The 104,643-nt window shown below is 70.9% G+C and overlaps 6 protein-coding genes and 1 non-coding gene across 12 annotated transcripts; 4 read left to right on the top strand and 3 right to left on the bottom strand.

The window, feature by feature from the left end:
* Positions 1–9,003: 9,003 nt before the first annotated feature.
* Positions 9,004–16,827, bottom strand: ICOSLG (inducible T cell costimulator ligand). Its single transcript, XM_037524870.2, has 7 exons — positions 16,775–16,827; positions 15,189–15,232; positions 14,329–14,688; positions 13,650–13,943; positions 12,427–12,597; positions 11,809–11,844; positions 9,004–11,397 (listed from the first exon to the last, which is right to left on the bottom strand). Exons 1-7 carry the CDS (start codon positions 16,786–16,788, stop codon positions 11,387–11,389), a joined length of 930 nt encoding a protein of 309 aa, XP_037380767.1. The 5' UTR covers positions 16,789–16,827; the 3' UTR covers positions 9,004–11,386.
* A 2,582-nt stretch (positions 16,828–19,409) lies between these two features.
* DNMT3L (DNA methyltransferase 3 like) lies at positions 19,410–27,009 on the bottom strand. Its single transcript, XM_037524772.1, has 12 exons — positions 26,913–27,009; positions 26,386–26,556; positions 26,198–26,242; positions 25,653–25,732; positions 25,471–25,583; positions 24,722–24,893; positions 23,150–23,237; positions 22,805–22,893; positions 22,181–22,256; positions 21,764–21,903; positions 19,953–20,029; positions 19,410–19,678 (listed from the first exon to the last, which is right to left on the bottom strand). Exons 1-12 carry the CDS (start codon positions 27,007–27,009, stop codon positions 19,501–19,503), a joined length of 1,326 nt encoding a protein of 441 aa, XP_037380669.1. The 3' UTR covers positions 19,410–19,500.
* A 9,837-nt stretch (positions 27,010–36,846) lies between these two features.
* On the top strand, positions 36,847–44,527 carry AIRE (autoimmune regulator). The gene is given in 17 exon segments (XM_037524770.2): positions 36,847–36,973; positions 36,976–36,995; positions 37,165–37,339; positions 37,511–37,666; positions 37,845–37,919; positions 38,327–38,440; positions 39,102–39,253; positions 39,385–39,465; positions 39,525–39,527; positions 39,800–39,912; positions 40,470–40,569; positions 40,972–41,154; positions 41,477–41,592; positions 41,751–41,820; positions 42,610–42,801; positions 43,506–43,627; positions 44,497–44,527. Coding segments are annotated over 16 exon segments (1,758 nt in total). The 3' UTR covers positions 43,587–43,627; positions 44,497–44,527.
* Positions 44,528–46,835: 2,308 nt separating this feature from the next.
* Positions 46,836–61,510, top strand: PFKL (phosphofructokinase, liver type). Its single transcript, XM_037524861.2, has 22 exons — positions 46,836–46,946; positions 50,439–50,512; positions 51,171–51,248; positions 51,586–51,775; positions 52,114–52,279; positions 52,498–52,542; positions 52,675–52,783; positions 54,145–54,240; positions 54,384–54,476; positions 55,212–55,337; positions 55,944–56,008; positions 56,265–56,328; positions 57,153–57,299; positions 57,396–57,466; positions 57,667–57,754; positions 57,922–58,074; positions 59,606–59,770; positions 60,063–60,124; positions 60,225–60,336; positions 60,654–60,753; positions 60,826–60,931; positions 61,052–61,510. The coding sequence occupies exons 1-22, from the start codon at positions 46,862–46,864 to the stop codon at positions 61,197–61,199; spliced, it is 2,343 nt and encodes a 780-aa protein (XP_037380758.1). The 5' UTR covers positions 46,836–46,861; the 3' UTR covers positions 61,200–61,510.
* On the bottom strand, positions 61,390–69,534 carry CFAP410 (cilia and flagella associated protein 410). Of its 5 annotated transcripts, none has more exons than XM_037524864.2 (7): positions 69,434–69,534; positions 66,916–66,934; positions 66,121–66,167; positions 64,890–65,119; positions 64,429–64,582; positions 64,007–64,100; positions 61,390–63,869 (listed from the first exon to the last, which is right to left on the bottom strand). In XM_037524864.2, the coding sequence occupies exons 1-7, from the start codon at positions 69,508–69,510 to the stop codon at positions 63,738–63,740; spliced, it is 753 nt and encodes a 250-aa protein (XP_037380761.1). In that variant the 5' UTR covers positions 69,511–69,534; the 3' UTR covers positions 61,390–63,737. The 5 variants fall into 5 exon arrangements, with proteins under 5 accessions (XP_037380761.1, XP_054556215.1, XP_037380762.1 ...); XM_054700240.1 differs by having other exon boundaries at positions 64,007–64,097; XM_037524865.2 differs by lacking the exon at positions 69,434–69,534 and adding an exon at positions 66,479–66,584.
* A 1,591-nt stretch (positions 69,535–71,125) lies between these two features.
* Positions 71,126–103,521, top strand: TRPM2 (transient receptor potential cation channel subfamily M member 2). 2 transcript variants are annotated; one of them, XM_037524860.2, is made up of 31 exons: positions 74,209–76,110; positions 76,567–76,652; positions 79,879–80,047; positions 80,696–80,879; positions 81,131–81,291; positions 82,001–82,181; positions 82,814–82,875; positions 83,690–83,890; positions 84,766–84,868; positions 85,149–85,270; positions 85,389–85,670; positions 86,716–86,847; positions 87,551–87,674; positions 87,799–87,944; positions 88,465–88,517; positions 89,282–89,495; positions 90,322–90,440; positions 90,879–91,011; positions 91,402–91,573; positions 92,936–93,119; positions 94,033–94,214; positions 94,454–94,622; positions 94,970–95,057; positions 96,139–96,214; positions 96,760–96,917; positions 97,359–97,429; positions 98,805–98,891; positions 99,501–99,606; positions 100,898–100,999; positions 101,835–101,951; positions 102,424–103,521. In XM_037524860.2, exons 1-31 carry the CDS (start codon positions 75,949–75,951, stop codon positions 102,547–102,549), a joined length of 4,272 nt encoding a protein of 1,423 aa, XP_037380757.1. In that variant the 5' UTR covers positions 74,209–75,948; the 3' UTR covers positions 102,550–103,521. The 2 variants fall into 2 exon arrangements, with proteins under 2 accessions (XP_037380756.1, XP_037380757.1); XM_037524859.2 differs by lacking the exons at positions 99,501–99,606; positions 100,898–100,999; positions 101,835–101,951; positions 102,424–103,521 and adding exons at positions 71,126–72,350; positions 97,719–97,783 and having other exon boundaries at positions 75,861–76,110; positions 98,805–98,844.
* LOC119258347 (Z6 small nucleolar RNA) lies at positions 100,877–100,941 on the top strand. Its single transcript, XR_005128211.1, has one exon. It is a non-coding gene; the product is annotated as a Z6 small nucleolar RNA (small nucleolar RNA).
* Positions 103,522–104,643: the final 1,122 nt, after the last annotated feature.

Genomic DNA, 104,643 nt, shown 5'->3' with positions numbered 1-104,643 from the left:
TGAGGGTGGACGCAGGGGCTCCGGTGCAGGCTTGGGTGGTTGAGGGAGCAGAGGCCACAGGCCCACAGCGGACAGGGCTGGGGGTCAGCAGTTAGCGTTGGGCCGGGGTGGCCCCTTGCAAGGCCCGGGGGCTGAGCCTGGCCCAGCTCTAAGAGGGGAGGGCCAGGCATTCCCCTGGACATGGCTGCCGTCTCCCACCAGGGCCCTCTGCGCCCGTACCCCTCACCCCAAACGCCCCTTCCTAACCCCCCACGGGGCCTGTCCCCGGGCAGGGGCTGGCCACTTGGCCCATCTCGCTGAGCACCTGGGGCGCTCGTGTGCAGGCAGGGCCCGGAGGGGGTTCTGCGCAGGAGCATTGCAGAGCCCGGCCGAGGTCCCCCGCGGGGGCGCTGGCCAGCAGGCCGGGGCAGGCGGGTGCTGCTGGCAGAAATCCCCTTCCCTCCGGGGCTAAGCTCAGCCCGGGGCTCGCTGGGTGGGGCTCTCGGGACACGGCCGGGGCTTCCCGGGAAGCAGCCTGGGACTTGCCCGACTTGGACCCCACAGAGCGGCGGAGGAAGCCTGGTCTTGGGAGCCTTCCTGTGGGGGCGGGGCCGCGGCGCGGCGGGGCGGGGCCGGGCCGGGGAGGCTGGAAGGGGTTCCCGGGGGCTGCAGCAGCCTGAGTGCGCCCCCGCGCCCCCTCCCGGCAGTGCGGCAGCTCCCCCAGCTGCGCCCCTCAGTGCCCCCATGGACCCGCACCTTGGACAGGCGGTGACGGGCACCGCATGGGCACCCGGCTTAGCCGCCCCGGGGCTGCTGCCCCCTTTGGGTGTCCCCCCGGCGGAGAGGCCGGGGGTGCCCGGCGCTGGGGCAGGCGGGCAGAGGAGCAGACTCTGCGGGGAAAGGCAGCCCCGGCAGCGTTCTCAGGCGAGGCGGGCGCCCCGAGCATCCCTGCGTCCCCCGCCAGGCCTGGAGGGGGTGTCGTCCTTCCGGCCGCGGCCATCTGACCCTGGAGGGGGACCTGGGCCGGCGCCGCTCCCTACGTCAAGTGACCTGGGGACCCGCGTGCGGAGTTGGGTCCTCCCTGCATCTCCGCCGGCCGGCCGGGCGCAGCAGGGCCGGGGTTCTGTCCTGGACGCGCGGCTGCCCCCACGCTCGCCAAAGCCCCGCTGAGAGTCGGCCGCCCGCCGCGTCCCTCGTCTTCGGAAGCCGCCTCGGGCTCCCCAGGCTCGGCCGCGTGGACGCGTGGACGGCCGCTTCTCCCGCGGTGCAGGCCCGGCCGCGCGTCGGCTGTCCTGGGAGCCGGGCCCGTGCCCAGGGTGGTGCGGGCAACGTCACAGGCGTCGGGACGCCCCCTTGCTGGGTGTGCGTCCGGGCACCCCAGCTCAGCTCCGGGACGGGCCTGGCCGTGCCATGAGCTTGCAGCTGCACCTGGGTCTGAGCGGCCCCTCGGAGGCCCTGCCCATGCCGCGGGGGACGCGGCCACCTCTGTGGTGGCGCACGCGCCGCAGCGGCTCTGCAGACCTGCTCTGGCTTCCGCGCGTGCGGCGGCGGGTGAGCCGGAAGCTGGTGGACGGGTCCGGGCTCTGGCTCCAGGGGCTGCTGGGGGCTGCCCCACGGAGCCCAGTGCTGGGCGCAGGCCGCCCAAGCAGGGAGGCAGAGGGTTCCCCGGGCCAGCCAGCTTGCCAGCTTCCCGGGGCTCGTCCTCGCTGCTCCCGCTCTGCTGTGGTGAGGGGGGCAGTGCCCATCGGGGACCCACCCACAGGCCCTGAAGGTCCATCCAGGGCTGGGGCGCTGGGAGAGGCGGGCGACAGCCAGGACTTGGGGTGGGAACGTCCCGGTAGGGTGACGACTGAGCCACCGGCCCCCCGCCACACCCGGTGCATCCCCGCCAGTCAGGCCCCCTCCTCCCCGGGCCCGGTCGGGCCGCAGCAGGCTCGGAGCTCTTGGCTGGCCGGGCAGAGGGTGGGGCCGGTTCGGCCCGCAGTGCGTCAGCGGCCGTGGGTGCTGAGCCCCCGTCTGAAGACGTCTCCAGGGACGGGGGCCCTTCCAGGGGGCAGTTGCTGGGCGCTCCCCGCGCCGTGGGTGCTCCCTGTGTCCCTCACTTCCCAGACCCCACCGGGCGCCGGCTCACAGCCTGACGGCAACGGCATGTCCACTTCACGTGGGGCGTGGGAGTCTGCGGCTCAGGACGGCTGGTGACGTGGGCGCACACCCCGGGCCTGCCACTCCGAGGGGCTTCCCGCACAAACGGAGGAGGTGCAGGTTGGGCAGCCGAGGTGCGCCCTGCGGGAGGCGGGGACGGCGCGCTTGGTGGCCACACTCCCCATTATTTTGATGAGCAGAAAGAAGATTCTAGAACCAGAGTCTTGTGCAGACGAAGAGGAAGGGAAAGCCCTACCCTGGAGCGTGCTAGCGCCCGTCTGGCTCTGGGGGGAGAAGGGCAGCCCCTGGCCTCGCGTTTGGGGTGTCGTGCGCCCGCAGCCGTCCGTGGGTCTGTCTTGGGGCAGAGGCCTGGCGGCAGGAGGGGCCGCTCTTGGGTGGAGGGGTGGGGCGCGGCCAGCATCTGGAGGGGGTACCTGGGGCTGCCCAGCCCCGCCCAGCCTTGCGAATTTGGGGTGCAGGGCAGGCCCTGGGAGGGGCGTGCACCCTGGGTGTGCTTGCTGGAGACCTGCAGGGCGCCTTCCCCTTTCCCTGCCCAGCTGCCCGCGGGGCCTCTGGGTCAGCAGAAAGGTCGCCTCACTTCCTCCTGAGCCCGCAGTGGGCGGGTGCTCTGGACGCTGATGGGGGTGCCGGCTGGGGCTTCCCACCAGGGAGAAAGTCAGCGCAGGCAGGCGGCCTGAGGAAGCAGGCCCTGGACAGCGTCCCGCGGGGACTTCCCAGACGCGTGTCCCCGGGACCTGAGCCTGGAGCTGTCCCCAGGGCAGGCTCCACATGGGCCCAGCGCCTGTGCCCCTAAGCCCCAGAGCAGGGTTTCGGGGCTTTCCCATGCCCCTCAGCTGGGGGCTCCGCCTTCTGCCAACCCCATGGTGGCCCTGAGTTGGCCAGTCAGACCTGCAGCCTGGGGGGCGGGCGAGGGCTGGGCGCCGGGGCAGAGCCGCCAGGCCTTCTGAGACCCTGGGGGCGGGGCCGGGCCCCTCAGCCCCTCCGCTCTCTTTCCATTTCCCACCCCAAGCCTGGCGGCTGGCGGGGCACCCACAGCCCCCCAAGGTGCCGGGGGAGACCCCTGTGGCCACTGTGGGGCCTCAGAGAAACCCAGCTCCACCCCCAGCCGCGGGCCGGGCAGCGGGTGTCCACGGGTGAGGGGCCCCGCGCGCACGAGGCTCCCCAGTGCAGGCGGCGGCGGGTTCAGGGCGTGGGTTCCGTGTGGGAGTGAAGGTTCTGGCAGGACGGGTGCTGGTGCCAGGCGGCGCACCGACTGTCCCCGCCGAGCCGTGAGCTGAGCCCTGGGCCGGCTTCCGGGCGACGCGTGTGCCGGGAGCATTTCTCGGCCTCGAGAGCGGTCGGCGAGGAGGGCCCGTGCCGGCCAGCGGTCAGGGCCAGCAGGCAGGGGCCGGCGGGCCAGGAGGCTGGGCTGGAGGACGGGGCTACCGCTGGCCAGGGCCACGCTCGGGGACCGGGCACCAGCAGGGCACGGCGTCTTCTGGCCATCTGCTGCCGGTGTCACCCTCTCACCAAACGGAATTTCACGCTCAAAGCTGTGCTGGGACCGAGCTTTGAGGTCTGGGGCAGCCCTGGGGCTCGGAGGGGTGCGGCTGTCCCAGGAGGCCCTGCCTGCGAGCAGTGGAGGCCTGGGGTGCTCAGTTCTCAAGAGCCCCCATGTGCTGTGGAGTTGGAGCCCACCTGTGGAGTTGGAGCCCACCCAGGCCCTGGAGCCCGGGGCGCAGGGGGAGGGGGCTGGCAGCGGGGTTGGGCTCCGGGAGGGGAGAGCGCGGGAGCCCCTGGAGGGAAGTGCTCGGCTCCTTCTCACTTTCTTCTGCCAAGTTGCAGCCACTGGGGTGAAGCCCCTGGAAGGAGCCTGAGCCTGTGGAGGGCCGGACCCCACCTGGGGCGCCCACTGGGCTCCTTGAGGCGGGGAGGACCTGCCGCTTCAAGGCCGGCAGGTGGACAGTGGGCGCTGCGGGCAGCAGGCCGGTCTCCAGCGGCAGAGCCATAGGGAAGGCCAGGCTCCTGCCCCCCCCCCTGAGACGCCTCAGGCAGGCCCGCTGCAGGCTGGGAGGGTCCGCCGCCGGGGAGTTGAGCCTGGGGCAGGAGCAGCTGGGGGAGGCGTCCTGGGCCGGGTGGGCGCTGGGAGTGACCTGGGCTGCGGCGTCAGGAAGGACCATCTCTCGATTCTGTTCAGCGCGAGGATGTCGCGATGGGGAAACACTCGCCCTGCTTAGCGATGCAGCCAGAAACGTCCGAGGAAGGAACGGCAGGCGCTCCGGGGGCACCCCGAGTCCTCAGCGCTGAGACAGTGGGAGCACCCCGGTCCAGGGAGACCCGCCCTGACCGCGCGGCTGGAGGCCGCGGCTGAGGTGGACGGCGCCGGAGCACAGAGACGCTGGGCCGGCGTCCCCCTAGGTTCGCTGGACGCCAGGCGGCCCTTTGTGCAGCAGGCCGAGACCGGCCTTCAGCCGGGGTGCGCCTCCGCGGGGCTGAGCGTGCCGCCCCTGTCTGTCCGTGCCCGGCTGTCTGTCCGGTGTCTTCTCCGGGAGCCGCCACCGCCTGCGAGCCCAGCCCGGCCGGTGTCCTCTGGCGCCTGCCCTCGGCCCGAGCCTGGCTGTCCCCCCGCTCGCTGCCCCGGCCCTGTCCGCGGCGCTCAGCCCGGCCCCGCGCTGCAGGTGTCGGCGTCCCCGAGCGACAGGCGCGGCGCCCGCATGGGTGGCTCCTCCAGCCGCTGTTTCCGAAGCAGCTTGTTTCTTGAGCGCCGGGTTTCCTGAGGTTTATGGAAAAGTCACTTGGCGTGACGGTTGCTTCCACGCTGGGTTTTTCCGTCTCGCCAGGGTGCTGTGGGGCTGGTGTTGCCCGCTGGCGCGGGGAGGGGCTCTTCCAGGCGGCCCGCGCCCCGCAGCTGTGCTCCTGTCTCCCGGGGTGTTTGCGGGCTTGGCCTGCAGCTGCCTGGGGGGCCTGGGAACCCCCGGGGGGACTTCACGCTGTGGCGGCTGCTTCTGTGTGGCGCGGAGCCAGCGTCGCCCAGCCTGTGGGTCTGCGCCCGCCTGCCCAGTTGGGCTCTGCCCACCAGGAGCCAGACCCTCCACCTCCCAGTCACGCTGGCCCCGGGGTCCTGCGGTCAGGTCACGGGAGGCCCCTGCCCGGCCTCGAGCTTCCCTGACCCCCGTGCCCTCCGCTCTCGGCTTGGCCCCTCGCCTCAGGCAGCGTGCCAGGGGCCGGGTCTCCTGCCCTGGGCTCTGGTGCCCGGGTGGTGGGGGGTCTTCCCACAACTGCTTTATCTAAAACGTTCTAGAAAAGCAGCCTTTCCTCCCTGTTTTCACGAAGGCCTGGACTGACTCCCTCAGGGTCTCTGACGTCCATGCTGCCCAGCCAGGCCCCGGCTCTGCGGGCAGTCTGCTTGGTCCACGCCTCGCTGCTGCAGGTGGGCAGGCGCGAGGAGGCTGGCGCGTCTGGAGAGACAGAGAAAGGGAGGGAGCACACGGGACCCCAGGCCACGGGCCAGGCGGGGGGTGTCCCCCCGCCCACGGCCACTTCCGATGTCCCTGGGGAGGCGCCTGCCCTGTGCTCCGCGCGCAGACGCTCTTGGCTTCCATGCCTGTGTCGGCGCCAGGACTCGTTGCCCAACCCGGGGTCGGGCGGGCTTCTCCGGATGTTTGTTCCAGCTTATGGTCTGACCCCGTTGTTGGGCCTCTGCTTGGGGCTGGCTTCTGCGGCTCTGCAGGGCGGGCGCTGGGTTTGTGTGACCCCCACCCACGCAAGGGCTGGGGGCGCTCCAGATTTGGGCCGGGCATGTGGCCTCGGCTGGGCCCTGGGTGAACACACGCAGGACCTCCTTGGCACATGGCATGGCGGGAACTGCACCCGCAGGGCCTGCCAGTGACTCGGTCCTGCCGGGCCTCGGCTCCGTGGGCCGATGACAAGGGACTGGGTGGAATCTGGCCCCTTGGTGAACCTGCAGGCCTGGCGGCCCACCCCGCCTCCCGCTGCGGATGGACGGGCCCCAGCAGCAGAGCCCGCCCGGGGCGGGGCTGGGGAGGGCGCTGGGCACCCTCTGACCGCGGACCTGGCCTGTGGCCTCTGCGGCCCGTGAACCTGTCCGTGTGCTCCTGCTTGTGCCCGCGTGTGCCTCCCCGCTTCCCTCCCCCCGCCCCGCCTGTCCTGGGTGCCCAGACTGGCCTCGTGTGAGGGCGGGGGGGGGGGCGGGATGGTGGGACTCCTTGACTTGGGGCCCGGCCCACGGCGTGGAGACAAGTCCCTGCTGTGAGACGCCCCATCTTGGCCTTCCCGGCAGCCCCACAGGCCGGGTGGTTGAGGATACCCTGACCTGGCCCCCCGCGCCCCTCCCAGCCCTGGGCCCTGAGGCTCCTCGCCCCGGGGAGAGAGAACAAGACTTATGTATTGGCTGGGAGTGAAGCGGGTCTCGGGGAGATGCCTGCAGCCCCGGCGGGGTGGGGCGGTGTCCTGGATGGGGTCCCCCTTGGCAGCTGTCCCCGCTCCTGGTGGCCGGGGTGCATCAGGAGCCCTCAGGGACCCTTCCTCGCCCTCAGCCCTCGCGCGGGGGCTCCCCCCTGGGGGGGGCAGGTCCCGCTGGGAGGGCGCGGTGGCCGGCAGGGCGGAGGTCAGCGGACCCGGCCCCCTGCGAGCCGCGCCAGCTCCCGGCCCGGCGCCCACCCGGGCCATAGTGTGTGTGGGGGGCGCTGCGGCCTCTGGCACCCGGTCCTCTGCCCTCCCACGGCCAGGAGGCTCCCAGCCCAGCCCCCCCAGGTCTGCTCTGCTCCCAGCACCCCGGGCCAAAGGGTTCACAGGCGGCTGCCGGGGCACCCAAGCGTCCCCTCCCACCCCGCGCACACCTGCGCCCACCGCGCCCTCGGGGCTTTCCAGGGCGGCAGAGGAGCCTCGCCCAGCGGCCCTGAGCCCCACTCCACACCCCTCCCCCTCCGCCCCCGCTCCCCTGCCTCCCTCCTCCCCACTCCCTCCTCCCCTGCCTCCCTCCTCCCAACTCCCTCCTCCCCTCCCCCCTCCATGGGAAACCGCCTCTGACTCAGCCCAAACCCCCACTGCCAAGAACAGCCCCCCCCCTGGAGTCAGAACCTCAGCAGCTGCACTGGCGTCAGGAGGGGGCCCCTCCCCGCGGAGCCGCAGCTCCAAGCGCGGGTGTGGACAGGCGAGCCCAGCCGCACCCTGATGACCCAGGCTGGGCAGAAGAGCCCTCCTTGGGCCGTGGCCGAGGACCGGGGACACAGGACCGGGCCTGAGAGGGGTCCTCGGGGGAGAGCAGCCTTGCCAGGGCCTGGGTGTCCCGTGCCTGGCCCCGGGGGAGACCAGGCCCTCTGTCCTCAGCCGGGAGCGCAGCAGGAGGGCCTGGAAGGTCTCCCCCTCCACCCCCAGGCGCCCTTGGGGAGAACGTTCCTGCTGGGCTTTGGCGGGGCCTCCTTAGGGAGCCATGAGGACGAGGACGGGCCTGGCGTCTTCTCTGCAGGGAGAGGGGCAGCTGTGACTGCTCCCCAAGCCGGGGCGGGGGGCTGGCGCAGCAGTGTGTACCCTGAGCGGGGCTTCGGCCTCAGCGCCCTGCTCCCCCAGCGCCGGGGTCTCCAGGGCTGAACTGCCCTCTGGGCGCCCCTCCAGCCCGTGGCCACTTCCTCTGGGGTGGGGGGCAGAAAGCCCCACTTGCACAGCACGGTTACAGCAGTTTCATGAGACTCTTTTGGGCCCTGAACTCACGAAGACAAATTTGGGGCCCTCAGCTGAGAGCATTAAAAATAGAGGCCGTTAAATAGTTTTTTGAACAAACTGATAGAAAGCCCGTCCGTCGAGAGGAGCCGCGTTACATCGAGTCGGCGCCCGGGAATCCAGGGACTTCCTGAGCAGACGGTGTGGGGCGGGGGGTCCGCGGGCGAGTCCCCGGCAGCCCCGCCACGGGGAGGGGCCTTTCGACAGCTGCCAAGGGCAAAGCTCCCGACCAGAGCGGCCGGCGCCGATGAGCACGTGAGGGCCTTGCTTGGCACCTCGGCCTGCGTGCTGAGGACCTGGGGACGGCAGCGTCCTCCACGGGGCGGGACACCGGGACAGGAAATGCCACGATGCAGATAAATCACTTGGAGGGACCTGGCTAAGAAATGGCATTGAGCCCCCGGGGCTGGCTGGCCGGCGGCGCCCCAGGCGGATGGACGGGCACTCGGTCCCCGCGGCTGCAGCGACGCCTCTGGCTGCGGGATCCCAAAGAGCCAGGCCCAGCACCAGCCGTGGGCTCGCCCTCCGTGCCCGCCCACCGGACCCAGCCCTGGCCCGGGGCCTCGTCTTCCTTTGACAGAACCAGGCAGTGGGACCCCTTGTGCTCAGCGTGCCCCCGATCCCAGGGGGCCAGCGGGGTACCGGCCTGGAGCACCCCAGCAGCACCTGAGCCTGGGAGCTCTGTACTCCCCGGCCCAGGGCCACCCAGTGCCTCCCTCCAAGCTGACCAGGAGGGTCCTGCCAGGAGCTCCACAGTCCTGTGTGGCCCTGTCCTGGGCACTGTGGGAGAGCCTGGGAGGGGACAGAGAGGACCCCTCTCAGGGTGCCCATGCGGTCCCCTCATCACCGCACGGGGCAAGGGGCCACCCCGGGATGTGCAGGCCTCATACCGTGGCCACCAACGACCGCACAGAGGCTCGCACCGCCAGGCGCCTCAGGGATGTTTACGAGGCCGGAGGCGGCCGCCCACAAGCCACAGAGCGTGACAGGCTCAGCCCAGGGGACGGGTGGCCGCCACCTGCAGGCGCCTGCTTCCGGCCCGGGCTGTGAGCAGGCGGCTGTGCGGCTGGCGGCCCGAGCCGCAGGCTTCAGGAATCTGATACAAACATGAGCGGCGGCGTCTGCGTGCCTGCTCACGCCCCTCCAGCTGCGGCTGCAGGGCGGCCGCAGCCCCAACCCTGGTAGCCCTAGACGGGCTCCCAACTCACCCCCGTGGTGGCCCCGGGCACGCCACCCCCACTTCCCCGGCCCGAGTGCCCAAGCCTCATGGCCTCTGGAGAGCCCCAGGAGGCGGCCAGGAGGCCGGGGTGGGTGCCGTGTGTGGGTGACCTGCAAATCCCACGAGTTCAACCTGCAGGGCTCGCCTGAGCCACAGCCTGGACGTGACCCTGGATGGCAGACGCACAGCCACCGTCCCGGCCGCCCTGACGGTGGGGCTGGGAGGGCACATCCTGGTGTCTGAACACTCCCCTGCCTCGAGGACGCCCGCCCCGGGGTGGTAGCCCGGGCCAGTGTGGAGCTGGCCGTTGCCGAGGGAGGGCAACACACGCCTCCGCAGCACGGCCAAGGCAGAGCGGCGGGCGGGGGCCCCACAGCGCCCCAAGGACAACGGTGACCCGGTGGCCCGGCTGCTTCCTCTTTCAGACCCTCAGGCAGACAGGAAGTCGGGGCTATTTTAGCCAAAGCCCCGTAGCCTGCCGCACAGCCCCTCTGTGGAGCTTCTCCCCGCGGCGTGGTCAGTTCGCCCGTGGACCGTCCATCGTGGTCAAAGGCTGCTGCAGAAAAGCCCCTGCGACAGCAGGCTGCCCGGACTAGCGTAAGGGGGAATCTGCGCGGCCGATGTGCAGGGGCTGCTGTGTGGCCTCGGCCGTGCCTGGCCCGGATGCGCCAGGGTGCCTGCCGGACGTCCCCGGGGCCGGCTGAGCAGAGTGGGGCCCCTGCCCTGGCACCGCCTGCCTCCCTGGCCCCTCCCGGGGGGGGCCCTTCTGGACCGGGCACGGCCCAAAGCTGCTGTGGACACTGACCGCTCCTCGGGGACAGTCAGCTGGTGGGGGTCGCAGCCAGTCTGTCACCTGGCCGTGTGAGGCCAGTGCGACGCCAAGTGTGACCCCAAAGGCCTGCAGCCCGTACCGTGTCCCCGGCGGGCAGAGCCACCAGAGCTAGGGCCTGGGCCGGCGGATCTGCAGGACAGCGCGAGGCGAGGCGGTGCCAGGTCCTGGGCCCGCAAGCACGAGACAAAACCTCACCCAGACTTTGCTCTGACTCGGCTTTACAGACTGGCCAGGCCGGGGTCGGCCCCCGTGCACCAAGCCCCGGCCAGGTGCATCGGGAGACACGGACGGGGGCGGGGCAGGAAGCCCAAGTCTGGTGACCGCTGCACCCGGCGGCCCTGACCTCAGCCACGTGCTGCTTCTGACCTGACCCGCCCCTCGGACGGTGAGAGCAGCACCTGCCCAGCGCCCGCCCGGTCGGAGGCTACCGCGTCCCTGCCAGTCCACCCACGGTGCCACCACTGCCGGTCTCGCTGGGGCGGCACATGGTCCATGACTGAGCCCCAGACCCAGCAGGCCACGCCCGAGGCTCAGCCTCTGGACACAGCTGCTGGCTAGCCTGGGCCGGCAAGCCGGCAGGCAACCGGGCAGCGGGGGCTAGCAGGCCGGCCTCGCCCACTCTGCACCGCGCGGACTGTCCCTAGTGGCTGGTCAGTGGGTGCGGGGTGGGGGCTGTCAGGCGGAGGCCCGGGTCCAGCAGGGAGACAACGGGGCGCTGAGCGGGGCCAGGCAGGGCCGCGTGCCCAAGGGGTTGCTGCTGGCCGGAGGGTTTCCGCGGAGATGGCTTCAGAGAGGACACCTGCCCGGCTGGGCCGGGGGCTCCGTGCAGCAGCCTTCTCGGGCCGGCACCTGGAGGGTGCGGTCCCCTCACTCGCGGCCAGCTGGTGACCGCCCTGTCCTCCTGTTAAATGCTGCGCGTGTCCTAATGCTTCACGTTCAGTCATGTCTGTGCCAAATGGACGCCTGGCATAAAGACCACACCGCCGTGGGGCCGCCGCCTGCCCCATGCGATCCGCGTGCGGGGCCCTCGGGCCTCTGCAGGCTGGCGTCTTCCGTGGGCCTGCCCGCCGGTGGACGGGGGCTGCGCTGTGCCCGGGGGCCCGGGACTGGGCTCCGGCAGGCGTGACAGAGGCTGAGGGCACGGGTGCAGGCTGGTGAGGCGCGGGCGCAGCCTCGGGCAACGCCTCTTCCCAGCCGTTGCCCGGCGCAAGGGCGGCTCCGCCGTGGCCTGGAGAGGGCCAGGCCGGCAGGCGCGTGGTCTTGCCTAAGCGTGTCTGTTGCGAGTGCGGCTCCTGGGGTCCCCGCGGCTGACCTTATTGCACACTCCACGTGCCCGGAGGCACCCGCGGGCTGAGGGCGGGCTGCTTCAGGGGCCTGTGCATCCCCGTGGAGGCCGGCGCCCATGCAGCCCCGTGTCCATGCACAAGGGGCGAGGGCCAGCGTCCACCTGCCCAGCCCCTGGGCAGCGCTTCTCGTCAGGCGTGGCCTTGGAGGAGAGAGAGAGGAAGAGGATGGTGACAAGGGGCCGCCCGCCCCGCCTTCCCGCTGGGGGATGCACGGTCCAGGCCCCGCGAGCTCGGATGCGCTGACCGGGGTGCGGCTCCACCCGGCCAGGGAGCCTCAGGAGTTGTCCGCCCGAAGGGCCTGCTGTCAGGATGCACTGAGGCCCAGGGGGCGGGGCAGCGCGGGGGACGGGGGGAGGTGGGCGGCCCCTGGGGTCCTGCTGGGGGGTTCGGGAGCCACGCCACACGGCAGCTGCACACTCAGGCCTGCGGGTCTCACGGCGCCTCCACAGAGGGACATGCCCGCTCCTGCTGCCTGAACCCACTTGCTGCCTGCTGCAGCCCCCGCCCCCTGCCCGGCCCAGCGTCCTGTCCAGCCCAACCCCGTCACTCACCGGCCAGCCCCAGCTCCGGCTGCGCAGCCTGGGCGCCTGTTGGAACAAGCCAGAAGGGGAGGGTGGATGGAGGGCTGCTCTGAAGGCCCCAGCGCGCTGCTCCCCGCCTGGTTGGGCAGGACTCCCAGCCGGGCGCTGGCCACGCCGCTTTCCAGGAAGACGCGCTCAAAGAGGCGAGCACAGGAAACGCGCGCCGACGTGCCGAGCTGGAGCCTGGAGCCGTCCGAGCCGGCTGGCGCGGCAGTGCCCAGGGCGGGGACAGCACTTCCTCACGCCACCCTCCTGGGCCCTGGGGGCACCCACTTGGCAGCCTGGGGGCCGCGCTGGCCCCAAAGCCTGTCCTGTGGATGCTGGGTCAGCCCCACCCCGGGCTGGGTCCTCCCGCCCCTCTCGGGGAGCTCCCGGGCCGACACCCAGGCTTTCCGGGCGTGCGTTTGGCTTGAGCAGAGCACAACAGCGCGTCTCGCTGGGCTTCCTCCCCAGGCACCCCGCGGGGCCCGGCCCGCCAGAGCGTGGGCCTCACGCCAGCCCAGCGCTGCCCGGGACACCGTGCGCGTCAGCCCCGCTGCAAAGGCAGAGGCCCCCGCCCCCGCCGGCCGGAGCCGCCGGCCCGGGTACCTGCGTAGCGTCCGCGCAGCCACCGGGTCCTGCACATGTAGCCCAGGGCCACGCCCGCCGCCAGGGCCACGGCCAGGGCCGTCATGGCCAGGACTGTCAGGGTCGAGGGGCCGCCGCGCGGCGCCAGGGGTTGCCCCGTCGTTAAGTGGCTTCCCTCTGCCACGGGCACGTCTGTGGGAGAGACACTCGCCGTCACGGGTGTGGAGGGGCCGCGGGCAGCAGGGCGGCAGATCCCCGGTGACCGCGTGACCTGCCAAGCGCAGGCTGACGCGGAAAACTTTCCCTCAGGGGCCCTTCATCTCTCGGGGTTGCCCCCACCCCCCAGGGGGCAGCCCGCCCTCTGCAAGGCCCACTCCCGGGGCGGGCGGCCAGCCGCACACCTGGGGGCATGGCCGGAAACACGGACTCCTGCTGGCTTTGCTCACCAATCAGGGCGAGACCCAGGTGGCGGAATCAGCCCCTGAGAAGCGGGCGCTGGCAGCTCCCAGGTCTCCCCCGGCAGTACAGAGACGCCTGTGCCGCCGCCAGCACGGGGCCCTTCCCTTGGTCAGTGTCCAGCACGCCCAGGGTGAGCATGCAGTGGACAGCGGCGTGTTCTTGGGACACGTGTTTCTGCAGATACCCCTGGAGGACCGCGGGCTGCCTTGCGGCTGAGGCTCCCCGGCACCTTAGAGCCATGGGGACGCTTCCACACTGGTGGGCAACAGCCCAGGTCGTAGGGCAGGGGCTCAGCTCAGCACCTGGGAGAGCCGGCGAGTGCCGCGTCCACCTGCACCAGCTGCAGGGAGGCCCTGACCCATCCCAAATTCAGACTCAGGCCTGGTCTGAGTCCCTGGGCACGCCCAGCTACAGGAGGGGGTGTCAGCCGCCTGAGTCCCCAAAGGCCACCGGTGGGGCGGGCTCAGGAGGACCCTGGAGCCTGACCGCTCTGAGCGAATGGCTGCATCCTGCTGGGTTTTGGGGTGCACCGGGGGTGCCCCATGCTGCAGCAGGCCCCGCTGTCCTCGCCTGGAGGCTGGCACGCCGGGTCCCCCGGAAGGACCCGCCAGCCCCCTGCAGTGGGCCTGCCCCGTCGAGTGGGGGCAAGAGGGCCTGAGACATCGCTCAGCCTCCAGCCTGTCTCCCCAGGCAGACCCGGAGCTCTGAGCCGCCAGCCAGGCGTCTGCTCGGCTCCCCTCACGCCCGGCCCTCTCCCTGCAGTGCCCTGCGGAGGCCGGGCCTACCTGCCCGGCTGCTGACCGTCAGGTTCTGGCGCAGCACGACGTTCTCGATGCAGCAGCCGACGTCGACATTGGCGGTGCGGCCGAGGCGCAGGACGCTGACCACGTCGTACAGGCCCTGCGCGTTCTGGGTCACGGAGCTGTTCTGCAGGGCCTTGTCCAGGAGGCTGTTGTCCGTCGTGTTGATCCAGTACACGTTGGGTTTGGGGTAGCCGTTGCTGGACGTGCAGGTGAAGGTGAGCACCTCGTCCTGCGCGGGCCCTTGGGGGGCGTGGACCACCGGCATGCTGTAATTCGCTGCGGGGAAGCGGGCTGTGAGCCGTGCGGGCGGCAGAGCCCCAGGCCGGGCGGGCAGGCACGGGGAGCCCCGAGCCTGGGGGTGGTGGCGCTCGGGAGAGGGACCCGTCTGAGTGAGTGACCACGGAGCCCACCATCCACCGGAAGTGGACGCGGCCGCCGACCATCCACCCACTGGCCACTCGACTGGCCTTTTCTCTTCAGCTCCTGCTGGTTTCGCGCCAGACGCCCCTCCCCGTTGCTCTCATGCCCGCCTGAGGCGAAAGGCCAGCAGGGACGGAGATGAGCGTCCCAGGCCACGGGGCCCGCGGGGGTCTCCACGGGAGGGAGGGGCGGGGGGCGGGCTCCCGCGGGACCAGGGCACGGGGGGGGGGGGGGCCCTTACCGGCCACGTGCAGCGAGACCACGGCCTCGGCGATGGGGCTCATGTCCAGGGACTTCCTGAACACCAGGCAGCGGAAGGTCTGGTCGTCTTGGGGGCTGACGCGGCGCAGGCTGAGCGAGAAGTCGCCCCCCTGCATGCGCTCCGGCGCCAGGTGCGCCCGCTGCCGGTACTGCGGCCCCACGCCCCGCGAGCCGTTGCCCAGGTGGAAGGCCACCTCCTCCTCCGGGCCGCCGGCCGCGCTGGTCTGCCAGTACACGTACAGGTCGTCCAGGTCGAAGCCGCCCCCCTGGGGGCACGTGCAGTTGAGCTCCACGTCGCTGCCCACCAGGGCGCGCACCTCCTGCGTCGGGACGGCGGCACCTGGGCGGGGAGAAAGGTGCCTCCTGGTGGGCCCGGCCGGGGGCCGAGCACCCGCCGCTCCTCGGGAACTTGTCATTTGCCCGAAACCAAGCGTGGAAACCAAAGCGCCCATCCCTCGGCAGGGGCGTCCGCGCCCCGGGCTCCGCGTCTGCCCGGGCCGGCAAGGTCAGGCCCCCGGGGCCACCGGACACACCCCGGGGCTGGAGCCCGCTGGCCGCGGCCCCGACAGCATCCCCGGCCCCTGCTCCGGCGGGTGTGGGGGCTGGGGCCGGGGCCACCGCTGGGAGGAACAGGAAGCCCCGGCGGCTCATCTGGAAAGCGGAGGCCCCGGTGGCGGTGGCGGGGGAGGCCGTCCTGCCCGGCGCGGCCGAGCGAAACGAGAAGTGCAGGTCCACCGGGCCTTCCCCTTTCGGGCCCTCGGCCGCACACATGACCGGGCTCCCCGTCAGCTCCCGGGGCCGCAGCCCGCCCGCCCGCCCGCCCCGCCCGCCCGCACTCACCGGCCTGCAGGCTGCACAGCAGCAGGAGGAAGGCAGGTCCGGGGCTGGAAGAGAAGCCCCCGGGGGCAGGTGACCCAGGGCCTCCTCAGGCAGAGCCCTGGGAGGGTGCAGCGCCCGCAGTGCCCAGGCCAGCACCTCGGTTCCCGGCAGGGCACCCTGGGGAGGAGCCAGGACCTGCACTTGGGGGTGACAGGACTCCTGCTCCCCCAAAGCAACAACGTGCGTGTGGCAGAGAAGACAAGACACCCGCGGGCTGAGGGGCAGCGGCCTCGGACCCCACAGGATGTCCCCGAACGGCACAGCCGGAGCTTGACTCACGCTGGGGACGCTGGACTCGGACACCCGCCGGGGCAGGGCAGGCTCTGCAGGAACTGGATTGTCCCAAATCCCAACCTGGGGCCTCCCCGCACCTCCCCCTGCAGCTGGAGCCCAGCGCACTCTCCTGACCCCTTCAACCCGGGGGGTCTTTGCAAGCTGCCAGCCTCTGCCCAGCCTCCGGGCGCTGGCGGCCCAGGCGGAGTCCCCGGCAGTGTCCCTGGAGCGCTGGACCCACGGACCCACAGACGGGAAGTGGGCAGTGGGTAGCGGGCAGTGGGGGGGATAGCGGGGGGAGGGGAGCAGGTGGCGGGGGGGGAGCAGGCGGGGGGGGGGGCGCCTGCTCCCCCCACCCCCAGCGGCCTGAGTCTGTGTGGGGCATGTCCCTTGTCAAGTGGCCGCTGGTCCACTCTGCGGTTCTGTGCAAGCCGGGCCCTGGCCGCCAGGGCCTCCCCCACGCCCCATACCGGCACACCCCAAAGGCCAGCCTGGCCACTCTCCCCTCCCCAGGGCCCCAGGTTCCGGAGGCCTCTGGGAACCCTCTAGTGTCACCCGTGCCCGAGCAACCTTCCGAGACAGAAGGCCAGGCCGGCCTTCCCGTGACCCACCGTCCCCCCGTGCCCCCTACGGCTCCCCCTTCCTGCGCTCAGGGCCCTGGGGCCTACCAGGGAAGCGGGCATGTGAGGTGCAGCCCCCTCTCCTTGGGCCCTCCTGCCATCCCGGGCGAGGCTGCACCCCGGTCACCAGGCCCAGCGCCCGGCCGGGCGTCACTGCCCCGGCCTCAGCCGACTGGGGGACGGTGCCGGGTGCCGGGTGCCCCGTGAGGGCCGCGCCCCCGCGTGTACTCCAGCTGCGGCCGGGTGCCTGACCCACGCGCGGGCAGCTTCGGGGCGCGCGGGGCGGGGCTGTCCACCCCGCCGGGAGCCCTGGCGCTGGGAGCAAAGCTGGTCCCGGCCAAGGCGGGAGGGGTGAGCGGCCGCCACCGGCAATGCCAGGGTCGTGCCTCCCCAGGTGGGCACCCGCGGTGCTTCGGGGTCACCTCCTCCCTCCCGTCTGGGAAACCCGCGGGGAGGGGGGGCTGGGGGCGGCGTGCGGGGCGCGGGGCGCCTCGTCTCCTCCGGCCGCGGCTCCGCTTCCCTGGCAGGCGCCGGCCCGCGCCCCGCCGACCCGGGCAGGAGCCCCCGCGGGCCGCCGCGATCCTGGGGCGCCCCGGGCGGCGGCGCCCCGCTCCCCGCCAGCACCCCGCCGCCCGCGCCCCCCCGCCCGCTCACCGTCCCCGCGCCATGGTGGGGCCGAGCCTCGGGCCGCGGGAGCCGAGCGTGGACTTCGCGCCCCGCGCCTCGCGGGCTCTGGACGCAGCGCAGCTGGGAGCGCAGAGTTAGGGCGCCCGGGCCCGCCCCGCCCCGCCCCGCCCCCCCGCCCCGCCCCGCCCCTCGCCCCCGCGCGCCCCGCCCCGCCCGGCCCCGGCGGCCCGCAGGCCCCGCGGGGAGAGCTCGGCGCTCGGGGGCCAGGGCGCGGGGCGGGGCTCCCCGGGCTCCCTTCGCAGCGCGGCGCGGGCGTCGGGCGAGGGGCGGGCGCCGGGGGGCCCCGGGGGTCAAGGGACGCGCGCCCGCCCGCCCTCGCGCTCCCCGGCCGGTGGGGCGGGCCGGGCCCGGGCGGCCTTCGGGGGCGGCGCTGGCGGGGGGACCCGCCCCGGCCCCCGCGAATCGGCGCGGGGGCGGCACGACGACCGGCCGCCCGGGACGGGAGGAGCCGCTAGACTCCCCCGGGCAGGCCGCGCGGGCCGGAGGGGGGCGCGGGCCGGAGGGGGGCGCGGGCCGGAGGGGGGCGCGGGCCGGAGGGGCGCGCGGGCCGGGGGGGGCGCGGGCCGGAGGGGCGCGCGGGGGGGGGGGGCGCGGGCCGGAGGGGCGCGCGGGCCGGGGGGGGGCGCGGGCCGGAGGGGGGCGCGGGCGGGGGGGGGGCGCGGGCGGGGGGGGCGCGTCCAGGCGCTCACCGCCGGCCCCTCCGCCTCCGCCGACTGCGGGGGCGCTTGGAAGGCCTGGCAGGGTCCGCTCCGGCGCTGAGGGCGGGCCGGGGCTCGATCCAAGAGTCCAGGGGGCGGGCACGAACTCGGGGTGCGGCGCCGAGAAGGGGCGGGGCCGGGGCGGGAGGACGGGGCGAGCCTGGAGACGCGGCCCTGGTAAGGCCGTCCAGGCCCGGGGGCGCCGCTGCTGGTGTCCCCCCCCCGCGGAGGGCTGGTGGGGGAAGGTGGGGCAACTGGGGTGCGAGCCGGGGGGCGCCTTCTGGAAGGGCGGCCGGCACCCTGGTGGGCTCCGGAGGTGGGGTAGGTGGTGGGAGAGGGCTTTGGGGCACCCTCGGGGAGCCCGGAGACCCCCTCGGGACGGCTCCCTCAGGGGTGGGGCGCAGCCGCGGGGAGGGGCGGGTCCCCCGCATCCGCCCCGCCCCAGGCGGGGTCACCCCGGCTCTGCTCCTCCTGTGCCCATGTCTCCCCTTTTGTGAAGCGGGGACCGCGAACCCCTTCCGCACAGGGCGGGCGCGCACCCTCAGGTCGGGGTCGCCTGCAGGGGCGGCGGGCAGGACGCTGCGGGGGGACGGCTGGGTCACAGCCGGGGTCCCCGTCCCGGAGCCGCCTCCTGCGGGAGGGGGTTCCCGAGGCCAGGCCCCGCCCCCCAGGCAGCCTCTGTGCCCCTCCCCGCCCGTCCTTGGGGGCTGCGGTGCCTCCCGCTCAGGCCAGCGCTGACCGCCCTGCGGCCGCACTGCCCGGGGAGGCTGCCCTGGAGACGCGCGGGAGGGAGCCAGGAGGCCAGGCCTGGGTCGCAGGACCGGCAGGGCCCAAGGCTGGGCGCTGTGAGAGCTCTTGGGGTGCAGCTACTGGGCCTCGTCCGCTGGCGCTCAGCACCTGGGTGAGGCCTGCTCCCCCGCTGGGCCCCTGGGGGTGGGGGGTGTCCTCCAGCTCTGGGCTCAGGGCCCTGCAGCCAGGAGCGCCTGCTGGACACAGGCTCCAGGGCCCATGGGGCAAGCTCGGGCCTCTGGGGCACCATCCCCTGCTGTTTTGGAGCCACCCGTCCACCCCAGCCCCCCCACAGCCATCCCCTTAGAGTCAGGGCTCAGCAGCCGGGCCGGGGGGCAGGCGCCCACCGTGTCATGCAGGTGATGCGCTTTGCTCCGAGTCCACCTGCTGACTGAGCCTCACCCCGGCCTCACCCCACTGTCACCCCAACAGCAGCTTCAGAGACTTGGGGAGAGTGTGAGCAGGGCCCGGCACCGGGGCCAGCGAGTCCGGCCTGAAGCTGACCCTCAGGGCTCAGCCCCACGCCCCTCGACAGTCGTGGGGAGTCTGGTTCCCCGGGCACCGGGAGCCCACGCTGGCCGAGGCGGCAGTGCCCTGGGCAGGCCGGGTCTGCTCGGCAGTCTCTGTCTAAGTGGCTTGTGGCAGGTCTCTGACTACCCTGAGGAAATCTCCTCGGACCCAGGGCCCGGGTGACCTCCATTGTGGGCCACCCCCGTCCCCGGAGGCCAGGGCAGCGGGTCCTGGGGCATAGGAGCCCTGAGCGGGGACGCCCTCGTGGAAGGCACTGGCCTGGCCCTGCTGGGGCCCTCTCCGTGTCCCCCCCAGCTCGCCAGCCTCTGCTTGGCCAAGTGGGGTGTTTTGTGCACTGCCAGGGCGCAGGGGCAGCGACGGAGCTCTGTGACGGGGCTGGGGGGGGGCAGCCCCACTGTGCAGCCGCCCCTCGCGCCAGACCTGCAGGGAACAGGCTGCGCCCGCACACCGCACCCCAAGACACCGAGGATGGCCTCATGGTGACCCCTAGCAGATGTGCTGTGACCCCCAGCCGCACAGAGACATTTTGGAAGCAGAGCAGGGTCCCCCACCACGCCCCCCAGAGCCGCGGGGAGCCCCAAGGCCAGGAAATAAACAGCACGGGGAGGCAATACAAGGAAAGTCGTCTTTGTTCTATGAAAAATCCTTTTTTTCTTTTCACGGTAAATGACTCATCTACAAGGAGGAAGTGGCTTCTGTTGAGAAATACTTGAAATACTCTCTCAGCGGGAGAAAGCTGCTCCTCACCAGCCGGGTGGGCCCGGGGCCGGGCCCGGGGCCGGGGGGCAGCGCGTCCTGCCCACCCCCCGCCAGCAGCGCCACCGCGTCTCCGGAGGCCAAGGCCACGTCCCTGCTGCAGAGGAGGGGCTCACGGGGACCCCGGGGCGGCGGGGGCAGGAACGCGGGCCAGTCCCTGAGGCTCCCCTGGGTCCCTCGGGCCGCCCGGGAGACCCGCCTCTGTGGGGGACAAGCCCACCGCACAGAGGGGACACGCGCCCCCAGGGCCCGGCCTGTCTACAGCGAGCGGGGGGATGGGCGGCCACGTCGGGACCCTCCCGCGTGAAGAGGAGTCGCAGCAGGGGGGGGGGGCGCCGGGGGACCGCGGGCGCGGAGGGCGCGGGACGAACCTCCTCACGGCTGGAATGTTGCTCCAGACGCGCACAGCGCCCCGGCCGCAGGCGTCCTGGATGGTCACGGGGCTGGCCTGCGGGGTGGACGCTGGCAGTGGGCCGGGCGACCCGGCTGCACCAGCCCGGACCCCCACGCCCGACATAGGCCTGGCCTCCTGGGGCCGCATCTGACCCCACGTGGCCAACAGAGACCGTCCCGGCGACTGCCCGCGCAGCCTCGCGGCACAGCTGGGTCTCCGAGTGGCCTGCGAGGTCGGGAAGTCAGCTAAGATGTGCCTCCCGCAGCTCATGGGGGCCCCCGCCCCCGAGCGCGTGGGTCGGGCGAGGAGGACGAAGGCCTGGGTGTCTGGGAGCTAAGAGAGGTTCTGTCCCGGGGGTGAGAGGCTGTGCTGGCACCAGGGGCGGAGGCCGTGCCGGCAGGGGGCAGCATCTCAGCACCAGTCGTCGGCACACCGGCCGCCTGGGCCCCTGAGGGCGGTCAGGACTGGGAGGACTAGGGAGGGCGGGCAGGAGGTGGAGGGAGCGTCGTGCAGGAGAAACTGAGGCAAGAAGCCGTGCGGTCCCTGGCACCAGACACCAGGCAACCTGGCCCAGCTCCCCGGACACAGGGCTGCAGAGGGGCCGTGACTGCCCTGTCGAGACCACTGCCCTGGCCACGGCGGCCGCTCCGCACCCAGGCGCCCGCCTGAGCTCCAGGCCGGGGTGAAGGAGACAGCGGCCCCTTTAGGCGGAGGCTACAGGACACGGGGGAGGCCCCCTTTTTGTCTACGGATTCGGGGCCAGCCTGAGCCGCCCGGCGATGGCCCGGGGCCCGTGTCCCGTGGCGGCCCCTGCTCCGGCCCTGGGCGCAGCACGGTGAGCGGCCGCCTGCGAGCCGGTCCGGTCGGCAGCCGCGCCCGGAGAGGCCAGACTTCCCGGGGAGACGCCGCAGACGCGGGGACAGTGTGGGGCTGCCCGGCTCGGCGCTGCAAAGGCACCGTGAGGGCGCAGCCCGGGCCTCACGGGTGAAGCCCCAGAGCACAGACCGGGCCGAAGCGGACCTGAGAGACACAGCCCCGGCGCGCGCGTGCCCCAGGCCCGGCCATGGCCACCGGCCCGGCCACGGGAACCCGCCCCAGCAAGACCCGCCCCCCCCAACTGGCCCCGGGTGGGGTTGGGGCGCGGGCGGGGGGAGCTGCCGCTCCTGTCTCGGGGCGGGAGAGGAAATGCCCGCGTGGGCGCCACAGGCATCACAGGGGACGCCGACAGGACCCAGCCACTACTCGGCGAGTCGCTCCCAAACAGAGCCCCGTGGACCGTCTTCCTCGCGGCGAGCGGTCAGCCCAGGTCACCAAGGGGCGCAGGCGGGCCCACTCGAGGGCGTCCCGGCAGCACCGCGGTTCCGCCGAGGAGGCCAGAGGGTGCCGGCGGGGCCTGGTGTGGGCAGCGGCCCCTGCGCAGGCCCGGGGAGTCCGACCCAAGCCGGAAACCCGCGTCCGGGAGGGCAGCCGGGAGAGAGCAGCGGGGAGAGGGCAGCGGGGAGAGGGCAGCGGGGAGAGGGCGCGGGGAGAGGGCGCGGGGAGAGGGCAGCGGGGAGAGGGCGCGGGGAGAGGGCGCGGGGAGAGGGCAGCGGGGAGAGGGCAGCGGGGAGAAGGCGCGGGGAGAGGGCGCGGGGAGAGGGCGCGGGGAGAGGGCGTGGGGAGAGGGCGCAGAGGCCGGGGCGTGGGGCGCGCGCCGCGAGGACGGGGTCCCTCCTGGTGTCCTCACTCGTGTGCGCCAGCGGGGGGTGGCCTCAGGCGGCCCCGCCCCGTGCCCGGAGCCCCGCTCACCTCCAGGAAGCGGGTGGCGATGGCCTGGCTGTCCTCGGCCAGCAGCAGGCTGTCCACGAACATCCAGAAGAAGGGCCGCGGGCTGCCGGGCGGGGGCCTGGCGTACTGCAGGAGGCGGTGGAACTGGAACAGGAACCACCCTGGGGCGGAAGCTCTGTCAGGGCAGGGCCGGGCGGCTGCGGACGCGTCCAGGGCCCTGGGCCGACGTCCACCACCGGCCCCGGTGCTGGGGCTCAACGCCCCCCCCCCCCCCCCCGGGTCTGCCGGCCTGGCCCTGGCGCACCGCCCAGAGGGCAGCGGCTGGTCACAGGCTCCACCCCGCGAGAGCTGAACCTGCCCATGCGCCGGCGCCGCCCTGGGCTCAGGGGCCCCAACAAAGAGGTTGAGAACAGGCTGCCCCGCCCGCTGGGCGCTCACCGGGAGGCTGTGCGCGGGCGTGGCCGGTGGCGGGCGTGGAGCCGAACACCAGGTCGAACGGGCCCCAACCTTCCACCTGCGGGACACGGCGCTGAGGCGGCCGCGGGGGCAGCAGGGAGCCGGCACCCGACCGGAGGGCCCAGGGGTAGGGCCGGAGTCTCCCTTGAGGCCACCGTGACAGTCCCGGCCCGCGGTGGGGTGATGGCCTGGCTCTCAGGGGCGCGCCCTCCCATGTGCTCTGGGGCCAGCTGGGGAGCAGAGCTGTGCCCCATCCAGCCAGCCCCTGCGCCCCAGCCCTGCGCCTGCTGCGGGGCTCTCAGCGCATGGCACCCCCTTCTGCTCAGCGAGGGCATGTTGTGCCTGCGGGGGCGGGTCCGGGCACAGGGTGTGGCGGGCAGGCCCCCAGGTCCCCCAGGGCCTCCCAGGCCACCCGCCGCCCAGGATGGGGCTCAGAGGGTCCCGATGCCGCCACCTGGGGGGCCGTCTGCATGAGAGCACGGCAGGCACCCCCCCAACCGCTCCCTGACTGAGGAGTGTTCTGGCCCCGCTCGCGGACAGCGGGGTCACCACACAGGCCACGCTAGACTGGGCACCTGCACCCCAGGGAAGGGCCACCCCACTCACGTCCTTCCTCACGACGTCTGTGACCTCGTCCAGGTGCTTGAGCCTCCCGGGGTTGGAGCCCCTTTCCAGAAAGCCCAGACTCAGCAGCTCTGGGGGGCCAGACGGGACACGGTGCACACTCAGGCCACACTCACACACACACACCACTCACACCCCCCTCACAAACACCCCCCCACCTCACACACCACTCACACATATCTGACATACACCCCACACAGCCCCCGCCCCACACATAGCACGCAGCGCACAGCACACACACGGCACACACACGGCATCGGGTCCTGTGGACCTCGTGCTAGGCAGTCCCGCCTCCATTGTTGGACTTTGGGGTGTCACTGCACCCACCTTTCTCAATGTCCCTGAAGACGGACAGCACGCGGACCGGCTGCCTCTTGCACACGGGCACGGTCTTGTACATCTCCAGGGGGCTGTGCTGTATGAGAGCAGAGCAGGGGCGCTCAGAGCCCGGGGCACTAACTCTCAGGGTGAGCGCGGGCAGCCTGGACGCCTGCGGGGCAACGCTGTCCCACGCCCTGACCTCTGGGCGGGCAGCGGCCCCAGCGGGGGAGCAGAAGCTGTTTTTCCTGGCCGGGGGAGACAGGCCCTGCGGTGCTCGGGAGCCTCTCAATCTGGGCGCGCAGATTCCCGTGACGCGGCCATCCCAGGGTGGGGGCTTGGGTGGGCTGCCCTCCTGTCAGGACCCCGCCAAGCCAGCACGCTGGCCCATCCGGACAGCAGCTCCCAGCCCCCGTCCCACGGGGCGGCACTTGGGGGCTCCCTGTGGGCAGACGGGGCTGAAGCGGCCCGGGCTGGAGGCCAGGCCCAAGCAGTGGGGCACGCGGGCAGAGAGCGCCGCAAGGCACCGGGGGAACCAGCAGGAGAGTCAGGGCTAGGGCTCCGGGCCTGGGGCGGCGGGAGGGCAGGTTACCCCAGCCCAGGCGGCCAGGACTGAGGCCACCTGGCAGCGTGCCCCACCGGACACAGCCCGGAGCCGTGAGCCGCTCCCTCCAGGCCTCGCCACACCCGGGGTCTGCCCCACGGTGCTGCAAACGGCCCTGGGGACACGCACCCAAGCCCCAGGCCGCAGCAGGGAGACTCCACCCCACTGCCCTCGCCCCCAAGCACCTGTGCAGGGTGCCCCATGGGGCAGGGGGCCTGGCCGAGGCTGCGGAGAGGAGCCCCTGCCCAGCAGGGCCGCCCCCCACCCCCGGCTCCCCGAGAGCACCAGCCTCCGGCCCAGCGCTGGGTCCTCCTCTCTGGCCTTGGGGCGGCAGCCCAGGCACTGTGCCCACCCGCCGGCCTCGCCCGCCTGTGCCTCCCGGGCAGCCCCAGCTGGGGAGACAGGCCGCGAGGTTTATAGCCACGGGATGGGCCCGGACGCCGGGAGCCCAAGCCCAGGGGTCAGCGGTGGCTTCCCCTGGAGGCCCGGGGATGGGGTGCCCAGGCCCGCCCCACCCGGGCCTTGGACATGCACCTGTGCGGGTCGCTGGCCAGGCCCCGAGTGTCCGTCTCTCCCGCCCGCTCCCCTCTCATAAGGACCCCCCAACTCAGGACGGTGCCTCCGGACCCTCCCCCAAGGATATCTGCAAAGACCCTATTTCCAAAGCGGGTGACGGCCACAGGGACGGGGGCAGAACTCAGACGGGGGGGACCTTTAAGCCACTTTGATGGTCCCAGCCCCTGCCCTGTTCGCGGCCAGTCACGACCGTGGACGCCCACGTCCGGGCGCTCGGCCTGCAGGACTCAGGCACGCGGACGCTCCGGCCTCCCGCCGCCCAGCGACGCTCACTCCCGACGCCGAGGGGTGAAATCGCCACGATAAAGGCACTGAAGACGCGCCCGGGCCCCCGGGTCCCCCGGGGGTCGGGTCCCCCGACTCCCCCCTTGCGCCGGCCCGCGGGCGCGTCCGCCCCTCACCGACTCCCGGTCGTAGAAGGCCTTCAGCCGGCCCCGCCACTTCTTCCTGCGCCACAGCCGCCCGCAGCGGGGGGAGGGCAGGCACAGGAAGCACACCCAGTTGCTCATGGCCTGCACCTGCCCCGAGGCGCCGGGGCCCGCCAGGGCGTCCACGCACGGGAAACAGTAGCACCTGCAGGCGAGGCCAAGCCAGGGCTGAGGCGGCGCGGAGCCGGACGCGGGGCAGGCGGGGCTGCAGGCACGGGCCGTGCGGAGGGACCCGGCGGAGGCCACAGGCGGAGCTTGCCTCGGTGTCCCCCCACCACAGCCCCGCTGCCCGCGGCCCAGCAGCACCCCTGGGGGCGTGGGGACCCTGCCCTCCGCCCCCCTCCACACCATCATCGGGGGACAGCTGTGCCTCAGCAAGGAGAGCAAAAAGTCAAGCCACACACTCATCCCAGACGCCCCGGCTCCCGGCTCGGCCCCGACAGGGTGGGCACGGGAGCCTTGGAGGAAGCCGCCCCACCAGGCTTCTCCCTGTGCTCCCCCCGCTGCGCTCCCTGCTGCTCCCCGGGACTGTGCTCCCCTCCTCCCCACCGTGCTCCCTGCTGCCCCCGCTGGGCCCCCCCTCCTCCCCATGCTCCCCCACCAGCCTCCCTCCCCCTGCCGTGCTTCCTTCCCACGGGGCTCCTCTCCGTGCTCCCTGCGGTGCTCCTCCCCCTCCTCCCCCCCCCCCCCCCCCGCCACGCTCCCCCTGCTCCCGCACTCACCGGGTACAGTCGGGGCTCTCGCAGACGAGCAGCGTGTCTCCGGCGCCGCAGACGGAGCAGTGGGACTGGTAGCCGTCGTCGTCGTACAGGAAGAGGCTGTCCAGGTACCTGTCCTGGCAGGGCCACGCGGGCTAGGCCCTCCCCTGCCAGGGCCCAAGGCCGCCCCCCACCGCCCCGCTTACCTTGCAGGGCGCGCACATCCCGCCCTCAAACAGCGGGTGCTGCGTGTGCACCCGGGCGCTGCCGCAGCAGATGCACAGGTCTGCGCGGGAGAGGACGCAGGGGTGAGGCCCCAGGAGCGCGGGCTGCGGGGACTCTCAGGAGAGGGCGAGCCCGTGGCCCGGGGCCATGCAGTGCTGGCAGAGGGGCCCCCGCAGCACCCCGGCCCTCAGAGTCCCCGTGACTGTTTTTCCCTCAGAAGTTGACCTGACACTACCAGTCACAGGGAAGGCGGTGGGGGGGGGGGCAGATCCCGGGGCTTCGGGGGAGGGGAGGAGCGGGGTGGGGGGCCCAGGTGGCTTTGGAGCTGGTGAGAGCTCCTAGGACCGGACCCATCCAGCGGAGTCAGGTCCCCCTCAACTCCCAGGCCTGGGCTCTGAGCGAGGCCTCAGGTATGGGGCGAGGTGGGCGTGCCCTGCCCCGGCCAGCCCCGCCAGCCCCGCCAGCCCCGGCCAGCCCTGCCAGCCCTGCCAGCTCGCCGTTGGCCTGGCCTGAGCACGGCCCTCACCTTCTGGGTCTCGCCGGCGAGCCTGGACTCCGTGCGCGAGGAGCTCTGGGGCAGACCAAGCGGCCGTGAGCCCTGCGCCCACCTCCGGCCTGACGCTGGGAGGGTCAGACTGGCAGGGAGGCCCCCGCCCCCCCATTCTGCCTCCAGGGATCGGAGCTGGGCTGGGGGCTCCGCTGGGCCCTCCCCACCTTGCCCCACGGTCGACTGTCTGGGGCCGGCCCGGGCCTGTCTGAACCGGCGCGTCTGAGGTGGAGGGTCCCGCTCCTCACCTCGGCAGGCCCCGGGGGGCGCGGGCGTGGGCGGCCCGGCGGGGTCCACCAGGACGACGTCCATGCTGTGCTCTGGGTCCGGGTCCGGCACTGGGCGGCCACCACGAGCGGGGCGGGACACACCGGGCCGGGGAAGGGGACCCACGCTCTCCTCGGAGCCCCTGCTGCCGCTGAGCCCACCACCCCACGGGCCCCTCCCCTCCCAGGGACACCCCCCCTTTGGAACTGGGGGTGAGGGGCCAGAGGGCCTCTGGGTGTGCCTCCCTCCCCGACCCGGCCACGGGGTCAGCCACAGTTGGGGGAACCCTCTCCCCACACAGGGGCCAATGCCCACCATCGGGGTGCAATGTGGGTCCCCCACTCCCCCACCCGAGGGGCCACGGTGGAGCCGGGGGTCTCTCCCGGCACCCCACAGGCCGGCGGGGGCCGGGGCACAGGGGCCTCACCAAGTTCACAGGGCGGCTGCCAGGGCGCGGGGCCCCGCTGCTCCGCGGGGTCATCCAGGGTCTCCACACTCGGGGTCCGCGAGGAGGGGAGGGCCATGGGCGGGGGTGGGGGGGACCCGGAAGGCAGTGGCCTGCGAGGGGGGGCGCGGCTGCCGTGAGCTCTGGAGGGGTGCAGGGTCCCTGCGGGGCGGGGGCGGCGAGCGGGGGCGGCAGCGGGGGCGGGGCTTGGGGAGTTGAGCGCCCCGGGCTGGGGGGCTGGGGTGGAGGCCCGAGGGCCAGGGTCAGGGTGAGGGAGCCCTGCGCGGGCTCAGGAGGGGGGTGGCGTCCGCGGGGTGGAGGTGCGGCTGAGGAGGCCGGTGGAGAGAGGGAGGGCGGGGGCCTGGGGTGGAGAGGGCAGGAGGTGGGCGCAGGGGCCCTTCCGCAGGGCTCCCCCAGGCTGCCCTAGCCCTGGGCAAAGGGGGTGAGGCCCGGGTGCAGCTCCTACTGCCATGGGGTGGCGGGGCCCAGCGGCTGCCGCTGGCCTGGAGTCCCTTCCCCCCGCGCGGGCCCCCGGCTCTGGCCGGAGCCTCTGACCCGGGCTTTGCAGCAGCTGGGGCAGGGGGCATCTCTGCCTTGTGCCACCCAAGGGAACACGCCGAGTTTCCCACTTCTGGGGGTGCTGTGGGCTCCCGGCGTGCGGCGCGCGGCCTTTCCGACCCCGAGGAAGGCTGTTCCCATCTTGTGCAGTTCCTGGCACAAGCGGCTGCTGAACCTCATCAAACACTTGCCCTGGCCTGCCCCTGGCACCACATCATTTCCCTTTCCTCGGGGGCACCTGTTGTGGGGCAGGAATTGGCTGGTGTGTATTAAACACGCGTGTTCCCTGGCGCGAATCCCGTTTCTTCGTAGTCAGTGATCCCTGTGGTATGTTCTGAATTCGGTTTACTGTGTTTTGTTGACATCTTCTGCACTCATCAGGGCTGTTGGTCTATCATTTTCTTGTGTTGTCTCAGTCTGGTTTCAATATTGAGGTCCTATCACCACCCGAGGCTGTCCTGGGGGCGCAGGGGTTAAGCGCTGTGGAGCTGTCAGCAGCGCTGCAGCACGAGCTCGATCCCCGGCCAGGGAGCTCCCCACAGGGCGCAGCAGGCCTCTCCCGACTCCCCGCTGCCCCCCTCAGCAGTGGGTTTCAGTCCTTCTGCCTGTTCTGCTCCCCGCTCTGTCTCTGGGGAGTCCTCTCACCCTCCTGCGCCTCTGGCCTGTACCCCAGCTCTTGTGTGCATAGATAAATAAATAAAATAAAATGTACTAAAATGTATTTTTGAAAACAATTTGAGCAAGGTGGTCATTAGTTTTTCTTTAAAAATTTGCAAGATTTTTTGTTACTTGTGATTTCCACGCAGATGCGTCAACTCAGCTGTTTCTTCCTGGGTTAGTCTTGGTCGAAGATGTTGATTGAAAAATGTGTCCTTCCGTCAAGGCTTCTGAATTTACTTGTATAGAGTTGTTTACAATCATCTTTCATGGTCTGTTGTATTTCTGTGCTGTCTGCAGTGGTTTCTGCTCCTTCACTTGTGATTCTGTGGATTAATTTTTCTCTCCCGCGCCCTCTCTCTGTGGTAGCCTCGCTGGATTTTAGCTGTTTTGTTTATTTATTTATAACTGTTTACCTGTTTGTTTATTTGTAACTGTTTATTTTATGTATCATTTCCTTTCCTCTATTAGCTTCGATCTTGTTTTTTCCTCTGTTTCAAATTACTTTAGGTGTGATAGTAGGTTGTTTATATGGAATTTTTCTTGCTTTTACTGTGGGCCTTATTGTAAGGATCTTCCCCTTAAGCCTGCTTCTGCCGCGGCCCACAGATGCTGGTAGCTTGTGTCACCATTTTCTGCTTTGATTTTTCTCTTTTACCCAATATTACAATACCCGTTCAGCAGCATGTTGTTCAGTCACCACTACTCATGGTTTTCCTGTTTTCTTCTTAGGGTTGATTTCTTTTTTATTTTCTTTTTTAAAGATTTATTTATTTGTTTGTTTGTTTACACAAGCACTGGGTACAGTCAGAAGCGCGGGAGGGTGAGAGAATCCACCAGAGCCAGAGCGGGGAGCAGAGCAGGCAGAAGGACCGAAGGACACTGCTGAGGGGAGCAGCGGGCGGCAGGAGAGGTCTGCGCGCCATGTGGGACCCTCGCCGGCGGCCGGGGAGCAGCTGGGGATCGAACCAGCGCCGCAGAGGCTGCGGGCAGCTCCGCAACCCAGCGCTCAACCGCTGCGCCCCCGGGGAGGCCGATTAGGGTTGATTTCTAACTTCATAGCATTACGGTCAGAGAATGGACTAGATATAATTTTGATCTTTGTGGTTTTGTGAATAAATGAGCGGTGTGCCAACATATGGTCTCTTTTTAAAATGTTCCATGTGTACTTGAAAGAAAGACGTGATCGGGTGGTTCGGGAGGCAGTGTTCTGCAGGTGTCTGACTGACCTACTTGGTCTGGCTCCTCAGTTAAGACTATTATTTCCTTTTCTATTTGTCTCGTTGGTCTGTTCATTCTTAGAAGTGGGTGTAAAAGCTTCCAATAAGTATCTCTCTAGTTCTGTTACTAATTGTTTCGTGTATCTTGGTGCTCCATCATTTGGTGCGCGTGCACACGCACACACACGCACAGGGATGTAAACACATGGGTTTTTCTTTCTGTTGCAGAAGACCCTGTAGGGTAAATGATTTTCAGGCTTTTCTGCCCTCTGCCATTAGGGCTGCCCTGCCTGATGGGGCACTGCGTCTGTGACAGCGTTCCAGTGGCGCTGTTTACTTTTGTGGGCCATGGCAGGTATCGAGATTCGCCAAGAGAAGCAGAGGCAGGAGGGAGAGGCAACAGGAAGAAGGGGAGAAAGAAGCTAGAGAGGCCCAGAGTGAAGACTTGCTGGGGGCTTGGGGGCCTCCTGGACCCGCGCCCCGCCACCCCCCTGCCTGCTGTGTACCTGGTTGCTGCACTACATGTAACAGCTCCATGAAAGTCTGAGGAAGCCACCAAGGGCTCCAGGACTCTCCTTCACCCGTCTGGTCTGCTGGAATCGGAGACAACCTGCCGTGCGGCCTTCCCGCCGCTGCAGACCCTTGTCATGATACAGAGCCTGTGTCTAACTCTCATGACCTGTTAAAGTTGCAAGACTATTTTATCCGATACAAGCATAGCCGTTGCTGATGCTGTTGTCGTTTGCTTGTATAACCGCCCTCCAGCCTTTCCGTCTACATCTCCACTTGCCTTGTAAGAGGAGTTTCTTGTAAACAGCAGAAGGTTGGATTTTGTTTTTAAATCCACTCAGCGGCTCTTTGTCCTTTGGTGACTGTTGACTCTTCATGTCTAAGGGGATTGTTGAGACATAAGTTCCCATTACCATTGAGTTATTTTTTATTTATAGTTTGTTTATGGGGGTTTGTTTTGTTTTTCTTATCTTTTGAGGTCTCCCTGTATGTTTTATTCAGGTTCCTTTTGTGTGTTCTCCAATGCTGTGCTTTCAGCTCATTAATTATATTTCTTGCATTTGTCTGATGTTGAAGCCCTCACTTGTATTTTTTAATTCAGTTACAGTTTTTCTTGTTTCTTAAAAAAGATTTATTTATTTATGCACACAAGAACTGGGGTACAGGCCAGAGGCATGGGAGGGTGAGAGGATTCGCCAGAGACAGAGTGGGTTGCAGAACAGGTGGAGCCAGTGAAACGCTGCTGAGGGGAGCAGCGGGGAGACAGGCGAGGTCTGCTGCGCCGTGTGGGTAGCTCCCTGGCGGGGATCAAACTCTGCAGTGGCTGCTGAGAGCATCCTAGTGCTGAGAATTAACTTTTGCACCACTGGGGAGGTGGTATTTCTTAGCTCTCTTATTTCTAATCGTGGCTGCTTCATATTTTAATAGTGTTTATTCCACTGCTGCCTTATCTCCTCCACTATTATTTTTTTTGCTCACGTGCACTATGAGAACTGTTGCCCGAGCTCCTCTTCCGTCGGGGTCTGCAGCTCTGCTGGCTTGAGACGCCTCTCAGGGCTTTTCTTTTGCTCCAGCACTTCATGGTATGTTCTCCTGGCTCTTCATTTTCAGTTTTTATGGACTGTCCTAGGTACAGAATTTTAGACTTTGTCTTTGCCCTCGATGAACTAATGGAGTCCCACGCGCTGCCTCTACACTTGTGCTGCACACGCACTTTGTTGAGCTGGGGGGAGTGAGGGCTGCGTGGCGCGCCTCCTGTGGGGCTTCTCCCAGACCTCCTGCTGGCTGGAGGCCGCAGCCGCCACATCCTCCTTCTGGCCGGGGCCCTCTGGGCTTTGCTCCCGGACGTGGGAGAAGCTGGCCCGGGCGGGCTGGCGACAGGGCAGGCCTCAGCGAGCACCTTGGGGCTTCGGCTGCAGCCATAGCACTGGCGCCCGCCCACCCCTACCTGGAGGTCTCCACAGCCGGGGTCAGGCTGAAGGGACAGCGCCCTCCTCTGGGAGGGGGGGGGTGGCCTGCCCGCAGCTCAGCGCCCTGTCCTGTCACGCACTGGGCTCTCGGCTCGGGGTGGGGAGCGATGTCTTGTGATGTTTGTTGGCGACTGAGTGATGAGGGAAGCAACGTTCCTTCTTGCAAAGGCCGTGGGAGTAACGAAGGCACTAGCCCTGGCGGCGGGTCTGTGCTGGAGGGGACCCCAAAGCGAGCCCTGCCTCTCAGGCTCTGGGCCCACGGCAGCCACTGCCCCCCACACCCGCACCGGCTCGCGGGTGGACGGGCCCCAGGCTCCCCTGGGCGGAGGCTGACCCCTCTGGCCGCAACCAGGCTGCTTGGTGAGGCCGCGAGCGCCAAGCCCCCAGGCGGCCCATCCCGGCGCAGCGCGGCCCATGCGACTCACCAGCACCCCTCCTGGCCCGCACGGACTGCACCCCGGGACGTGCCCCACAACGTGGCCGAGAGCCCCGGAGTGGGGCGGGCCTGGACCCCAGGTGCTGGCCCGGGCCGGTCTCTGGGGACGCCTCCAGGCCGCGCGGGGGCCAGAGCGCGAAGGCCCGTCTCCCGGGCTCCTCCTGTGGGCACGAGTGTTCGTCTCCGCGTCGGTTGGAGGCTCGTTTTATGGATGAAGGACACTGGCGCTCCCCCCTCCAGACTGTGCCCCGATGCTCTCCTGTTACGAGCGTCTGGATGGCTCACGATGCCGTCACCGGCGATGTCTGAGGTTCGCAGGGCACATCTCGCGCCTCCCGCGGGGCCTCCGCCTTCCCCGTCGAATCTCAGCAGCGCCGCCTCCGCGTTCTGTTTCTGCGTTTCGCTTTCCCAGCTCGTGTCTGTACTCCAATACTTCTGGCGTTTGGCGCGGAGGCCGCGGACGCGCAGCTGCTTGTGCGGGGGCCGCGCGGGGCGAGTCCCGCGCCCTCTGCCTGACCAGGGGCCCCGCACGCCGCAGACCCGCACCCCGGCCCCAGCGGCGGCCTCTGGCCTCGGACCCCCTCGCGCCAGCCTCGGCGACCTTCCCCGGCTCGGGGGCCAGCGGCTCAGACCCGGGAACCGGCACAGGCCCGCGGCGGCCTCTCCGGGGCCGCAGGCGCCGGACGCGTGTCTCTAATGCCGACCCTGTGAGCTCTGACTGGCGTGGGGCCATTTCCCTTGTGTCTCGCCTCCCACCTAAACATAAAAACACCGCGCGTCCTCACACGTCAGGCCGAATTTCAGTGCGAGGGGCCCGAGCCCCAGTCTCCCACCCCCGGCCTTGCCCCGCGGCCCTCCAGGCGCAGGGCTTCCTGTCTGCCTCTCGTCCCCTCTGCCGTGGGGCGCCCGCGCAGCGAGGGCCACCTGCTCTCTGGCCACCTCTGCCGGGGGCACTTGGGTGGTTTCCACCCCTTCAGCCCTCCCAGCGGGTGGGGACTCCCCGGCTGCCCCAGCAGGGTGACGTTTCACCCACCGGGCATGCACAGGTGGACGTGCTGGCCCCGCTGGGCACTCTGGAAGGGGCACGCTGAGAGCCGCGGCCTCGGGGCTCCCGGACCCGTAGCTGCTGGCGGGGACAGAGTGCCCAGGGCGTGCCAGGCACCAGCAGAGGCCGACGATGCTGGCAGGTGCCTGCCCCATGCCAGACCTGGATGCTCTCTGGGCTTTGTGGTCTTGAACTGGAGCTGCGTGTCCGGCGACCCATCCGTGCCACTGTCCTGCCACACGAGGGCCGCGCTCTGCCCAGGGCAAGGCCGCCTGCCCAGGCGTGAGCACACGAGTGACCGGGGCCTGCACGTCGTCTGCTCACCAGCTCGGACGAGGTGTTAGGACAGCTTTGCTCAGAGAGAACTACACAAACACCTCTTCCCTAAACAGGCCGTGAGACCCCGCCTGGGTGTAGAGCAGCACGAGCATCCGGATTCCTTCTCCGAAGCTAAGGGCCCCGAGGCGAACCCAGAGGCTCCATTCCACCGCTGGCAGCACAGCCCTGCAAACCCCCGCAGGACACCAGCACATGGAGTCACAACGCGGAGAAGAGCCACAGCCACAGCCACGACCCCAGGGGCTGAGCCTGGAGCTGCAGGCAGGCTCAGAAGCAGCCCGCGCCCTCCCCAGCCTAACAGGCTGAGTGGAGAGGTGGAGGCGCCCGCTCGCTCCGCCTCAAAAAGAGCCCAGGACACGGCTCACGGCCACGCCAGTGAGGGCTCTCAGGACCGAGGATGCAGGGACTCCCGGTGTTAGGGGAAATGATGTCCCGAGCAGGCTGTGTGGACGCCGCCCCCACTCCAGACCAAAGCCATCGAGCCGCTGGAAATGGCAAATCCCGTCATCCCCAAGGGAGGGCTGCGGGGCCTGAGGGTGGGGTGAAGCTGCCAGGGCTGGTGTAAACCAGGCACGTGGGCCTCAGGTCGGTCTCCGGGCCTCGCGGCTCTTGGCTGTCCCCGGCTCCCAGCGCCCTTGGGGGTTCCAGGTGGGCAGAAGGGGTGGGAAGCAGTTCATGAGTTTATCTCCCTCTCTTTCTCCCTGAGGGAGTCTTCCTTTTCCCTTTCTTCTGTAAATAAACCTTTTGCCGCCCGCTGTGCGTGCCTGCAGGGTAAGTCCCTTCTTAAGCCCGCGGGTGAGGCACAGTCAGGCAACCTGTTTCATAGCAGGGTCGTCCTGTAACACCTGGACCCGAGGAAGAGCCTGCGGACACCCCCACCCCCACCCAGGGAGCGGACAGGCTGCCTCTCACTGCCCACCGTCCGCTGGAGCGGGAGCCGTGCAGCGAGCCCCAAGGCCGGCGGCCCCAGGGCCTGCGGGACCCGCGTTCTAACCGTAGAGCGGCGCGGTGCAAGGCTGAACCCCACGTTAATGGTTATTCCCAAAAGTACGTGGGCGCGAGTCTACCAGGCAGGCGCGGGCCCGTGCGCTGGGAAGGCCGAGGCCGTGACGGAGGAGGCTGAAGAAGCTCTGAACACGGGGTGCGGGGTGATGGAGGATGATGGAAAAACCGCAAGGGAGACGCGAGGTCAGGAGCCTGACTCACAGGAGGCCGGGGCGGGGGGAGCGTAATCCCTTAACCCGGTTATGGGAACCAAGACCCTGAGGCGCCGACGCCCAGATCAGGAGGCGCCACACCCAGAAACCACCCACCGCTACAGGGAGGGTCAGGGGCACAGACCATCCGCCCGCGAAGATGCGCCCTCCCTGAAGATGCCAAACCCCAACCGGCCCCCGCAACGGGGCAGCGCTCCCTCCGCCCGCCCGTGCCCGCGCAGGTGCTTCCTGTCACCCACTCTCCCCCTGCAGGGCAGCGGCCTCCTGCCCGCCCGTGGCCTGCACCTGCCCGGGCGTCTCCTCACGGACCCCCTCAGCGGAGGCCGCCCGCGGCCATGCAGCCTCTCAGCAGAGCCGTCTCTCTCGGGCAGCCCTTCCTGCCCGCTGGCGGCTGCGCAAGTGCCCTTTGCTCCCCCGTCCCTTCCCGAATAAACCTGCCCGGGGCACAGAACCACGTCTCTGTCTCTGGAGAAACTCGCCCGGGGCACTCGCCGGGGCCGCTGAAACGGGAACTTTGGGGACACCTTTCCCAGAGGGACCCCAAGGACCCCGCACTCACTCCAAAAACGACATCACGGGGCCCGGCTTGCGCCGCTCCACACAGTGCGGCGCCCACAGACTGGTGTGCAGGGCTCGCGGCTCCTGTTAAAATCCAGGCGAGGAACAAGGTCAAGCTCAAGTGCTTTTGGAAAATTAAAGAGCCACAACGGCTACCGTGGCTTTGAAAAAGAATGTGGGCGAGTGGGAGGAGTTGTCTCTGGCCAGCAGACAGGGGTGCCAGGGCCGGCGGACTGACGGGACCGGCGGGACGGAACAGAGGACTCGGCCGTGGCGCGCGTGGCCAGCTGGCTGCTCGGTTAGTGCGTGGCGTTCTGTGTGAGATTTACCGTTGTCACCACTGTCCACCAGCCGCACCTCCCACGTGGCCCTCCGTCATGCAGCAGCCTTCGCCCACAAGTGCCCCCTCCGCCAGCCCCCACTGGGCCATGGAGCTTGCTCCTCCGACCTCTGGTGGCCCCTCAGCTGGGCAGGCCGGCACACCCGCTGAGACGGGCCCTGAGGACTGCCCGGTCCTGGGAGCGCTGACCCGCGGTCTGTGGACGGCTGGGTGGCTTCTGCCGGGTTCCTTGACTTGGCCTTGGGCCCCTCATCTGCAGAGCGGGGAACCCCGCTGACCGAGGGCAGCTCTGAGACAAAATGAGGGTGGCCTTGGAGGCTGGGTAGGCCCGGCACAGGCGGGCAGCGGGTCACCCTGCGTGTGGGGCGGGCCTCCCCGGGAGAGAGCTGAGAGGCCCACCAGGAGCAGGAGCTGAGGAGCCGGCTGGAGGGGGTGGGCAGGGCCGGGCCTGGCACCCTGGCCTCTCAGGGGCTCCGGGCCAACCATGGCGAGGGGCCATGACGGAAACCCCCACGGCCAGGAAAGTCCAAAACTCCCCGGAGCCTCCAAGCAGGGGGCGCCGCCCAGGACAGGCCACCTGCTGAGACTCAGCCCAAGCCAAGCCTTGCCCCGTGGCTGTGAATTCCCTCCCGAGGGCCTGTGGTTCCTTCCAGAACCTCGGCTGCAAGGGCCAGGAAATGCACAGGTGCAGTGGTGTCAGGGGGTGGAGCACAAAGGAGGGAGGGGGCTGAGCACCGGCCACCCCAAAGCTGCCCAGGCTCCCTGGCACCGCCTGTGCCTCCGTGGCTGCCCGCGGGCGCCCGTCCCTGTGACTCCGTGTTGTCCGTGGTCATAGCCCAGCGTCCGAGCCAGGGGCCCGGGCCTCGAGGTGGGGGTGGGAAGTCGGCCCCAGGGTTGCGTGGCCATGGCACCCCCCGCGTGTGTGCGTCCAGCCAGGGGCCAGGGAAGACGCCCCAGGGACGGGCCCTTCTGGGTGGCTGCGGAAGGCCCAGAGCAGGACAGGGCTGCCCCAGCACCCCAGCTCCTCGGCCCCTCTCTCCCAGCTCTGCAGCTGGGGGGCTCAGACACAGAAGATGGGGGGCCTGCTCCAGGGCCAGAGTCTCTAGAGCATTCCATGGGGGAGCCAGCCCGTCTGGGCCTGCATGGCCGGGAGCCACACACACAGCTTGGGGCTCCTGAGATGACAACTCCCCCTGCGCCTGACTCAGGCCGGCTGAGCGCCTTCCCCTCCGCCACACCCCTGCCCTCACCCCTGCCGCGGTCCTCCCCAGGTGTGCTCCCGGGCGTCCGGGCACCCGTGCCCCAGGCCAGCTCAGACTGGCCTCCCAGAGGAACCTCCCCGTCCCTTGAGGGGGGGCTGGGCCCTGATTGGCTCGGGGGCGCAGCCTTTGCTCTTTTCCTGCCGGGAGTCAGTATAACAGTCCCGCCGGGCCGGCCCGCCGCGCGCTCGCCTGCCTGCCCGCCTGGGAGCCCCGAGGCCCAGACACTGCAGGGTGCGGCTGCAGCGCCCTGCGCCAGCGGGACCCCAGGCCTGGAAAGGGGCTTCCCCACCCCCCAGCCCCGCCCCATGGCAGGCGAGCCCCGGGCGGGCGGGGACGCGGCCCTGCGGCAGCTCCTGCGCAGGCACCGCACGGACATCGCGGTGGCCGTGGACAGCGCCTTCCCGCTGCTGCACGCGCTGGCCGACCACGACGTGGTCCCGAGGACAAGCTGCAGGTGAGCCCGGCCGCAGCCCCGCGCCCGCCCCGGCGCCGCGGACCGTCCCCTCCCGCGGGGCGCCGACCGCCTCTCCACCGCCCCTCGGGGCCAGGAGTGGGCCCAGGGCCCTGCCCACGCGGCCACCTCCCCGCCGGCGCTTGCCCTCTAGCCGCTACTCCCGCGGCAGGAGACCCTGCGTCTGCAGGAGAGGGAGGGCTGCCCGCAGGCCACGCACGCGCTGCTCTCCTGGCTCCTGACCCAAGACGGCGCCGCCATCCTGGACTTCTGGAGGGTCCTCTTTAAGGACTACAACCTGGAGAGATACGCTCGGCTGCAGCCCGTGCTGGACAGCTTCCCCAAAGGTGGGGGTGGCAGCCGAATGCTGCGGGGCTCCCCGTGCCAGGCGGGCAGCTGGCGGCCAGGGGGCAGCGAGCGGTGCTGGGGTCCCAGCCACCCCTGGGACCAAGCTGTGCCTTGCCTGGTGTCGGCTCTGGAGTCCGGGCTCAGCGCCTCCTGCGTCCCCTGCCCCGCAGATGTGGACCTCAGCCAGACCCGGAAGGGGAGGAGGCCCCCCAGCAGCCCCAAGGCCTCAGTGCTGCTGCCCAGACCCCCCACCAAGAGGAAGGCTGTGGAGGAGCCACGGGTGGCCCCAGCAGCAGCCCCGGGCCTGAGGGGCACCTCCAGTCCAGGTACCCCGGGGGGAGCCCCTCCAGGCCTCCTCTGGGTCATCAGGCCACAGCGGTCCCCTGGGGCACCGAGGTGACACGCGGGGCGCCAGGGCAGGTGGGCAGGTGAGCTTCCACAGATGAGGGGCCCTGCCTGACATCCCACTGGGTCTCCCTTCTGGGCACACAGCTCCCCCTGCAGGCTCCCACGCCAAGGTCAAGCCCCCCAGGAGGCCGGAGAGCAGTGTGGAGCAGCAGCGCCCCACCCCGGGGAACGGTGAGCCGCCCACCGCAGGCCTGGCGGGGTCCACCCTCTCAGGGCCTGTGCTGGCTGCTGGGATGCCCTGGCCTGGCCCCTCACCCAGCCCTGCAGCTGCACATCCACACCCCAGAAAAAGGACAGGACCCTCGGGTCACCCAGTGGGGGGTCCCAGCACCCCATCCTCAGGGCCTGCTCAGACTGCTCCTCCCAGAGGATCCTCCTGCCCGCTTGGCTGGACACAGCCCTGTCCCTTTCTGCCCCCTGCCGTGCCCAGGGCACGGACCCCGGAGCCCACGGCTGTCTGCCCGCACTGTCTGTCCGTCTGTGGAGGGTGGGAAGCCGCCTCTCCCTCCCTCTGCCCATGTTGGGGGTTGCGTGGGGCCGCCTCCCGGCGCGTGACCCCTGGGCGGCTCCTTCTGCAGGAATTCAGACCCTGTCCGCCTCGGTGCAGAGAGCCGTGGCCATGTCCTCCGGGGACGTGGCAGGAGCCCGCGGGGCCGCGGAGAGGGTCCTCATCCAGCAGGTGTTCGAGTCAGGTAGAATGGGGCCCTGCCGCTTGCTGCCCGCAGCCCCCGCGGGGCGCCACCGCACGCCGGCAGCCGCGTCCCCCCCTCCTGCTGGCCCGGGGCCGTGGGCTGCCCAAGGAGCGGGGCCCCTGGACACGCAGGCCGGGCCGCCTGTGAGGCCACGCCCGCACCACTCCGGAGCCCTCGCAGCCCCACGCCCACGCAGACCTCTGCAGGACGCCCGCTTACCCCCGGCACCCCCACATTGGGCACCCGCTGGGGCGCGAGGATGGGGGGGCTGGTCTGCCCACTGGGGTGGGCTCGGCTGAGCCCTGCCCCAGGCAGTCACAGGTGCCAGAGCTGGGGGTGCGGAGGCCTTGTTGTGGGGCTTGGAGGTGGCAGCGCCTCCCTCGGCCCCTCGGCCTCCTCCCTGCCGCCCCCTCCTCTCCCGAGGACACACTATGGGGCTCAGGGCCCAGCGTGAGCCCCCTTCGCGGGTCCCCTCTAAGAGAGGGTCATGCCGGGGCTGCAGGTGGGCGTGAGTGTGGGGGCGCATCCCCCAGGACAGAGCCCTCCTTGCGTCAGCGCTGACGGGGTGGGGGCAGGCAGGGAGCCAGCGCCTGGGCAGAGGCCCGGGCTGACCCCGGGGTGGGGCGCGGGGCGGGCGGGGCCAGCTGGCTTCTCCCCGCAGCCGGCTCCAAGAAGTGCATCCAGGTGGGCAGCGAGTTCTACACGCCTGGCAAGGGTGAGGACCCGGGTGCGGGGAAGAGCAGGACCCGCGGCGGCGGCAGCGGGGGCCTGAAGACTCTGGTCCGAGCCAAGGGACCCCAGACCGCCGCCCCTGTGAGTGCTGCCCACCCACCCCAGGGGGGCCTGGCCTCCGCACCCCGGGACCTCCGGGCTGGAGCTCACTGGGGGCGGCTCCGAGAGGAGCCCGGCTGCTGCCCCTTGGTGACCACCCTCCTCCCTGGCAGGGCGGGGGCGACATGAGGACAGGCCAGCAGGGCAGGGGCCCGGCCCCTCCGGCCCTCCCCAGCGAGCCCCTGCTTCACCAGGTAACGCCCAGGAGCTGGCTGGGGGCTGGGGTGCTGGGGTGGGGGCCGCTGTTCTGGAGAAGGTGGGCACGGTGCCATCCAGGCCAGGGCTGGCAGGGAGGCGGCATGGGAGGCGGGTCTGTGGGGGCAGCCGTGGGGGGACGGTCCGGGGTGCCTGGGGCGCAGGTGCCGGGAGAGGCTGGTGGAGTTAGGGGACTAGAACCTCAGGGATGGAGGGTCTCGGGGACCCCAGGAGTGGGGAATTTCGGGCAAGTGCCAGGAGGGGAGCAGGCCCCGGGCACTGCTGCAGAGCGCTGGGGGGGGCGCAGCCTCAGGGCCGCATGTCCCACCGCAGAACGAGGACGAGTGTGCCGTGTGCCGCGACGGCGGGGAGCTCATCTGCTGCGACGGCTGCCCCCGCGCCTTCCACCTGCGCTGCCTGTCCCCGCCGCTCAGGGACGTCCCCAGGTGAGCGGCTCAGGGTGCTGCCGGCCCTCCCAGCCCCGCCCCCACTCCAGCCGCGCCCCAGCAGTGGCTGAACCCCACTCCCAAGCAAAGTCCCCTCTGGAGTTGGGGAGCAAGAGGACAAGGCTGCCTCCCCAAGGGTGGGGATGCGGGTGTGATCCCCAGTAGGTGCTGGGGTTCAGAGGCCCGGTGTCCCCATCACCTGCCCCACCAGGCCCCGCCCTCCTCCAGCAGCTCCCCGCCCCCCCCCCGCCCCCAGCACCAGCCAGGTCACTTCTCTTTGGGGCTCAGACACTGGCGCTAAAACAAGGGGGTTCAGCTGAGCCTCTTCTCTGCCCCTCCCGAGCACGGGAGGCCCCGCCTGCAGGGCTGTCAGGTGTGGGGCTCTTTGGAGAAGCACTAGGGGGGACACGGCCCAGCCTGGCGAGGGCCTCCCCTGCAGTGACAGCCCAGGCCCTCCCCGGGGCTCTGCCCCTCCCGCCTGGCCTCAGTTTCCCTTTGGGCCTGTCCTCTGCTCTGCCTCCTCCCCGCCCCCCCTCGCTCCTGCCGGGACGTGGCAGCGGCATGTGGAGGTGCTCCAGCTGCCTCCAGGGACGCGCCCCGAGGGACCTGCTCCGGGTGGAGGAGCCCCGGCTCCCCGAGCCGCCCACAGTCACCCCGGTAGGCACCGCCTGCCCCAGGCCTATGTCTGCACCCCCAGCACAGACCCGCACCCCGGTGACCCAGGGGTGGACTTTCTACAGGGCCTTCAGGGTCTTAATGCTCTGATTGGGGGGCTGTGTGCCCCACACAGGGGACCCCGCGCACCGCCCGTATCGCCTGAGGCTCCCTGTGCGGCAGGCGAGAGGCCGTGGCATGCGGGGGGGTGGCGGTGGGGGAAGGTGCCGGGCGGGCAGCCCTCCTTAGCAGGAAGGGGCCCGGGTCTTGTGAAAGTTGCAGAGCCCGGAAGTGCACCCCACTCTCCCTGCCTGGTGCGGGGTCCCCCCGGGGTTCCCGGGGTTCCAGCAGCGGCGCTGGGCGAGTCCCCTGTGACCCCCTGCTGGCACTGCCCCTTCCGGCCAGGTTCTCCTGGGTCTGAGGTCGGCGGGCGAGGAGGCCGGGGGCCTGCCCAGGGAGCCCCCCGCCGGGGCGGACGCTGCAGCCGTCTACAAGCACCTGCCGGCCCCGCCCTCCGCAGAGCCCCTCCCCGAGCTGGACCCCTTGGCTCTGCGCCCCCTCCTGTGTGCGGGCCCCGAGGGGCAGCAGGTGAGGGGTCTGCAGGGCAAGAGGAGGGGCCTGGAGGGGCCAGGGCTGGGCGAGGGTGGGGGCTCTGGGGGCTGGGAGGAGGCCCCGGGAGGGGTCCCGGCCTCTGACGGCCCCCCACTTCCTCACGAGGCCAGCACGCGTGCCACTTCCCCCCGCTTCCCACCCCTCTGGGGGCCGGGACCAGGCCGCAGGGCGGGGCCCGTGGGCGAGGCGGGCGCTGGTGTCTCCAAGCTGCGTGGGGTCCAGAGGGCCCGCCGGGCGGACACCCCAGGCCCTCGGGCGGGCGCCAGGCAGGGGTCACCCGCTGCTGCGCGTCCCGCAGGGCCCGGCCGGGCGGTGCGGCGTGTGCGGGGGCGGCGCGGGGCTGCTGCGGTGCGGGCGCTGCGCCCTGGCCTTCCACTGGCGCTGCCACTTCCCGGGGGGCGCCGCGCGCCCGGGGTGAGTGCGGGCAAGGCCGGCCGCTGGGGGCCCGGCTGGGGGGGGCAGGGCTGGGGAGGCCGGGCTAGGGGAGGCTGGGCTGGGGGGGTGCCCTGGCTGGGGTTCCTGCTGGGGGGCCCCGTCCGCGGAGCCGCCGCCCGCAGCCTCTCTCCCCGCAGGCCCGCCCCGCGCTGCAAGGCCTGCTCCGGAGACCCGAGCCCGAGCCCGGGGGAGGCGGCATCCGCTGAGGTCAGATGCGCCCCGGGGGCCAGGGAGGGACAGGACCTGAGGGCCGCGCCCAGCGCCCCTAATCTCCTGCTCCCTCGCTGGGGTTGATAACAGACTCTCGCGGGAGCCCCGCCCGCCTCTCTGCCTTTGAGCCAGGCCCAGTCTCCCTGAGCCGCCCCTGCCGGCCCCCCTGCTCCTGGGGTCTCGGCTGTGTGGGGGGCTGCCCCCCCTACAGGGGAGTGGGGTGAGGGCAGAGTCCGGATGCCCCTCACCTGGCTGGGCAGGGGTGCGCTGGGGCGGGGGCACCCTCTGTCCTCGGTCCCTGGAGGAGCCTGGCTCCAGGGCGCGTGGGCACTGGACCTTACACCCCAAGGGTGCCCCCGCCCTGCCTCCTGCTGCCGCTCCCCACACAGTGTGGGTGGCAGCCCCCGGCTCCACTCAGGGGGCCCAGCAGCCAGAGTCCAGCTCCTCCTGGGAGCTTGTCCTCACCCACCCCACCTGCGCTGGGTGCCCGCCCCCCACGTGACCCAAAATGTGACCCATCTGGCCCCGCTGCCCTTCCCCGCACGCCCTGGGGCTGGGTGTGGGGTGGGCCTGGCCTTTCCCAAGGCCCCTGTGGCACCGCCAACCCCAGGGCACCTGGCCTCGCTGCTGGACGGTGGCCAGCACGGTTCCTCGGGGGCAGGACCCTCCAGTGGCTTGTAAGTCCCCTTGCTTGTCCCAGGGGCCACACCCCCTGTGGAGGCAGCTCCCCGGGGCCCGGTCCCTCCCGCCCGCTGCCCTGCCCTGCGCCACCGCCGGAGGGGGCAGGGTCAGAATTCGGTTCTCAAGGCCTGCCTGGAGGAGGAGGGCCCCTGCCCCCCAGGGCCCCCGGCTGTGGCCTCCGGGAATCTAGACCCCAGGCCGGGCCTCAGCGACTCTCCCTCCTCGGTGCTGCAGGCGGACGACTCGGGTCAGGAGCCGGCTCTGCACAGGGATGACCTGGAGTCCCTCCTGAGCGAGGTAGCTCACCTGCCCCTCCCTGCCGCCCGCGCCGGCCACACCCCGCCCTGGAGAGGCTTGGAGACCGCTCTGGGCACAGCCAGGCCCCGCACAGGAGCCCCGTGCAAGAGGGCCGACGCCCCCTTCCCGTGCCCGAGAGGCACCCCCCACCCCGCCCGGCCCTGCCAGGGAGCCGACAACTGCCAACCCGTACCCCCAGCATTCTCTCGCGGGCCACTCTCCACCCTAAGAGGAAGCAGCTGCCTCACCGTCCTGCGGGCCGGCCCTTCCTGCGCTCCCGGCCGAGGCGGCTGTCACACCTCCTGGGGGCCCAGCCTCGCCCTGCAGGGTCTTCCCAGACCCTGGGGTGCGGGAGGGGGGACCCGGGTCGGGATGGCCCCAGGAGGCAGGGTCACCTGGCGTGGTGAGGGTACTGGGGGCAACGCCCCGGCCTCCCCGTGCAGGCCCGAGCAGTGAGGGAAGGGGCCGGCGGGGTCACCCCCCAGCTGGGTGGCTGTGCCTGGGGGCCCAGAAGGAGCTCTGGATGCAGAGTCGTCCCCACTGACCTGTCTGTGGCCTCAAGCCTCAGTCTCCCCATCTGAACAGGGGGTCAGATAGGGGGTGCCCGCCCATCGGGATGCCACGGTCCAGGCGGCCTGCAGACCAGGCGAGGGGGGGGGGCCCGGCTCAACCCGCTGGCGGCCCCAGCCCCCCTCCACCCGCAGCACTCCTTCGACGGCATCCTGCAGTGGGCCATCCAGAGCATGTCCCGCCCGCTGGCCGAGGCCCCCGCCTTCTCCTCCTGACCGGCACTGCAGGGGGCGCCCCCTTCCGCACAGGTGGACTTGTGAGTGTGACTCCGCCCTGAGGGGGTGGAGGGGCTGCCCCCCCAGGCCTGGACCAGGCCACAGAGTCCCAGGTGGTCCCATAGCTGTCTTGGGGGCGCGCCGGAGCCACAGGGGCTGGGGTTCAGTGCCCCACGGAGGTGAGCCGGTGGCCCAGCCCTCCGGGAGCCTGGTGCTTGCCCGCTGCGGGCTGGCCCCTCTGCCCGGGCGGCCTGGCACTGGGCCTTTCCTTGGTTGGGTGGAGGCAGGAGAAGTAAGAAGACGCTCTGAAGATGGGCCAGGCAGCAGGCAGGACGCGGGTGAGGGCCGCTCGGCTCTGCTGGCCCCCGCGTCTCCACGGGCTGGGGTTGTCCTTCCAGCGGGAACTGTGTCCGCAGGGCGCCCGGCATCCTGCCCGCCAGCAGCCGGCCGGCTCTCCTGCCTCCAGCGCCCGGGGGAGCAGAGCTGGCTCCCTGGGCGGCCCCAGCCTCCCCCTGCCGTGGATGCGTCCCCGGGGCCTCGCGGCGTCCCTGGGAGTCTGTCCTGCGCCTCGGCCAAGGACCCCGTCCTGTTGGGTCAGGGCTGCCCCGTGACCCAGCCCCACTGAGACACCGCTGACCCCATCTCTAAATAGTCATGCTCTGAGCTGCTGGGGATTGGGGCCCCAACATCGGGATTTAGGGGGGACACAGACACTCTCCTTGACCAAACGGGTCAGGCTCCTGAGAGCTTGCACATGGCGCTGTCCTCTCAGCAGCTGACCCCTGCTTTCTGCAGGAGTGCTGTCCAGGCCGGGGAGCCAGCTTCCTGGTTGCCTCCAATCCCCCCCTGCAGATCCCCACTCCCTCCCCGCCGCAGACCCCACAGGTGACGGGCCCCTACTTCCTCGCAGGTGGCCTCTGCTGCCCTCAGCGGGATGGGCCCGTCGTACTCCCGGGCCAGGGGCGGGCAGAGGCGTCTGCAGGCCAGGCTGACTCGGCGCGGCTGTCCGTGTTGGAAATGACCATCTCCAAGCAAGGGGCTGCCCGCCGGCTCTGGCTTGACCTCCAGGGGCCGGAGGGGTGGGGTCAGAGGCCATCACCCACAGCAGAGGCTGCTGCCCCGGCTGCCCCCCTGGACTCCACAGGCCTGGCGCCCCAGCTGCACACATGGGCCCGCAGCCTCCCCCTTAGCTCTGGGGGGACCCAGCGCCCCTCCCCGGAGTCCCTACACCAGGCTGCTTTGTGGTGACCAGGCCTGGGGCTCTGAGGCTCGCCCCACCGAACTTTGCTGCCACGGAGCCTGCACCTGGCCAGGACCACCTGTCCACAAGGACCTGCGTCCTCAGGGCATCGGAAGCCCCTGAGCCTCGGGGGGGGGGGGTCCCCTGACAGAGGGGCCGTGTCTGTGACCAGACCCTGCTCTCCCCGTGCTGGGCCTGGCTGCTCAGTCCCCAGCACGCAGGCCTGCAGCCCTGGCCCACCCGCTGGCCCACCTGGTGGCCAGAGGCGGTTGCGTCCCCAGGAAACCAGGAGAACAGCTGAACCAAAGCGGCTGGTGAACTGCTCAGGGCCTGCGACCTGCGGCTGCCCAGGCCCCACCGCTGCGGAAAGAGGGCCCTTCCCTCCGGCCGCTTCCTGGGCCCGTCTGGGCGCCCCCGCCAGTGCCCGGGCGGTTTCCCAATTGCTCACGAAGGCAGTAGCTTTCGGGGGGTGGGGGGAGAAATTGGCTTTTCCCTCCTGCCCCCGTGATTTAACGTGCTCGCGGCTGTGTGTGAGGTCAGATCTGCCCTCGGCGGGTCCCCACCGGGCGCTGGCGTCTCCCTCCCGGCCTCACTCATCTCCCGGACCCGCTGCCCCTTCCCTGCCCCGCACTCCCCCCCCAGCAGTTGTAACTGTAAGTAAAGGAAGTAATGTGACTGTCGTGAAGGAAATGATGCAGAGGAACATGCGCGCGGCTCCCCGGCACCCGCCACCCGCCCCGCTCAGGACACAGCGCAGCCCCCGCCCCCGCCCGGCCCGGCCAGGGCCCCCCGCCTCGCCCCTGCCCCCTGGCTTGGCTGGCCAGACAGCCCCTCCGGGTTGCCCAGGGCCCGCCCAGCCGCGGGCAGTCTGCCTTGGGGATCCTGACCCGCGTGCATGCCCCGCCTGGCCCAGGTCCCTGCCCTGCCCTGCAGTGTGCCAGCTCCCTGGGCCGGGGGTCCTGCCGGGACATTCTGTATCCTTTGGGGCAGCCCCCCGCCGGCCTGCGCTTCTCGCCTCCCAGCGCCAGGCCCGCGCCCCCAGCGCACAGAAACCACGTGTTCTCAGCCTCAGGGCTGTTTCAGCCGTGTCTTGCCAGTTTTTCTTTTTTTAAGATTTTTTATTCATGCACACAGAACTGGGGTGCAGCCAGAGGTGCGGGGTGAGAGGACTCCCCAGAGACAGGGCGGGGAGCAGAGCAGGTGGATCCCCTGAAACACAGCGCTGAGGGGAGCAGCGGGGGTCAGGAGGGGGCTGCTGCGCCCTGAGGGTAGCTCCCTGGCCTGGCGACAGCTCCACCCCGCTGAGCTACCCTGCGCCCCGGGGAGCCCTTCTTTCTTCATGGTCCACATTGTTGTAGAGCAACCAGGACATCCTTTCCCTCTAACAACATGAGCGAAACCGCCTGGCGACTGCCTCCTGCTGCCCCGAGTCCCGCAGCGCAGCCCCTGAGCTCGCGGCGCTGCTGCCCCAAGGCAGGTGCCCAGCGCGCCCGCGGGCAGCAGTCCCAGGGCTCCGTCCCAGGCCGCGGGCGCGCTCGGCTGGCCCCGGCGGGCACCGGGCAGGGCTCCCGCCGCGGCGCGGGGCGCAGGCTCGGGACGGGTCGGCGCGGAGGCCGGGCCGCGGGCTGTCCGTCGGTCCCCTCGGAAGGGCCGCACACCGTCCCGCGGCCGCACCGGCTCCTCCGACGGGGCGTGGACGGCCGGGCTCAGCGCACGCGCGGCCCAGGAGGCGCGGCCGGCGGCTGGCCCTGGGCTGCGGGGGGAGGCGCGCCTGGACCGCCGCGGAGAGGGCCCCGCTGTCCAGCGGCGCGCGCGACGCCGCCCCGCCCGCCCGGGGGCGGCCCAGACGCGGCCCCGGGGCTTCCGACGCGGCGCGGGCGGCCGGGCCGGGCCGGGGATTGGGGCGGGCCCGGGGCGGGGCGGGGCGGGCCGGGGCCGGGGCCAGGGCGCGGGGCGGGGCGGGGCGCGGGGCGGGACCGGCCTCTGCGGCGCGGAGCGGCGGGAGCGCGAGCGCGGGTCCGCCTCGGCCGCCGCCATGGCCACCGTGGACCTGGAGAGGCTGCGGGCGTCGGGGGCCGGCAAGGCCATCGGCGTGCTGACCAGCGGGGGCGACGCGCAAGGTGGGCCTGCGGGCGGGCGGGCGGGCGGGGCCGGGGGCCGGCGGGGCGGGCGGGCGGGCGCCGGCTCCCTGGCCCGGGCCCTCGGGGCGCGGCCGCCTGGCCTGGCCGGGGCGCGGCGGGGGCAGCGGGTCCTCGGGCCGGGCCTGCGCCCCCGCCTCGGGGCCGCGTACGTGCGCCCGGCCACGGCCTCGCGCGCGCCCGCCCCGCCCCGCGCGGGGGTGTGTCCGCGGCGCCCGGGCTCGGGGTGCGGCTCTCCTGCCCGGCCGCCCCCCGCCCCCCGCCCCCCCCCCGGGCGGCGCCGCGTCTCCCGGGCCTGGCCGAGCGGGCCCGGCCGGGCGGCCCTTCCTGGCCCGGACGCGACCCGGGGCTCGGGCAGCGCCGACCGGGGCGTCCTGGGCGGGCTCTGCGCCCCAAGTCCTCCCCGCCCCCTCCTGCGCCAGCCTATCCCAGGGCCCCGGAGCCCTCACCCCGAGCTGGGGGCGGGGTCCGGGGAGCCGGGGCGGGGGAGCCGGGAGGGAGGTGCGGGCGGCACCCCGGGCAGGAGCTGCGCGGGGGCCCCCCGGGGGCCTGCCCGGGTCGGGACGGCCTGGAGCGCGGTCCGTGCCTGCCTGGGGCTCGGTCCCTGAGGCCTCCTCGTGGCTGGCTCTGTCTTGGCCGCTGCCCTCCAGTGCCTCTGCCTGGCCAGAGCGGCCTCTGTCCAGCTGGGCCGCGTGGCCACGCCGCTTGTCCTGAATCCCGGGAGAGACCTCAAGTAGACCGGGCAGCAGGACTGGGCAGCAGGCACTCAGCCAGCAAGCCCTGGGCCTGGCCTGCCCCCTGCCCAGCATGAGCTGGACACCCGCCCCCTGCCCCGGGTCCCTCTCCCCGGTCCCCACTCAGAATCGAGGAGGACGTGGGTGGATGCCTGGAAAGGCAGCAGGAATCTGCCACTGTCCACTGTCTGCGCCGCGGCCTCCTGCCCTCCCGGCTGAGCCCTCTGGGGTGGCCCGGCTGGTAGCCGCTTGCTAAGGGCCTCGTCCCTCGCCACCGGAGGCCAGAGCACTTGTTGCCTGTTGCCGGGCAGCGGGCCTGGGGGGGGCCTGGGGGAGCAGGCTTGGAGGGTGCTCTTGGGGGACCACCACCCCGTGAGATCAGGTCAGGGAAGGGCCTGGTGGGGGACACTTATGAGAAGGCTGGACTCGCTTCTCCGGAGGGGCCCAGGGAGGTGGCTGGAGTGGGCACAGCAGGCAGTGTGGGCTGGAGGGCCCAGGGGCCGGTCAGGGCAGTGCCTGGCCAGGCCGTGAGTGTCCACTGGCTGGCCTGGCCCGGGTGCTGCACTCGCAGTGGGTGTGCCGCCGCGGCCAGCTGCCTCATGCAGACGTCCCTGCTTCCACCATCCTGACCTGTCTGGCAGACGTGTACCCCAGGGCTGCGGGAGAGGCTCCAGCAGCACCCCCAGACCAGGGCCGGTGCCAGGGGAGGGTGCGGGCTGGTTCGTGGAGACGGAGGAGCTGGAGGCGCCCAGGGAGAACAGCCTCTCTGTTCCGAGGTCCCCGAGACCAGGCAGTGGTGCCCCTGCCATGGGCGCTGTTTGCCTTCAGCACCCCACGTCCTTCCAAATAAACGCCCACCTTGTGGGGAGCTGGCGGCACGGTGGCGTGCCCCCCAGGACTGTAGCCCAGGAGGGTTCCCAGCTGCATCTGGGAAGAGTGAGCCCCGAGTCAAGAGGCAGGGAGGGCCGCCAGCGGGCTCCAGGTGCTGCGCCCGGGGCTTCACTGCTGCCCCATCTTGCTTACAGCCCCCCCAGCCGGCGGGGGCAGGAAGAAAGGGGGCCTTCTGGCCAGGAGCCCCCCACCCTGGGCCTCAGAACTTCCCAGCTCCAACCAGGGTTACCCCGCAGTCCAGCTGTCGTGGCTGTGTGTATATGGGGGCGCACTGGCCTCCTGCCCCTAACTACGGCCTGTAGAACCCCACTTCCGCCTGCTTTGAGAGATGGGATAGTCACGATTTCTTTAGAAATGGGGCTTCGTGCTCAGTCAGGTGTGAGGCTGCGCGTGGACAGCTGCGCGCTGGCTCCCGCTCTGCCCGGCCTGGCGCCTGCACCCCTGCGCTCAAGCCTGGCTCTGGCTGTCGGCCGCAGGGCCTTGGCTGCCAGTGGGCACAGGACGCCCGCGTGCCCTCCCTGCAGGTCTCCGCTGCCGCCTCCCCCTCTTGGTGTCCTCTCTGCACACGGATGTGCCGGGTGCCCCGCTTTGTGGCGGCCGCGCAGCCAGCCTCTGGGGGGGCTCCTCCCCCTTCCTCCTCCCAGACCTGCCCGCTCTGCTGGCCCCACCTTCCCAGCCAGGTGCGAGACTATGGCCCAGGGCAAAGGTCAAGAGTCCTCGTGTTGGGGTCACCACGTCGACCACGGCTGAGGCCTGGGCTAGCAGGAGCCCGGGGTGGGGTCGGGGCGGGAGGGAGGCTGCCACCCCACTTGGGGGTGAGGCTCAGAGAAGCTGCCTCCAGGGGGAAGGTTGTTGCCAGGTTGGGGCCTCCAGAGGGAGGTCGGGGAGCCAAGTGCTCCTGGGGCGAGACTGAGCACAGGCCCCTCCCAGGCCCGGGCCCCTGGCCGGGCCCTGCTGGCCTCTGAGGACGTGCGTGTGGCCCCTAACCCTCTGCCCCTGAGATGCTGCTACCTGTGCCCAGGCTGGGCAGGAGGAAGGTGCGAGGCAGCTCCTGCTCCCCTCACCCTTCACCCTCCAGGCCCAGGCTGGTGCTCACTGGCCTGCCTGCTGTCCACGCTGGGGCTGCTGACCAAGGCGCTGCGCCCGCCTCTGGGGACACCCTTGAGGGTTTTTTTCAGGGAGCATCTGGGAGCGCCAGCTCCATGCCAGCCCCCAGGACAGCAGCCTGTGGAGGGGCCTTGGGGGCCGCCCCTGCCCTCGCTGGGTGCCCTCCTGTTGGCCAGCCTGCTCATTCCCCGGAGCCCTGACGCTGCAGGCCGCTGGGGCCGGGCTGGGCTCCGGGGCTGGTTGGGCAGTGACTTCCCCGGTGGCTCCTGGGGGCAGGTGCAGCCCTGACCCTGCTCTAGGGGCAGGTGCTGGGGCCCAGGGCCTGCCCTGGAGGGTGAGGGGCTCTGGCCCTGGGCAGTCTGCAGGGAAGCGCCCGAGCTGCCCACCCTGTGTCATGGGCAGGGCTCGGCAGAGGCTGAGGGCCGGTCTGGATGGCAGCTGCCCACACCCCACCTGCCCCCTCCTCTCCGGGGCCAGCGCCGCGCGCTCGGCTCCCCAGGCCAGGTGGGGGCTGTGGGTGGAGGCTCCGCTGAGCTGCAGAGGCTGTGGGGGGCACGAGGGGAGGAGGCCAGGATGACCCGGGGCCCATCCTCGGGTCCAGGCCCAGGTGGGGTCCTCTAGTCTGAACCTGGGGCGGCTTATTTGTGAATGCTTGGAATTTGGGAGAACGGGGTTCACGGGTGCCATGAAGCTGGGGGGTGGTCCCTGCCATGCCCGCCCTCAGTGCCGGTGCTGCCCGCAGGCATGAACGCCGCCGTCCGGGCCGTGACACGCATGGGCATCTACGTGGGGGCCAAGGTCTTCCTCATCTACGAGGTAAGGCGGGCGCGGGCTGCTCCCTGGCAGTTTGCGGGCAGCCCCACCTGCCGCCCCCATGGATGGTCCCTGCCCGCGCCCTCCCGCCCCGGTTGCTCTGGCCGTTTGACTCGGCAGATCTGCCCCTTTCTCTTCTGCCTCATCTACCCTCCAAATCTCTGCTTCAGATTCGGGGGCACCCTCTGCCCCGGGGGTTTCCACTCATGGTCACACAGACACTGGCACACACTCAGCACACGCCTAGCGGCTGGACCGCCCCTGGCCCTCTGCCACCAGCCCCCACCCTCCTGCTCCTCCTCCTGGTGGCCCTGGGAGCGCGGGGGTCCGGTGAACAGAGGGTGGACTTCGTGCTGCCCTCCCTGCCCCTCCTCAGGCCACGCCAACCTCAAAGCTCACCGTCAGGTCTGTGGGCCTGGAGTGCCCAGTTCTAGGGCCTCGCGGCCTGTGCAGTCTGGAGCCTTCTGCAGGGCAGCGAGTCTCCAGGGAGTAGCCTATGTCAGGTCCAGATAGGCAGGGCTGGGTCCAGGGGAGTGAACACGGCTGTCCTCGGCAGTCGGCTGTGCCCCAAGGCCTTGGGGGACCCAGCAGCGGGACCCTCACCCCGCCCCACTTGCTCGCCGGAGGTGTGGGCCTGTCTCAGGCCGGGTCTGCGTTCCAGGGCTATGAGGGCCTCGTGGAAGGAGGCGAGAACATCAAGCCGGCCAACTGGCTCAGCGTGTCCAACATCATCCAGCTGGTAAGGCTGTGGGGCTTCTCTGGCCCGTGGGCACACACGTGTGCCAGGAAGGTGCCCACAGACACGGGCACACCCACCGACACGCTGACCTCGCGCAGCCCGCAGGGGCTCCTCCGCTCCAGCCCAGCTGTGGCCTGGGTGTGATGGCCCAGGGCTGGGGTGCGGGTGGCTGCGTCTCCCCCCACTCCCCAGGGTCACACTTGTGGGTGTAAATTTGGGGAGAAAGGCCCGGGGGGGGGCATGCCCAGGTCTAGAGAAAGCTCTGGGCTCGCGCCCTTGGTCCCGCTGCCTGGGGCCGGCTGCCCAGTGGCGGTGGCGAAGGCGCCCTCTCCTGCAGGGTGGCACCATCATTGGCAGCGCCCGCTGCAAGGCCTTCACCACCAGGGAGGGGCGCCGGGCGGCGGCCTACAACCTGGTCCAGCGCGGCATCACCAACCTGTGCGTCATCGGCGGGGACGGCAGCCTCACGGGCGCCAACATCTTCCGCAGCGAGTGGGGCAGCCTGCTGGAGGAGCTGGTGGCCGAAGGTGGGTCTGCGGGGGCCCTGGCACAGCGGCCCTCCTCCAGGTGCTGGCCAGTGTTGCAGGGCGGCCGCAGGCTCCGTCCATTCTGGAAGGCCACAGCCAGAACCACACGGCCTGGAGAGCACATGGCTGGGCAGCCAGTGGCCAGGGGCCCTTTCCGAGTCCGTTGCTCCGGGCCGGCATGTGGGAGACGGTGGGGTGGGGCTCCGGGGCTCTGGGGACCCCGGTGGGGATGGGCTGCCCGAGTGGGTGCTGCTGGCCGGGGAGCGGAGGGCCGCAGCGGGCGGGTGGGCGGGCGGGTGCCGGGGTGCGGGGGGACAGTCAGCCGCCCCTCCCGCCAGGCAGGATCTCAGCGAGCGCCGCGCAGACCTACGCGCACCTGAACATCGTGGGACTGGTGGGCTCCATCGACAACGACTTCTGCGGCACCGACATGACCATCGGCACCGACTCGGCGCTGCACCGCATCATGGAGGTCATCGACGCCATCACCACCACTGCCCAGAGGTGCGTGGCGGCCGCGCGGTCGCTCCGGCTGCCGGGCCAGCGACATGGCCCACCAGGGAGTGCAGAACCGGTCAGCTGGCAGGCCCAGAGCAACCCGGCGGCTCGAGGCTGGTGGCCAGGGAGAGGCCAGAGGCCCTGGGCAATGCCCGTCTTGTCTCTCGGGCACTGCCCGGCCCAGCTGGCCTGGACACTCGTGCTGACTGCTCCTGTGTCCACAGCCACCAGCGGACCTTCGTGCTGGAGGTGATGGGGCGCCACTGCGGGTAAGGAGGGCAGCCGGGCCGTGGGGCCGTGGCCGGTAGGTGCCTAGAGGGCAGGTAGGTGACCAGAGTCCAGGTTCAGAGCTCGGTTTGGTGTGCCCGCCCCAACCCCGCCCTGCCCCGCCCTGCCCGCAGGTACCTGGCCCTGGTGTCCGCCCTGGCCTCTGGAGCCGACTGGCTGTTCATCCCCGAGGCGCCCCCCGAGGACGGCTGGGAGAACTTCATGTGTGAGCGGCTGGGGGAGGTGAGCGCTGGGCCCTCCCTGTGAAGGGCCAGGGGGCTGGCCCGAGGGCTGACCCTGGAGCCGGAGCATGTGACCAGCTCTGCAGCAGGCGCATCTGCGCTGCCCCTCGGGGTGCCCTCCAGGGCAGGGGCACAGCGGGCCATCCGGGAGGCAGGGAGGGCCAGGCCAGGGCTCCAGGCTGGATGGGCCCTGGGGCGGCTGCCGCTGGGTGTGGGGGTGGGGCGGGATCCGAGGAGGGTGCCCGTCTCCCGGGGGGAGGCGGGGCTGCGGGCCGGAGGGGTGTCCGGTCACCATGTGACCGTGGTGGCGGCCTCCCTCCCTGCTGCTGCAGGACGTGGCCCCACCCCCACCCCTGCGGCTTTGCATCCTGCCAGGGCAGTGGGAGGGCCTGGGTTGGCTTCTGGAACCTTCCCCAGTGTGGCCAAGGGCAGGGCGGAGGTGGAGCCAGTGGTGGCGTGCCGTCAGCCCAGGGACCACGTGGCCTGGCTCAGGGGCGGGGCGCCGGTGTGGCGGCCCCTGATGGACCTGGCCTTGGCTTCCCGCCAAGGGTGCGGCCTGACCGCAGCGTCAGGACACCCTGGTTCTTTCTTCTCAGGCCTTCCCCCGGCCTCCCTGAGCCTCAGTTTCCCCAATTGCGAGGTGCCGGTGCTGCTCTCTGCCCTGCACACCTCCAGCTGGGGTATAGGAGTCTGCTCCACCTGCAGCCCCACCCCTGGCCTCTCCCCTCACCTGCGCCAGCATCACCTTCTCCAGGCAGCCCTCCAGCCCTGGTTTCTCTCCTGCTGGCCTCACAGGAGCTGCTGCCCCTTTGTCTTCCTCTTTGAGGCTGCTGTGGGGCAAAGTGAGCCCCCGGGTCAGAGTGGGCCCCGCTAGATGGGTCTTTGAGGAACGAGGGGTGTGAAAAGTACTTAAAAGTCTGTGGTGCGCCTCGTAGTGATTGGTCCTGCCAGGGCTGACCCGGCACGTGGGCCCGGAGCCGCTGCCTCCCACCGCAGACAGCGAGAGGGTCACTCCAGGGCTGCAGTGAGGTCACCCCACTTTAGAGCAGCCCCAGACAGAGCCTCGGTGTCCCAGGCTGGCCTGACCCGGACCTGCCGGAGGGGGCCCCGCCCAGGGCCTGTGGCTCCAGCGCCTAACTCCTCATGGCTCCCCGGGGCCACCCCGCCCCCTGCCCCCGCCTGGGCTGGCCCCAGGGCCCCTCCTCCCAGCGCTGCCCCTTCCCGGCCCACCCAACAGGGTCCCAGCTCCCCCACTCCTGCGACCTGCTCCTGCATGGGGCTGGGGCAGGCGGGCAGGGTGGGCGGGGGCAGGTGTCGGCAGGCCCCGGGCAGAGTGGCAGAGCCTCCCGTGTGCCCCCCCAGACTCGAAGCCGGGGCTCCCGCCTGAACATCATCATCATCGCCGAGGGCGCCATTGACCGCCATGGCAAGCCCATCTCGTCCCGCTATGTGAAGGACGTGAGTGGGGCTGCCCACGGGGGGCCTGTGGGGGCGCAGGCGGGGCTGCCCATGGGGGCCCTCTGGGGGCTTAGGTGGGGCTGGGGCTGCCTCCGGGCTCGTGGGCTGCCTGGGCGGGGCTCATGGCCGCATCCCTCGAGCAGCTGGTGGTGCAGAGGCTGGGCTTCGACACACGGGTGACGGTGCTGGGCCACGTGCAGCGAGGAGGCACCCCCTCGGCCTTCGACCGCGTCCTGGTAGGTGCGGGGGCGGGCTGGCCTGCGCCATGGGCAGCGTGTCCCACTGCGGGCTTGTTGGCGAGGCCAGGCCTGGTCCTCTGGGGCGTGGGGATGAGCTAGACGGTGCAGCTGTGACCTGGGTCTGGCCAGTCCCCCCTGTGCCCGCCTTCTGGTGGTGTCCGACCCGCTGGCCATCCTGGGCCTGAGGTCCGTTCTGCTTTCTGCCCGCGGCTCCATGGGGCCCTCTGTGGACTCTCCCTTTCCTGGGCCCCGTGGCAGAGACACTCAGGCCAGGGTGTGGGGGACGTGGGTGCCAGGGTCAGGGATGAGGACAGTCTGTCAGCCCCGCCCTGGCTGCAGCGTCCCTGCAGCGGCGCCGAGCCACGTCCCGGGTGCCTGGGAGCCTCGTGAGGCCAGAGCTGGGGGGCAGGAGCTCTCTTCTGGGGGGCGCCTGCCTGCCTTGTGGCGGCCGGGCGTGTCCAGCGAGGCCCAGTGTCTGTGCCCGTGTGCCCTGCACGGGCTCCGGGGCGGCCGCGACGTGAAGGGACACCGCGGGGAGTCTCGTCCAGGGGACAGCAGCTCAGAGCGGGCCGGCATCTCGGGGGCAGGGCTCTGGGGCCAGAGCAGAGGGTTCGAGCGGCCCCGTGTATGTGCCCATGTGTGAGCAAGTGTGTGCCTGCATGAGCGTGTCCCTGTGAGTCCCGCATGTGCCCGTGGGCGTGAGCCCCGCTGAGCCCACCCGCTGCCCCGCAGAGCAGCCAGATGGGCATGGAGGCGGTGATGGCGCTGCTGGAGGCCTCGCCCGACACACCGGCCTGCGTGGTCAGCCTGTCGGGGAACCAGTCGGTGCGGCTGCCCCTCATGGAGTGCGTGCAGGTGGTAAGTGTGCTCCGCTGGGCGGCCGCTGGGGCCTCTGGCCCCCGCCACCGCCCCGGCTCTGGCTGCCTCCCCGGCCGTTCCTGGGTCCCAGTGGGACGGGTGCGGGAGGCCCGCAGCCCCGGGAGAGGTGGGGGAGCTGGGAGCCAGGTCGATTAGCTTCTTGGGGCGGGCAGTGGACAGGCCTGCAGGCCGGTGTGGGGGAGAGTGGGAGGCGATGGGGGCAAAGCCACTGAGTGGAGCTCGGATGGTGGGGACACCCGTGCGCTGCAGCAGGCAGCCCTGGGAGCGGGAACAGCGGGGAGCCTGAGAGGCTGGAGTGGGGGTGCGGTGCCAGCTGTGCAGTTTGGGGTCCCTGCAGCCAGGAGGGGGGCATCTGGCAGAGGTTCCCCGGGCCGGCTCGGCTGTGGCCTCTGCTCCTGAGGGGCCTCTGGGGTGGAGGAGTGAGATCAGGGCGGCCCTGCTGGTGGACATGTTGCTGGCCATGGTGCCCGCCGGGCCTCGGCTGCCCCGGCTGCTAGCTGGGCAGCGACCACGGCCCCGCGGGTCTGGGCTGCCGGCCGCCGTGGGTGCGCGCGGTATCCCGCAGCCCGTCCTGTTTTCTCTAAGACGAAGGAGGTGCAGAGGGCCATGGACGAGAAGCGGTTCGAGGAGGCCATCCAGTTGCGCGGCAGGTGGGGCTGCGGGACGGAAAGCGGGTCGACCCTCCCCAGCCTGGCCGGGGAGCGGCCCTGGAGACGGCCCGGGGCGGAGAGCGAGTGGGGGCCTCGGCTGCAGGGTGCTGTGGCTCCGCGGGGGACTGCCCTTCCCCAGGCGGGCTGGAGCTGCGTCGCGAGAGCCTCGGGGGTCCCTTCGGGGTCTGGCACCGCTGGCGAGTGCCCGGCAGGGCTGTGGTGCAGGATGGGGCCGCATGACCGGCTCTCTCTGCAGGAGCTTCGCGAACAACTGGAGCATTTATAAGATGCTGGCGCACCAGAAGGCCTCCAAGGAGAAGGTGCCTGTCCCCGCGGCCTCCCGGTGCCAGCCCGGCTGGGGTCGGCTGGGCTGCGGGCTGAGAGGGTGGGATGCAGCCCCTGTCGCCTGAGCCTGGGGGTGAGCGGGTGGCCCCTGGCAGTGACCGGCTCGGGTGTGGCGCTGGGGTCGTGTCCCAAAGGCGCTGACCCCCAGAACTGGGCTCACTTCAAAATCGGAACAGAAAGACTCTGCAATTTGGGGACAAAAGGCGGGTCCCCTCCGAATAGTCACAGTTGGGGGTCCTGGCCCCGGTTTGTCCCAGAGGCCGGGCAGGGCCTGCTGTGGCCGAGCGGTGGCCATGTCCCCCCGCACCTCTGGGTGTGTGGTCCTGGGGGCAGGACTGGCTGGGCCCAACACCCCCTGCCAGCCGCGCCACCTGGTGGATGTGGCTGACTGGGGGAGGCGGCCGACCCACCAGGCTCTCCCGGGCTCCTGGGCCCAGGGCCAGTGGGTGTGACCGGCCCCGGCTGCCGATGCTGAGCAGGCCGAGGCGGCGGCCTCAGTCCCCAGCAGAATCAGGTCTGACGTTCAAGTGTGTTGCTTCCTTCACGCGGCCACTGGGGTCTCACCGCGGCACTGGCCTTTCCCGGCGTCCATCTGCCTGGGCCACGGGGGCTGGCCGCCCTGGGCTCCAGGTGCCGCGGTGCCTGTCTGGCCCAGGCCCCGCCCCGTCCGCCTGCTGAGGGCCCAAACGTGCTTGGGCCGGTGGGCCAGGCCGGGCTGGGCTGCGGGGCAGCTGCTGTCGCGGGGCTCTGCCCCTGGGCCTGCCCCACCCCACGCTCACACTCCCGCTGCCCTGCACAGAGCAACTTCTCGCTGGCCATCCTGAACGTGGGGGCCCCGGCGGCTGGCATGAACGCGGCTGTGCGCTCGGCAGTGCGCACTGGCCTTTCCCAGGGCCACACGGTGTACGTGGTGCACGATGGCTTCGAGGGCCTGGCCCGGGGCCAGGTAGGTGGGTGTGGGTGCCCCTAGTGCTCCCCGCCAGGCATCGTCCTGGGAGGCACTGTTAGCTCCCACCTACCCCTCAAGTGCCACCCCCCGCAGGTGCAGGAGGTGGGCTGGCACGACGTGGCCGGCTGGCTGGGCCGCGGCGGCTCCCTGCTGGGCACCAAGAGGTGAGGCCCCCCCCTTGGGCGCCGGGCACAGGTGGGGGGATGCTGCGGGGACCCCGCCACCCCTCCCACCCATGGGCTGTGCACCCCAGAGTGTCCGGCCCGGCCTTGCCCCACTGGCCACGGAGTTGCTGACACCAGGGGCATGTGGCTGGTTGGGGTGGCCCCATCCGAGCAGACCCCACAGGCCGTGCTGCCCCCAGGACGCTGCCCAAGAGCCACCTGGAGAAGATTGCAGAGAACATTCGCACCCACAACATCCATGCCTTGCTGGTCATTGGCGGTTTTGAGGTGGGGCTGCTCGGCGAGCCCAGGCGGGTTGTGGGGGGCCGGGGCCCTTCCCCGGGGCCAGGCGTCCCTGTGGTCCTGTCCCTGGCCGCGGAGCCCCTGGGGGCGGCGGGGCAGGGCGGGGTGGGGGCGGCGGGCGTGGGATCGGGCCCTGAGCCGCACCTGCGCAGGCCTACGAGGGGGTGCTGCAGCTGGTGGAGGCCCGCGGGCGCTACGAGGAGCTCTGCATCGTCATGTGCGTCATCCCCGCCACCATCAGCAACAACGTGCCGGGCACCGACTTCAGCCTGGGCTGCGACACCGCCGTCAACGCCGCCATGGAGGTGAGTGCCGGCTGCGCTGGGGGGTGCGGGCACGGGCCGGTGGGCGAGACCCCAGAGGTGTGTGGGGGTGGCGGGGCCAAGCCCCCAAGACAGGGGCTGCGGTCAGGACAGGGCACGGCTCACATCCAGCCTGGCCGCCCTCTGCCTCTGGGAGGGCAGGGAGAGGCATGGCCCAGGGCTCGCTCAGGGAGCGGGGACCGTGGGCTCCAGCCAGGTAGACGGCGGGTGCAGGCCATGGCTCCGTGCAGGGACGTGGGCGCAGGGGATCTGGGGAAGCTGGGGCCACCCGGCGGGGGAGGGCTCCAGGCCCTGGTGCTGTCTGCCATGGCACAGCCCTGGGGTGGGGGCCGCCCTGGAGGGGTTGGGCTGGGTGGCCTCGCCAGTTCTCCATGCCTCTGGGCGCCCCTAGTGACCCCACACAACCAGCTTTCCCAGGGACTCAGCGGCTAGGTGGGCTTGGGTGCTGACGCTGGCCGGGGTGTGTGGCTGTTGGGAGCCTCTGTGCCGTCTGGGAGCAGGAAACACGACTGAACAAGGAGATGGGGGGGGTTGAGGGGGGAGGCCCCAGCCCCCCTGGCACCTGCCATCGTGGGCCTCCCCGGCCTGCCCCGGGCCCCACCCAACTGGCAGCCCGGTGGGCGGCGTGTCCTCACGTGGGGCGGTAGGTGCTTCTCCATCAGTGCTGCCCACTTGTGGGTTTTTTTTTTAAGATTTATTTATTTATGCATACAAGAGCTGGGGTACGGGCCAGAGGTGCGGCGGGGAGAGGACTCCCAGAGACAGAGTGGGGAGCAGAACAGGCAGGTCCACTGAAACCCACTGCTGAGGGGCCAGCGGGGAGACAGGCGGGGTCTGCTGCGCCCTGTGGGCAGCTCCCTGGCCGGGGATGGAACTCGTGCTGCAGGGGCTGGCGACAGCTTGATGGCTCCGTCTTTCACGCTGCGCCCCCAGGGAGGCCCCCATGCAGGTTTTTTACACATCATCCGTCCCCAGAGTTGCCCTTTTTCCCCGCCCGTCGGTGCTCTTTGTGTGCAGGACCTTGGTCGCGAGCCCCCCGCCTCCCTCCCCTCCGTCGTCTGGGCTTGGGCACTGGTGACCCACTCGCCCTGTTTCCATCGGGTCTTCCCGCTTCCTGGTGGGCGCCGTGCTGGAGGCCCCGTATTTGAAAGCGCCCCACGATGGGGCGGGTGGTTTGGGGTGGGGATGTGCAGACATTTCCCATGGTGGCGAGTGGCTGCGGCGTCCGGTGGGGTGGGGCCTGGCTTTGTGTCAGGCCGTCCGTCCCGGCCACGGCTGCGTGGACACGCCCAGCGCCCCCTGGCGACACGCCCTCTGGCCGCCGTGTGCTGAGCTGTGGGTGGGCGTGTGGCCCCATATACAGACGGGAACATCAAGGCTGGGCAACTCTGGCGTCCACCCTCTGGGTGTCCCGGGGGCGGCGGCGCCCCAGCTGAGGGCCCCACTCTGTGGTCCTGGGCCTCTGCCCGGGGACAGGGACCTCACCGTCCCCCCTCACCCCCCAACCTCGCAGAGCTGCGACCGCATCAAGCAGTCAGCCTCGGGGACCAAGCGCCGCGTGTTCATCGTGGAGACCATGGGCGGCTACTGCGGCTACCTGGCCACCGTGACTGGCATCGCCGTGGGCGCGGACGCCGCCTACGTCTTCGAGGACCCATTCAACATCCACGACCTGAAGGTGAGCCCACCGGCCTCCCACTGAGGCCAGCCGGGGCTCCCTGCCGTGGGACCGGTGCAGCCCCGTGCCCCCAGCGGTCCTGCCCTCCGTCCCCGTGCCCCCAGCCCGTCGCCCCAGCCCCATCTCCAGCCTCCTGCCAGCCGCGGGCCCGTGGCGCTCTCTCCTGGCCACGCCGGCCCTGCCTGTTGGTTAGTCTAGCGTGGTCCTTCCTGGGGGCTGAGTGCTGGCCGCTGCACCCCAACCTCTGGCTCCCCTGTGTGCCCCTGACCCCCGCCTGGGCCCCTCCCCCCAGGCCAACGTGGAGCACATGACAGTGAAGATGAAGACAGAGATCCAGAGGGGCCTGGTGCTGCGGTGAGGTGGCGGCGGGGGCCGGGTCGGGCGGGAGGCTTTCCTGGGAGCAGCCCCCTTCCCAGACGCGGCCTGGCCCCTGACGTGGGCCCCTCGCCCCCAGGAACGAGAAGTGCCACGAGCACTACACCACGGAGTTCCTGTACAACCTCTACTCCTCCGAGGGGAAGGGCGTCTTCGACTGCAGGACCAACGTGCTGGGCCACCTGCAGCAGGTGCGCGGCCCCCTCCGCCAGAGGCCACGCTGTGGGGTGCTCCTGCGCCACCCCGCCAAGCCCCTCATGGCCCCAGGAAGCGATATGGGGCGCCTGGCGGTGCTCTCCCCGGGCTCCCTGGGGTGGGACCCAGGCGGCCGCCCGGCCTCCGGAGGGGCTCTTAGGCCGGATTCGGAGAGGACCTGGGCGCGCAGGCAGAGGAGCCCGTGGAGATAGTGGGTGCCCGAGCCCCCGCCCCTGCCAGGAGGTCGCGTGAAGCCACCCAGGGCCTCGCTGGGGCTCCTGCCCGGGCCACGGTCTCAGCGCTGTGTTTCCAGGGCGGGGCCCCGACCCCCTTCGACCGGAACTACGGCACCAAGCTGGGGGTGAAGGCCATGCTCTGGGTGTCGGACAAGCTGCGGGCCGTCTACCGCAAGGGTGCGTGTGCGGTGGGGGCGGGGCCCCGGCGTGGGGGGCCACGGGCAGGGCTCAGCTCGGGTGTATCCACAGGGCGGGTGTTCGCCAACGCCCCCGACTCGGCCAGCGTGATCGGCCTGCGGAAGAAGGCGGTGGCCTTCAGCCCCGTCACCGAACTCAAGGAGGAGACCGACTTTGAGTGAGTCCAGGGGGCGGGGCAGGGGGTGTTGTGTGTGTGCCAGGCACGCCCTCTGCCCCGTGGGCGGCTGGCCCGGCGCCGTGGGGGTCGCTCAGCGCCCTGACCCCGCCGCCCGCGCAGGCACCGCATGCCCCGGGAGCAGTGGTGGCTGAACCTGCGGCTGATGCTGAAGATGCTGGCGCACTACCGCATCAGCATGGCCGAGTACGTGTCGGGGGGCCTGGAGCACGTGAGCCGCCGCTCCCTGAGCCTGGACACCGGCTTCTGAGCGCACCCGCCTGGCCAGCCCACGGGCATCTGCTGCTAGTTGGCCGGCCGTGGACCGCAGGGCCTCCCCTCCAGGACAGGGGACGTGGGCGTCCCTGTCCAGGCCACCTGCCACGCCGCCTTCTCGCCCAAGTGCCTCTGAGCCGCTCCCATGCGGCCCTCGCCCGGCAAGCCCCCGGGGGGGGGGGGTGGCCTGGCCGTGCCCGGGGGCTTGCGGTGCCCTGCTCCTGTGTGCACTGGCCGCCGCGGCTCAGCAGTTTGTTGTCCTTCCTAGAAATAAAACGACCCACTCTGGAATGAGAGTCTCTGGAAAGCCCGGCCCACGCAGCCCCCGGTGGCACACCCGGCCCGGGGCTGGGCAGGCACCTGTGTCCTCGGATCAGCACCGCCAGGCGTCCTGAGGGTGACAGGCCTGGCCTCCCGCTCACAGCAGGATTTCTGAACCTGGTTCTGGGTCCTGAGTCTGACCCAGGGTGCGCCCCGGCAGTGGGCACCCTGGGAGACGAGGGGGGGCGCATGGAGGGGGCAGGCAGCCAGAAACCTGCTCCCCACTCGGGCCTGGCTCTGGGACACGGGTGCTGCAGGGCAGGTGGGCAGGCAGGGTGGCTGCACCCGTGCCCCCATGCCTGGTGCCCCAGGAGAGCTCACACCCTGGGGGGTTCCTGTGGGGCTCAGCGTGGCAGGGACTGCTGCCGTGGCTGTGGGCTCACCTGGACCTGGGCACTGTGCGCCGGCAGGCCCAGGCCCAGGGGTGTGTGGCCGCTGGTGCCTCCGGGCTGGACAGGCGCAAACAGTGGCCTGGGCTCACGCAGGTGCAGAGGCCAGGCCAGGGACCTGGGCGCCCAGTGGGCTCTGCTGTGCCCTGGGGTGATGAGCTGGCGTTCACATGACCCACAAAGCAGAGGTGGTCTCCAGGCGGCACCCTGACCCTATACCCTGGATGGTACGGGGCTCCCAGATCCCCAAGCCTCCTTCCAGATGAGGTCAAGCTCTCCTGCACCCTTTTCTGAGAACAGGAAGGCCCAGGGCCCAGCTGCTCACCAGCTCCCTTCACGGGGGAGTCCAGAGGTGGCGAGTCCTGCCCCCCCATCCTCCCACGCCCCACCAGTGTCCACCCAACAGGGCAGCCAGGATAGGGCCACACGCCAGGTGCTGTTTACCCTGCACACGGCCCACGACAACTGGCTGGTCGCGTCGGACAGGCGCAGGGAGCTGGTGCTGGCCACAGGACCGGCCTGCAATCCTGATGGCCATCCCGAGGCTCAGGCGGCCCTGGGGGCCAGCACCCCTGTGGCCCTGGTCCCTCGGGCTTCCCCCCGCAGAGTCCGCGTCTCGCCTCCCTGGCCCTGGGAACCCGCGGCTCCCCGCCCTCGCCCCCGAGAATCACGGTTCTGAGATGCCCCGGCGGAGACCGGCTTCTGCTCCAATCTCCACCACCGTGAGCAGACCCCAGGGGCAGCACGCCTTTCTGGTCCCTTTGGAGACAGCCCGCAGCAGCCGCAGAACCACCTGGGCCCGGCAGGGCAGCCAGCTCTGGTCGGGCCGCGGGAGACTCCTGCTGCTCTGCTCCAACAGGGCGCCCCCTCCGCGCCCACCCCGACCAGAGGGGCCCTGGCTGCATAGTCCTGGGTGCGGAGACCAAAGGGAGGCAGGTCTGGGCGCTCAGGGTCCGGCTGGCACCCGCCTGGCAGCAGGGAGAGGGGTGTGGCCATGGCCTGGCATAGACTCCAGCGGGTTGGGACTCAGGCTGGACAGAGGCCCTCGGCTTGTCTGCAGGTGAAGGGGAGCTGCTGGCCAGAGCAGGGGCTGGCCCCCGGCGGCACCTGGGGGTGGGGCTGCACCTCGGCTGTACTGAGCCCTCGTCCTCCTGGGCTGCCCTGCCGCCGGGGCCGTGGACGCCAGCACACATCCTGCCAGCGCCTGCTTTGCCCAAAACCCTGCTTTTGGATCACTTGGGGGAGCTCTGGGGCCCGAGGTGTCTATTAGAGACCAGGGTCATGGGGTCCAGGCCAGGGTGGGTCCAGCAAGCTCTGACTTGGGGGGTGAGGGCACTGGGGCAGAAGGGGGGCTGTCGAGTAGGGTCTGAGGCAAGGTCCTTGGCTGAGTGCCGGGTCCCGGAGAGGGAGACCCCAAATCATCATGACCACTTGCTCTAAGGAGCAGGCTTTACTGAGTGTCCAGCGCCTGTGATCACCTCGGAAGGCCCCCCCACGCCCGGCCTCAGGGCGCTCTGGCCCGTGTGAAGCGGCCTCCGGGTGAGCGCGCCCACCAGGGCCTGGCGGCGGCAGTGTCTCTGATGCCCCCTCCGGGGCTGTCCAGCGCGTGGTTCTCGGCTCTCTCAACCCCAGGGCCCTCAGCTCCGGGGGCGGTGTCCACCCCAGGGAGGAGGGGCGGAGCGCCACTGGTGTGTTTATTAGGGGGCACGTGGCCAGGCCGGCCTGGGGGGCCCACGCGGGCTCTGGGCTGGGCGGCCCGAGCTGGCCGAGGCCTCCTGGGGACACCACCTTGGGGTGGGCTCGCCGGGGCGGATGGGCGCGGCTCATTCGGGTTCCTCCTGCAGCTCCCGCTCGGGCAGGCCCTGCAGGCGGCTGAGCACAGCCTGGTGCACGGCCCCCAGCGCCTCGGTGTCCAGCTCCCGCAGCAGCAGCAGGACGGCGGTCAGGACGTTGCTCTGTGGGCACAAGCACCGCGGGCCTTGCGTGCTAGCGCCCACGGCAGGAGGCCCGCGCCCCTCCACCGGGCCCTGTGGCTGGGCTCTGGGGCTCTCGCTCCCCACCTGGCTCCCCCCAGCTTGCCACGGCCGCTCACCCTGCTCGCGCTGCAGCTCGTGGCCGTCCTCTGTGAGAAGGGAGGCGGCTGGTCCCGGGAGGGGGGCTTCAGGCTGAGCTGCCCGGGGCCGCTGCTGACACGGGTGGGGCCTGGCCCGTCAGAGGGCCTGTGGCAGCCCCTGCTGCTCTGGTCCGCCCGGGGCTGGGGCGGCTGAGGCCGCGACGCACAAGGGGGCTGTGACTGCCCCGCGGAGGGGAGCCGGGGAGGACCGCGCTGGCTCCCTGGGAGCCTCACCTCATGGCCACCTCCCCACGGCCCCCGGGGGCTGCCCCCTCCGGCCCGAGCTGCTCTCGGACGTGAGGCCGTACTGGGCTGGGGGCTTAGAGCCACCCCGGCCGGCACCCCTGGACGATCCTCCCCCAGCCCGTCGCTGCTTCCCCGGGGGAGGCCCGTGGGGGCACCTTGCTTCCTCCTCGCTGAACGTCAGCGCGTCCCCTTGGGTCTCGGCCGTGTTCAGGGCGCTCAGGGCATACGCCAGCTCCGGGCCCTCTTTGCGGGGGGCCGTGACCTCCTCACCCTCCATCAGAGCCCGGGACAGCTCCTCCTCGGTCACAGCTTCGGGGAGGAGGGGGCACAGCATCACCGGGACTAGCCCCAAGCCTCACAGCGGCCGCCACGCAGCACTAGCGCCCTCCGCTTCGGAGGCATCTGTCCACCCAGCGCGCCCTGGGCACCCCCGCCCTGGCTGCTGGACATGGGGGCGGGACAGCCATGGCGGGGGGGCCCAGGCCGCAGCGTCTGCCGGAGCACCTGCTCCTAGGCCCCGTCGGAGAAACGCCCGACTCCAGGCACTCGCTCAGGCCCAACCCCAGAGGCCCACGCATCGCCGCCTCTGGTCTGGGGCCGGGCGGCGGGCACCTACCCCGGTTGTCCAGGCGCTGCAGCTGTGGCAGCGCACGCAGCACGGCCATGCGGTAGCGGTGCGGGTCGGCGCCGCAGCAGGGGTTCCCGGCCAGCCAGAGCACGCGCAGCCGGGGCAGGCCCTGCAGGTGCGCCAGCTCGGCCAGGCTGGGGATGCGGTTCCCGCGCACGTACAGCTCGCTCAGCCGCCGGCAGCCGCTCACGGGCTCCAGTGTGGACACGGCGTTGACGCTGCGGAGGGCACAGTCAGGGCTGCCGCCCCGCATCCGCAGGCAGGGGGCCCCCCGGGGGCTGAGCCCTTCCTCCGTGGAAGGGGGCTGCCACGCGGTGGTTTCCATGCGCCCTCCAGGGGCCCAGACAGCCTGGGGCCCAGACTGTGCCCGAGAGGCCCTGGCAAGCGTCCGAGGCTCCGCTGTGCAGACTGGCGGTGGGCACCGACCCTGGAGCAGGAGCAAACGCGGCCCCCAGGATCCTGACCATGTCGTGGGGGGCGGGGCTCAACCGAGAGGCTGGTGCTCCCCTCGCTGGTGCTCCCCTCGCTGCTCCTCCCGCACGCGGCGGGGAGGCGCTGCTCTTCCCGGGCGCAGTGGACGCTCACGGCCGTTCACCGCACTCTACCCCAGCAGCAGCGCGGCTGGGAAGCCGTGGGGGCCGGGAGGCCCAGGAGTGGGGGAGTGGCCAGAGCTGCCCCCTCTGCGTGGTTCCTGCTGTGTCCTCCCACCCTCATGATGAACTCCGACCCGAGGTGATAATTTTGGAGCGCCCAGACACGCTGGGGCTGCCTTCAGAGACCGGCCTCCAAGCCTGGGGGTCCTGTTGTGGCCTCCTAGACTCGACACAGTCCCGGGGAACTGACTCTCACTCAAGGTTCCCAGAGGGGCCCGCCAGGCCTGGACACCGGCACCCCCAGGTTCCGCCCTTCCCCCGGCTAGGCTGGCCAGAGCCCCCGCCGGACACGCAGCCGTAGCCTGTGGGCCCGTGGTCAGCGCATGGCAGGAGGCTCCAGGCCACTCCCGGCTCCGCGTTCCCTGCCACAGCTGCAGTCGAGGCATCCTAGGGTGCGGGCTCAACCCACTTCACTCAGCCTTCCTGGGCCGGGACACTGACCGTGGTGGGCGGTGGGCACTCAGGACCCAGGCTGTGCCTGGAGAGAGGGACTCGGCACCCCCCCCACCCCCGCAGGGGAGTCAGGCCCCCTGAGGGCAGGCCCAGGCAACTCAGCGACGAGGTACCTGAGGGTGATCACTTCCAGGCTGGGCATCTCCCGGCAGATGGAGATCTAGGAGGAAGAGCGCGTGAGGCAGGCACCAGCCGCTGCCAGCGTGCGCCCCCACCCCACCCCACCCCTGCACACCCAGCACCAGCGCAGTCCCCGGAGCAGCGGCTCGGCAGCGGGCTCAGCAAGGTGGCACCGGCTCCCTCACTCGGGGGCTGGCCGGGGGCATGGAGAGGCCCGGCTGGTCAGACTGCCGCCCGCCTGCGGTGAACTCTTCCTGCACCTGCTGCTTATTTGCTTTGGTTTTGAGGTTCTTTGGCTGCCAAATAAGCAACACCCCGCTAGCAGGAGGTGGGGCGCACCAGCCCTCTCACCCAGCAGCTCCACCCGGCATGCTCTGAGGAGGGTGAATCGCCGGGGCTGGTGGCTGGCACAACTCTGGGCGCTTGTTCCAGAACGGAGCTGGGCTCAGCCACTGCACTGCCCCAGTGCACGGGGTGCGCGGGGCGGGGGAGAAACAGGATCTGAGGAGCAGTGAGGAGCCCCCACCCTGAAAAAGCCCAGGAACTGCCAGAAGAGGCCTGCGAAGCAAAAGACTCCTGAAAGGAATCTCTGGGGGCGCCCCCCCCGTGCTCGGGACCATCTAAAGGAACTTCAACATGAACGTGGCGCCGCGGAGCACCTTCCGCTGCGGGTCCGCTGCGGCCGGGCTGGAGGGCGCGGAGGGGCTGTGGGTGTGACCACCTGCTGCGGGAGGAGGCGCCAACTCTGGGGAGCAGGGCCCCGGGGAGAAGACCAAGGTAACACTTACATCCGTGAGGCGGCTGCCCCTGGGGAGACAGAGGATTTCATTTTGTTAAACTTGAATAAAAACAAACATTCTAAAAATCCACGCGCGACGCCCCGACGTTCACGCGCCGCGACTTCGGCGGGGCCGGGAGCGCGTCTGCCCAGACACCGCCAGGCGCCAGCTGCCCCTCCCCGGCGGCCGTGCAGGCTGGAGACATGCTGGGACCCGGGCCGGGCCCCTGGGCTGCTTCCCCGGCGGCGGCGGCCGCACAAAGGGGCCTCTGGAAGAGGCCGGCTCAAGGGCCACGCTGGCGGCCCGAAGCGGGGGCTCGTCCTGCCCCAGAGAAGCAAAGGCCGGCAGCGGGGGGCACCGGGGGCCCCGCCAGACCAGGGCGGAGGCTCCGTCCAGCAGGCAGTGCTGCGGGCGGGTGCCCGCGCCCGGGCCGCCTCGGGCTCACCGGCTGGGGAGAACACCCCACGCCCGGGAGAACACCCCACGCCCGGAGAACACCCCATCCCGGGAGGACACCCCACGCCGGGAGGACACCCCACGCCCGGGAGAACACCCCACGCCCGGGAGAACACCCCACGCCGGGAGAACACCCCACGCTCGGGAGAACACCCCACGCCCGGGAGAACACCCCACGCCTGGAGAACACCCCACGCCCGGAGAACCCCCCATCCTGGGAGGACACCCCATGCCCGGAGGACACCCCACGCCCGGGAGAACACCCCCATCCCGGGAGGACACCCCACACCTGGAGAACACCCCATCCTGGGAGAACACCCCACGCCCGGAGAACACCTCACGCCCGGAGAACCCCCCCATCCCGGGAGGACACCCCACGCCCGGAGAACACCCCACGACCGGGAGGACACCCCACGCCCGGAGAACACCCCACGCCCGGGAGGACACCCCACGCCCGGAGAACACCCCATCCCGGGAGGACACCCCACGCCCGGAGAACCCCCACGCCCGGGAGGACACCCCACGCCCGGAGAACACCCCACGCCCGGGAGAACACCCCATCCCGGGAGAACACCCCACGCCCGGAGAACACCCCACGCCCGGGAGGACACCCCACGCCCGGAGAACACCCCACGCCTGGAGAACACCCCACGCCGGGAGAACACCCCACGCCCGGAGAACACCCCACGCCCGGAGAACACCCCATCCCGGGAGAACACCCCATCCCGGGAGAACACCCCACGCCCGGAGAACACCCCACGCCCGGAGAACCCCCCCATCCCGGGAGGACACCCCACGCCCGGAGAACCCCCACGCCCGGGAGGACACCCCACGCCCGGAGAACACCCCACGCCCGGAGAACACCCCATCCCGGGAGAACACCCCACGCCCGGAGAACACCCCACGCCCGGAGGACACCCCACGCCCGGAGGACACCCCACGCCTGGAGAACACCCCATCCCGGGAGAACACCCCACGCCCGGAGAACACCCCACGCCCGGGAGGACACCCCACGCCCGGAGAACACCCCACGCCTGGAGAACACCCCACGCCGGGAGAACACCCCACGCCCGGAGAACACCCCACGCCCGGAGAACACCCCATCCCGGGAGGACACCCCACGCCCGGAGAACACCCCATCCCGGGAGGACACCCCACGCCCGGAGAACCCCCCACGCCCGGGAGGACACCCCACGCCCGGAGAACACCCCACGCCCGGAGAACACCCCATCCCGGGAGAACACCCCACGCCCGGAGAACACCCCACGCCCGGAGGACACCCCACGCCCGGAGGACACCCCACGCCTGGAGAACACCCCATCCCGGGAGAACACCCCACGCCCGGAGAACACCCCACGCCCGGGAGGACACCCCACGCCCGGAGAACACCCCACGCCTGGAGAACACCCCACGCCGGGAGAACACCCCACGCCCGGAGAACACCCCACGCCCGGAGAACACCCCATCCCGGGAGGACACCCCACGCCCGGAGAACCCCCCACGCCCGGGAGGACACCCCACGCCCGGAGAACACCCCACGCCCGGAGAACACCCCATCCCGGGAGAACACCCCACGCCCGGAGAACACCCCACGCCCGGAGAACACCCCACCGGAGAACCCCACGCCCCCCACGCCCGGAGAACACCCCACGCCCGGAGAACCCCACGCCCGGAGGACACCCCACGCCCGGAGGACACCCCACGCCCGGGAGAACACCCCACGCCGGGAGGCCCCTCGCGCCGGCACCCCACGCGGCCCCACGCAGGAGTCCTGCCCGGGGGCCTCGGGGCGGGGCGGGGCGGGGCGGCGCCACCCCGCGGCCCGGCTGCTCTCCCCGGACGGCACCCGAGGGCGCCCCGAAGGGCCCCGCCCCGAGCCGGGAGCCGGGGACCCGCCAGGCGAGGCCGCCGTCTGGCCCGTGTCGGCCGCGCCGCCCGGGGCTCCCGGAGGCGCCGCCCGCGGGGTGAGGCCGGGCAGGGCCAGGAGCCCCCCGACCCCGCGGGCGCTCGCGGGCCCTCGCGGGGGGGGCGGCGGGGTCCCGTCCGCGCGGGCGACGCCGGCCCGGCTCACCAGCAGTTGAGCTTCCGCACGCTGCGCAGCTCCGCCGCCTTGGCCCGCGCCAGCACCATCTTCCGCGTCAGCCTCATGGCGGCGGCGCCGGGACCCGCGCCCGCCCGGCCGGGCCCTGACGCTCCGGGAGCCGCGGCGTCTCCAGGGGCGGGGCCACGTCGCCAGGGGCGGGGCCACGTCTCCGGGGCGGGTCCCGAGAGCCCATTGGCCACCGGCGAGGGGCGGGGCCGCCGGGGCTCCGCCCGCGCATTGGCTCCGGGCTGTGACGCGATTCGACCGCGACCGGGGGTCAGGGCCGGGCCGGGGGGCCCCCGCCGCGGCTCGCGAGCGCAGTCTCGGCCCCGCTTCGCCCCGAGCCGCCCGGGAGTCCCGGTCCCGTCGGCAGGATGGCGGCGCCGGGCGGCGGCTCGCGCGCCCTCTTCCCTGCTCGCCTCGCGCGGCACCGCGACTCCCGGCCTGCGCGGCGGCGGCGTGACTGCCGGGGGGGGCCGGGAGAGCGGGGCGCGCGCCGATCCTCGGCGGGACCTGCCCGGCGTCGCGCGGCCTCGGGCCCGCCCTGGGGCCCGCCCTCCCCCGCGCCGCGCGCCCCGCCCACGCCCCCGCGCCCCGGCCCCCCGCGCCCCGCCCTCCCCCGCGCCCCCAGCCGCGGACGCCGTGGGGGCCCCGACAGCCACCCGGGCCGAGGGAAGGGAGCCGCCCCGGCCCGGCCCGGCCCCCGCCCCTCGGGTCCGCGCCAACCCCCGGAGGCCCCACGAGGACGGGCGGCCACGCGGGGCTGAGCCGGGGCGCCCGCGGCGGCGGGGGGGCCCCGAGACGCGGGGCCTTTATGTCGCGGCCGCCGGAGGCTGCGCCCGCCGCAGACAAAACCCGCGGGGCCCCGGCTGGGCCGTGACGGGGACCCGGCGCCCCTGGCAGGGTCGTGGGGGCCACGCCGCGCCCCCGCACCGTGGGTTCCCGCGGTGCCCCGAGGGGCTGCTGCGAGGACGCCCCGGGAGATGCGGGAATTGGGGCGGCCGCCCCAGGAAATGTAAGCGCCTCTGCCCTCAGAGAGACGCCCACACGCGCGGGAAGATCGGTGGGGCCACCTGCGCCCACCCCAAAAGCTGAAGATCCGAGAGCGGCAGAAACCCCGGAGACCCAAACCGGGAGACGGAACCGGGCCCCTCCTGCGCTCGCAGATGTTTCTCGCCGGAGCCCCCATCCACACGCCCTGCCTTGAGCATTTTCACCCAGCGGCCCCGCTAGCATGAGCACCCACCCGGTCTGGCAAAGCCGGCCCCCACCCCCGCACCTGACAGGGGCCCCAAGCAGCCTGGGCCACCGAGCGTCCGGGACGCGGGTGACCCGCTGGCCAGAGCATTAGGAGTCGCAGGACCCTGGTGGCTCCTGGACCCCAGGGGCCGGGCACAGTGGGAGCCTGAGCCAGCACTGCCCGCATGGTGAGGGCCGTTGGGGCGCCCCGCCCGCTTGGTAAAGTCCCAACCCTAGGTCCTGCCGCCTGCCCGGTGGCTGCTGTGGCGGCAGCCCCTCCCGGCCTGGCCCAGGGCCGCCGGCGCCAGCTGACAGCACTGCCCTGTGGTTTGCTGCAGGGAGCGGCCGCCTGCACGGCCTGGCCAGCTGCGTGCCCTCAGGCTGAGAGTCTTCCCGGGAAGGAAGCACATTTCATAATTGCCCCGGGGTGGGGAGGGCTGGGGAGCGGCAGGGGTGTTGTCCAGGCTGCCTGGAACAACTCCTCTACCGAGGGGAGGGACCCGCGGGCCCCACACACGTTCCCTGGGAGCCTGGCTGGTGACCGCTGCCTCCCCGTCGGCCGCACGGGGGTCCCCATGCCAGGGCTCCTGGGCGGTGAGCTGGTGCTCCCTCCGGTGCCCTGGGCGGCAGCCTGAGCGCAGCTGGGGACATTTTTCCTGCCTCCTCGCCATTCACGGGGTGTAGACACCTCGGGGCTCCGGAGCATCCTGGGCTGACTTCAGAGGGGCCCCTGCAAGTCGTGGGCTCTGAGGGTGCAGGGCTGTCTCTGGGGGGCACCCAGCGGGCCCCGCTAGCATGAGCAGGCGCAGCCTGAGCAGTCTGCACTGGTCCGGGCTGGAGCGGCCCCAGCCCCTCCTTGTGCAGCGGCGTGTCTTGGAAAGCGGACCCGGTGCTCCCTGAGAGGGGCTCATGGCCCCCCACAGCTGCCGGGCGCCTCGGGGTGGCTGGCGAGGCTGGTTCCTCCCTAGTGAGGGCAGTGAGGGCCGGAGCCGCGGGAGGAGGGTGTCCTGCAGGAGTCTGGCTACCGGGCCAGCCCGAGACCGGGTGCTCTTCAGCTCCCTGGGCGTCCGTGGGGATTAGGGCCCAGGGCGGGTGGGGGAACGGCAGGGAGCCTTCTAGGGGTGAGAGCTTCTGCCAGGGTGGGTGAGCTTTCCAGGGGTCAGCTCCCTGTGCCCCGCCCCCCAGGCCAAGCCCCTGTGCCAAGGAGCCCCCTGGGACAGGTCCCCATCCCCCAGGCTCTGAGTTGACTGGCCCTTCCTGCTGGTCTCCTGCTGGACTTCCTGAGGAAGGCCCTAGTGTGGGGATCCTGGGGCCACCGGAGGATGTGGCTCTTGTTCCCAGGCCCCTGGGTCCCCTGCCCCGCCTCTGACACGCCCCCTTCCGCCCTGCGGTTGGGCTAAATAGGGGCCACTGGGTGAACAGGGGCCACCGGGCTGCTGGGGCACTGGCAGGCCCGGCCCTCGAGAGGAGACCTCAGGGAGTGGCCGGCTGGCGGGCGACCCTGGGGAGACCCCGCAGGTCACGTCCTGGGTCTGCCCCTGGGAGACACTGGCTCGTCCTTCACGCCCAGCAGCGCAGGACAGCAGGCCCGGTGGGGAGTGACTCAGGGGTCCTGCGGGCCGGAGTGCGGAGCGTCCTTTCCTCCCAGCCGGGGCAGCCGGTGCAGGTGCCGCGGGGCGGGAGGGAGGCGGGCCGGGCGAGCAGGTATGCAGGACTGTGGACAGCAACCCAGGCGGGGGCGCGGGCTGTCTGTGGGCCTGGGCTTGGCGCGGTGCTGGGCTCCAGGGCTTAGCACGCCCAGGGCTCCAGGGAGTGCGGGCTGCAAGGTCAGCTTGGGGGCCTGTAAACTTGGGGAGCAGCCCTGGTGCTGGGCATCCGGGATCCAGGGGCGCCATGGGGCCGCAGCCCGTGCGGGAGCGGGGTGACCTGCGAGGTCGGGGACCTGGAGGGTCTTGCGGTGCTCTGAGCCCTGTCGGGCCACTGCTGCCGCCCCGCGCCCGGCTCCTCAGCAGAGCGGGGCCGTGTTCAGCCCGGGAAGCGCCGGCGGGCAGAGGAGGAGCCGCGGGGGCAGCTGGTCCGCAAGAGGAAGGGGTCACGCTCAGCCAGCGGCCAGCCCGCCCCCGCCGCCAGGCCCTGCTCCTGTTCTGCGGGGAGCCCTGGGGCTGGGCAGGTGCCGCGGAGGAGCCTGGCCCTGAGCCCCAGGCCGGGGCCCACCTGACCGCAGGGCCCGGTGCTGCCGAAGGGCGCGCCCCGTGTCCGGTGCCCGGGCAGGACCTCCGGGCTCAGGTCTCAGCAGGAGACTCTTGCGGCGGGCGGGGGCCGGGGCTGGGGCGCCGCTTTCCTCTTTACGGGGCTTCTGGACGCTCCACCTCTCTCGAAAGCTCCCGGGGCTTTGTCTGGCCCTACTTGGCCTTATGGCCGCCTGCGGTCACCCCAAGGCGTGAGGCACCCCGGGGCGGCTCCTTCCCACGCCTCTCCCTGGCCGCGCGCTGTGGCCGCGCCTCAGGCCTGCGTGTTCCCCGTGCGGGGGCGGCTCACGCCAGGGGTGCCGACTATGATGCCCCTTGGGGTGCCGGGCCCAGCCCCCGGCCGCGTCCGCCTGCCCCGCAGGGCCCTGCCTCTGCGCCGAATGCCGGGCCTGGGTGCGTGGCTTTTGGCCCCACCGTCTGAGAGGGGCTCCCTGGCAGAGTGTCCTCCCGGCCGTGGCCCGGGGTGCGGCGAGGGTCCTCGAGCGCCGAGCGCCCTGGCGGGTGGAGAGGCTGGAGGAGGTGATCTGGGGAGAAGGCCCCAGGGACGGCGGGATGGGGTCTTCGTAAGGTCACTGCTGGTCCAGGCCCAGGCCGTGGGCAGAGGCGGCGGGCAGGCGGGGGTGGGCAGGGGCAGCAGCTGGCAGGCTGGGGCGGCGGTGGGCGGGGGCAGCAGCTGGGAGGCTGGCAGCAGGCAGGGCGGTGGCGGGCGGGGGCAGCAGCTGGTAGCAGGCTGGGGCGGCAAGGGCAGGGTGGGTAGGGGCAGCAGCTGGGAGGCTGGCAGTGGGTGGGGGCAGGGGCAGGGGCGGAGACTGGCGGGTGGTGTTGGGCAGACAGCAGACGGGGCAGACCCGCACGGGTCCCGCAGGGTGTGCGGATGCCAACGTGGACGAGAGCAGCCGGGCCGGCAGGGTGGCCCCGGCCGTTCCCACAGGCCCCCGTGGCAGGGCGGGGCTGCGCTGTCCAGGGGAGGGGCTGGGCCTCCCCTGAGGCCGTGGAACCCATCTGTGAGGGCGGCTGCTGACCTCCCCGCCCTCCCGCGGACGCGTGTGCTTCCAGCGCCCACCCGGAGCGCCTGCTCTGGCCCATGCAGCAGAGCTGTTGCCCCGCGCCCGCACCCGGCGCTGCCTCGGCCGACTTCATCTGAGGACCCCCTAAGCCAGGGGGACCGGGAGGTCCCGGCCCAGCCAGGGCCCCTCAGCTGCGCCCCGGCACCAGAGCACACGCCGGCTGACACCTGCGCCCCGGGCGTCGGGAAGACGTGGTGAGGGCCGCGGGCCGTGCAGGGCGGCTCTGCTCCCTCCTGGTGCGGCTCTGGGGCTCCCTGTCCCCACAGGGCTCTCTGCCTGGGACTGAGCCCCATCCTGGGATGCCCCCACCTTCACTCTGGTGGGGCAGCTGCCCTGCTGGGCACACTTCACACGGTGCCAACAGCCCTGGCACACTGGGTCACCAGGGGTCACGCTGGGTCAATAGGGGTCACGCTGGGTCAGAGGGTCACACTAGGTCACAGAGAGAGACGCTAGGTCACTGGGGGTCACACTGGTTCACAAAGGGTCACTCTAGGTCAGAGGGTCACAGAGGGTCACGCTGGGTTACAGAGGGTTAGAGGGTCACACTGGGTCACGGGGTCACAGAGGGTCAACCAGCCACCCAGGCCACATCTGGCTGTACCAGGGCTCACTGGGCCACACCTGGCTGCTGCGCACAGCGTGCGGGGATGCTGGGGGCCGAGTCACGATGGGGTGCTGGCAGCCGTGCCTCCCCTTGAAGCCTCCCGGGTGGCGGGACGGCCTGTGCCCAGCTGCTGCCTGATGGCCGGGTGGACGGCTGTGCGTCCTGACCAGAGTCTGCTCGCCACCGCGGAGCTGCTCTCGGGAGCATGGGGCTTCTCCCCAGGGCTCCCCTCCCTGCTGAGGCCTCCCGGAACCCCGCGTCCGGCCTGCAGCACGCACCTCCAGCCTCTGTGGGCTCTGCGCCCATGTCTGCGCCTGCGGGTGTCTGGCAGCAGCCCCACCGGCAACGCCTTGGCGGGCCCTGCCTTCACGGTGGGCCTGGGCGTGAGCCTGGCCCGGGGCACACCGGAGGCCAGGCCTGAGGCTTGCTGGAGACCTTCGCCAAGGCCTGGCCCCAAGTGCCGGGTGCTGAGCAGAACAACCGAGGAGGGAAGTCAGGGGCTGGTGGGAACCCCGTCCCGAGGGCACTGACTGCGGGAGGGGTGGGCTGTCCGCTTGGGACACTGCTGGAGTCCAGCGGAGGGATTTGCCAGCCCTCCTCGCCTGACCCGGCTGTGGGAATGGTTCCTCCCCGGCCCCACCGTTGTCCGGATGACCTGCTGTGTAGGGGACTGAGGGCAGGCTGGGCCCAGGAGGCCACGCCCCACCGAGGGCGCTGTGGGCGGTGCCTGGGGCGGCGGGCTCCCCGGGGGCCCCGAGTGTGGACCTGGGTCTCTCATGGCAGGTGAGAGGCCGCGTCTGGGTCAGGCTGGTGCTGGCCGGTCGCGTTTTGCTGGCTCGGCTCCAGGCTCCATGGGGATCGGCTCCCGGCCGTCGCTCCTCGGTGCTGGAGGCCACTCAGGGTGGAGGGAGGTGAGGTGGGGCTGCTCTTCCAAATGGCCCTGGGATGTGAGCCTGCATGGGTGACGCCATGGGGGGAGAGCACGGCCTGAGGTGTAGATGATGTCACAGGGCAACACTCGGGGTGGCATGGGCTGGCGTCGCTGGATGACATCGTGGAGGTGACATGGGGACAACATCACGGGGTGACATCACAGGGTGACGTCGCGGGTGACATCACAGGGTGCCGTCGCAGGCACGTCACCTGGGTCCTGCGGCCTGGGCTTGTGCACGCGTTTGCAGACCGCTGGGCCCAGGCCAGGGCTCCGCGTGCGGCCTCCGAGTGCTGCCTCACCGCCCCGTCTGTCCCCACAGCCGAGGCCCAGCCCTGTAGGCCTCACTCGGGAAGCTGAAGGCCAGGCCACCCCCAGGGAGGACGGCGCTGGAGCCCGGGGCCTGCGGGATGGAGCTCACCACCCTTCCGAGAGCTGGTTCCAGGCAGGAGGACGTGGGGGTGCTGCACAGGGTGGTGGCCAGTCTGCCCCCAGGCCTCCACCTCCGGCGCGGCGGCAGCTTCCCCTGCGAGAACGGGAGGCAGATGCAGCTCCCCAGGGAGTTGGAGAAGGTGGGACGGCGTCTCGGCTCGGGCATGGCTCTGCCGCCTAGGGGCACCCGGAGAGCGCTGAGGAGACTGGAGAGACGGGGAGTGGCCAGCTCTGCCCTCCCTGTGCCCACACCTCCAGTTCTGATCCTGATGGGGGTTGCTGGGCTCCTGGCACTGTCCCCCACTGTGCGGTGAACCCCACTGCACCCTTGTTCAGGTCCCGAGACCGTTCGTGGTACCCGGTCCCCTTGCGTGAGACTGGGGGACGGCAGGGGCAGCCTGCCTGTGCTACCTCCTTCCCGGGGCAGGGGTGTCACGCGCCCCCCAGTGCTCTGGGAACCTCAGGGGGTGTGATTCTGGGTCAGGTCACCCCGACCCTGCGGCAGTGCCCGGCAGGTGGTGGTGCCCGCGGGCCCTGACGATGGGTGGGGGTCTCAGGGTCTCAGGGCCTGACACCAGCACCCCTCACCCCCGCAGGACAACCTGAGAAGGTGGGTTTCTGAGAACATCAGGAAGAAGGTGTGCGTGTGCTTCATGGAGAGCACCAACAAGTCCGATGCGGGGTGAGTGCTGCTCCCTGGTCCCCGAGGCTGACGGTGTGGAGGGCGGCGGGTGTGGGGGACGGGCACCGGCTCGGCCCGGCTGGCTGCTGGGGAGGTGCCGTTTCCCTGGTGCAGAGACAGCTGCAAGCGGCGCCTCGAGGCGGTCACCCCACAGGGGGCTCTGCTGTGAACTCAGGTGCTTAGGCTGGTGTCACCCCTTCCAGGACACCCCATTTCACTCTACGGGTGCGCCATACCCAGGCCAGTCTGAGGACCAGGCCTCTCTGAGTCTCATGGCCCCCTCTAGAGCACCCCCCAGAGAGGCCACCAGCGCCACGTCCATGCAGCAGCGGCCACCCGCTGGCCATTGGGCATGCAGGGCTGCCTGGGGCTGGTCTGAGGACCGCTGTGGAGGGACCTGGCATCCTCTGCAGCCCTGGTGTGCTGGTCTCAGGTTCCTTGGAGGCCATCAGGGCGCTGACTGACGGGTGTTTCTCCTGAAGCCACACCCTGGCTGGCTCCGTGCCATCACCACGCCCACACCTGGGTCCAGCCTGCCTCTCCCTCCTCTGCCTGAGTCTCACTGGCTTCACCGGGGCCCGCCCAGGGAGGGGCCACGGGGCTGTGCCATGCACAGCTGAAAGCTGGCGTGGGGTCTGAGCCCCTGCCCCCAGGTCACCTGTGGCGCCGGACAGGCGGTCAGCCTCAAGCTCCTGTCTGCTGAGGGGCAGGGAGGAGGCGCGTCCTGGGCCTGGGCAGGGGGTCAGGGCAGAGACGCCCCTGCTGAGGTCGCTCCGGGCCCTGCGATGTGCTGGGTGACCTCGGTCTGGCTCCTCTGCAGATCGGACCCTCGTCTCATCGGGAGACCCAGGAGCGACCCCCCAGATGGGAGGGTCCCCATCTCTGTCCAGGAGCCTCCCAGCCCATAAGGCCGACATCCGAAATCCTTGTCCTTAATCAGCTTCAGCTCCCGCCGCGTGTGACAGGGGCCCGGGGCTCTGCGTCGGGCTGGCTTTCGTCACTTAAAATAGGGGCATGATCAGCCTCGGGGGCTGTGGGTTCAGCTCCCATCGGAACTGCTGGTTTGAAGGCATCCTGACCGTCCTGTGGAATCTCGTGTCCAGTTTGTGGGTGACCGGGGTGCCCTCCATTGAGCCCTGGCTACTTCTGTGAATTCTGAGCCCATGGCGCCTGTGGACAGGCTGGCGAGGGCCGGGGCTGAGTGGGGCCCCAACTCCCTTAGTGCTTCTTTCCTGCTCTGCACTGGTGCTCGGGATGTGCGTGCTGCTGGAGACGTGTGCGTGCGCCTCTCAGCGGAGCCCTCAGGTGTGCTGTGCGTGTAAGCGGGTATGTGCACAATCCACCTCCATGTTATGTAACACATGGCACGGAAACAGCACGGCCTGCTGGGCACGTTCCCTCGTTTGAGTGGCGGGTAGAGACCCTACCACCTTCCCTCACCGTGCGCAGCACGATCGAGGTGTTCCCTCCTCACGCGCCGGGCACCGTGTTGGATGGTGGTGTCGTTTGTGTGTCGTTCCAGAGGGAGCCAGGTCGGCCGCACCGTGATTGGACACTGCCCGTTGCTCTTTGGCGTTCACCATCTCACCTGTTTAGAGCCTGACACCCCCCCCCCCGCCCCCAGCCCTTCTCGCAGGGCGGCAGAGGGCGCCTCAGGCTTCTCTTGCCTGCGAACGCCTGTGTCCCTTCCCGCGCCAGGGATATTTGCTCTGGGTACGGAATCCAGGTTGGTAGTTTCGTCTTTCAGCGTTTGAGAAAGGCTGCGCCCCTCCTTTCCGGCTCCTGACGAGGAGCTCCTCGTTTGCGGTGTTTCGCGGGTGCCGTCTCCGGCCTGCTGCTTGCGAGGGTTTCTCGCTGTCTTCAGGCCTTAGAGTCTGGCTGTTCCGCGGCCCGACACTGCCTCCTGCGTGTGTCCCGCGTGTCGGTCACTCAGTTCTCACCCTCTGTGCACTGAGGTCTTTTTCCCAAGCATGGGGAATGTTGGCCATTCTCTGTTTTTCTTTTGTAATAGTTTTTTCGAGTTCACTTTTGAATTGTTTATTTCCGCTAGAAAATGGAAAATTGATTCATGTCGGTGGGCCTGAGAGCCTGCCAACTCTCTTCCCTGTCACGTCTCGCAGCTTTTTCTGGGAACGTCCTTAGGAATGTCTACACCTAATCGCTTTGTCACTGGTGGATAAAGGAAGTTCTGATTCTTCTTCTCTTGTCCTTGTGTCTTTTATTCCTCCTTCCCTCCCTCCTTTCCCTTCTGGTACGATGCTGACTGGCAGTGGCGGGCGGGCTGCCTGGCCTTGTCCCGTCTTAGGGTTAGGGTGAAAGCAGCGAACACCTGGTCTGAGGTGAGCGGCAGGACTTTCATAGATGCCCTTAAAAAAAAATCAGGTTTAAACCTACTCACCTATTCTCAGTTTGTTGGGGTTGTTATTAGGGACGAGTGTGGTTGCTGGTAAATCAGGTCATGTCTCCAGCCTGACAGAGGCTCCTGGTCTCCTTTATTCTGCGAAGATGACACGTCCCATGCGCTGCTTTATTCGTGTCAGCCCAGCTGTGTGGCAGGTCGTCACTGTCACACGCTCTTCAGCCTTGCCTCTGCTTCTCGTCCTGGGCTCTGGTGGCAGCGACGCCCCGTCCGTGTTCCCCACACCGGGCCCCCGAGGCTCTGTTCTTTCGTGGATCACTCAGTCCGTTTTCTGTCTCTGGGCCATTGTGAGGGGTCCCTCGAGAGGGTCTTCTCTGTGTCGCCTCCACTCTGCTGCCTGCTTATCTACCGAGTCTCTGAAATTGTGGTCTTTGCATTTTCAGTGGCAAAGCTTCCACTGGCCACGGCTCTCTCTGTACATTTTTCAGTGTTTCAAGCGTGTCTGTAGTTGCTGCGAAAGCGTCTGGCGTGAGGGCGGCTCCACGGGCCTGTCGGGGGCCCTCGCCCACGTCTGTGGAGCAAGTGCTCTCGTCTATCCTCGCCCTGCCCGAGAGCTCCTGGCTCCTGGTGTGACTGGCGATTTGCCATTGAAACGCGGCTATTTCAGATCTCGTGTTATGAGCCCTGCGCCTCGTGTTCCAGCCCCTGTGCCGTGTCTGTGGGGACGGGAGCCCCTCATTATTGCCCCGGGGGTGGAGGTCAGGGCCGCTCCGCCTCAGGAACCCTCGTGGGGCGCCCTGGCCGGGCAGGGGTGTGTTCCTGGGGTGGGGGTGGAAGCCCCGCTCCTGTGACCGTGGACCCCTGCAGGGAGGTGGTGTGTGCCTGCGGCTACACACGCGAGCAGCACCTGGAGGAGGCCACCCGGCCCCAGGCCGCCCAGGACAAAAAGTGGGACCGGAGGTCGCATGTCCGGGAGATGCCCACGGATGCCTTTGGGGACATCGTCTTCAAGGGTCTGGGCCACAAGTCGGCAAAGGTGGGTGTCCTCCACTTGCTCTCACTGTGGAAGGGGCTGGGGACCCATGGGACCTCCTGGGGAGGCGGGGGGCAGGCTGCCCGGTGTAGGGCCTCTGGGATTAGGGGGACAGTAGATGTGCCCCCACTCCCCACACGGCAGGGTGGGCTGCCCGTTTGGGCGTGCTGCTTTGTGGGGCCGGGAGGGAGTGGGCAGCCCCCGGACACTCAGGGCCCACTGAGGAGTGGTGCACGGGAGGGCCAGCTTGGGGCCGGCTGCCAGGGAGCCCACCCGCGCCGGCGCCCCCCGCCGGCCGCGCGTTCACACCAGTCCACCTGTTGGGGGCAGCGAGGGCAGCGTCAGGCCCAGAGTGGGAGGCCGATGCCCGCCGACACGGGCAGGTGGTGGGCCACGGCCTTGCTGCGAGGTCGGGAGAGGACAGGGTGTCGAGGGGCTCCCCAGACACGGGCGGGGCGCGTGATGTGGATGTGGGGGAGGGCTCCTCTGTGGCCCCCCCAGGCCCCCCTTCCCTCCTGGCTCTCAGCCCTGGTCCTGCGGGCACGGCCGCCTTTACTCACCGGGTCTGGCCCGCCTGGGCGTCCCCCGGCCACCGGGCTCGCTCCGGGCCGGCACAGGCCACCGCTGACACCCTCCCCTCCCCGCGTCCAGAAGTACATCCGCGCCGCCTGGGACACGCCGCCCCGCCTGCTCTACGAGCTCATGACCCAGCGCTGGGGCCTGAAGGAGCCCAACCTCCTCATCTCGGTGGCCGGCGGGGCCAAGAACTTCCACATGAAGCCCAGACTGAAGAGTGTCTTCCAAAGAGGCCTGGTCAAGGTGGCCCAGACCACAGGTAGTGTCCGCGCGGGGCGGCGCCCAGGCTCGGGCCGTGCAGGAGGGCGGGAGCAGGGAGCCGGGCCGCCTCAGGCCCATCTCGCTGAACGCCAAGCCCAGAGGCGCCTGCACACAGGGGCCCACCCTGGGAGGGCAGAGGTAGGAGGTAGGACCTGGGTCTCCCGGGCCAGGCTGGGGTCTCACGCGTCTGCTTTTTCTGGGTGGCCGAGGACAGGGCACCCAGACCCCACTACTCTCTGCTCCTCCCAGGGGCCTGGATCATCACCGGGGGGTCCCACGTGGGCGTGATGAAGCAGGTGGGGGAGGCCGTGCGTGCCTCCAGCATGAGCTGCAGCGAGGGAGACGTGGTCACCATCGGCGTGGCCACCTGGGGCTCCATCCACGGCCGGGAGAGCCTGGTCCACCCCGAGGTGAGTGCGCGGCGCCAGGCGGTCCTCACTAGGCGCCGCGCGCACAGACCCGGGGCAGCAGGCGGGAGGGTCGACATGGCCAGGACGCAGGCGACGTGCTCAGGGCCGGCCAGGCTGTGGCCACGGCTGCCTGGGCTGCCCTCCTCCCTCGACCTCGGGCCTGTGGGCAGTAGCGGCTCAGTGAAGGCTGGCCCTAGCCTGAGTCAGGCCGTGTGACCCCAGGGCCAGGCCCTTGACCCCGGAGCCATAGGCAGAGGCCCCTGCAGCCCGCCCCGGGGCTCCCCCTCCCGGAAACCCCCCCAGAGCCAGCTCCGTGTCTGGTGCCCAGTTGCCTAAATACAGACACCGAGTGGGGAACGGCCCCCCTCCCCGTGGCTTGTAGGGGCCCAGCAGGTGTGTCCAGCTTGCCCACGGTCAGGAGAGCTCGGGGAACACACTGGCCCAGGCCCCGGGCCCAGGATCCTCAGGGGGGAGGCCCCTGGGTGCCGCCCCTCGCTGCTCACTGGGTCCCGCTCAAGCCCCGTTCCGTGGGTGACGACCTCGGCGGGGAGCATCCGTCGTGCAGGCGAAGGTCTGAGCTGACCCAGGGTCAGCTCACCTGCGCAGACGCTCCCGAGACCGGGGTTCCCGCAGGCTGGGGTGCGGTGACGTCTGGGTGTGACCCCCACTGCCGTGTTCAGGACGGGCGATCCCCGCGTCCACCCCGCAGGGCAGCTTCCCCGCAGAGTACACGGTGGACGAGGAGGGCCAGGGCGACCTGACCTGCCTGGACAGCAACCACTCCCACTTCATCCTGGTGGACGACGGGACCCACGGCCAGTACTGGGCGGAGATTGAGCTGCGGACGAGTCTGGAGAAGTTCATCTCGGAGTGGACCAACAAGAGAGGCGGTGGGCAGCGCATACCCTCGGGGTGTCGGGGGCGACAACGGGGCTCCGGGTGGAGGACCGGGAGGGCCGCGCTGGGTCCGCCCATGCCCTGCCCCGGCTGTGCGCCAGCCCCAGCCTCTCAGGTGGGGGCAGGTGAGAATGGGCGACGCTGCTGGCCGGGGCGGGCTTGAGAACGCTGCCCCCCCGTGGGTGTTGGGGTGCGTGTGGGGCCGGCCAGGCCACGTGGCCCTTGGAGGGAGCCTGCTGCTGGCAGCGTTTGTGGTGTCTCCTCAGCTCCCCGGGCTGCTGGGCAGGGAGGGCAGAGTGGATGCCACTGGGGCTTCACCCGCATGCGGCCCAGGCTGACACCCCGTGTCAGGGCTGCAGAGGAGAGCGGCTGTGGCCGGCATGGCCTATAGGTAGAGAAGGGCCAGGCCTGGGCGTGGCTGGAGCCAGCCTCACCCCTGCCAGTGGGAGCAGGGGCTGCGCTGCGGGGAGGGGCGCTGCCCTGGCCCTGGCATCGGGAGCTGCCACCTCTGACTCCTCAAGAGCCCTGAGGAGCTGCCCTGGGGTCAGGCTGGGCCTGGGCAGGGACGGGTCCCGGGTGGAGGGGTGAGCCCCGCTCCCTAAGTCGGCTCTGGGCTTTGTCCTAGTGGTGGACATCAAGATCCCCATCGTGTGTGTGGTGCTGGAGGGGGGCACCGGCACCCTAAAAGTGAGTACTGGCCGGGCAGGGGGGCGTGTCTGCCGCGGGGGATACCGCACCCGCCCGTCCCCAGCACCCAGGGCCCTGCTCAGAGCGGGCTGCACCAGGGAGGCTGTGCCGGGTGGGGGCCGCTCAGGAGGGGCGGGGACTCTCAGGAGGAAGAGCCGTGGCCCTGGGTGGTGACGGGCTGATGTCTTCTGGGGCCGGGCGGCTGGGGGGCGTCCCGGGGGCTGTCCCAGGAGGGTTCTCAGGGTCCAGGCCCCAGGTTCCACCCGCCAAGGCCACAGCTGAACGCATCAGGCCTTCCACGCGGGGACCGCGGGCCTGGGCCAGCGGGATTCCCGCCGCGGGATCGCGTGGGGATGTCACAGCCTCAGAGCTGGGGCACGAGAGTGGACGCTTCACTTACAGGCCCGGAAACACCCCCCACTTCAGCAAGCGCAGCTCCCCCCAGAGCGGGTCTCCCGGGGGCGCGCCCCACGGTCTGCATGTGCGGGGTTCCTTGTGGGCCCCCCGACGGCACCCGGGCCGCATCTCCCGCCCGCAGCAGGCACCACTCGCCCTGCAGCCTCCTGGCCGGCCCCAGCCCCTCCTAGCACCCGGCTTGCGGGGTCTGTGGGCCTCCCCTGGCGCCCCGGTCTCGCCCGGCCTGACGGGGGAGCAGCGCACCCTCGCCCCGGAGCAGCGCTGGAGGCCTGGGGGCCTTGCTCCCGGGTGCCAAGGGCGTGGCCTTTGGGTCGCCCAGCAGTGGACCAAGGAGCCGGAGCCCAGGCTGGGCGCGGGGGCCGGGTGTGGGCGCGCGGCTCACTCGCCTGTGTTGCAGACCATCTACGACGCCATCACCAGGGGCACCCCCTGCGTGGTCATGGAGGGCTCGGGCCGCGTGGCCGACGTCATTGCCCAGGTGGCCGGCCTGCCTGTCTCGGGCATCACCATCGGCCTGGTCCAGCAGAAGCTGGGCGCGCTCCTCCCGGAGGTGTTCGCGAAAGTCACCGAGCCCGAGCTTATGGAGTGGACCAAGAAGGTGAGTCCGTTGTACCCCCAGGCGAGCCCACGGCCTGGGGGTGGGAGGGAGACAGACACTCACGCGGGACCCTGGGGCTGGCCGGGGGCGCCTTGGGGTCACGGGGCAGTGCCCAGAGGGCCCGCAGCTGCCTGGGCCTTCAGGTCCGGGCTGTTCTGGGGGGAGCCTGGGGGTCGGCGGGCAGCTCAACTCCTCCCGGAGCGTCTCCGCTCGGCCGTGGGTGCCGCGTGGTGGAACCTATACTCTGGAGCCTGCTCCCTGGGCTGCAAGCGGGGCCCCTCCCGTGCTTCCCTCCACTGTTGTCTCCAGGGGGGTTCCCCGCTTTGGCCCAGTGGGTCAGCGCTGTGGGTGGGGACGGGACGGGCAGGCTCCTGCAGGGCTCCGGCTGGCGGACTGCCGGGCGCACGGGGCTGGTGGGGCCGCGTGTCCTCGTCGCGTGGCCTGGTCGTGGCGCCAGCTCGGGCGGGGGACCGTGAAAACCGGGCCTGCACCGGCCCAGGCAGCGTGGGGATGGGGCAGCGTGGGTGCGGGGCCTTGTGGCTGGGCAGGGTAGGGGCCGTGGACTCACCATGAGAGCCAGTCCTGCGGGCTGGGCCCAGGGGCCGGGCTGTGGTGTGTGCACAGGTGGGCCCCGGCTGGGCGGCAGCCCCATGGGCTGTGGCTGCTGGGGGGAGAGACAGTTGCACAGCTGGGCGGGCAGGGGCCGAGCCCAGGCTGAGCTGCAGCACCGTCCCCCCTTGCGACCACGGCGGGCGCCCCGTGCCTGGCCCCTCAGCGTCCTCGTCCTGGCCGCCGGTGGGAGCGAGGTGTGGCTGTGGCGGGCGGGCGGGCGGCCGGGGTGCAGGGCCTGCCCCTGGGGAACGCTCTGTGTGCAGATCCAGGACATCGTGAGGAGGCGGCAGCTGCTGACCATCTTCCGGGAGGGCAGGGACGGCCAGCAGGACGTGGACGTGGCCATCCTGCAGGCCTTGCTGAAAGGTGATCTGGGCAGAGCGGGGGCAGGGAGAGAACACGGGGACGGGGGCGGGGGGTTCGCAACCCCGGTGTGGAGGCGCCAGGACCCCACACCCTCGGACACGGGGGCGGCCATCCAGGCCTCGTCTGTGCCCATGCGAGGAGAGAGCCGCACTCCGGGGGGGGCCACGTGTGCCGGGGGCCGCATGCCGGAGGCCAGGGTGGGCAGGGACCCTCAGTGGAGACCCCAGATGCGGGTGGGCGGAGGAGGCCGTGCCGCACATGCTCCCCACGCGCCCCCCAGTTTCCCGCAGCCACGACCGCCCTGGCCATGAGAACTGGCTGCACCAGCTCCAGCTGGCGGTGGCCTGGAACCGCGTGGACATCGCCCGCAGCGAGATCTTCACGGACGAGTGGCAGCGGAAGGTGAGGCCGCTGCTCTGGAGGGCCCGGGTGGCCCCGGCCCGGGGGCGGCCCCCACAGTGCCCACGCCTTGCTGGGCCACCGGCCGCCTCCCGGAGGCCTGACCCGGCGCCGCCCTCAGCCCTCAGAGCTGCACCCCGTCATGATGGCCGCCCTCATCGCCAACAAGCCTGAGTTCGTGCAGCTCTTCCTGGAGAACGGGGTGCAGCTGACGGAGCTCGTCACCCGGGACAAGCTGCTCACCCTGTACCGGAAGCTGGACCCCGCCTGCCTCTTCCACCGCAAGCTGGAGAGGGTGCAGCATGACCCCGAATCCCTGGACCACGTGTCGCGGGTGCTGCAGGAGCTGCTGGGGGACTCCGTGCCGCCGCTGTACGGGCCCAGAGACCATACGGAGCCCAAGGTGAGCGCCGGCCCGGTCTGTGGCACTGCTGGCTCCCGGGCCCAAGCAGCACCCACGGGTAGGACAGCAGGGGCCCCGCCTCTGTGGTGAGGGCAGCCCGTCGGCCCCCGAGGCTGTCCTGGGCGGGTGGACAGGTCTCCTCCCCCGCCCGCCAGGGCCCCGGGCTCCTGGGGCAGGTCACCCCACCCGGGGCTCCAGAGGCAGCGCCCTCTTTTCTGCCGCACGGATAGGGCGAGAACCCCCAGCCTTCAGGCTCTGGTGCCTTTTCGTAGCAGCCCCTCCCGCGTGTCTGTGTCCTCTGACGCTGCTGCGAGCGGGGCCTGGACGCCCCGCGCCACCCGCCCCACCTGCCTGCCCTCCGCGGCCGGGCGCAGCTCCGCCTCCGCTCTGGACGTGGCCTCGGTGCTTCTGGCCGAGGGCCTGCGCGAGTCTGTGGGGTTCTGCTGCCTCCCCACCAGCTGTGAGACCCCGTGGAGCCCCTCGCTCCCCCCATTCACGCGAGCGAGCTGCAAGCCCGTCGGTCTCCAGAGGCCATCGGGCGGCCCTTCCGCGCAGTCACTGGATGGCTCCGGCCTCGCTCCGGGGCCTCTGTTCGGGGACCTGCTGGTCTAAGAGGCACTTGCTCTTGCTGGCTTCTTGCCAGAGAGTCTCCGCTTCTCTCAGGGGCTCAGGGCAGCCGCTGCCCAGGGGCGCTGGGCCCACCTCCAAGAGGACGGGAGCCGGTGTGCCCATGCGGTCCTCGTCGCCCACGTCCTCTCCAGGGCGCTGCCAGGATGGCCTGGCTCGGGCGCTCCGCGGAGCCCTGAGTCTGTGATCTAAGGGGGGGCAGATTTCCTGAGCGCCGAGGCTGCAGGACTTTCCTGACATGAGCTCAGCGGGGACTGGCCGGAGTGTCCGAGGCTGTCCCTGCCGGGCGGGCGCGGGGCTCCGGCCGCGCTGGGAGGCGCGGGGCCGGGTCAGGCTGCTCCCCGGGTCCCGAGCCCTCGGCGCCAGGCCTTGGGACGCCGGCTGGCCAGGCGCCGACCACCCGGCTCCTCCGATGCAGGGCCCGTGCCCGTGCTGCCCCCAGAAGGGCGCCCCCAGCCAGGACGCCTTCACCGCAGACCCGGTCCGGGACCTTCTCCTTTGGGCCGTTGTCCAGAACCGCCGGGAGCTGGCGGAGATCGTCTGGGGTCAGGTAACCGGGTCCGCTGCTGTGGGTGGGAGGACGCGCCCAGGGTCAGGCTCTGGTGGAGCAGGGCTGAGGCGGGGCGGGGCCTGCGCTGGGGGCGGGGCCTGCTCTGGGGGCGGGGCCTGCTCTGGGGGGGGCGGGGCCTGCTCTGGGGGCGGGGCCTGCTCTGGGGGCGGGGCGCTGCTCCCCTCTGAGCCAGCAGGTACAGGGTCAATTCCTCTGCGGCCACGTGGGCTCTGCTGACCCGCCCAGGCGCTCGCCCTGTTCCTGGAGCCCTCCCCGGCCCAGGGCAGGCCCCACCGGGCATCCCGACAGGGTCTGCTGCTGAGGGCAGGGGCGGCGCTGCCCTGCGTGCCCAGGTCCCAGGTGCGGGTAGTGGCTCGAGGGGCGCCTGAGCCGGGCTGGGGCTGGCCTGGGCTGGGAACCTTCCCCCCTGTGGGTCCCTCCGCGCCCGCATGGGCCAGAGGCAAGGAAGCCCGGGCCAGCCCCGCGGCCCTGCCAGGCAGGACAGGGAAGGGGCCGCCAGCCGGCAGGCTGCCCGGCCAGTGCGGGCGCTGGGCCCCAGCAAGGGCTCCTGGCTCTGGGGCGGCCGGGCCACCCGGTGCTCACCGTGGCTGTGCCGGCCGGGGCTGCGTGTGACCACTGGGCAGAGCGTCTGGGCTCTCCCGACCGCGTCATCCGGCTCCTCACTGCGGCCTCCGGTCCTCAGAGCCGGGACTGCATCGCCGCGGCCTTGGCCTGCACCAAGATCCTGAAGGCGCTGGCCAAGGAGGAGCACCCGGACTCACAGGAGATGCAGGCGCTGGCCGGCGAGTACGAGGACAAGGCCATCGGTGAGCTGGCGCCCGCGGTCCCCGGTCTGGTCCCCACGCTTGGCCTCGGCCCGCCAGGCTGCACCCTCGGGGCGGGACACCCCAAGCCGGCCCCAGCACAGCCAGACAGGCCCCTCCTCCGCAGGGGTGTTCACTGAGTGCCACCGGAAGGACGAGGACAGGGCGTGGAAGCTGCTCACCCGCCCGTCGGAGGCCTGGGGCAAGACCACCTGCCGGCAGCTGGCCCTGGAGGCCGATGACAAGAAGTTCGCATCTCATGTGGGCGTCCAGGTGACCCTCGTCATGCCCGGGGTTGCGGTGCTGCTGGGGCCCGGGCAAGGCTCGAGGGGCCGCAGACAGGCGGCAGCCCCCGCTCCTGCGGGGAGCGGCTGGTGGGTGCAGGCAGAGGACGCAGGAGCCTTCCTCTTGGGTGTCTCTCTGGGGCCCCACGGGTCCCCCAGGTGCCCCAGGATCCAAATGCCACCCTACTTGGCCTGGGGGGGGGAAGGTGGGGAGGCAGCTCCTGGGTGCTGGGTCCTGAGCACCTCACTGCCCACGCGGTCTGGCCCCCGGCCCCCGTGGCACACCCTGCGCTGCCCCATGGGGGTTACAGGGTCTGGCCGCTGGGGGCAGGAGGTGGGTCCTGAGGCCAGAAGCCCGATCTGAGCCCCACTTCGGGCCCCTGCCCCCACTCCCTGGCCACCGCACACCTGCCGCACGGCCTGTGCACCCCTCCCTTGGCAGGACCACCACCCACCCCCAGGGACCAGGGGCCGGTGCCCACCGGCCTGACCCTCTGCTCTGCCCGCAGGCCTTCCTGACCAGCGTGTGGCAGGGCCAGCTCTCTGTGGACAACGGGCTGTGGTAGGTGCTGCTGTGCATGGTGGTCTTCCCGCTGCTCTTCACCGACTTCGTGGCCTTCAGGTCCCGCGGGGTGCGGGGGGCGCGGGCTGGGCAGGACTCCATCCCCAGGGCCTGGGTGAGGGGTCTCCAGTCCTCAGTGCTGCACCCCAGTGCTTGAGATGCCATGGGCAGGAGCAGGGCAGAGCGCCCCGTGCAGGGTCCAATGCCAAGGCCTGTAGGGCCCACCTGCCTTCCCCTGCCTGTCTCCCCACCAGCACTCCCAACCTGCCCTCACACTCACCTGCCCTCCCCACCTGCCCTCACACTCACCTGCCTTCACACTCACCTGCCCTCACACTCACCTGCCCTCCCCACCTGCCCTCACACTCACCTGCCCTCCCCACCTGCCCTCACACTCACCTGCCCTCACACTCACCTGCCCTCCCCACCTGCCCTACACTCACCTGCCCTCACACTCACCTGCCCTCACACTCACCTGCCTTCACACTCACCTGCCCTCCCCACCTGCCCTCACACTCACCTGCCATCACACTCACCTGCCCTCCTCCCCCACCTGCAGTGGTGTCTCATCGCAGTCTAGGGAAACCGGTACCAAAAGCCTCTTTTGTGCCCCAATTCGAGGGGCCACCTGGATGCCCCTCCCCGAGGCAGCGTGGGGGCCGCTGCGCAGAGGCCCATCGTCTGGGAGGCCCCTGGGGTAGTCGGGGCGTCGGGGCGGGGCAGGGCAGGGCGGCATGGCCCCTCACGGCAGGTGTGTCCCGCAGGGAGCCGAGGTCGAGGCCTGCGCGTGGCCTGCGGCGCCTGTGCGCCTTCTTGGCGGCGCCGGTGGGGGTCTTCTGCCTGAACGTGCTGTCCTACTGCGCCTTCCTCGGCCTCTTCGCCTACGTGCTGATGGCGGACTTCCAGCGCCTGCCCTCGTGCTGCGAGATCATCGTCTACGTGTGGATCGTCTCGCTGGCGTGCGAGGAGCTGCGGCAGGTGCCGGCCCTCCCCGCCCCGGGGGTGGGGGGCGGGATCCCGGGGAGGTCACCCCACTGCTCTGCCCCTCCCCTGCCCCGCGGGCAGCACGTTTTCCTGGAAACCTGTCTGGGTCCCCTACTCCCCTCACGGGCAGTGCCCTGTGTGGGGGTCCCCTGGGTTGGAGCGCCTCCGGGGGTGCCCACCAGCGCCATCTCCCCTCCCCTGCTCAGGGGCGCGGGCCGTGGGGCGCAGGGGTATTGCTGGGGCCGGTCCGCGTCTGGCGGGCCTCTCCACCACCCTGGAGCCCAGGCCCCCCCGAATCCCTCCAGACCGCTGAGCCCCCCAGGCCCAGGAGATCAGAGACTTGTTGGGGGTGGGTCCCTCCCAGGGTTCAGGGCTCAGTTAATCTCACGGTGTGTCCTTGCTGCACCCCCTTGTGGCAAATGTGACCCTTTGGGGCTGGACTTGGGGTTCAGGGCCCACAGGGGTTGCTGCTGGGAGCAGGGTTGTCCCCCTGGCTGCCCGGCCCCTGTCTCCCCTCCCTTCAGGGCCTGCAGCAGCCAGACCCCCAACAAGGGGGCGGCCCCCGTGCCAAGGCTGCCAGCTCATGGCTCTGCCTGTGCGCGGGGTGGGCAGGGGCCGGTACCTGCAGGGGTGTGCGGGCGGGCCAGCTGGTGCTCCGCAGCCACCGGTACCTCCCGCCTCCTCTTGGGGCTCCCGTGGGAACAGCTGGGCTCCCCTGGGACCAACAGTTCCAACAGGCAGGGGCTGGGCAGGGCTGGGGGACCCCGGGCCACTGGGAGGTCCCACCTTCGTGCTGGCCACAGACAGGCGCTTCTCGCAGCTCCTCTGCAACCCCCACTGGAGCGGGCCGGCGAGGATGGCGCGCCGGTACTTCAGCGACTCCTGGAACCAGCTGGACGTCGCTGCCATTGTGCTGTTCATGGCGGGGCTGGTCTGCAGGTGGGCGCCGGGCCGCCACTCCACGGGGACGCCCTCCCGTCCCCAGAGGCCGGGTGGCGGGGACAGCTGGCTGTGCCCGTGAGCCCCAGCACCTCTGAAACGCGCCCGTCCTTTGGGCGGGCACACGCTGGCCGAGACCGTCTGTCCTGGACCCGAGGAGCGAGGAGGGGCTCCCCCAGCTCCCGTCCCTCCTGCCCTGGGGCCGGCCTTGTGTCTGCTCTGCCAGGAACCCCTTGTTCTCCGAGCGAGAGGCGCTGGCCCCCCTCCTGGCACTGCGGGCCTGCGGGGCTGGGCTCTGGCCTGCGGAGAGCGCTCCTGGAGGGCCGCAGCGCTCGGCTGTTACGACAGGGCCCAGGGGCTGCCGCAGCTCTGCCTCGGGGTCCCCCTGGGTGGGACGCGGCAGCAGGGGCAGCCTGAGCAACCCCCTCTGCCCGGCAGGCTCACCCCGGGGAGGCTGTACCCCGGCCGCGTCATCCTCTCCCTGGACTTCATCATGTTTTGCCTCCGGTTCATGCACATTTTTACCGTCAGCAAGACTCTCGGGCCCAAGATCATCATGTTGAAGCAGATGGTGAGAGAACGAGCTGGGTGCCGGCTGCGAGCGAGTCCCTCCCGGATGCCGCAGTCCGTGTCCAGGTCCCTGCCCCACCCCGACTCCCAGCGCTGGCAAAGCCATCTGGGTCTTTGCCTGTATGTCACCTCCTCCAGGCAGCCTTCCCTGATCTCCACCTCTCATTCCTCATCCCTGTTACAGCTCCTGGTGTCCCTCTCCTTGGGTGGCGGTCATGGCCGACCCCGGCCACATCTCCGGGGTGTCCAGCACCCCTTAGGTTGTGAGGCGATCACAGCTACCCGCCTCGAGCTCCGGGGTTCCCTGGTGTGGGTGTCGGGGTCTCCCTCCACAGCAGGGGCGCGGGCTGGGCGGGGAGGCCCCGAGACAGCTGCTGCCCTGTCCCTGCAGACGAAGGACGTCTTCTTCTTCCTCTTACTGCTGGCTGTGTGGGTCGTGTCCTTCGGGGTGGCCAACCAGGCCATCCTCATCCACAACGAGCGTCGGGTGGACTGGATCTTCCGGGGGGCCATCTACCAGTCCTACCTCGCCATCTTTGGGCAGATCCCCGACTACATCGACGGTAACGGCTGCCTGACAGCTGCGGGGGTGGGGGGGGGCCATTCAGCTCCTGCCGCCTCCGGTGGGGGGGTCTCCCGCCGCCTCACACTGTAGGGGGAGCTTCCGGAGTCAGGGGTGTCGGCCGGAAGGGGGGTTGGCTGACAGCACCTCCCTGATAAAGGTCACCCCAAGCGGGAGGGTCTTCGGGCGGTGAGTGCTTCTTTAAAAACGCGTTTGATCGAAGCCACGTTGGGTGGCGACGTCCGGTGTTTGGGGTGCACTCGACCCGCACCCGGACTGCGCGGCTTGTGTGCGTGGTGATTGTCTCCGAGTCGCTTCCACCCGCCGCCCTCCGGCCGAGCCCCCTCCTGCCAGCCGCCTTCCTCTCTGGGCCGTGCGTGCACTGGCTTCACTTCACCCTCCGCGCAGCGGCGAACCCACCGGCGTCGTCTGTCTCTGACTCACTTCCCTGAGCCTCGTCACCTCACGTCCAGCCAGTAGACGGCAGGACCCACCTTTTTCTCAGCTGAGTAGTGCTCCGCGGCACGATGGGCCTCCTGCCTGGTCACGCCTCAGGGGACGCAGCTTCCCCGCAGCTGTGCCTCAGCGAGTGTGCCAGGCAGAGGCCGAGAGTCAGCGTTTCCGCAGCCTCCGGATGAACACCAGACTCGGGCTAGCCGAGCCCCATCATGAGGGAGCCCCGCCCCGCCCCGCACAGAGGCCGCGTGGATGCGCGTGCCCGCGCCGAGCCCAGGGGTGCCCTCTCCCGCTCCCTCACCGCGTTGTCTCTCGCCTGCGGAGACAGCCTCTCTCCGGGTGTGCGGCGGCCTCCCCTGCGGCTTTGATTTGCTCTTCCCGGCGCGGAGCGGGGGCGCGTGTTTCGGAGCCGCTGGTTAGCGCGCGCTCGCTGTGGAAAAATTGAAAAAATCCAAGTCTAGAGAAGCACGCGCGCCCCGACGCGGCCCAGAGTTCGCCGCCGCTGCAGCCTGGCGAGTGTCCTTGGCGCTAATGCACAGGCCCGGGGCGCGGGGTGCGCGCTGGGGCGCGTCGGTGAGCTGCGGGCGTCCGGTGTGGCCACCGCTCACCGTGGGCGACCCCCTGCCTCGCCAAAGCGCTGCTTCTCTTTCTGAAGCCTCTTCCCCGCCTGAGCTGCGCAGGGCCGGGGCGCGTCTCAGCTGTCGTGGCGCCCACCGTCCCCCTGGAGCAGCGTCGCGGGGCCCGGCGGGGCCTGGCGGGGAAGCTGAGGCGGGCGGGCCGCAGCGTGGGGCTGGAACGGAGCCGCCCTTGGCGGAGGGTGCTGGGCAGGACGGGTGTCTCTCTCGGGCCTTCTCTGGGGCCCCCGGCTCGGGGCGCCTGGTGATTTGTTGGGGCGCCCTCGTGCCAGGAGTGAACTTCAGCCTGGACCACTGCAGCCCCAACGGCACGGACCCCTACAAGCCCAAGTGCCCCGAGAGCGATGCTGCCCGGCAGGAGCCCGCGTTCCCCGAGTGGCTGACGGTCACCCTGCTCTGCGTCTACCTGCTCTTCACCAACATCCTGCTGCTCAACCTCCTCATCGCCATGTTCAAGTGAGTGGCACCGGCGCCCCCTTCCCGGGAGGCCACGGGGCGCCGCCCAGCAGGCCCGGGACGCGGGCGGGTCTGTCCGGCTGGCACCTGCGTCCCCCTCTGCGGGTCACGGCTGCCGCGTCTGTCCAGGGCGTGCCTGGTGCCGTGTCTTGGGGAGCCGAGGGCTGGGCTCCCCCGCGTCCTGCTCTCCCCCACCCCGGGGTCGGGCCGTGGGGGCGCTGGCTCTGCTGGAGGGGCCCGGGGCTCGCACACTGCAGGGAGCGGCTCTCCGGCGCCGGGGCTCCCGGCCGGCAGAGGGGCCGCTGTTAGCAGGTGGTGTGTGGGAAGGAGTCAGGTCCTGGGGCGGAGGCTCCTGCGGGCGCGTCCCTGTGCGGTCAGGGAGCCGCTGCCCAGGCGAGGCTGGCGGACGCGTCCCTGTGGGCGGGCGGGCGCCGGGGGCCGCCGTGGGGAGGCCCGTGCGGTTCTCACCGCGGAAGGCGCCACAGCGGCGGGCACCCTCCAGCGTGACCTGCCGGCCCCGCCGCCCCCTCCGCCCGGGGACAGCCCCCTCTGCCCTGGCATCAGCGGAGCCGCCGCGCTGTCCCCTGCGGGCGACCGTTCCTGACGCTGCTGGACCCAGGGCCGGGCCACAGGGGCCGGCAGGGCAGCTGCAGCCCCTCGTCTCAGACCCCACCCGAGGGGCCGCCGGGGCTGCGGCGGGAGCCGGCCTGTAAACCTGGGCGTGCGGCGCCAGGACACTGCCGGGAGCGCCCCTGTCTGGCGGGCCGCGGGCCGTTGGGCCTCCACTGAGGGTGTCTCCCCTCCTGTCTGGGGGGCCAGCTCGGCCGCGTCTCCGCACCTGCGCTCGCTGCGGCCCCCCACCGGCCGGGGCCCGCGGGGCGCTGTCTTAACGGTGGTGCCTCTTGTCCCCCAGCTACACCTTCCAGCAGGTGCAGGACAACACGGACCAGTTCTGGAAGTTCCAGCGCCACAGCCTGATAGAGGAGTACCGCAGGAGGCCCCTCTTGCCTCCGCCCCTCATCCTGCTCAGCCACCTGTGCCTCGTTGGCCAGTGGATTGTCCAGAGGACCCCTTGCAGGGGGTACCAGCCGCTCAGTAAGCCGCCCCGCCGGCCCGCGCTGGCCTTCCCCGGGTGCAGGGGGCCCGCGGCTCGAGGGCGACCCCCGACATCCTGGAAGGTCGGCGGGCACGGATGCCGCTTGGGCCTGAAACCCCAGTTCCCACGGCAGGCGGGCGGCTCCGCCCGGGGCCCAGACGCCTCCTGGCCAGGCCTGCGCGTGGGTCGGGGCCCTGCGGCCGCCTCGGGTTCAGGTGCCTCTGCCCCCCACCCCCAGATACCGCGCTGGAGAAGGACGAGGAGGCCGTGAAGGCCGAGGAAGCCAAGAAGGCCGAGGAGGACGAGGAGGCCGAGCTTCTGGATTGGGAGGCGTGCGAGAAGGACCACTACCTGCAGCAGCAGCAGCAGCAGGGGTCGGAGCAAAAGATCCAAGACATGAGCCATAAGTATGCGCCAAGGCGGGGCCCCTGGGCGCCCGGGGCTCCCTTGCTGCAGTGCAGGCACCAGCGCGTGCCCACCTGAGGGCGGCCCGGTGCCGGCTCACCTGGGGGGGACGCCTGCGCGTGGTCCTGCAGTTCCGCCGCCCGATGGCCCCAGGGAGGCAGCCCAGTGGGCGGAGGGGCGGGTCACGGGCAGGTGGGAGCCTGTGGGCGGCTGCTGGAGGAGCGGTGAGCTGTGCGCGGGCCTGGCGCGCTCAGCCCAGCTTCCCCACCGGCCTCCTGCCCTGCTGCTTTCCGGGTGCCGGTCACCCCCTGTGATGGGCCTGGCCGGGCTCAGCTGTGCCCTCTCTCAGGGTGGACGCCGTGGTGGACCTGCTGGAGATGGACTGTCTAAAGCAGTTGGGCTCCCTGGAGCAGAGACTGGCCTCCTTGGAGGAGCAGGTGGGCCCAGGCCCTTCTGGGGGGCAGGATCTCAGGGCCCGGCCACCACAGCCCTGGGCCTGCCATCAGCAGCTGCTGGCTCCGCGCCCTTAGGCCGAGGCGGGCAGCTCCGAGGGCCTGGACCCGAGTCTTCACGGAGGCCGGCTGGGCTCGGTTGCGGGAGCGCTACAGAGGGGTGTGATGGGCATGAGTGTGGCTGTCCCCCACCCGCCCGGCCACCCGGCCATGCGTCCCCACCCGTGCACTGGGCACCTGTGCAGGCACCAGCCTAGCCTGCATTTCTTGCACAACTCCCCCGACCCGGCCTAGGACTGGTGTCTGGAACCGGAGGGTGAGCGCGCATTTCACCCTCAGGAGCCCCAGCCCCTGGGCACAGGCGCACGAGTCCATGGGCGGCGGCTGCTGGCGCTCTGGAGGGAGCTGGACTGGAGCCTGCAGGCCCTCTGGCTGCCTGCGCCCCTCTTGCTGAGAGGAGCAGGGAGCTCTGCTCCGGTGTCCCCGGCCTCTGCGCCGGGGTCCCCTCTAGCCCAGGCTCTCCGTGGCTGTCAAGAGTGTGGCCTCCTCCAGCTGCGCCGTGCTTGGGGGGGGGGGTGTGACCCTTGCACTGGGGTGGCCACCGTCAGCTGGCCCCTGGCTGGGGCAACTGCAGCTTGGGATCTGCTGGTCACCTTCTCTCCTGGCCTTGGCGCCTTCCCCTGAATGGGCGCAGCTGCTCCAAGCTGCCTTCTCCCGGCCCGTTAGTCACAGCTGTCCCCTGTGCCCTGTGCTGAGGCCGTTTGGCTTCCGGGAGGCCTAAGGACCACAGGGCACCTGGCGGGGTGAGGTGTGAGGCCTCACGCTCTCCTTGGACTCGGATTTGTCTCTCCAGGGCCCTTGCTGTTTCCATGGGCTCAGGTGTCCAGCCTCAGAGGTCACTGTCTCCCCCTAGTGATGCTGGCCGTCAGCAGCCTTGACCCTGGGAAGCAGGATGAGCCCCCCAGCGCCCTGGCCATTGGCCGGCGGCCCGGGGAGCAGGTGGCTGAGCAACAGGAATGCAGGGGCCGGTGCTGACAGTCCCCTTGGGGACATGCGTGCCTTCCAGGTGGCCAGAGTGCTGCACTGCGTGGCCAGTACCCGGAGGGAAGCCAGCTTGAGCAGGGAGCGCGCCCCCCACCTAGGTGAGTGGGCGGCTGTGCCAGCCACTGCATTCCTCCAGCCTGCTTTGCTCCTGGGGGAGCGAGAGAGGGCAGCTTCCAGGCAGGGGTCTGGCTGTGCCTAGAGGTGGGCTGTGGGCACGAGCCCGGCTTGACCAGACTGGACCTTCCAAGGGGGAGTCCTGGCCCATGGACCTGGTCCTCTTGGGCATCGTGCTGCCAGGGGGCAGCTCGGAGTCCAAGCCATGTCAAGTGGGCGAGAGAACACAAGTCTGTCCCCTGTACTTAGCCAGCCGGAATCGGGCCCGGGGGGGCTCTGGGGGTCACTGTCAGGCCTGTGGGGCCCGTGGGCTGGCAACAGCCAGAGTTGCAGGAGGCAGCACCACCCAGTCTTTGTCCTGCCAGTATCTGGGCCAGGGCCAGGGTTCCGCTCAGTGCTGGGGTTGGAGCTGGTCGGGAGGGGAGGCAGCCCACTTTGGGGCAGAGGACCATGGGGGACATTCCCGCCCTGGGGTCCAGTCCCAGAGCCTGCTCTGGCTCTGCACGTGGCTCCACACGGCTGTTTCCAGCACCCCAGGAAGCTGAGGAAGAGAAGGACCCTGAGCTGGAAGGCAGGCTGACGGCGGGGGACCCGGATGACACCCACCACGTGTACGCCCGGGACCTCCGCTACCCCAGCTCGCGCATCGAGCGCTTCCCCGTGCCCAACGAGAAGGTGCCTTGGGAGGTGAGTGCTGCCCGCGCACTGCCCCAGGCAGGGCCCACGTTCTGGGCCGGGGCGGGGTCCTGGCCCGTCTGATGCCACGCAGGTGACAGCACTGCAGAGGTGAGGCAGGTGGGGGCGGGAGAGTGGATAGCGGTGTTGGATGCCTTCCACCCCCGCAGTTTCCTGGCCCTTCCAGAACATTCCAGGGTGTGGGTCTATTGCCTTCTCAGTCCCTGCCAGTGGGACTCCTCTCCTCCAGAGTCCAGCTGACGCCCCTGCCCCGTCTTGGGGAGACCCCTAGACCTCCAGTCTGTCGCCAGCCCCCCGGCAGTTCCCTGGGTGTGGCCAGCTCTGGTCCGCCTGGCGCCCTCCCACACGGGCTCTGGGGGCATCTTGGGTGCCTCGGCTGTGGGTGCCCGAGCAGTCACTGGGCAGGGCTGAGGGGAACCACCTCTCCCGCAGACAGAGTTCCCCATCTACAACCCGCGTGACTACTCGGGCGAGAGGGAGGACGCGGTGGACCCCTCGGGAAGGTGCGTGCCCCTGCGGCCCTGGGCTTCCTCACAGCCGGGGGGAGGGGGTGTCTGGGTGGGAGGCCCCAGAGCGACCCCGGGAACTCCTCGGGCAAGGGTCTGCCCCTGCCGGCAGGGCCTGTGCTCCCAAGGGGCCTGGGGAGAGGCGCGGGGGGGGCCCCCCCTCGGCCCACAGCCCGTGAGGGCCGGCCCGGGCCAGCTGGGGCTCGGCGGGTCACTGTCCCTGTTCTCTCCTGGGCTGCGTCCTGCCGCCTGGCCGCGGCGCCCGGGAACCTCTGTCCGGGATCAGCTGCGACATTGTGGACGCCCCGTGGCCCGCCCAGGAGCCTCCGAGGCGCAGGACGGGCGCCCGCTGTGAGTGCTGCCCCGGCACACCCCGGGGCCTGGCCCCTGCCCCTCGGCCTGGCCGCAGCCGGCTCCTCTCTCTCCCGGGGCGCCTCTGACTCGACAGCCTGGAGGCGGCTCCCAGCACGGGCAGGCCCAGGGCGCGGAGGGCCAGGCTGCCCCCCCCCCAGGGTCCATGGGCAGGGGGCGGGGCTTGTCAGCTCTATGCAAATGAGGGCTTCAGTAGCGCAGTTCTGATTGGTGGGACGTGTGCCAAGAGGTGATTGGTGGAATTTCAACCCTGGGCGTGGCTTGCGGCTGAGATTCCCTCCCCCCACGCAGCTGCACCGCCCCACAAGCTGGGGGTATGAGGGGGCGCCTGGACAGTCTGCGCAGCCCCTCACGCCTGGGCCTGGACACGGCAGCACACCCCCCGGGCCCTGCGGTGCTGAGCCCCTGGTCGTCACCCAGACCTGGAGGGCTCCGTGCTCGTTTTCTTATTTTATTCCTCAGGGTTTGGGGCACTTTAGGGGACGGTGGGGTCAGCGTCTGTCCTCTGGGGACGGTGCCCCAGAGCGGTGCCCTCTTGTCTGTGGCTACAGCCGGCGGGCCTCTGGGTCCTGGGCTGCCCGGCGCTGCCCCCTTGCCGGCTGAGGCGCGGGACCTTCAGGTGTGGTGGGTGTGAACGGCTTCGGCCGGCAGGTGGGGCCCCCTGACTTCTAGCTGTCCGCAGTGGGCAGCATTTTGCTCCCAAGGAGACCCCTTTTTAGCCAACCCCAAGGTAACCTGACGCTCCCGCCCCACCCTGAGGAGGCCCCCAAAGATTTGCTGGGAGCAGGTCTTGGTCAGTGATGAGGATTCAGCCTCTGACTCGATGGGTGTTGGGGGTCATCTGAGTCTCCCCCACTTCCTGTGGAGGCCAGTTGCCTGGGCTCTGGGGACCCTGGGCCAGGGCAGGTGCAGGGGTGGGCATGCTGCCCACTGACCACTCAGTGCCCCCCGGCCCCTCTGGCTCTCGGGCAGCAGATGAGCAGACCCCTCCTGCCTGCAGGAACCCCAAGGGCCGCACGGGGCTGCAAGGACGCGGAAGCCTGCGCTGCTTTGGACCCAACCACACGCTGCAGCCCGTGATCACCCGGTGAGCACGCTGCCTCCGGCCCACAGCACCCTGCGTCCTCGACAGCCCCCGGCCCAGCCCCGCAGGCTCGAGCACACAGCTTGAACTTGGTGCTGGGGCAGCCTCAGGGCAGGGTCTGGTACACGTGGGTGCACCCCAGGACACAGGCAGAAACATGCTTGTCCCTTGGACAAGCCCAGGCTGCCCCCTCTGCCCTGGGGCTGCCCAGCAGGTCCCCCGTGGCGTGAGCCTGGAGGAGGAACAAGGGCGGGGCGCACCCGCCAGAGACGAGCGAAACACAGCTGCGTCCCTGCCGACAGGCACGTTCTAGGAGATGCACCGTGTGCAAGCGTCGCGCAGACCCCCAGGCGACGGGCTGCACGCCAGGGCTGCGAGCGGGGGTCACGCACACGCGTGGCCATGTGACCCGTTGTCCTGGGCCCGCCGCCACCCGTGCTGCCTTTGGCTCGCGGAGGAGGGGGCATCCGACAGCCCCAGCCCAGCCAGCTCCAGCGGGGGCTCCCCCGTGTCACAGGAGGGGGGCACCCTGACGTCACGGGGGTGGCCCCTCTGCCGGTGGAGAGGCTTTTCCCGGGCAGGGTCTCAGGAAGGGGTCCACCCTGTTGGCAGCTGGCAGCGGAGCCAGGACGGTGCCATCTGCAGGAAGAACGGCAGGATGGTGCTGGAGGTGCTGGTGATGCCGCGCGTGGACTGGGAGCTCTGTGCCCTGCCCGGGGTAAGCCCGCTCTGGTCCCTCTCTGGTCCGGGCCGCCCCCCACCACCTGCTGCCTGGCCCCCGCCCGCCGTCGGCCTGGGCTCTCTGCCCTCCCGGATGCGCAGGATGGAGGCCAGGACCTTCCCTGCCAGAGGGCAGCTCCCGCCTCAGGTGGCTGCTGCGGACCGAGGTCCCGACGCGCTGGAACTGACCACAAACCTCGGGCGTCCCGGCCCACGCTCAGGGGCTGTGCAGCTCCTGTGCAGCGAGCGTCGCCGGGGCACCCCTACCCTCGCCGGGGCCTCAGGCCCAAAGGACGGGCGTTGCCCGCCCTGCCCCTCGGCTCGGGCGGATGGTTGCAGGGCGCAGGCCTCTGGGGGCCCCAGAGGCCGTGTGGGCACACACAGAACTGGAGTGTGGAAGGTGCCGGATTTTCTGGTCTGAGGAGCCAGACTGCTGAGGTGTAGCTCCCGGTCAGCCGCCCTCTGCGCCCACCTCGTGTCTGGGGGGGCCGTGGTGAGCCCGGCCTTGGTGAGCCGAGTCTGGGACGCACCGTCAGGGATCTTCTCTAGGCCTGTGTATCCAGCTCAGCGAGGGCCTCTGGGGCCAGTGGCTGCCCTCCCATGGCTGCGCGGCTGTGCGGCTCCTCGGCCCAGGCTCTGAGGCCCGGGGCAGCCGTAACCTGCCGCTCCTGCTGAGGGTGTGGGGTGCGGCCGCCTCCCTGGGTACTTGGGTCTCCCCATGGAAGACACTGGTACAGCCTGACGTGGCGCCCAACACAGGGGTCTTCAAGCGGATCCCTGCCAGCCATGGCCGGCCACTGGGGTGCCGGATGAGTACCCGGGCGCTGCTGTCGCAGCTGGCATGGGGCGGGGGACCACGGGCAGATGGGGGGAGTGCCGGGACAGCAAACAGGGTCCCATGGATGGCCAGGGGTGGCGACCCTGGCGCCGGGTGTGTGTCCTGGGGCAGGTGGCCACAGGTGTGACCGGAGCCAGGGCCTGAGCAAGAGACAGGGACAGAGGACGTGACCAGGCGCAGATCACAGCCCGGCGGCGGGTGGCGTGTGTGCTGCTGGCTCCCTGACCGAGCCGAGGGGGCCCGCGGCCTGCGCTCAGGCTGGCCTCAGCTCGCACGCGCCCAGCTCTGCCTGATGTGGGCACTGGCTCTGGAACGTGCCCTTCTGGCGAGGCAGCCGGGCTGCTGGACTCTGCGCCTGCGGGTCCCGGGGGTGGCTGGCTGCCTGGGCCTGGCCAGTGGCCAGCAGAGATGGGTCCCCAGAGGGCCACTCTGTCTGCCTCCCTCTGCTCAGGGCTCCCGGGAGCCAGGGGAGACGCTGCCCCGGAAGCTGAAGCAGGTCCTCCCGAGTGAGTTCTGGACGACCTTCGAGACCCTGCTGGCGCAGGGCACCAAGGTGGGCGGCCCCTTGCTCTCTGCCTCTCCCGCGGCCTGAGCCCCCGTGTGCTGGGTGTGCTAGGGTTTGCCGGGTGTGCTGGGGTCTGCTGGGGTGGGCTCGGCGCTGGGGACCGTGGGAGTGAGTGCAGTGCTCTAACTCCCCGTGGGGTGGGGCTCCCCCTTGCAGCCAGGGCGCCCTGCCTGCTCCCTCCCGCGGCTGCGTGGCGCCGTGGCAGGCTCATGCGAGCAGCGGGTGTGACCAGGTCATGCGGCCCGTGTCCGTGTCCGGATGAGTCCAGGGAGAAGGCAGTGGCCGTGTCCCTGGTGCCGGCCCCGGGGGGCACACGCCTCGACTTTCCTTGCTTTGTGAAGTTGTTGCTTACGGGGGTGAAAGGCAAACATGAAACGAACCGCTTTGCAGAGCAGTTCGTGGCCGTGGCGCTTTCACGGGCTGCGAGCACCACCCCGTCTAGTTCCAGAACTTTCCATCCCTGAGCCGACACAGCTCCTCCCTGGCCCATGGGCCCCCCTGGGTCTTTGTCACCGGGCTGCTCTGGGCACCTCTGGCATCTGCCTCTGGCCGGGCCTCAGCGGTCCAGCCCTTCCAAGACCCACCAGGCTCTGCTCTCCGTTTCCCAGATGCCAGGCCGGGAGGCGGTAGTGAGGCCACGGAGCGCGGCCGGATGGGCAGGAGAGGCCGGCCCGGGGCCCGGGGCTCGGGCTTGCTGGATGGCCACGCTCAGAGGGCCCCAGGGCGGGACGGTGCAGGGAGACGTGAGGGCCTTCCCCCGGAGCAAAGCTGGGGCGGCGCCCAGGGGCCCCCGGAGAGCCGGCTCACCCTGCGCTGTCCCCAGGTGTACGAAGGGTACGTGGATGACCCTCGGAACACGGACAACGCCTGGCTGGAGACGGTGGCCGTGAGCATCCACTTCCCAGACGAGAGCGACGCGACCCTGCGAGCGCTGAGTGCTGTACGTGCCTGTCAGGCGCCCGGGAGAGGGAGCCCCGGGGCCCGACCCATTTCCGGCTGGGGCCAGAGCTGACGGGGGCTCCTGAGGCTTCCTGGGTCAGAGACTTGCACCAGAGGGCAGGGGTCGCCAGGGCCCCCTCTGGGTGAACGGAGTGGACGGCACCTGGGGACTGGTGGGGAGGGTCGGCCCAGCGCCCTGTGGGGGTTCTGTCTCCTGCACCTCCCTGACCCAGAGCCATGCCCCACGCTCCCCTGAGAGCCGGCAGGCCCCCCGCTCACATCCCGGGCTTTGAAGGTGCTTTCGGCTCTTTCCTGCTCCTGTGTCTTGCCCCGTCCGCGGGAGGTGACCCGAGCAGCTGGCCCAGACCGCTGGCCAGGCCCAGAGGGGCCCCAGCACCATCCCCAGTCCCGCAGCCCGAGGTTCGGGTGTCCGGCAGGGCCGGGCGGGCGCTCAGGTGCTCCTCCCTCCACAGCACCTGCAGCGCGAGGACGCAGCGACATCCCTCAAGTGGCAGGTGGTGGACGGGCGCTTCCCGCTGTACGCCGGCCACAGTGCCCTCCTGCAGAAGGCCGCCGCCCTGCTCCAGGCTCACTACTGACGGGACGGCCAGAGCGGGGGCCTTGAACAGCTACACACCCAGTGGCCTGGGCCTGGCCCCTTGGCGTGGTTTGGGACCAGACACCCCTCAGCCAGCTCAGGGCCTGCGGGATTTGCCTGGGGGGTGGGCGGGTACTGGCTTGGTCTTGGGCACGCTTCAGGGCAGGGATGGACACTGGCCCCACCAGTCTTCACTGCCTTCCAGGCTGGTGGAGGCCAGTCAAGGGGCTGGGTCATTGGCCTGGTGTCCACACCCCCAGTCCATGCCACTGTGACCAGCACGTGCAGCTCAGGGATGTGCTTCCTGGAGAATTGGGTCCCCATGCCTCCTCTTGGGCCCAGCCCCTCCAGAGTGCCCCCACAGACTGTGCCTGGCTGGGGGCATCGTGGGGTGCTGAATCTCCACCCCTCAGTGGGCAGGAGGCCAGTGCTGCATCCCCAAGATGTGGGGTCCCTGCCTGTGCTTGTCCCAGGGGCCCCTGCCTGTGAGCCCTGGGCAGAGCGGGTGGTGGGCGTGGACCTTGGGGGCACCTGGTCTAGTGTCAGACTCACAAGCGGTCAGCATCAGGAGCCCTGAGGACCGCCAGTCCCTGACTTTCAGCCCACTCCCCACAGCCCGGTGCTCCCGAGCGGTTACCAGCATGCGGGGTTGGGGGCTGTGTCCGAGCACCTGCCCTCTCCAGGCCCCACCAAGCTGCCCATGGCCCCAGCGTCCCTGTGGGTGGCGTCCCCCGCGCTTGCCTGCAGGCCCTCAGGTCCAAACCCATGGTCTCCCCCTGACACCCGCCCCCGCTCCTTTGCTTTCTGGGCCCCTGAGGACTCGCCCTACCCACGGCTGCTGGGCCGCCGGGCCTGGGCAGTCCTTCTAGGGTCCCGGACACAGCCTGACGAACACTCGGGCAGTGCCAAATAAAGGCCCCTCAGAGTGGGCAGGACACAGCGGCGTGTCACTGGCCGTCCTTCCCAGGAGAGCCTCGGTGATGGGCCCCGGGCAGGCTGAGCTCCTGTGGCCTGCTTGAGTGGCTGTGACTGCCCCCGGGCCGGGCCAGACTCCTCACCGTGTGGTGACCTGTCCACAGCCGTGGCTGGACAGGCAGGCTGTCTCGGGGGCCCCCCTCCTGCTTGCAGACTCTTGTGCTCACTGGCCTGCCCCAGGGGAGCCGGATGCCCTCGTTCTCCTGTTTGAGGACACTGGTCCTGCCCCACCGGGCCTCCTGGCACCTCATCTACCCCCATGTCCTCCTGGCCCTCTCCAGACAGTCCCGCAGGAGGTGGGGCTCCCGGGCGGGCCCTTGGGGAGGGACACGACACGAAGCCCTCAGACACACGTGCACACGCACACAGACACCCACACAGGTCCGCCCAGAGACAGGTACACGTGTGCACACACGCACATGTACGGCAGACAGGCGCACACAGACGTGCACACAGACACAGACATGCCGACTCAGGGACATGCGCAGGCACGTGCACACCAAGCAGAGGAGCCGGGGACACGCCCCCGAGTGGGGCCGGACCGGCCACTGCTGCCCACGCCGGGAGGGACGCGTGGCCAGAGCCTAGGCCTGACTGCGGGGTGGGGGCGGGCGGGCGGTTCTCAGGCCGCGGCAGGGATGGGCGAGTGGGGCTGGGGGGCTGGGGCCGCTCCAGGGCCGCGGGGAAGCCCTGAGCCGGCGAGGCCTGAGTGCGAGGAAGCAGGGAGGCCGGGGGCGAGGGCGGGCGGTGTGGACAGAGCGGCGGGGCAGTGAGACGCGGCGGCGGAGCTCGTGCTGGGGGAGAGGCGGCACGCGTCTCTGGTTTTCTCTCAGGTTCCGTGTCATCCAAAGCACAGGCGGCGGCCGGCTGACCCCGGAGTCAGTGGCCCGGGGCGAGGCGGGCCGGAGCAGACCTGGCCTGGGCGCGCTCGAGTGGGGGGCGGCACGGGCCCAGGAGGCGACGGCAGCCTCGGGTGCCCACAGCGACCGACACCGCGACCCCCAGACATCTGCACACTCGATGAGAGGCCGGGGTGTCGGCCCCCCGGGGACCACGGAACTCTCAGAAGTCAGGGACTCGAGAAGCAAAAGGAAAGTAGGGCAGAATGTGGATGCTGCAG

Source organism: Talpa occidentalis, unplaced genomic scaffold, assembly GCF_014898055.3.
Source record: "Talpa occidentalis isolate TD23 unplaced genomic scaffold, MPIMG_talOcc4v2.1 talOcc4.4, whole genome shotgun sequence".
NCBI classification, from domain to species: domain Eukaryota; kingdom Metazoa; phylum Chordata; class Mammalia; order Eulipotyphla; family Talpidae; genus Talpa; species Talpa occidentalis.
This window is presented reverse-complemented; position numbering and strand designations above follow the sequence as displayed.

Bases quoted from the DNA above. Each gene is read 5' to 3' on its own strand.
- ICOSLG (XM_037524870.2), bottom strand. The intron at 13,944-14,328 runs GTAAGGGCCCCC...GCTTCCCCGCAG, and splicing joins GGTCTCGCTGCACGTGGCCG to CGAATTACAGCATGCCGGTG. The intron at 12,598-13,649 runs GTAGGCCCGGCC...TCTCTCCCACAG, and splicing joins GACGGTCAGCAGCCGGGCAG to ACGTGCCCGTGGCAGAGGGA.
- DNMT3L (XM_037524772.1), bottom strand. From the start codon at position 27,009: ATGGCCCTCCCCTCCTCGCGGACCCCGAGTGTGGAGACCCTGGATGAC. The intron at 25,733-26,197 runs GTGAGGGCCGTG...TCTCCCGCGCAG, and splicing joins TCGCCGGCGAGACCCAGAAG to ACCTGTGCATCTGCTGCGGC. The intron at 22,894-23,149 runs GTGGGTGCAGTG...CTGGCCCCCCAG, and splicing joins CTTCAGGGACATTGAGAAAG to AGCTGCTGAGTCTGGGCTTT.
- PFKL (XM_037524861.2), top strand. From the start codon at position 46,862: ATGGCCACCGTGGACCTGGAGAGGCTGCGGGCGTCGGGGGCCGGCAAG. The intron at 54,477-55,211 runs GTAGGTGCGGGG...GCTGCCCCGCAG, and splicing joins CGGCCTTCGACCGCGTCCTG to AGCAGCCAGATGGGCATGGA. The intron at 60,125-60,224 runs GTGAGGTGGCGG...CCTCGCCCCCAG, and splicing joins CAGAGGGGCCTGGTGCTGCG to GAACGAGAAGTGCCACGAGC.
- CFAP410 (XM_037524864.2), bottom strand. From the start codon at position 69,510: ATGAGGCTGACGCGGAAGATGGTGCTGGCGCGGGCCAAGGCGGCGGAG. The intron at 64,101-64,428 runs GTGCCCCCACGG...CACCCGTGTCAG, and splicing joins TTCAGCGAGGAGGAAGCAAG to CAGCGGCCCCGGGCAGCTCA. The intron at 63,870-64,006 runs GTGAGCGGCCGT...TTGTGCCCACAG, and splicing joins CGAGCTGCAGCGCGAGCAGG to AGCAACGTCCTGACCGCCGT.
- TRPM2 (XM_037524860.2), top strand. From the start codon at position 75,949: ATGGAGCTCACCACCCTTCCGAGAGCTGGTTCCAGGCAGGAGGACGTG. The intron at 101,000-101,834 runs GTGGGCGGCCCC...CGCTGTCCCCAG, and splicing joins TGCTGGCGCAGGGCACCAAG to GTGTACGAAGGGTACGTGGA. The intron at 101,952-102,423 runs GTACGTGCCTGT...CTCCCTCCACAG, and splicing joins CCCTGCGAGCGCTGAGTGCT to CACCTGCAGCGCGAGGACGC.